This window comes from Elaeis guineensis, chromosome 1 (genome assembly GCF_000442705.2).
Source record: "Elaeis guineensis isolate ETL-2024a chromosome 1, EG11, whole genome shotgun sequence".
In the NCBI taxonomy this organism is placed as follows: Eukaryota; Viridiplantae; Streptophyta; class Magnoliopsida; order Arecales; family Arecaceae; genus Elaeis; species Elaeis guineensis.
The window spans coordinates 167,720,600-167,864,149 of record NC_025993.2 but is presented as its reverse complement, the minus strand read 5'-3'; the positions used below and the strand labels follow the sequence as shown (position 1 = coordinate 167,864,149).

At 38.1% G+C, this 143,550-nt stretch overlaps 11 protein-coding genes and 1 long non-coding RNA gene across 17 annotated transcripts in view; 6 read left to right on the top strand and 6 right to left on the bottom strand.

Moving 5' to 3' along the window:
- Window positions 1–491: 491 nt before the first annotated feature.
- LOC109506786 (large ribosomal subunit protein eL39-like) lies at window positions 492–3,416 on the top strand. Its single transcript, XM_019855753.2, has 3 exons — window positions 492–603; window positions 2,904–3,042; window positions 3,141–3,416. Exons 1-3 carry the CDS (start codon window positions 492–494, stop codon window positions 3,187–3,189), a joined length of 300 nt encoding a protein of 99 aa, XP_019711312.1. The 3' UTR covers window positions 3,190–3,416.
- A 10,029-nt stretch (window positions 3,417–13,445) lies between these two features.
- LOC105060232 (plasma membrane ATPase 4) lies at window positions 13,446–18,276 on the top strand. The gene is made up of 13 exons (XM_010943844.4): window positions 13,446–13,695; window positions 13,793–13,912; window positions 14,018–14,116; window positions 14,220–14,357; window positions 14,469–15,110; window positions 15,240–15,359; window positions 15,464–15,586; window positions 15,696–16,107; window positions 16,206–16,720; window positions 16,815–16,988; window positions 17,242–17,424; window positions 17,508–17,689; window positions 17,811–18,276. The coding sequence occupies exons 1-13, from the start codon at window positions 13,648–13,650 to the stop codon at window positions 17,905–17,907; spliced, it is 2,853 nt and encodes a 950-aa protein (XP_010942146.1). The 5' UTR covers window positions 13,446–13,647; the 3' UTR covers window positions 17,908–18,276.
- Window positions 18,277–19,065: 789 nt separating this feature from the next.
- On the bottom strand, window positions 19,066–26,450 carry LOC105060233 (proteasome subunit beta type-3). The gene is made up of 7 exons (XM_010943845.3): window positions 26,293–26,450; window positions 26,008–26,189; window positions 25,780–25,887; window positions 25,345–25,434; window positions 20,974–21,058; window positions 20,322–20,416; window positions 19,066–19,391 (listed from the first exon to the last, which is right to left on the bottom strand). The coding sequence occupies exons 1-7, from the start codon at window positions 26,296–26,298 to the stop codon at window positions 19,343–19,345; spliced, it is 615 nt and encodes a 204-aa protein (XP_010942147.1). The 5' UTR covers window positions 26,299–26,450; the 3' UTR covers window positions 19,066–19,342.
- A 2,441-nt stretch (window positions 26,451–28,891) lies between these two features.
- Window positions 28,892–37,473, bottom strand: LOC105060234 (DNA replication licensing factor MCM5). Of its 3 annotated transcripts, none has more exons than XM_010943846.4 (24): window positions 37,187–37,473; window positions 36,991–37,105; window positions 36,721–36,864; window positions 36,453–36,632; window positions 36,256–36,354; window positions 36,037–36,164; window positions 35,841–35,946; window positions 35,633–35,767; window positions 35,483–35,560; window positions 34,746–34,850; window positions 34,514–34,605; window positions 34,247–34,379; window positions 34,052–34,147; window positions 33,889–33,980; window positions 33,675–33,765; window positions 33,448–33,557; window positions 33,124–33,253; window positions 32,921–33,022; window positions 31,824–32,824; window positions 31,401–31,506; window positions 31,025–31,248; window positions 30,346–30,759; window positions 30,108–30,219; window positions 28,892–29,018 (listed from the first exon to the last, which is right to left on the bottom strand). In XM_010943846.4, exons 1-19 carry the CDS (start codon window positions 37,348–37,350, stop codon window positions 32,741–32,743), a joined length of 2,184 nt encoding a protein of 727 aa, XP_010942148.1. In that variant the 5' UTR covers window positions 37,351–37,473; the 3' UTR covers window positions 28,892–29,018; window positions 30,108–30,219; window positions 30,346–30,759; window positions 31,025–31,248; window positions 31,401–31,506; window positions 31,824–32,740. The 3 variants fall into 3 exon arrangements, with proteins under 3 accessions (XP_010942148.1, XP_073103823.1, XP_073103819.1); XM_073247722.1 differs by having other exon boundaries at window positions 31,071–31,248; XM_073247718.1 differs by having other exon boundaries at window positions 31,104–31,248.
- A 4,032-nt stretch (window positions 37,474–41,505) lies between these two features.
- Window positions 41,506–48,852, top strand: LOC105060235 (aspartate aminotransferase, chloroplastic). Of its 2 annotated transcripts, XM_010943847.4 has the most exons (12): window positions 41,506–41,651; window positions 41,759–41,829; window positions 41,939–41,986; window positions 45,909–46,103; window positions 46,291–46,329; window positions 46,423–46,512; window positions 46,620–46,728; window positions 46,850–46,959; window positions 47,558–47,701; window positions 47,768–47,934; window positions 48,048–48,312; window positions 48,507–48,852. In XM_010943847.4, exons 2-12 carry the CDS (start codon window positions 41,764–41,766, stop codon window positions 48,636–48,638), a joined length of 1,365 nt encoding a protein of 454 aa, XP_010942149.1. In that variant the 5' UTR covers window positions 41,506–41,651; window positions 41,759–41,763; the 3' UTR covers window positions 48,639–48,852. The 2 variants fall into 2 exon arrangements, with proteins under 2 accessions (XP_010942149.1, XP_073103809.1); XM_073247708.1 differs by lacking the exon at window positions 45,909–46,103 and having other exon boundaries at window positions 41,508–41,651.
- A 107-nt stretch (window positions 48,853–48,959) lies between these two features.
- LOC105060323 (probable receptor-like protein kinase At1g80640) lies at window positions 48,960–51,808 on the bottom strand. The gene is given in 9 exon segments (XM_019845710.3): window positions 48,960–50,128; window positions 50,131–50,241; window positions 50,331–50,420; window positions 50,509–50,627; window positions 50,776–50,878; window positions 50,972–51,068; window positions 51,186–51,249; window positions 51,337–51,469; window positions 51,580–51,808. Coding segments are annotated over 9 exon segments (1,044 nt in total). The 5' UTR covers window position 51,808; the 3' UTR covers window positions 48,960–50,029.
- LOC140853275 (uncharacterized) lies at window positions 50,126–52,622 on the top strand. The gene is made up of 4 exons (XR_012136305.1): window positions 50,126–50,264; window positions 50,372–50,617; window positions 51,828–51,905; window positions 52,003–52,622. It is a non-coding gene; the product is annotated as an uncharacterized lncRNA (long non-coding RNA).
- A 4,976-nt stretch (window positions 52,623–57,598) lies between these two features.
- Window positions 57,599–58,826, top strand: LOC105060236 (uncharacterized). Its single transcript, XM_010943849.4, has one exon. The coding sequence runs from the start codon at window positions 57,657–57,659 to the stop codon at window positions 58,287–58,289; it is 633 nt and encodes a 210-aa protein (XP_010942151.1). The 5' UTR covers window positions 57,599–57,656; the 3' UTR covers window positions 58,290–58,826.
- A 2,232-nt stretch (window positions 58,827–61,058) lies between these two features.
- Window positions 61,059–65,602, bottom strand: LOC105060237 (sugar transport protein 7). 2 transcript variants are annotated; one of them, XM_010943850.4, is made up of 4 exons: window positions 65,201–65,602; window positions 62,692–63,011; window positions 61,847–62,473; window positions 61,059–61,763 (listed from the first exon to the last, which is right to left on the bottom strand). In XM_010943850.4, exons 1-4 carry the CDS (start codon window positions 65,343–65,345, stop codon window positions 61,302–61,304), a joined length of 1,554 nt encoding a protein of 517 aa, XP_010942152.1. In that variant the 5' UTR covers window positions 65,346–65,602; the 3' UTR covers window positions 61,059–61,301. The 2 variants fall into 2 exon arrangements, with proteins under 2 accessions (XP_010942152.1, XP_019701270.1); XM_019845711.3 differs by having other exon boundaries at window positions 62,692–63,096; window positions 65,201–65,334.
- Window positions 65,603–96,653: 31,051 nt separating this feature from the next.
- Window positions 96,654–99,474, bottom strand: LOC105060239 (transmembrane 9 superfamily member 11). Its single transcript, XM_010943851.4, has 2 exons — window positions 99,334–99,474; window positions 96,654–99,155 (listed from the first exon to the last, which is right to left on the bottom strand). The coding sequence occupies exon 2, from the start codon at window positions 99,140–99,142 to the stop codon at window positions 97,142–97,144; it is 2,001 nt and encodes a 666-aa protein (XP_010942153.1). The 5' UTR covers window positions 99,143–99,155; window positions 99,334–99,474; the 3' UTR covers window positions 96,654–97,141.
- A 7,203-nt stretch (window positions 99,475–106,677) lies between these two features.
- Window positions 106,678–112,150, bottom strand: LOC105060240 (uncharacterized). Of its 2 annotated transcripts, XM_010943852.4 has the most exons (5): window positions 111,126–112,140; window positions 110,945–111,033; window positions 110,740–110,851; window positions 107,150–107,202; window positions 106,678–107,013 (listed from the first exon to the last, which is right to left on the bottom strand). In XM_010943852.4, exons 1-5 carry the CDS (start codon window positions 112,087–112,089, stop codon window positions 106,855–106,857), a joined length of 1,377 nt encoding a protein of 458 aa, XP_010942154.1. In that variant the 5' UTR covers window positions 112,090–112,140; the 3' UTR covers window positions 106,678–106,854. The 2 variants fall into 2 exon arrangements, with proteins under 2 accessions (XP_010942154.1, XP_073103788.1); XM_073247687.1 differs by lacking the exons at window positions 106,678–107,013; window positions 107,150–107,202 and adding an exon at window positions 107,262–107,517 and having other exon boundaries at window positions 111,126–112,150.
- Window positions 112,151–125,742: 13,592 nt separating this feature from the next.
- LOC105060242 (trafficking protein particle complex II-specific subunit 120 homolog) overlaps window positions 125,743–143,550 on the top strand; it is a 21,441-nt gene continuing 3,633 nt past the window's right edge. The window contains exons 1-9 of the mRNA XM_010943854.4: window positions 125,743–125,872; window positions 125,953–126,470; window positions 129,719–129,925; window positions 130,234–130,416; window positions 130,708–130,817; window positions 131,950–132,009; window positions 135,709–136,000; window positions 141,325–141,617; window positions 142,979–143,550. The exon at window positions 142,979–143,550 is cut by the window's right edge and continues 303 nt beyond it. Coding sequence (XP_010942156.1) covers window positions 126,057–126,470; window positions 129,719–129,925; window positions 130,234–130,416; window positions 130,708–130,817; window positions 131,950–132,009; window positions 135,709–136,000; window positions 141,325–141,617; window positions 142,979–143,550 — 2,131 coding nt within the window. The 5' untranslated portion in view covers window positions 125,743–125,872; window positions 125,953–126,056. The remainder of the gene's footprint in view (window positions 125,873–125,952; window positions 126,471–129,718; window positions 129,926–130,233; window positions 130,417–130,707; window positions 130,818–131,949; window positions 132,010–135,708; window positions 136,001–141,324; window positions 141,618–142,978) is intronic.

Below are 143,550 nucleotides of genomic sequence, written 5' to 3'. Positions count from 1 at the left end.
TCGCCCTGAGGGCGTTTAGTCCGGGCCTTCCGAGTATGGCATTGTAGGCCGACGGCACTTGGACGACCGCAAAGGTCAAGTGGATTGTGCTCTGTCGTGGTTCGGTTCTAGCCGTCACGAGCAAAGTGACTTTGCCTTCCACCGTGATAGCATCTCCAGCAAAGCCTATCAGGGGCGTAGAGACTCTCTTAAGTCGGTCGGTCGACAGTCGCATCCGGGAGAAGGTCGAGTAAAACAAAACGTTCATTGAACTTTCATTATCTATAAAGATTTTTTTTACATCATAATTTGCTATTGTTGCCGAGACAACAACAGCGTCGTCATGGGGAGTTTGAATGCCCCGATCATCTTCATCTGTAAAAGTAATTACATCATCCGGGCGTGGCTTCTTCATCGGCTTCCCTCCAGGCAGGCATCCCCGAGCCCAGTCGTTTGGAAATCATATTGATGATCCCGACTGTTGGTTGGTTATTCGTCGCTTCTTCAGTCGGATGGGGTCGTTGGTCGGTGACAGTCCGGGTCAGCAGATTCCTCCGAAACTTGCCGAGATATCTCCGGCGTATGAGGACTTCAATCTCATCCTCAAGTTGGATACATTGCTCGGTAATGTGGCCGTGGCCCCGATGGAATCGATAGTACTTTCGTCGGTCGAGGCCCTTTGCCTTCAGAGGCAGAGGCCGTCGCAGGTATTCTTCCCCTTCGATCTCCATCAAAATCTGCCACGAGGAGCAGAGAGAGGAGTATAGGAGTCGTACCTGGGATGTGTCGGCCTTGGACTCCGCCGTCGAGGCGACCTCTGGTTCTGTCGAGGAGGCGAGATCCGACCGTCGGTCGGGGGCCTGCTAGGCTCGACTGGGTCTGGACCCTTCCTTCGCTTCTCCTTCGAGCTCTTGGACTCGGTCAGGCGCCGGTCGGAAGCTCCTTCGTCTGCGCGCATGTACTTGTACGCGCGCTCCAGCAGTTCGACGTACGTCCGGGGGAGGGTCTTGTCCAAGGAATATGTGAATCGGGATGCCCTCAGCCCCCGCTTCATGGCCGAAATAGCCATGTCTTCGTTGAGGTCCCGAACCTCAAGCGTGGTCTCGTTGAATCGCATCACGAAGTGTCGGAGCGTCTCGTTTTCTCCCTGTTTGAGAAAAAAAAGACTGTCCGAGGTTCGTGGTGGTTTCCAGCTGGTGTTGAAGTGGGCCACAAAAGAGTGCTCAAGCTGCCCAAAGGAGGGGATACTTCCTGATCGAAGACCGGAGTACCAGGCCTTGGCAGCTTTGCGGAGCGTGGCGGGGAAGCCGATGCAAAGAAGAGCATCGGTCGTCCCTTAGATCATCATGAGAGCCTTATAGCTCTTCAGGTGGTCAACCGGATCGGTGGAGTCGTCGTAAGGCTCCACGTGTGGCATCTTGAACCGACTAGGGATCGGTTCGTCGCGGATGAGTCGGGAGAGAGGTTGGGCAGTCTGGAAGTCTACATCGTTTGAGGACTTCTGTCCGTCCACCTGCAGCTGGGCAAGCCGACGGTCGATTTCTTCGAACCTGCGTTCGTAGTCGTCGATCCGTCGGTGCTGAGAGACCCCAGGGGTGGAGTCTCCCGATGAGTCCGAGAGGGAGGCGGACGGTGTTCGCGGTCGCTTCTTCTTCCTCGCTCGTTCCAGCCGGGAGGGAGAAGATCGTCAAGGCCGATGGGTGTCACGCTGCGGCCGCCCCTCCTCCTCTCGGTGGGAGCGCTGTGGCAGGTGCTCCGGAGGAGGTGACGGAGACCGACGCGGGCATCGGTGGCTGCTCCTAGAGGGCATCGAACGTGCCGCCGGTTGCTCGGCCGGCGAGGGCGACAATCGGATTGGTTGTTGCTGAAGGCTCTTGACTGCGTCTGTCAGCACGGTCATCTGCCGCACGATCGCCGCGATCTGCGCCTCCGTGGTCACCGCGGGATGCGGAGAGCTAGGTTCCGCCATGGAGGGTGGAGGAGAGGCCTCTTCCCGGTGGGAAGAGCGCCTCGCCGATCCGATGACCCTCGACCGTTGAGCTCTTGTTCTCGTCATCTTAAGAGATGTTTCGAGTTCCGTGGGGGTTACAATCCCTGGTGCTGTCGCTACGCCCCTACCTGACGCGCCAATCTGTTGCGGCCAATCCCCTCGTCGCCTGGTCATCGAAAACGAGCACCTACAAAAGAAGTCCGCACTGACCGGAAGCGACTCCGACGGGGACCCTCCGACGGTCAAGTCAGAGAGGAAACTAGGCAACAGTAGACAAGAATCAAGGAACTCAACGAGAGAGGGTGAGAGCGAGAGCTAGAGAGGAGGAGGGATTAAGGGTTTCGGAAAGACCTCTCATTACTGTTGCCTTCCCCGATATATATAGTGGAGCGCGATATGGCGCCGTCATTAATGGCGCAGACAATGGAAGAATTGTCAAATCGCTGAGAACTGTCAGAGCCACCGTGAGGTTGTCAAATCGCCGTGGGACTGTCAAATCACTAGGGTTGACCCATGCCTTAAGTGGGATAATGCCCCAAGGCGACTGTGCCGCATGCCGGTGTCAGGACTGGTAGCCTCCAGCAGTCGTAGGCGTTTGGAGGAGCCGACCGACTATAGGTCGGCGGCTGGTTGAGGGGCGTCGGACGGAAGCCCGGGAACCCTCCGACAGTCCGTCGGGCGCGTTGTGGGAGTCGGACATCGGGCTCCATAGTTCGGCCGATCGAGAGCGAAGAAGGTCTGTCCGACCGACGTATATTCGGTCGGTCGGCGACGGCTGCCGTCGGTTGGCAGAGTCGGGCACCAGTCATGTAGGCCCGACGGTGAGTCGGCGTAAGTGGGGTCGGTCGGTATACCCCAACAGTAATCTCTCCCTTTTCTTCGTATTTCGGGTTGTCAGGAGCTCCAATTAGGGTTTTGAAGGGTTCGATCTGAGATATTTTCTCTCTTTCCTCTTCTTCTTTCTCGGAGCCATCGCACAAGACCTTTAGGATCAAGAAAAAGTTGGCAAAGAAGATGAGGCAGAACCGTCCCATCCCCCACTGGATCCGCAGGAGGACCAACAACACCATCAGGTATTCTTTCGATTTTTGGCTCTTTTTTTCTTGGATTTTCATCCTGTTCTCCGCGCTCTGTTATCTAAGATGGTGGTCTTTTTATCAATAATGGTTAGGTACAACGCCAAGCGCAGGCACTGGCGCCGCACGAAGCTAGGGTTTTGAGGGTGCCCTAGGTGGACTCCTTTCCCTTCTATAGCAGAGATTGACTTTTTTTTTTTTTTTTTTTGCCCGTACTGTTATCTCCAGGTGTAGTTGATATTTGTGGAATTCTCTTTACGGATTTTCTATGTCGGGGCATTGGATTCTGGCTCTAATGAGCTCGGTCTAAAATGTTGCGGTACTGAATTGTACTCTGTTTCCATTCAATGCAATGCTTTCATGTTGGATAACGGCTATTGATTTCTACCCGTGTTTTGTTCGTTATGTTAATCCAATGAATCAAAATATGAGTATATATTTGATAATCTATCTGTTTTATATTGTTCGCTTGTACACTAGCATGTGTATTGGTGTCACATGTTTGATTGGGCAGTCTATGTCGGTTTGGGTATTGCGCATGGTGGTTTTTGTTGCATGTTGTTGTTTGTCCTTTTTTTTGGGAGATGTGTTACTATCTGTTTGCCTACCAAAATTATTGAATTAGAGTGACCTATCATCAATGGAAAGAAGGTGAATACTCAGGATGCATTTGGCACTAAATTTCATAATCATTTTATTAAGAAAGGGATATAAGAAACCTTAGACAAATTAACTCTTAGAATGATGAAGATACAATTGAGAAATAGTTGATTCTGGAGACTGTCTGGTATTTTCTAGTATAGATTTGATTTGGGAGGCTAAAGAAATATACGATGAAGATAAATTTTAGTACTAGTTGACTGCATAGAGTGGTGTGATTCCTAGTATAGGCTGTCTTAGGAGGAAGAAAAGTATGTGACAGAGAAGCAAACAGGTTACAATGTTGTGAATGAGTAAGATATTGGTAGAAGCAACGTAATTAATATATTAATTGTTCAGATGGTTAGAAAACTTCAATGTATTGAGGATGCGAAAAGGGGCAACTTGAAAACAATGCATAATAAGGTAGTGGCAAGGAGCAGAGCATATCAAGAAAAATTGTGCAAGCATCACTCGAACCACAGCTTTTTTGACGGTGATACTCGCAGGATACGTGATGTCACGCTTCCAATTCGAGATTATGAATCAAAGATTATGGCAACTGTTGCATACTCATAAAAAAATTTTTCCATAAGCATGCAAGGCATCTTATCATGCTATCCTAAAACAACAGTGGAATAATTAATCAATAATTTAAATTTAAAATATAACGATCTAAATTTCTTCTTTAATATCTCAATAAATTCAACAACGATTCATAGGCTTTACATCAAATTCAATAAACATTTCAACCTAAAATAAAAGTATGGAGATTCTGCTTCTGATCACTCTTCCATTCATATCTTGTATCATCTTAATTCCTCAACATCTGTAAAAACAGTAAAATCGGAGGTAATGAGCTAGACAGCCCAGTAAGCAATGATCACTTCTCAACAGATTTCATCGGACATTTAAGTAAATAATAATTTATAGAAAATAAGTATATAGAGTTCATTAATTCGAAATCAATTTTCAATTATGCAATATAATTCATGTCTAATTTATTTTTTTTTCAAAAATTTAAATTTTTTTCGAGATTTCAATTTCTTTCGTTCTTCAATTCTTTTCGTCAACCATGAGCTATGACCATATTTTTTCTGTGGCAGAGTCATAACACCACGTATCTTCTTGCGATGAGCTGCAAATTATCTGGCAGCAAAGTCCTTCGGAACCACTGATCTCTCTGACGGTTTGTCGCTGGTCTCTCTGGCGACGTAAACCCCTCAGGACAAATCAATTGCCAACGTATATGCCCTCATTGGCAGAGTCCTTTACATAGTCAGGTTGTCAATTCATAATGTTTCTTATATCATAATTCTTCATAAATCATATTTCATATTCTAATTTCGATAATAAAACATATAATCATGTAGTATCGAAATCAATCAATATAATGCATCATGGAATCAATATGTTCAATCATGTTTCATCATAACATTTCAAATAAGATATTTTTATAACAAAATACCATTCATCCAATTCATGCATCGTTTCACAAATCATGTCAGAAAAATATATTATAATTTATCGATAAATCTAAAAAAAATGAAACATTACTTACCTCGAACGCATTCCAATAAATCCACATAATTCTATAAATTTTCTTCCAAAAATTCTGTTTGTAGATCATATCGCGATATCCCATGATCAAACATCCAAAATCCTATACAGAATCAATTTCAATAATTAGAAAGAATACGAATACCATATTTCAACGATTTAGATTGGGTCCGATCATCTAATCAAAATCTAATTATGACCTAAACGATCCAAAATTTGACTCTCAGATCAAATCAGATTCGAAGTGATAGGACCGAGGTTTCTTCATCGATTTCATAAAATCAAGTAGAGAGAGATAATTAGAGGAGAGAGAATTTATGAGGTACAATTTGAATTGATCAGGTGACACAATCCAACATTACAATTGGTCCAATATCTCGATTGGTGAAATGAACATTACCAAATCAAGTCATAGCTAGATCGGGATCATGGATGATCAAATCTAAAGATTCATGGTCTGATCAAGGTGGGTGCCAATACACTACCCAATAATTATGGATCAAGATTCTTCATCAGATCAAAAATATTAAAAGAAACTCTCATTGATAAATCAATCAAGAGAAAAAAATCAATAGAAAGAGAAATGACTTTAGAGAGAGAAAATTCTAGAGAGAAAAAATTCATCTTAGACTCCTCGAACGATATGATTCAACAAATCCGATCGATCAGATCAAATCATGCTGAAATTATCATGTGGATAATTTAATAAAATTATAGAAATTAAAATCTAAAAATACTTAATCTGATCAAAGTGGATGTCGGTATACCGTTCGGTGATCACAGATCAAAAATTCATCACTATGATCATTTAAATTCATCATCATTCTTCTCAAGATTCTAGAAAATCTTAAGAGAGAGAAATAATTTAGAGAGAGAAAGTTTAATTCTAGAGAGAGAAAATACTAGTTCAGACTGAAGGGAGAGAGGAAAGAGAGAGAAACTCTCTTTCTCATATTTTACTATTTATATCATTATTTATTAATTAATTTAATTTTTTTTTTCTCTTTTTTTTCTTTTTCTTCACGGAAGAGAGAGGAGAGAAAATTCTATTTATTATTATTATATTATTTTTCTTCTTCTTTTTCTTTTCTCTTTTTTTTTCTTTTTCTTTTTCCTTCTTCTTTTTCTTTTCTTTTTTTCTTTTTTTTTCCTTCTTCTTTTTTTTTCTTTTCTTTTTCTTTTTCTTTTCTTTTCCTTCTTCTTCTTCTTCTTTTTCTTCTTCCCGAACTTAACTTGGGCCGAAACAGGAGACCGACAAGTCCATTCCTTTTGACTGACCATTCGGGCCACGGCCGACACGACGAAGGCCAACGACAAAGGGGGCAACCCTCATGGGTTCGGAGAGGCCAAACCGGTGGTCGGCGGTGACCACCGACGTCGAAAATTAAAGAAAAACGGGCAAAAATAGAGGTTCTTCTGCAACAAAATCCGACGACTCCGATCGCCGGCGAGCATGCACACCAGCATAGTAAGGAAAGGGGAGAAGAGAGGAAGGAGGAAAAGGCTCACCTTCGACGCCGGCGAGGCTTTCCGACGAGAAAATTGGACGGGCACAGGTCGGTCTTCCACGATGGTTTTCCGACGATTGCCGCCGACTGGGTCTCGGATCTCCGGTGAGAGGGAGAGAGGAGGGTTCTCCTCCTTAAATAGAGCCAGAGGGGGGGGCTCTTTCCAACTCCGATTAGGAGCCGGCGAGAGGAGGAAGAAGACTCCCGAAGGGAGTCTTCTCCCCTGTTTTTCTTCTTTTTTTTTCATTTGGGTTTTATGGGCTGGGTTTGTTATGTGGGCTGGGTCGGGCCATGACATTCTTCTCCTTTAAAAAAAATTTCATCTTCGAAATTTTTCTTACTTGAGTCTTCATATTTTCTGACTTGAATCTCATCCTCAAATATTTCAAAATTCTAATTCTTAATACAAATTCATTCTTAAATCATTTCATAAGGAAAAAGTCAATACATCAATATCGATCTGAAACGGAACCATTCATTTTTTTTATCTATCAAGACCAACATCTTAAAGATTTTTAATATTTCAAGATTTCGAAATTATGATCTCATTTCTTATAAAAATCATGTTCAATATCTCACGACTCAAATTAAAATTAAATCCATCTCTTGTAGGTAGAAGAAAATCAATGTCTCTATTCTTGCATAAGAACTTCATTCATCATCATCATTCATTTTTTTTTTAAATATTATCCACTCTTAATTTCAACCCATCATAAGATAGGAAAAACATACTTATGTGAATCATATAATGACATCCCAATCAATCAAAATTTAAAAATATTTTCTTTTATTCATACTTTCAAAGGTTGAAGATTTATCATTTCAATCTCATTCTCGAATTTTTGATATTTTAATTCTCGATACAACTTCATCATTAAGTCATTTCATAAAGATCAATATTACCATTGTTGATTGAATTAATATCACTATTTCTAGTCATCGAAATTTTCTTACTCAAACCCTCAAACTCTTAAATATTCTAATTCTTGTAGCAAATTTTATCATTAAGTCATTCCATAATAAAAATCAATAACTCAAAATTTGATCTAAATCAAAACTATATTTTTCTTATAATCAAAATCAATATCTCTATTCTAAGTAAGTATATCAATTTTCTTTATCTAAACATTAACAACTCTTAATTAATCGATTCATTATCAAATTAAATTATAAATAACTTCAATCTATCTTTTGTAGAATAATCGTCAATATCAATAGATAACCTCAATCTTTTCTATTCAGTCAGAGAAATAATAATAATCAAAAGAGTTCAAACTTCAAATTTTATTATACCCTAGAGCTAAATATTTGAGTATAATAATTTAAGATCAAAATCATCATTCGATAAACGATCTCAAATTCTTCCTAATAAATAGAGAATTATAAAATTTAATTTTAGGATAGAGAAAATTTATCTCTAAATATTCTAAATCTAAAATAAAAAATTAAAGGTCCACTCATCCTAAAATTAGGATGCTAATTATTTTTGTAGCATAGTAGGTGGAAGCACTACTTTTAAAAATTACATTAGGATTCTAAAATAATTCAAAATTTTTAAAATATTATTCTTTCTAATATCAATAAATTTTTTGTATCAAACTATATCATCTATCATAATTCTTTGACTCAAAGAATCAACATTCCTGACTTACTCAAAAAAATTCAGATTACCATGCTTCCGCTGCGCACTCTGATCTAACAATCAAAATTTCTTAGGTTCATCAAAAAAAAATTTGATCAAATTATTTCTTTATCTTATCAATAGAAAAGATCTAAAATTTTAAATTTCAATTGAAGTCAAAGATTAACTTTTGATTCTCATTCATACTTTTACTGGTGTACAATAATCTTGATTAACTCTTGAGTCCAATATCATATTTAAAATCATGTAGATTTACTATAATCAATGTGAATCAAATTTTAATTCTCATATCAATTTAATTTAAAAATTTTTAAATTAAAATCTTTATAAATCAAATCAACGAGAAAATTCTTCGATGCTCCATCAAATTTGGACATAATCTGAATATATAAGAATTTCAAATCATTATTTTTTTTTCTAAAATTTCTATCATCAGGATCTTCAATATCTATCAAATATTCTTTCATAACATTCATACAAGCTTCAAAAAAATTAAATATCCATTTAATAGTAGATTCAATTAGGGACCTTGTTAACAAAAGCAAAGGAACTCCATATCAATTCTCAAATCCAAAATTTTTAAATTATAAATTCACATGGATCCCTTAATCTAAAATAAATATAAATCAGATCTTTTATCTTAATATGAAGATATCAATTTTTCATTAACAATCTCAACAATAATATCAGAAAATCTCTTGATCAACTTAGATATGAAATCTTTAAATTGAAATTTCATACATATCATGTAGTCTCTTAGAGACATAATAAGATCTATTATCTAGATCTAAGGATGATGATTAGAGATTCCAGTACGATGAATATTCTACAACCTCATAATCAATTTCATCAATAAGAAATAGGTTTTTTTGTAATATCCTCAAATATGCATTCATCCTAATATGTCACTTTATATATGATCTACATACCAAGTTTAATTTCGATAAATATTCCAATCAAGCATCATAAAAGATTTTTCTTAGTCCATCCTGGAATAATATTTTATCATCAAATCTTTATCTTGCCAATAATAGTCAACTTCTCAACTAAAAGTAATATCATAGTATTATTCTCACATCGAATTTGAACTTACGATTCACTTGAATAACCAATGATCAAATTAATAACCACAATGCACAATAAAATTTTATGTCAATCCTTTTGTAATTACTTTCAATCAAAATCTAACTAATCATATCACGATCAATAGATCATCCATCATATTTCAAACTCCATATGTCATAATCTCTTGCGATTCTTTTATACATAATCTCAATGTTTAATCAAAATTTTTAAATATTTTTCCCACTATAATCATCAAAGATCTACACTATAATGTCCATAGTGTCTATCCACTAACACTCCTATACACATCTTAGTTCATCTACTAACGCTCTGATACCATATTAATTGTCACGCCCCCGACCCGAGATTGTGAATCGAAGGTCATGGCAAGCGCCGCATACTCATAGAAAACTCTTCTCATAAGCATGCAAGGCATCTTATCATGCTATCCTAAAACAACAGTGGAATAATTAGTCAATAATTTAAATCTAAAATATAACGATCTAAATTTTTTCTTTAATATCTCAATAAATTCAACAACAATTCATAGGCTTTATATCAAATTCAATAAGCCTTTCAACCTAAAATAAAAGTATGAAGATTCTGCTTCTGATCACTCTTCCATTCATATCTTGTACCATCTTAATTCCTCAACATCTGTAAAAACAGTAAAATAGGAGGTAATGAGCTAGACAGCCCAGTAAGCAATGATCACTTCTCAACAGATTTCATCAGGCATTTAAGTAAATAATCATTTATAGAAAATAAGCATATAGAGTTCATTAATTCGAAATCAATTTCTAATTATGCAATATAATTCATGCCAAATTCATTTTTTTTTTGAAAATTCAAGTTTCTTTCGAGATTTCAATTTCTTTCGTTCTTCAATTCTTTTCGTCAACCATGAGCTATGATCATATTTTTCCTGTCGCAGGGTCATAACACCACGTATCTTCTTGCGGTGAGTTGCGAATCATCTGGCAGCAAAGTCCTTCGGAACCGTTGGTCTCTCTGACGGTTTGTCGCTGGTCTCTCTGGCGACGTAAATCTCTCAGGACAAATCAATTGCCAACGTATATGCCCCCATTGGCAGGGTCCTTTACATAGTCAGGTTGTCAATTTATAATGTTTCTTATATCATAATTCTTCATAAATCATATTTCATATTCTAATTTCGATAATAAAATATATAATCATGTAGTATCAAAATCAATCAATATAATGCATCATGGAATCAATATGTTCAATCATGCTTCATCATAACATTTCAAATAAGATATTTTCATAACAAAATATCATTCATCTAATTCATACATCGTTCCACAAATCATGTCAGAAAAATATATTCTAATTTATCGATAAATCTAGAAAAAATGAAACACTACTTACCTCGAACGCATTCCAATAAATCCACATAATTCTATAAATTTTTTTTCAAAAATTCTGTTCGTAGATCATATCGCGATATCCCATGATCAAACATCCAAAATCCTATACAGAATCAATTTCAATAATTAGAAAGAATATGAATACCATATTTCAACGGTTTAGATTGGGTCCGATTATCTAATTTCATCTAATCAAAATCTAATTAAGACCTAAACAATCCAAAATTTGACTATCAGATCAAATCGGATTCGAAGTGATAGGATCGAGATTTCTTCATCGATTTCATAAAATCAAGTAGAGAGAGATAATTAGAGGAGAGAGAATTCATGAGGTACAATTCGAATTGATCAGGTGACACAATCCAACATTACGATCGGTCCAATATCTCGATTGATGAAACCAACATGATCAAATCAAGTCATGGCTAGATCGAGATCATGGATGATCAAATCTAAAGATTCATTGTCTGATCAAGATGGGTGCCAATACACTACCCAATAATCATGGATCAAGATTCTTCATCAGATCAGAAATATTAAAAAAAACTCTCATTGATAAATCAATCAAGAGAGAAAAATCGATAGAGAGAGAAATGGCTTTAGAGAGAGAAAATTTTAGAGAGAAAAAATTTTAGAGAGAGAAAATTCATCTTGGACTCCTCGGACGATATGATTCAACAAATCCGATCGATCAGATCAAATCATGCTGAAATTATTATGTGGATAATTTAATAAAATTATAGAAATTAAAATCTAAAAATACCTAATCTGATCAAAGTGGATGTCGGTATACCGTTCGGTGACACAGATCAAAAATTCATCACTAGGATCATTTAAATTCATCATCATTCTTCTTAAGATTCTAAAAAATCTTAGGAGAGAGAAATAACTTAGAGAGAGAAAATAGAGAGAGAAAGTTCAATTCTAGAGAGAGAAAATACTAGTTCAGGCTGAAGGAAGAGAGGAAAGAGAGAGAAACTCTCTTTCTCATATTTTATTATTTATATCATTATTTATTAATTAATTTAATAATTTTTTTCTCTTTTTTTTCTTTTTCTTTTTCTTCATGGAAGAGAGAGAATAAAAAATTCTATTTATTATTATTATATTATTTTTCTTCTTCTTTTTCTTCTCTTTTTTTTTCTTTTTTTTTCCTTCTTCTTTTTCTTTTCTTTTTTTATTTTTTTCTTTTTTTTTCCTTCTTCTTTTTTTTCTTTTCTTTTTCTTTTTCTTTTCTTTTCCTTCTTCTTCTTCTTCTTTTTCTTCTTCCCGGGCTTAACTTGGGCCGAAACAGGGGACCGGCAAGTTCCTTCCTTTTGACCGACCGTTCGGGCCACGGCCGATACGGCGAAGGCCAACGGCAAAGGGGGCAACCCTCGTGGGTTCGTAGAGGCCAAACCGGTGGTCGGCGGTGACCACCGGCGTCGGAAATCAAAGAAAAACGGACAAAAATAGAGGTTCTTTCACAACAAAATCCGGCGACTCCGATCGCCGGCGAGCATGCACACCAGCACGGAAAGGAAAGGAGAGAAGAGAGGAAGGAGGAGAAGGCTCACCTTCGACGCCGGCGAGGTTTTCCGGCGAGAAAATTGGACGGGCACAGATCGGTCTTCCGCGATGGTTTTCCGACGATTGCCACCGACTGAGTCTCGGACCTCTGGTGAGAGGGAGAGAGGAGGGTTCTCCTCCTTAAATAGAGCCAGAGGGAGGGACTCTTTCCGACTCCGATTAGAAGCCAGCGAGAGGAGGAAGAAGACTTTTTTTTTTTTTTTTTTTTTTTTTCATTTGAGTTTTGTGGGTTGGATTTGTTACGTGGGCCGGGCCGGGCCATGACACGTGATCACCGGAACAATAAAGTGATCCCTTGTTGTAACAATATGCAATGCAACGTACAGTAACACTGGAACCATACCTTGTTTTACAGGGCTCTCCATTGTATCCTTCGCACGCTCGTTCCGATCATCCCGTTCCACTTTGAGGACTGCGGGAGTCTGACAAGATCCGGAGTGCTTCTCAAATATGACGCTGATATAGATAGGGGTTCTGGGAGAAATCTCAGAACCGAGCGTGGAGGAATCTTTTAGCTTACGCCGTTCATGTTACCTTACCTTAAGACGAGTTCTATTTTATATATCTTGCATATTCGGGAAAGGATGTTCCAAAACGGGCCACAACAAATCAAGATAGCAAGAACGCCGTGGTCCTGATCGGGCCTCACCTGAGGTCAGCCTGGATGACGTTACAAACCGAGTGCCAACAAAAACAAACAAACATCACTCTCCAAAAAAAAAAAAAATCCAAAAGGAAACAAAACCAGGCATAGCGGACCCGATTTTTTTTGAGAACCGCTAAAGTTAAATGGACAATAAAACCCTTCTCTCCTCGCCCTGGACTTGTAACGAATTCTCCACCCGTCGGTTGCGGCCATTCCATTGTCCCCCGCAACAACCGACACGTCGCCGATCAAACCGCTGACCTCCCAGCGACAGCCCGCGATGCCAGTGTCCAGTTTAGGCGGGTGGCCCTAGACTGGGGCCCCCGCCTCTCCCTCTCTCCCTGCTATAAAAAGGGATGGGAGATCCAGGCCATTTCCTTTCCGTTGAGATATCTTGTTCTTCTTCTGTCCATGAAGGCCTGGTAGAAGGGAGCGAGGTTCCCAAAAGAGAGCTTCAAGAGAGAAGGAGAGGAGGAGTAAAGGACATCCGTCCTCTCCTCCACCCCCTTCTTCTGCTGTAACAGTGGAGCTCTCTGTCTCGCTCTATTCATCCTAAAAAGAATCAGAAAAAAAAAAATAAAAAAAATGGCGGGCATCTCGCTGGAGCAGATCAAAAACGAGACCGTTGATCTTGTAATATATATATATACTGCTTTCTATACCTTGTCTTCAAGAATCACATTTGGCTCGATCGTTCATTCTTTTAACTCGTTTCTTTCTTTTTCTTCAGGAGAACATTCCGGTTGAGGAGGTCTTCGAGCAGCTGAAATGCAGCAGGGAGGGACTCACCTCCGCTGAGGGGGAGCAGCGTCTCCAGATCTTTGGCCCCAACAAGCTCGAAGAGAAGAAGGTATGTACACCTTTCTGCAATCTCTCTCCCCGTTTCAAATTTTAAAAGTGAGTATTCATATTAGCTAACGTACGTACTTTCTTTGTTTTCGAATGCTGATCACAGGAGAGCAAGCTGCTCAAATTCTTGGGGTTCATGTGGAACCCGCTCTCCTGGGTCATGGAGATTGCCGCCATCATGGCCATCGTCTTGGCCAACGGCGGAGTACGTAATTCTACCTTGCATCAACCTACAAAATTTTCTTTTAATTATCATCGGTCATGACCATGCACGACGACAACGATGATGACTCCAAATCATGCAACAGGGTAAGCCTCCAGACTGGCAAGACTTCGTCGGCATCGTCGTCCTCCTGATCATCAACTCCACCATCAGTTTCATCGAGGAGAACAACGCCGGAAACGCCGCAGCGGCCCTCATGGCCGGTCTTGCCCCCAAGACCAAGGTCTTCTATCTTATGTCACCAATTTGAGTGCCAATTCTAATTTAGTTTCGCCCCATGCACGAGTTTTTTTATCTCTTTTCTTACTGAAATGGGTGGCCGAAATGGCGGCAGGTGTTGAGGGATGGCAAGTGGTCCGAGCAGGAGGCTGCGATCCTTGTCCCGGGTGATATCATCAGCATTAAGCTCGGCGACATCATCCCGGCCGATGCCCGGCTCTTGGAGGGTGATCCACTCAAGATCGACCAGTCTGCACTCACCGGCGAGTCGCTCCCCGTAACCAAGAACCCAGGCGACGAGGTCTTCTCGGGCTCCACCTGCAAGCAGGGTGAGATCGAGGCCATCGTCATCGCCACCGGCGTCCACACCTTCTTCGGCAAGGCTGCTCACCTTGTCGACAGCACCAACAATGTCGGTCACTTCCAGAAGGTGCTCACCGCCATCGGCAACTTCTGCATCTGCTCGATCGCCGTCGGCATGCTCATCGAGATCATCGTCATGTACCCGATCCAGCACCGCAGGTACAGGGATGGCATCGACAACCTCTTGGTGCTCCTCATTGGTGGCATCCCCATTGCGATGCCCACCGTGCTGTCGGTCACCATGGCCATCGGATCCCACCGGCTTTCGGAGCAAGGTGCCATCACCAAGAGGATGACCGCCATCGAGGAAATGGCCGGCATGGACGTGCTGTGCAGCGACAAGACCGGCACCCTCACCCTCAACAAGCTCACCGTCGATAAGAACTTGATCGAGGTATTTACGCAACATGCATGCACAATAAAAGCTAAGCTTAGATTATGGACTAGAATGGTAAGTATTGATTGATTCAATGATTGTCATAACTGGTGCATTAATAAGTAATCTTTTTATTGGTCATTGCAGGTGTTCGTCAAGGACATGGACAAGGACACGGTGCTTCTGTATTCCGCCAGGGCTTCCCGGGTCGAGAACCAGGACGCTATTGATGCTTCCATTGTTGGAATGCTGGCCGACCCCAAGGAGGTAACCGATGGCTGTCCAGTGTAAACATGTAGCAGTACCAGCTAGGCTGAAAACTTGATCCTTGTTGGCCTCATGGGAATTGAACATGATCTCTATGCACGCAGGCTCGAGCTGGAATCCAGGAGATCCACTTCCTGCCCTTCAATCCTGTCGACAAGCGCACTGCGATCACCTACATCGACTCCAACGGCAAGTGGCACAGGGCGAGCAAGGGTGCCCCTGAGCAGGTCGACCAAATGAATGCCGTTCCTTTTTCACATAATACTACCTACTCTGGAGTACATGACCTCTTCTTCTCTAGTATATGATTGAATTTTTCCCAATCACCACTTTCAGATCATCGATCTCTGCAACCTGAAAGACGATGCGAAGAAGAAGGTCCACGAGATGATCGACAAGTTCGCCGACCGTGGGCTTCGGTCACTTGGTGTTGCTAGGCAGGAGATACCTGAGGCTAACAAGGAGAGCGCTGGTGGTCCGTGGCAATTCATGGGACTTCTGCCTCTATTCGACCCCCCAAGGCATGACAGCGCGGAGACCATCCGCCGTGCCCTCAACCTCGGCGTCAACGTCAAGATGATAACCGGCGACCAGCTCGCCATCGGCAAGGAAACCGGACGCAGGCTTGGAATGGGCACCAACATGTACCCCTCGTCCGCCCTTCTCGGAGACAAGAACACCGAGGTCGCCGGCCTCCCCATCGATGAGCTCATTGAGAAGGCTGATGGTTTCGCCGGAGTCTTCCCTGGTAACAATTAATCATGTCTCTCTTTCATGCTCCACTTTAAATTAATGGAAGGAATTGGAGGCATGGATGGTGATTTTGATCCCTGTTTGACGTCGCAGAGCACAAGTATGAGATTGTGAAGAGGCTGCAGGAGAGGAAGCACATCTGCGGTATGACCGGAGATGGTGTGAACGACGCCCCTGCACTGAAGAAGGCGGACATTGGGATCGCCGTGGCGGATGCCACCGACGCGGCCCGCAGCGCGTCGGACATCGTGCTGACGGAGCCCGGGTTGAGTGTGATCGTGAGCGCTGTACTGACGAGCCGTGCCATCTTCCAGCGCATGAAGAACTACACCATCTACGCCGTCTCCATCACCATCCGTATCGTGCTCGGCTTCATGCTCATCGCCCTCATCTGGCGCTTCGACTTCTCGCCCTTCATGGTCCTCATCATCGCCATTCTCAACGACGGCACCATCATGACCATCTCCAAGGACCGCGTCAAGCCTTCCCCTGTCCCCGACTCATGGAAGCTGAAGGAGATCTTTGCCGCCGGAGTAGTCCTCGGTGCCTACATGGCGGTCATGACCGTTGTCTTCTTCTGGATCGCCCACGATACCGATATTGCCACCGTGGGTGCCAGCACGCACTTCTGCTGATTTCTGCAAACCAGTAGACTGACTGCATGTGATGATGACTGATCTGTTTTGTTCTCCAATGGTGCAGGAGAAGTTTGGATTGAAGTCGATCAAAGACAACACAGATGAGCTCACGGCAGCTCTGTACCTCCAAGTTAGTATTATTAGTCAAGCTCTCATCTTCGTCACCCGGTCCAGGAGCTGGTCATTCATCGAGCGCCCTGGTCTCTTGCTGGTCACTGCCTTCATCGCTGCGCAGCTGGTGAGCTTCATCTTTTTATCCCAGCAAATCACTCTCCGGCCCATAACAATTTTGTGCTATAAAACTTCAAAATTCTATACATACATATATATATATATATAGAACTGCTTGCAGATCCCTTGGGGTGACACTAGATCCTTATCTCAGCATAGTGTTCACAATTTACTGCCAAAAAAAAAAAAGAAAAAGACGAAAAGAAAACTGATTGTAGTATTATTCCCCGCTGACGAGATGCTTGCGTTCTTATTATCAGGTGGCTACGGTCATCGCTGTGTACGCATCATGGAGCTTTGCTAGGATCCAGGGCATTGGATGGGGATGGGCTGCATTCATCTGGGTATACAGCGTCATCACCTACATCCCTCTAGACATCCTCAAGTTCATCACCCGCTATGTTTTGAGTGGCAAGGCCTGGGACAACCTTCTCCAGAACAAGGTGAGATTCTTTTTGTTAGAAACTAACATTCTCCATTGGAACCAACTCTCGTCCTTTGTCCTTGCTGACTTTGCCTTACACAGACGGCCTTCACCTCAAAAAAGGATTACGGAAGAGGCGAGAGGGAGGCACAATGGGCCATGGCTCAGCGCACCCTGCATGGCCTCCAGTCCCCGGACACCTCGGCTCTCTTCAACGACAAGAACAGCTACAGAGAGCTGTCTGAAATCGCAGAGCAGGCCAAGAGGCGCGCGGAGGTTGCCAGGTAAATTAATGAGTGAAAAGCTCGTTAGATTGAATCGGTGGGACAGAGATCGATACTTTGTTTTTCTTGGCAACAATTATGTATGTGATGTTGGTAGATATTAACCAATGGTTTGTTCCAGGCTAAGGGAGCTGCACACACTCAAGGGGCATGTGGAGTCTGTCGTGAAGCTTAAGGGACTGGACATTGAGACGATCCAGCAACACTACACGGTTTAAAGGAGCAAGGAGGCAATATATATATTAATTGAGAGTCTTGTGGATGGAGGGATGATGTTTTAATTGCATTTTTTTCCTTTTTCTCTGCGTCACTTTTGGTAGGAGGGATGGTGTTGGGGAGAATATTGTTGTAAACAAGGGGTCTGATTAATTAATTCAACGGACATAGACTCAGCTTTAGGCATTCAACAGAAGGCAATCAGAAAACCTGAGCGAGACTGGCTGGGGCTATCCTACTATGGTTTTATATATGGATAAGTTCTTATGATACGCCTTGCTTGTCCCGCGTCCGCATTCCACGTTCTGTTTTCTTTCCTTCTCTTGTCACTCCCTGTTGGAATACAAGAAATTTTGGATTCAGTTTCGTTTTGCAGAAGTGTTTGCTATGGAATTGTCACATGCATGCTACCTTTGCAAGCTAAAATCAAGTTCCAACCAGCCTGCAGGACAATTTAAATCACATTATCAAACAAAATTTTAGTTTTCTACCAAAAAAAAAAAAAAAAACAAAACAAAACTTTAGTTGTGCAGTTAGCCTTGAACATATTATCAAGCAAAGTGCCTTTAACCAGGGGGGAGCTGAAGATTTCTTCTCCCATAGTGAAAGAAGAAACGTGGAAATCGCTTGAACGAACCTACATGTTGTGAATATTCGAATTGGATCGAAAATGTTGATTTACTTTTGATCATGGCATGTAGGATCATCCTCCTATGGCCCTTTTAAGCCTACCAGATTGCAACCTTCAGGATGAGTATACTTCTCAGGAAAAACGATTAAGGGGACAAAAAATGATCAACTTATCCATACTTATATGGTCTAAATCTTGTGAAATCAATTATGGATTTATCACCAGCTACCCTGCGCCACCACAAGCCAAAGGCAGTTGACAAATCGGGTTCTAAGGAGAGCAGAAGCTTTATGATCTGTAAATGTGGGCGATTTCCTCTCTCCATTATTCCCCAGGTGATCTTGTCCAAAACTCATGCCTTGGTTTTTATCTCCCATGTAGAAATATGAACTTATCGTATCACCCATAAGATTGAAGAATTTCTCGAATGCCTGGACCATAAAAAGAAACAGCCCCGAGTCACCCGTCTTGCAACTAATTTTCCCAGGGCTTTCTTAGCTACAACTTTTCTTGGCATGAAATAACATGCAGCACAAATCCCACCTCCTGAATCATATATATACTTTTCACTTCATAAATTAACCGAATCAATCAAAGGCGAGAAGTAGACGGCAACTAGCCGGATCCAGATTCCATATTGAATTCTAATAAAAAACACTGTAGGGATGAAAAGAAATTCTCAGGTTTAAGAAACTATAGTCCAACAAAACAGAGACTCGATGAAACATCTTTTGTTAGTTTCTGCAATTGGAGGACAGAGCAGCAGTTTTCTGGGAACAAATAGCCAGTATTTAGTTTTCATTAAATTAATCCATCCTTCCCTTCAATGTTCGTTCCTGCACTTCAGTTGGTGTCCTGCAGAAAGCAAGAAATGCCACATTTCAGTAAACAATAAAAATTAGATTGCTATTGTTGGCCACATACATCAAATTTCTATTGTTGGTCAACCAAAATGCACAACTTGCAAAGGGAAAAAACGACGACGACTACACCAGCAAAGCATGTTAATCTGATATGCCGTGCAAGAGATGCATCATGCACCAAGGGCGTCTAGTGTTTGTTTTACTGAGAAAAGATATTAAAAGTTAACCATCATATTTTTAACTTCTTGACAGATTTCAGAGAAACACATTTTCTGCCCGGTACTCTTCTATGGAAAAGCACCATTGAACCGAGCAGAAGCAAGAAATGGGAGTAATTATGACCGTCACATAAAGACTGAAAAGGCCAAGCTTATCAATGATAATTATCCTGCATTAAGATAAGAAAAGCTGAAAATTTGGAGATTAACAAACGGTAACCATTTTTTTAATATTCCAGGGACCTGATTGGTAATGTAGGTAACTTATAATAGTTAATAAGGTCATCTAGGACCTTGCATATTGAGCATGTCCAAACAAAAAACACAATAAATGTTCATAATAAATCTTAGACATGATTTTCAAATAAATTTTGGTGCAATTTAACTTTATTTTAGCATTAGGTTAGCATAAAGATGAGAATTTTGGAGACTCATATGCTATCTGAAAAAGTTATCGAAAACAATGACTCAATGATACCAACAGGGCTTGAAACAAACATTCATGGTTCTACTGTTGAGTTTGCATACTGCAATCAATATAGGAAATTGACAAAATCATTTCATCATGCCGGCAGTGCCTTGAGTCACAGTTTCTCTTTCGATTGCAATATTTACATTATCTTTAATAAAAATAGATTACTTAAATCAAAAGGTTAAAAAATAATAATAATAATTGGAAAGTCTAGCAAGAGAAATGAACTTACACAAGGAGGACATGCCCTCCCCAACCGCTCAAACAATCACGATCAACAGATGACAGCAGTGCTTGTGAGATTGTCTCGAATAATTCTTCTGGTTCCTATTAACAAGAAAAAAATAATAATAAAAGGGAAAAGGTAACATTAAGGTGCAGTCATCGAAATAAAGAATGAAAATGAAAAAAGAACAAGGCACCATCTTTTAAGTTTCTTCCTTTGCAATTCTGTAGTATAACTAAATGGCTCGATTGAGTCAAGATTTTCCCCTTCGCATGGTCGGTGTTTGTGTCTTGTAAGGTTTGCATGAGCATGTTCCATTGTTTTCAAGTTTCAACTTAACTGACCTTAGTTTTCGCTCTGATTGGCATGCACATTGTAGCTTCATTCACTATGTAGTTCTTATTGAACATCTAAAATGTCAAGCCCCCGATGCTCGTCAAGATGAATCTATGAGTATGACCGGAAAAAGCTTTTCCATCCCGAGAACCCAAAACCTCACTATTGCAAGTGCTGATATATGAGTACTAAGCATGCATAATATTTGTACTTTCCATCATATGTATTTGACTAGAAAGTTCGTATACAGATGGAACAAAATCAGAGAAGGGACGAGACAGCAAGTGATATAGAGTACTCAATCTAAGGAAAGCCTACTAACCATGTTAGGCTTGTACATGGATTCACAAGCACCATAAAGAGACTCTGACGCTGTGCCAGAAACAACAAAGTCTTTGGCAAGTTCCCTGCATGCAAGAAAAGATAACCACATGATGAGCATGCAATCAAAACAACTACAACAAATATATATAAAGAAATACTAAAAGAAATGTCAGAATGATCAGAGCTTATTAATATAAATAGAATTTCAAAATGGCCCCCTGAATTTCACAAATGACAAAATGCATAGCCATGAGCCTGCTGATGTTATGGTGCACTTTTCATAGATTTTACCTTCTTGCATGCATAGAATGTCTTCTATATGTATTTTAACTGATTCTAGCATCTTAATCAATTTGCATTCAGGAAACATAACAAAATAGCTGTCCACATCACTTTCCTGAATTTCTCTCTTAAGTTTTACTAGCATATGATGTGATGATTGAAGAACAGTCTAGAAACATGCTTAAACCTCAGACTTAGATGAATTCATCTATCTTTCCATTCTCCAACCAAAATTATCACTCTAGGGTATCATGTACCTGAAAAAAATTTTATGAGATCCTCACTTTTGTCTGGATCACCAAACTATGAGACAAGTTATGGGTTAAACTAACTTTAAACCCTAAAAAGATGGAAAAAAGAGAGAGTAGACTTCATTTGAAACCCAAAGTTTGCATTCACCAAATTTCTCATCATAAGTATCCAACATGTACACCGTTAGTCTTCTTGCCATAAAAGTTCATCCATGAAGTTTATTAGTTAGCATTAGTCTCATAGGAGTCTTCAGAAAAAGTAGTTAACCAAATATGAGAAGTTGCTAATGGACCATTAATTTTTATATCCAATTATTTTGCTGGCAAGAGTTGCTTGTCTTCCCACATGTACGTCTTCCAATTGACAAATAGCTGAACCTTTTAAAATCTCTGATTATCTGATCATATTTTCATTAAGCCCAATTATTGCTTCCGGCCATTGTATTTAGAAACCACCAATCTCAACACAGCCGCTTTAAAATCATCAGACTCCCAAAAGACCAAGCCTAAGTTGTATCATCACAACTACTTGCCTGTCACCACTACAATATCCAAAACAAGAATTGTCAGGCCGGCTATAATCATCAAAATGCTCCCTAGAGAAACCAGCCACTAGACATTATACTCTTATGCCCTTAGTACTAGCAATGGATCCGGACAAAATTGATTATTCCAACCAAGGTTTGCCAAACCAGTACTAGTGGTTGTACTGACCAACGACCATTTCAATATTGTATCAGTCTGTACCGTACTATGTTTGAGTGTACTAAAACAGGAAGATGGAAGGGAGAGGGAAAAGGAGAGAGAGGGTGGGAGGGAGAGGGAGGGAGGAAAAGAGAGGGTTGAGGGAAACCTAAACCCTAGCCCTAGTGGAGCGAGCAAGAGAGAGAGGGGGATAGAGAGAGAGAGAGAGAGAGAGAGGGAGGAGGGGGAGGGCCAAGGGAAACCCTAACCCTAGTGGGTACAAAAAGAGAGAGGGAGAGAAGAAGGGAGAGGGCCAAGGAAAACCCTAGCCCTAACCCTAGCGAAGCGAGAGAGAGAGAGAGAGAGGACTTACTGAAATTGCATTTCCAATCAAAAATCAACCAACATACCCATCTTTGGAATGCTTCAACTCTCAAAATATGCAGTGAGTTTAATAAATATTTCACACTTTATGTTGGAAATTTTGGTGAAGCTAACACATGCACCAGTGTCAGCCTGTTTTTAACAACAAAGGCTCGATCTATCCAAAAAACATACTACCCTGGTCGTTTGATCCAACAGCTTAATGGTGTCAGATGTCATAAACAAATGATCTAATAAATTGTAAAAAAAAAATAATAAAAAAATAAGAAGTTCCCATTAGACATTTGGGCATGTGGTGCAAAATTTTTTTGATACTAATTACCTTAACCTTCAGCTCCACCTAAACCAACAAGCCTTATCCCACTCAAAGATTGCCTCGTTTAAATCAGCACCTCAAACATGCAAATAACAAAGATAATGAGGACAACCACATATTTTTGCCTGGATGCCCTCTCACTCAAGGTTCTTGAGTTTATTGGCTTTAAATTTCTTTTGTCATAACAATATTACGTTTGGTAAATGTGTGACAATGTGCCCACTACACAATAAGAAATTATGCAGCTCTAGCAGAGAAAATATTTAGAAATAAAAAATGGCTTCCAAATTGATGATTTTAAGGGGATGTTTGGTAGCATGTAATCATGATAGGATTACATATAATTTTGCAACAGATAATTAGATTATACTGTTTGTTTCGTTACTTTCACAGGTAATGCTGCATTACATGTAATGCAGCATTACCTAAAGAAGAGATAATCTGATTGCCTAGGAGGTGGCTATGTGATTACATGTAATTTTACAATCCTGCAATCTTGCAACAAAATAACTTCAGGATCAAAATACCCCCATCAAAATAAATCAAAATAAATAATGGGCAGTCCCAATTGGTGAAAATAGGAAAAAAACATAATGGATGATGTCACGAAAAATGATTGGTCTTAAAATCAAGTTGTCTCTCTAGAAAATAGATAATAATCAATAAGCAAGGAAAAGGGTACTTTGAAAAAATTAACTTATATTCCATGTAATCTAAATTGTATACCAAACACTGCAATGTAGGATTCCCTATAATTTTACAACAATATTACTGCACATATCAAACACTACAATATAAGATTTTCTGTAATTTTATCAGGTAATTACATTCTCTCTGCAATCACATTACCATAGCAACATTATCTATGTAATGCACCAAATACCACCTAAGAGTGGTTGCAAAGCATTAATGAAGGGACCCTATAAACCTCCCTTTCCATGACCAGCATATGTGCTTTGCTTGAAAGGACCACACATGCATCCTAAATCTATTCATGCACTCAATATTAGAAAACAATAGAAGGCTTGACACTCTGATACACCATGACATACTTCTAGAAAGATACTTTGGGAGTTTCCACATCAGTCTTTAGCAATGCTTATTCTCCCCATTTTCTTTATTTTTTTTGTGAAATCTCTACACATATTATTTAAATGATTATATATCTTCTTTACAAAAAAACCCAAAATATTTCAGTCCAAATTCAAGATAATTTAGTCCAAACACTCAGCTTGACTCAAAATAAATACTGCAGCATGAAATATTGATGTAGAAATCCCTTTAGATTAACACTCCCTCAGCAACAAATTATAGATGTAAGCAACAATAACCAATCACAAGCAATCTTCTTCCATCCTGCTGAAATACCACAATAGCTAGACAAGGAAATCATAATATAGATTCCTAGAGTCCTTATTTTCCAAGCAACCTTAATTATGTGGTCAGATTACATCCCATTACAACAATATACTATGTTTGTTTTGCCTTGCTTGAACCCTGAAAGCTTTTCTATATTTCTCTTGAACATACATTAAGAACAAGATTTTCTTATAACATTTTCCTCAATTAAATTGTCATGATCATCTTTCCAATATATTGGTGGTTCTTACAGTTTTTGTCATCCATTAATTGGCAAGGTTAAGAAGGTTGCCAGCACATCAAGGGGAATAGTTGAAAATGTTGTTTCTAGTTCCAATAAAATCAATTAGTATTGCTGCATTATCCTTTGCTCGTGTGCAAAACATCATCATTGTTCACCACACCTTTGGTACAAGAACACCCATCATATGTCTTTAAAGAGTGACAATTTCTAGCATGATAATTACTGATCAAAGCATGATAATTACATATGCAGAAAGCATGATAATTGCTGCTGAAAATATGTCTTCTACCATTAAACATTTTACGTGGTAACACAAATAAAGAGGCACATCAAATTCAAAAATTTTGTTGAACCACAAACTTCTTTGGCCAGTCACCCCACAAAACCAATTACGAGCACCTATTCACAATTCCACTAAGCAAGGAAATTTGATTTTTCATCCAGGACATACTATCATGGTGGTTAAATCACTGTGACGGTTGTGATATCTTCTGAGGGATATAAACAAAGCTATCCATACACGTTTATTGTGACAAAATGGAATCTCAACCACCAGCACACTGAGATAATAATCATACAAAGGCCCGTCATCACTCTCACATGGATAGACACATTAATATACAAGAGATATATGCAAAATCATGGAAGTCTTATATAAAGAGTTCCCAAGGACTTCTGTATCTACGATTCCCCAAATTTGGTGATCGGAAGTTTAATGCTTATCAGCAAAATCTGCGACAGTGCTACCAACTAAATATTTTGATGCAGCTAAATAGGCACTAATTGTAAACAAAAAACATCACAATTCCCATGATTAACTAAAACAAAAGGTGAAAAGAGAAAACATACTTGGCACCAAGGCAATCCATAGTACAAATAAATGGCACATCGTCATCTCCTAATCCAGCAATCACTGGCTGGCAAAAGTATGGGCCAAACCTACAGCATGATCAAAAGCCCTGTGTCATGTTATGTAGCTAAAAAAATCATGTACATTCAATAAGCAAAAAATTACGCAAAATAAGGACAATTAGTTTCTGAAATAATCAGACATCTGACTGATTACATCATCGACTACTAAAAAAGAAAAAGAGTCGGCGCACAGATATATCATTCAGGGAAATTTTTGTTAAGCGCAAAAGAAAATCCCTCCAAACTGAATTGAGACTAATAGAAGCATTACTTAAAATTTCTGCAAATAATTGATATCCTTTTTTCTGATGTTTCCTCATAAAGGGCTCAAAAAATTGTAAGGCAAAAGAAGTGAAGAATGAAAGATGAAACCTTTTCTCATAAAGAAGAGCGGAGACGAGGCTGGCGAAGGTCTCGGGCTTCATATCCCTCTCCTCTCGCAGCTGATAGAGCTTGTGGCGGAAGGCAAGCCGCTGGTACCTTAAAACCCACACCACCACACAAGAAACGAGAACGAAGAGCAGAGATCAAATCAAAATCAAAACAAACTACACGGCAGACAAAGGAATCGGAGGCGGCGATGGCTAGGGTTTTGCTCACAGGGTTTGCGCGTCAGTGGCGAGGCCGGAGAGGCCAATATAGAGCTTATCGTGGACCTTGAAGATCCTCTGGAAATCGGTGGCGATGGTCTGGAGTTGAACGCCGAGGCGCCGGTCGCTCGCGATCGCGAAGCAGTTCTTTCCCACCATAGCCACAAGGGCGCTCCCATTGTACTCGAAGATCTGAAACCAAAAATAAATAAACAAATAAATAGCCTTTGATTGATTTGATCGCGGAGACTGCAAAAAGGAAAAACTTAGATTAGGGTTTTGCAGAAAGACGTACCGACATTGGCGCGATAGAAAGAAGAAGGCGGCCAGGTATGTGCGGAGATGGAGGAGAGCGGAGGGAGGAGCAGGGGCAGATAGGAAATGGACAAGGGGTTTCTCTCCTTCAATTCTTCCGACTTGGAGAGGAAGCAAGGAAAAATATAAAAAAGAGTGATAAGGGGTTCCGTTATGTTAGATCAGGCCGGTTAACGGACCCGATCGCAAGAAGGGTGAAGAATCTAGCACGCTTCAATGGCTGGAGATCATTCTTATGTGTACAAAAGTAAATCTAATGATGTGGAAGACACAAGTTTAACTATTTATAAAGATAGAACGTTAAATACCAACCGGAGTATTTTACAAGAAAAAAAAAAAAACATACAATATCAGCACAATAAACGATAAGTTATTCATGTTTTCGTAATGTCAAAATTTTTTAATGATGTCAACTAAAATTAAACCTCAGGGGCTATTTATCAATAACGAAATAGCAATCAAAATTCCATATTTTCATGATGCCAACATTAACCGGCGCAGAAAAGGCAAGAAGAGAAAAAAAATCAAAGAGAAAAGGATAAAAAAATCCATAGAAGGACACATTCAACATTCGTACATAAAATTTACAGTTTTTAAATTCTATTTCTTTCTTGGTATCCATTCAGATTCTTGAGAAGAATTCAAATCGTTACTTGCCTTTACAAGAAGGGAAGCTAGAAGTCAGATTATCGAGTTTTTTTCTTTTTTTTTTACCATTTTTATTCTTGTAAAAACAGGTTTTTGATGATATATATATATATATATGTTTTTTGTTTTAAAAGTAACAAAAACACTTATTTTAGGCAATCCTAAACATGCCTTTAGAGTTTTAATTAGTATGAGATCTATTAAACTAGTTTTTTAAAGATCCTGGACTAATAAAATGTCTATTTTAAAAAATCTTACCTCTTTATTGAGATCTAATTCCAATGGCTACGGATCTATTAAACTAAGCTATTATACCTTAAGTGATGCCTTTACCTCTTATTTACTGGTTCTTCATAAGTGAAATGGATGCCTGAAAGATTTTTTAAAATAAAAATAGATATCATAATTGTAATATCATAGAATCAAATATCTTTCTAAAAATATTATTAACTATAATGCAAATAATTAGGCAAGATACTATAGGTAGGATACTGATACATGCATCACTCAAAGAAAAGGCTCGAAAAAGTTAATAAGGACATGGTAGCCGTACCCTCCTCTGATAAAATGCTTTGATGCTAATGAATCATGAGAGAACTCAGGAAGTAGGGAGTTCTACATTGTCATACGTGTGATTCACAATTTTATAAGCTTAAGGCACTGAGATGCCAGAGATAGTCTTGCGAGCATCAGGTTAACCTTATACTCAAAAAAGAGCATCAAGGTAGCCCACCTCCCTCCGAACTAACAGCTCAAAATTAGGGCTCATTATATAGAGAATTAGGATATCAGATTACCATCATCATAAATAATAAGGTTCCACTCATGGCATCATTTCTGAAAACAAAATCCAACCGGGCAGTTATGATAACACCGTGGAACCTTCCATTCTCATGATCCAATCATACAGCAAAAGACTGTGCCCTGTGTATATTTGCAGAATTTCCAAATCCTTGCAATAATCAAGTGTGAGTATCATCAAATAAAACAATTTGAAACTTTATTCTGAATAGAGCCAGACAACCTCATTAATGCATCAACCATATCATCCTAAGTTCATTCACATTAACATTCCGCACAACGCATTTTGAAGATAAATAATGTTTATTATAGCACCATTACAGACATCTTTCAAAAAGTGTGGCCCTAAACTGAGTAGAATGAAGGAATAGGATCCATGTAGCTAACCCCAACTAGTTTAGGATGAAGACTTAGTTAACGTTGGGTAAAGATACAGCACTATTGCTATAAAAGGGGAGAGGGGGAAAAAAGAAGAAGGTGATGCATGCAAAACTCAATTATCTTTGAATTGAGGCAACTTTGGTCCATTTTTCCATGTATTCAAAGAACACCATTATGTAGTTTCTTTTGAAATCATCTTCTTCCATGAAGTGAATTCCGAAGGGAGAACGTTTTAATTGGAAGATATAATGGCTTGGGCCATTCATTCCCTAGTAAACCATGGCAAAAAATTCCCCAGGAGCCAAGCCCTCCAACCATTCAACACATACACCTGCCCCTAGTTCCAATGGCATCGTTCACGCAACCCAAAAGTGGCAGGGATCCATGAGGAATCAATGGTGGCTTGGCCTCCAGACCAGCCCTTGCTTCAACAGAGGCCCATTTTTTAATAGCTTGATGGACGGCACAAGCTTTTGGCAGAAGTTCTGCCATCACTCTTGAAACTTCTTTGTGGGAAATGCTTGATGCTTTCTAGGCTTCAATTCCCATGTTGACCCCCTAAACACACTCCAAGGACCTTGGAAAGCCAGCCATGCATCAGAAAATATTGAGGGGCTTTCAACATCATACATACTCTCCTCTGTGATAGAATTTCAAAACGAGAATCCAATAACAAAAGATAGGTGAATAAATGTGTTTGACTGCATTTTTTAAGTCAAAAACTAAAACATTTATTAAGATGGCCATACCTCACATTATTTTGCAATTGGAATTCTGCAACAACGCCTCTACATGTCCTTAGAGGGAGCTTTCCCGAAAGCCCTGGAAGCATGCCAACCTTAACACCAAGGCAGATAATCACTGCATCATATTCCTCTGCATATTCTCAGTTGCAGTAATAATCTCATTAAGGAACAAGGCCCTGAATATTTGATATACAAACAAAATAGCATTTTCTGCAGACTAACATTTTTGTAGCTACATAATGATACTAAAGGCCAGAAAAATCTAAATGGTGTCACAATAACATCACTGTCTGATAAAAATGTTTATTTACATTATCATTAACTTAATCTATCACTTACAAGTTGATGTTCTAATAAGCATTAAGTTTAAAAATGGTAACACGTGGCAACAAAAATTTTGGTGCATGCTGATCATTCAGAATCACCATTTATTGTTTCCAGTAGCTTAGGAAGAAGCTGCAGACAATTATAATCAAACCAATCTACCAATAAATTTCCATGTAGGTCAACATTTGGAAGATATTCACAGAACCATCAAAGCGAAGATGGAAAATGAAGATGAAAAGCTTCATGGAAATGACAATAAAAACATTGAAAAGAGGCAATTAGCATATTTTCTGCATTTTTCTACAACAGGCACCTAGCTGTGATTCACGAATTAGCGATCCACGATGGAAAAGTTATATGACAACCAACCAATATCTGAGAAATCAAAAAGGCTTTGTACAACATAGACCGTTGGCCTGTAGGTCCATGTGACTTATGGCAGAAAAGATAATACATGCAGATTATTTATATTCACTGCAAGCCAATTTCACTGAAGTTGTTCGATACAGAAATGCCTCATAAGTATGATAGAACAACTGATTAAATTTCTACACCTGAACTCCAGAATCAAGTCCAATATATTCAACAACATAAGCATCTCATACCGATGGATGAGCAGTAGTAGTTGCATCAAGTAACTTATCATCAAAAGGATTTTTTCCATATTTAATTATTCTAAACTTCAATAAATAGGGAAGCTACTATATATCCTTGTAGCATGAATACGTAATACTGAAAGATGTTCATTGACTATATAAGTTCCTGAAATAATTATAATAAATGCGTAGAAGGTCACCCTTCGTGCATCTTCTGTCTTCCATTTACAAAGCATGCCTACATAAACGGTGGTGATTCTACAATTGATGAAAGGTGATAACGAGTGGAAAATTGCCTGATAGTTCATGGAGATTATAGATGGGTTCCTTGAACAGATTAATCTCTCTTTCTTCGAAACTTCATGTGGATACCTCATCTGCTAGATTATTGCATGCCAAAAAAAGTGCCTAGAAATAAGAAAAAGAAGAAAGAAAGATAACATGATTAATTAAAATAAATACAGTTTAGAAGCTTTACAAAAACTGAAAAATGGTGAGCTTATAAAGGAAGGAGGTAGGGAAGAATATGCACACCTGAAGATATCTCTTGAGATGTATAATTCATAGCTAGAGGCATACAAACAGCAAAATCAAATGGCATGCACAACTCAGGTATATGAAACTGAGCTCTCCAGGCAATTCTGAGCATTCTAATCGCATGAAAGGCAAACAAATAACAAGAACACATGTACAAATACTAAAGCAGAAATGATGTTATCCATAATGCCAACTCAGCCTGGCTGTGGAAGAGCCAAGGAAGGCCGGGTCATTTGACAGAAATGGAAGGCCTTTTCCAAGCGGCTCATTCATTCTTGGAAAAAGAGGGAGGGAGCAAGCCAATGTATCAATGAATAGATAGAGTCAACGGCAGACAGACAATGCCTAACTGCATATACCCCTTTCAAAATCTCCATGTTCTTCTTGGATGATGCAGGCCTTAATATTCCCCTGAAACACAAAAATCACACAAGCATCAGCTGCAAATATCTAGGAAAGCTAAAGCATTTGAGCATCTGCATAAAAGAAGTGTGATGGAACAGATTAGTCTAGAAAAAGAATTGATTGGCTCAAATATAAGACTAATTAGGACAAAACCCTGCACCAGCTCCTTAACATCAAACTTGTATTACCAAATTTCTAAACATTTGTCCAATCTTTGCATCTTTGAACATACAAGTACATGGTAGAATGACCGCTAGTTATAATACGATACCAGTATGTCATACTTGAACCCGATTCTACAGGTGACATATCAAAACCTCAAGGAAAAACTTCAGAGAAGAGATGACTGCCTTGTCCAAACTATTGTTTCATCAAATCTGCATGACAAATCTTGATTCATCCTATTTGAAGCTCCGGCTTCCATTGTTCTTTCTGCAATGGTTAAAAGTTACCGGCAATCTTTCCACCATTCGACGCCTCTCCATAAAAGCTTAGCTGCAATTGCCAATAACAAAATACAGGAAAACAGTATCAGCTTCGAATGCTACAACCTATACTAGACAGATTAACCAACAAGGCCTGATGCTTAACAGAAATACGGAGTTTAAGAAAAATTTTAAAAATTTAGGCAAGCATCACATGCAGACCTCAAGGAGAGTCAGGATGGAGTCCTCCAGAAACACCAGATGCACCACCGCATTTGCCAACTTTATCATAAATATCTATGCATATCCGAGACTCCTTCGAACCGTGCTACAACCAAGCATAAACAGATAAGAGGAAAACGTTTGCCATGCAAGAATATATTTCTGGACTAATAATAACAAGAACAAGAAGAGGTAGCCCCTGGTAAGCTAGGGGAGATTTTTGAACTTTTTAACAGTTATGCCTGCGGTGTACTTCTCATGGCACTGCATCTAGTGTATAACTCCGCTGTCCTCACAGAAGTAATTGAAGTTAACAGACTTATTTTCACAACTTCTATCAATTTTAAGGCTTTGGATTCATCATTCTAACTGATTCTCTATCTTCCTACTCAAGATTTCTGGAGCTAAAAAAAGATAGCGAACCTTTAGAAGATGCCAAGCCACTCAGAGAGTCCAGTGAAGCCAGCTCCGAGGACCGCATATCTCAAAAGACGCTCCTGCGAGAAGTGCGTTGTGGAAGAGAAGAAGACGAGGGGATGGGGGAAGAGACTTTCATGTAGGCGATGGAGGCAAGGACGGAGGTGGAGCGCCGGCGGCATGAGATGCGGCAAGCCCACCAGATGTTCGATTGTTTTCCCGCCATCGCCTGCATGTTAAAAGGCCCCGGGTCGTGGTATTCTACTGTTAGGTTCTGCCGTCCCCCCCCGAAGTTTATACAAACCAACGATACTCGCGTGCAACACACGAGTCCGATCGGAAGGAAATAAGTGCATGGGCAGGGTTACGTATTACACCGGACGTATCATAGTTTGAGCATGTCATAAGCCATGACGACAAACTTCGTGTGAAAAAGTATCAAGGAAAAACCTCAAAACAATTTCCTATCGTGAAAGAAACATCTTTTTCAGAATTTTGCAACATGTCGAGACAATCAAATGCTTGATATAAGCCACAATGAAGACAGATGCAACATACTGGATCCTTCACATTGTTCATGTATTACAGTTCAATAGTACGTCAAAAATAATTATCCTATGTTGCAAGGTGGATTTGAACAAGCATTGCAATTTTAGAGGCCTCTTTTGGGTAAACAAGTGGAGGCCCAATGACACAGACCATATGTTCAATACCAAGCTGACATAAGCCATGATTCAGGAATAATAAAAAAATCATCTCCAGATCTCTCATTTAGATGGGGATTGCTCCAAATGTGATGCAGGCCTCCCAATGCCATCGATTACCGTCAATTCTTTTCTTCCAAGTCGCCACAACCTACTGATACTACCAGATGCTCAACCTCCATTTTCCTTCAAATGCCATCAGCTCAAATTTCAGTCACATCAAGCTTTGCGAACAACAACATGCCGTTCTCTCTTATACTCCACCTCTTCCCTGAGGTGCATGATCAACAGGGCTCTCCTCACCTGAAGTATGCAATACATGTTACCAGATTATGATATCAGTTTCAAATGTAAAAGAATCAATAAACAAAAATTTTTATTTTCCAATGGTTTTCTCACAATGGATTCATTCATCCCCATCCTGGTAAGCTCATCGATCAGACGTCTTTCTGACATACGGCTTCCAATGCCCATCCTTCTCTTTATTTGGGTCTCAGCTTGCTGTTCACAAAATTAAAAATAGAAGACTATTTAAGTCACTACAGAAAAGGGGGGAAGAAATTAAAAAATGGAGCTCCAGAAGGATGGAGGTTTCTTTTGACCTTGATCTCATTTGCAATCTCAGGAGTCAAATTCAAATGCTCATTGATTCCAGACCGGGCAGCATCCATGGTGGAAACGTTGAATAACCTGAATGCCTCTTCGACATGCTCTTGGGTAGCAACAGGGGTCCTGAAGATGCAGTTCATCAACACAAGATAGAAATGAAAGTACTTAATGCTACCCAAAAAAAAGGTGTAAATCATGGTAAAATAGCATTATAAATTAATTTTAACGTTCCTGCAACCCATATGATAAGCAATATTTAGATTTTCAAATATTTGAACTCATAGATCACTATGTAAGTTTTTAAAAGTGGCACTTACAGGCGCATCTTTGCGAGAGACTCGCTCAACCTTATTATAGCTTCAAGCTGCCTCACGGTGATCGGAATTGCAGCAGCCTTCCCTGTTTCATGAGCCTGCTGCCTCATTTTCTACATAGCAACAAAAACATTAGAACTTAGAAAAATAAACAAAGCAGTCAACAGAACTGGCTTCTGAAGACCTAATGGGAAAGTGCATCTTGACCTTTTGGTTGAATCTTAATGTACCTGTCTGATCTCAACATACTTGTTCTGCAACATTTCAGCGGCCATTTCTGATAGCCGCGGCTGACAGGTAACCCGGCAGTACTCTATGTACCTTCACAATTTAAAAAATAAGTACTATGTTATAGTGAAAGTGTATAACCTTTTAATGAATATATAATAATAATAAATTAACAAATACAACATTATGCATATGACAGAGGTCATTTATAAGTACCTCTTCAGCCAGTTTTCTCCTTCTACAGTATCAGTGTTCTTAGAGGCTGCAGCACCACTGGCATGAACTTTGATAATATGGCTGGCAATTCGCTGAATGAAAGAGAAAGATTTAGCAGCTGACAGTAAGATAAATTAAACTATCCAGCGAAGAATATCCATACCTTATCTTGGTCATACATTCTGATGTCTTTCACAATGAAGATCAGATCAAACCTAGAAAGGATGGTTGTCTGTAAATCAATGTTATCCTGTGCAGTCTGAAAAGATGAAGTTTTCTTAGCAATCCATGTCCTGAGTGGATTTCAGAAAGACAAACATTATGAGGCACTATTGAAATTAACTCTTTGATCACAAACCTTAAGATCATCATAACGCCCAGATGGAGGATTAGCAGCTGCAAGCACAGATGTTCTTGAGTTGAGTACTGTTGTTATCCCTGCTTTTGCAATAGAAATGGTTTGCTGCTCCATGGCTTCATGTATGGCAACTCTATAGACAAAAAGAGAGGTCAAAAAACATGGTGCAAAGAGTAAGATCTTCAAAAGAAAATAAATACAAGCAAAGAACTACAAATTACAGACAACAATAGATGGAATTTCAACCTCACTCCCAACATGCTTTACCTGTCTTCAGGTCTCATTTTATCAAATTCATCAATACATACTACTCCACCATCTGCCAAAACCATTGCTCCTCCTTCAAGATAAAATTCGCGCTGAAAAAAAAAAAAAACAGGTTAAAATTACTTAAGAAAAAAAGCGTGGAAAGAAGTACAAATCAATAGCAAGAGTTGTATATAAGCTAAAAAAGCACAAATTTGATATGCATAATTATCCAATGAGTTCGTAATCTTACTGAACTACTGTCACGAATCACAGAAGCTGTAAGACCAGCAGCAGATGAACCTTTTCCTGATGTATAAACAGCCACTGGAGCTGTCTTTTCCACGAACTTGAGAAACTTCACATATAAAATGAAATGTGGTCAGACCACAGTCCTATATCTAAGTATATTGACGAGCTTATTATGCTGCCCCAACTATGATACTAGCCAAAAACAGATTGTGCTGAGTTTAAACAACAGAATATGGGCCAGTGATCCTAAAGCTAATTATTTATTTCGATAGATAAGCAGAACCAAAGTAACTTGAAGAACAAAATATCCCTGATAACGTCACAAAATAAATGAACACAATGTAGACCGATAAAAATCATGCAGAGATCAAGTTTATGCTTAATGAATACCTAGATATTGAAGTTCGTGAGAGTTGGTACGGAAACAATATCAAATCATACTTAAATTTAAAATATTTCTAGAGAAGATTTTATACCACATCCTGCCAGTACACATGATGATGAATATCAAGATATGTCTTCATGTCTTCATACAATTCAGGCAAACACCTTTTGAGCTGCCTGACCCAGGCCTTTTCATTTAACACAAGAAATAGAGAACTATGCTAAATACGTGCTTAAGGATGTACATACAGATGATCCTCGTGTAATTAAGGGCATAACACAGGCAAAAGAAAATATCAAAAAAAAAATCTTACTCTGAAAACTGTATTAAGCTCGACTATTCACAATACCAACCTGTGATTTTGCAGTGGATGGATCACCCAAGAGCAATACATGGATATCCCCTCTTAACCGTACACCATCTGGTAACCTCTGTATTAAGGAAGGAATTAACTAGAATTTTAGGAAAATTATGCTGCCAATGAGTTCCACAAAATTCAATACCTTCTTTGATCCCCCAAATAACAAACAAGCAAGTGCTTTCTTGACATCAGAATGGCCGTATATTGAAGGAGCAATCATGGAGCATATCTTAGCATATGCATCGGGTCTTTGAGCGAATTCTTTAAATTCTAATTCCTGTCCAAAACACAATCATCATTTTCCTAACACAAACTATAAGCAGAAAGACATCTCAGTGGAGAAGACCTACCTCATCTAGTGTGAAGGTAGACGGACCAGCAGAATTTGTTTCGCGAGTTTGTTCCAACCCAACAACTCTAATATAAGGTTGTTTAACTCCCACTGCTCCTTTCTGGCTGCAAAAGACCCAACAAACAGTAGCATAAAAAAGTCTTATATTTTACAAAACTAAGCTTAAACAAATACTTCAATCGTATTCTCCTTACGCCGCAGAAGCTTGGTACACACTATAAATGCCCATGACTGTTAACCTCGTGCCAGGTACAATAGTTTGAACCAAATGGCGATCCACTGAGAGAAGCATGTTCCTTGGAAGCTCCCCAGTTGGAACATCCTTTCCATCAAAAGGTCATATAACGTCACAAAAGACAGAAAGACAGAACCATAAAAGTTTTTAAGCATCGTCTTCACTTTAGGCTACCAACCTCAGGATTTTCCTGCAATTTAAGGGTCTGCAGATCTACATACTTGCTCTTGTCCGGAGCCACAATCCAAGGATCTAAAGGGCAAGGCTCTTCTCCAGCCTACAGAAAAGAAGCCCATCAAGCTAGCAATCAAGAAACAAATCAACAAATACAATTTTTATTATCTAAGAAAGATGATATTTTTGTTCAAAGGGTACCTGAGGAACATGGTCACAAGATCGGGGAACAATGGCACCACCCAGCCCTGGCCGGCAAGGGACTGTCTTGATGCTCTTACAATTCTTGCACATCAGTGTCACATACGTCGCCTTGGCCTTCACCCTCGAAGCCGCAATTGCTATACCGGCAATCTTAACAAGCTTCGACATGTACTCAGCCTAAGCCCGATGATACATGCCCAATTAATTAAGGAATCAGAAATGAATAAAGGAAGGAACTGTGGGAATTGTTGAGCGAAATACTAACCCCAATAGACCTCATCGACACCGAATTCTCCTTGGAAGAGAGAAAGACCTGCACATCCCCTGTGACGGGCTCCTCCATCTCCCCTGTCTCAGCCGCAACCTTCGATCTCAGGCTTGCAAGCACCTCGGCAGCTGCACTTTCGAACTGGGTATCGGAAAAGGAGAAGCCTTTTCAACTATAGAAACGAAAGCAAAGCAAGAACCACATCCCTAGATAACAAAACCCTAGCTTTTCAACGAAAGTGAGTTGGAGATTTGGGAAAAAGCGTACCAGGGGAAAGTACTCGGCGGGGGACTTGCGAATCTTGTCGGAGAGCACGGCATCGAAGGCATCAAGGTCCTCCATTGCCACCGTGAGGCGGTCGGGGTTGTGGACAAGGCTTTCCCTGTGAACGCAAACATGGAGATCAGAGGAGAGGGAAGGCGAGGAGATGAGGATAAGGGAGGGGACTACTGAGGTTAGTTACCGGTAGGGAAAGTCGCCCTTGTCGCCATTAAAGCCGCGGATGAATTCTTTGAACTTGCGGAGGGCGGAGTGGCGAGTGAGGGAGCCCTGGTCGGGATCTCCGCCGCCGCGGGGAAACTGCGCCTGGTCGCTGTAGAACACCGCCCCCTCGTCCCAACCCGACATCTCTCTCTTTCTCTCTCTCGATTTCGATCTCGCTCGCTGAGGCGAAAAAGACCGGAAGCTTTCCCTCTGGGTCTAGAGGGGTGCCCTCGATGTTGTTTTGGCGGGAAGAAGGGGCTTTTGGCGGGAAACAAGGACGATGGCGAACCTGATGAAACCCTCGCCGTGCGCTTTATGATGGATCGTAGAAGCCCAGATTGACGCGATCAGAGGACTAGCTGGAAAGGCCCGTTGGGTTTGTAATCTTGGCCCACTGGTCTGTCACCTCCTTTGACTCTAGAAGAGATGAATTATATAGGGTTTACGTGGAGGATTGCATGGAGCAAATGTTATCTGTTCATCATTGATTAGAGTTTTTTTTTTTTTTTGATTTAAGCAGCATGGTTAGATGGCATTCGAGTAGATACAACCTATAATATTAGCATGAAAAACGTCTTGTAATTAGAATGTAATCAGCTAGGCCAACATGCAACAAAGCCTCGGTGGTCGGCCACATTTGCTTGATGATTAACATTCTACTTAGAAAAAAGAGACCGCCATCTCAGTTGCGTCATTGATCTCGAGAGGGGCATACTCATGGATGCATGGCCCGTGAAAATGGCCACATCTCCTCCATCATCATCCAGCTCTGCAACTTTGGCAACCATGTCATCATCTCCTATTGCTTATACAATGGCACTTACACCCTTCTTGAGCCCGTGTAGGATTTAGATGGAGTTCCTTGACATCTACAATATCGAAGCAATGTAGACAATGATTCAGCGTGACAAAGAGATAACATGGCACTATACATGAAAAAAATGGCCCTACTTGTGCTGCACTGTGCTTTGCGTTGCTGCACTTTTAATTGAAACAGAGAAACATGTTTAGTAATAGCTGCTATGATGTAAAGTTAAGTAAATAAAAATAGTTGACTGTTTGGTAACAGTTACTGTCTACGTTATTCTATCTTTAGAAGAGAAATTCATGAGTTTGTTAAAAATAAATAGTTTGTTGACAAAATATTTAATCTAACCATACAAACTCAATGCAATTCTATCACAAACATCATCGATACTTGATGTAGGATTTTCGTCATCATTTTGCATATTTTTTTCAAACTCTTCTTGAGATACAAAATCATGATTAGCATCAATAATTAAAAAAGTTGTGCCATCAAATATCGTCCTCCGAATATAATCATGTAATGCCATTGATATTATGACCGTATTAACTTGTGTTTCCAATGAATAGTTAGGTATTTTATGTAACAACTTTCACCTTACTTTCCAAATATCAAAAGTTCATCTTATGTAACTTCAAAGAGAATAAAATCATAAATGAAATATTATAAAGTTAATAAAAATAATTTTATTTTTTAACATAATAAAGTACCTTCTACTTAAGAAAAAAAATCTCTTAAAATATTTTATAAAGTGGAAGATAATATATCTAAAATCAAAATATTCTACTTATTTTTAAAGTAAAGTACTTAAAAAAATTTTGAATTACCTAACATCTCAATTTCAAATTTTGTCTGCTTTATTTTGAAGTAAAACAGCTAAAACTGAAGAAAAGACATGGCCAAACAGCGGCAATGTTGAAGTAAATATTGGTGGTGGTAGATGTGCCGAGGCTAAGCGTGGTGCTGCTTGTAGTGCTTAACGATTGTCTCCTTAGGGGTGACGAAGGAGAGGAATTGGAGACGGAAGGAGGTGATAGCAGGAAAAGGGTGCAGGTATAACCATACAACACCCCCGCTGAGTGACTTCTTTTTTTTTTTTTTTTTTGGAGTCACCAGAGAATTTCTCTTTAAGTAGTTTCGTTCCCCCGCCGTATGTACCAAAAAGTCATGAAATAACTTTATTCGAATAAAAGTAATTGTTTAAATAATTATATTTTATTAAACCACTATGTCTATGATTAAATTGTAATTGGAGGTATCCTGCCAAACATTCTCAAGAGTAACGGAATAACTTACTCAACATCCATTTATCTCTCTAACTAAATACCAAAGTAGTAACCTGTTTCACGGGATAAATTATCCCGAGAAATAACTCAGGATATGATTGTACCTTTCACATGAAAGAAGGGTTTATATTCCTTAGCACGAGTCCACTATTAGATCACTTAACGATGGCTTTGAGGTCTGCATGAATAGATAAATGAAAAAATTCGAAATGCTTTCAAATTTATACAGAATATAATCCAGTAGACGATGTTATGAAACAAGATTGATCATTCCTTCATACTAAAAATGCAACCCGGATCCAAAGAATCCTCCAAAAATTATTCACCCCAGCTTTCTTATCACCGGTCCCTTTCATTCTTTTTGTTGGCGTACGAGATCAATAGAAGCTAAATTATTTTAATCAGCTAAGTTGGTTGGATATTGAGCCATAATTGCTCGTTATAATACTTTTATTAGCATGTGCGCGTAATATTTACTAAATATACTAATTATTTTTTATTTTTATAATATCCTTAATTCAAATAGGTCAGGCTCTATGGCCTTTGCAGCCATGGAGCTACAATAGTTCCGAAACGTCCGTGGCAGGGCTGCGTATTTCCAAATGTTCCAAGTACAAGACATCATCCCTCTTTTTTAATGGACTACAGAAACCTATCCCATAAATGAATAAATATAGAAAGTGCTGGATAGATAGAGAATAATAGAGATAAAGTTGTAGCTATCTCTTGAAGTAATAGAACGGGCTGATTTTCTTGATAAATTTGTCAGGCCCTACCCGTTGAACAATTATCAGGATTTGTGGTAACGAAGGATAGAGGGTAGCCATTGGCCAACGGCAATTAAGCCCAACTCGCCATTGCTTTCTATATTATATGTGGTAATAATGAAGCTTTCATTGTCCTCAGTAGCCAATGCCTTCACGCATCATTCTTTGATTTAAAAATCCAGTCTTTAAATTATTTTATATCAATCTGTAAACAATTGTTTACAACAATAGAGTAAGGACATTATGAATATTTATACATGGACATATTCATATATAATATATATATTCATATAAAGAGTGGAATGACATTTTCTACGAGGCACAGATCATGGTGGCAATGGACACCAAATATTTTAGTAGGAAAAATTTTACATCAAATATCATGACAATGCATTGTTTTTTTTACATCTAAAATTAGGTAGATTATACCTTATTTCTACTTTGTGCTATATAAAATAGAAAAATTCTTGGATGCTCGACAATCTCTAAATTTTAAAATCTTTCTCACTCATAATTTAAAAAAAAAAAAAAAAAAACAGTGAAATATATAAAAGTAAGAAAATAAAATTATTTTATGAGAAAGAAAATTTTAATTTTAGAAAAAGAAGAAAAATATGTTAAAAATCAAACTCTAGAATCTTGTTCCTTTTCAAATTCATCATAAAGATCCAAAAGTTCTAAATCAAAACTCATTAGTCCATAAGTCCTGTTTCAACCTATTCTTTTTTTTTTTTTTTTTTTGATCATTTTATCAGTTTTTTCCCATTTCAATTGTCCCTATTTCTGTTTGATCTTAGCTATACATGTTCTCTCATGTACATCTCATGACCTTTTTTTTTTTTTTTTTTTCACTCTCTTTAATCGCAGCCATTAATCACAATTAACCATATTCCAGTTTTTAGAGTAAAAATAATCATATTCCTTTTTTTGGGTAAAAAACAATCATATTTCTGTTTTTGGTAAAAATTAATCATATTCCATTTCGTATATATCCTATGTATTATCGTATGCATTGAGATGTGGGAAACTTGTACGGCCAGTGGCCCACAGGGCACAATTATAGAAAGTATTGGTGAAGTTATCACCTTCGTCAGCGCTTCATGCAAACCCAAGGCAAGGGCACTGATGACGGTTGCATACTGTGTGCCAACACCATTTTATATTATCTAGAGTGCTTCCCTCGTTCTCAGCCCAACGTTTTGCCATCCACGGTTGGACGCGGAGAAACCGTTCGAATGCGGACTGTGCCACCTCACCGGCGGTGTCCGTATCCTCCTCCACGATCGAAAGGATCTCTTTCCTATTTCAATAAAGTCCCTATGATCACAGCCGCCCATCCACATGATCGGCGGCAGTTGCCAAATGACTGGCCGTGATCTCACGCTTGTCTCAACTCCTGAAGGAAAGTCCCCATTTCTTAAAGGTACCGCGAAGCACGGGATCGGTTTTCCGATGGCGGAGCGCTTCCGAAGCTCGTGGCCCTCCAAGAAGCAGCGGGTTGCCATTCTCCGCAACTATTTAAAGGCGTCGCGGGTGATCTTATCGCTCGCAAAATCTCTTCCTTTCCCTGCCTTGGTGTCAGTTAAGGTTTGTTTTTCTTTAGATCCGGTGTCGTGTCGATTTCGAGTTTTGAGATTTCTCTGTTCTTGTTTTCAAGATCGGTTATCTTAATTCCTTGTTAAATTATTCTTCAGATCGAATGGCTTCATCAGTTGCGCCTCTTGCGCTCTCCGCCTCGGCGGCGGCCATCCGAGAAAACCCTAAGGTTTTGATTTCTTTTCTTGTTCAAAATTTCTGTTCACTTTGATGTTGTTGTTTTGAATTCCAGTATGTTTACTTGGTTACTTAAATGAGAGAATTGTGTCATTGAGCAGCGGATTGGAGTCGGAAAGAGAGGCGACAATCTCTTTTTTAAGGGAAAGGTAACCTTAATTATTTGTTGGTGTTTCTATGGATTTCATTAAGATTTTTGTTTTTTAAAATTAAGTTTCCTGTCGGTTGTGGTACGAGTGTCTTATTATCAGTAATTTGTTCTCATAGGAGGATACTTCAATTAATAGGTTGGAAAAATAACAAGAATTTGCCTGCACACTTTAGTTTTAAGGGAAACTGTCACACGTTTGTTCATTTAGTATCATTCTTTTGTATTTTTGCGTTACATAATAATATATTAGTTACGTTTTTATGTTTTGTGAAGCATATACTGTTATCCAGTTATGCATGTTATTTGTTCGTAAACAGAACAACACGATAAAGGTATGATTCATGATGATCTATAAATAACTATAAAGAAGAGTGAGCTAGACTGGTCTTCATCTCAGCAAACAGAAACTGAATACAAGCAAATTGGAATCTAAAACATGTCCAAGTTTCTATGCAGCTACACAAGCTAGTTACTTGAGCCTGAGGGAAGCAACTATTAGCCATGCTATAATCTTAGCAATTGATAACTTTAGGCAATGATTAGCAACTCGGCTTTGATGGGGTTGAATGGGTTCAGATTTGGTGGTTTTGCCTCTTATTTTAACTGAAGAGTGTTAAATGTGCAGTAAGAGTGAAAAACAAAAAGAATTTCTTTATAGAAAAAGGGGCTGAGAAAATGTATCAGAATTATTGCAGAGCATATTGTATCTGTTGGATTTTCAGGTAAATATTCAACATTAATCACTTGAAGATATGCAGAGATTTGAAATGGTCTATATTGGCCAAACACCATTTGGGATTACCAAGACCAATAAACAGTCATTGTTTTGGATTTAATTCAGATGAAATTGGAACTTTCTGGCCAAACTCTTATAAGCCCTAGCGACTGGCATTGATAACTTGAGGCAAAAAGGCCTCTCATTACGTATAAGCACTTATGTCATCCAACTTTGGTCTATTTTGCATGATTTTGCAGCCTACCATGACACGAACATCTTAATTTGTTCTCTTCACAGAGAGAGAGAGAGAGAGAGAGAGAGAGAGAGAGAGAGGTTGAAGTACAGGTCATATCTGATCCAATGTTATTTTGACTAGACTGATGATTGTCACATGTATTACAGTAGTATACAGGACCGCTAGAGAAACAAAGATTACTTTGTGGTTCTGGATTACTGATGTTATTTTGACTAACAGCATACATGAACACATCACTTAATAGGTGATAGACAACATATGTTGATCCTGAACTTGTACTAGATTTATTTTAATGTTGCCCCTTTTTTCCCTTTCCTTTTGAAACATGGGGATACTTTGATGAATGGCCTTTAACACATGTTCTCACTGGCTTATATTATTGTTCTTGGTTCTAGTTTCAAGCAATCAGTGGTTCAACCAGATCTCAAGACACAGTCTCATATTCTAGCAAATGTGACTTTAATTCATCTCACCTGCTTGTATTTCTCGTTCATTTTATTTTTTCAGTTGATTATTAACTTTCACTATCTAGAAATACAAGAAATCATTCTCAGTTTTATATTTAAAATGATTTTTCATAGGTATTGGAAACTTGTCTTAGGAATATTTTGAGATCTATGGAACTTTTTAAGAGTACTAATTCTCTTGGTTTCTGTACAACTCCATTCAAGATATTGGAAAACCATATAGGATGCTAGTACTCATGTTTCATTTCACTCTGTATATGTATGTGTTTGTGTTCTCTTACTTTATAAGGATGTCGAAGGAACTTTTTATCTTGATGGCTGTGGTTTATCACAATAATTTGTTGAAGATGATGAGTAATTATTTCAGGTTATTCTCTTATGAGTTAGATCTTAAGTGAGTGTAATTTCATATGTACGAGCATCATGAGATGCCCATTTAAAAAGTAATAAATGTGAAGAGACATAATTCGCTTGGTGCAAACAGGTTCTCTTTGTTCTTTGCGTAAATAGGCATGCAATACTTCATGCATCAGAAATTACATCCAACTCATAATTGTCTTCCTTGTGGTCAACATTATCTTCTGTAGGACATTTTTAGAGCAGATGGTTATAATTTTTGTAGATTTCTGTTGTTCTCAAGTTAAGGTAGATTTAGTCAAATATGTCCTCTCTTTTTCTCTGTGATAAATTTATTCTAGGTTAGTTACTGAAGTTCATATTGTGGAATAGGTGAATAGCCATAATATTTTGAAAATTTGTGCACCTGATGTCTACCTCATTGACCAAAATCAACCATGTTATGTACAAGCTTGTGGAGGTAAATTCTGGGTAAAACCAGAAAGGGTTGGATATTGAGCCACATGGAATTGATTTTAAATACTGGGACAAGGCAAATGAGGTGGCTAGATTCTAGTTTTTTGTATAAAGAGATCAACCGTCCAAAAGTTATATAGACTTTATGGAAGTTTGGATGAAGAGGGAGCATATTAACTTTTACCCTCTATTTGGTATGACGGATGGATTGAAAAAAGGAGGGATAGAGGAGGAAGGATGGATGAGGAAGAGGATCCTCTCATATGTTTTTTGAGACATAGAAGAATAGATGGGAATGATTATTTTCTCCATTTGGTATAGGAGGAATGAATGAAAAGATGGATGATATTTGTATGATATTTTTACTAAATTATCTTTTAATAAAAAAATATTATTATTATCAATTTATAATACTTATTTATACTTAAAAAATAGAGCAATATATAAGCTTATAATCTTTAAAATTTATAATTTTTAAAATTTTATATATTTTTAATTTAATTATATTAAGTAAATAATTTTATAAATTAATTTTTAATTATATTAATTATATAAATAAATAATTAATTTATAATTTAATTTAAATTATTAATTAATCTTATACAAATAGTTAATTAAAAATAGTAAATATAAATAGAAAAATAGAGCAATTCTAATTAATCACTCATAATTATAGAAATTATGTATTAAAATTAAAATAATTAGTAATAAAATTTAAGTGTGTAGGATTTATAATATAGGTAAAGTAAAAATATATAAATAAAATGAATAAAAAAATGAATAAGTGTTATAGTTTTATCAAAAAAATAATGAAGGATAATTTTATCAATGTAGAAATTCACTTCTCGCATGCTCCATCCATCCTTTTTTACATCCTCCCAAATTAGGAGGATGCAAATTGGTGATCCAGGGTAGATGGACAATCTCCTTTTTTTATCCATCCTCCCTTAGATGTTCTGACCTAAACAATGCATGGGGGCCAGCCATGCTTTCAACCTCATCCATCCTCTCTCTCATTAACCCCAACCAAACATGGGGTTAACAAAAGGAAATATATTCCTCTCTAAGAACGATTTCTAGAGGATTGATATTAGGTTATGGCTCGTCACAAAATTTTCTATCCTTGAAACCTTCACCATAATCAACCACATATCTGATGGAAATGACTTGACCGATGATATTGACAATGATGGATGACCATGAAAACAACATTGATGATGCTGATGAAGGAATTATAGAAAGCCGAGGAGTTGAACCAATAGAATATAGCAGGATAGAGAGCAAAGTGAGATTTTATGAGTTTGTGCAGTGACAACTAGAATAAACCCTGACAAGGGGCCCATATTGGATTGATCATGAGAGAACTTGGATAGGATGACCTGGATACGAATTCAAGAATGGATCTGAAAAAGCTTGCTGGCAACGGATATGTGTCCTTGGTGGGGATGGGTGATGGAGGATAGATAAAGATGTTTGTGGATAACTTTTGTTAGTTCTGTTTAAAATTACCTTTTAAATTCATTATAAAACTGCCGATCCATAATAATTTTTTAATTGTTGCCACAACCATTTCATTTTTATTTTAGAAATTCTCAGATTAACAGATCTAAACATGGAACTGAATTATGCTGGGAGATTTTAGTAGTAATCTCTATGGGGTTTGCAGGCTTTTGGTCGAGTCCGTATGGCTGTTGCAGTTAATGTGTCTCGTTTTGAGAGTGTGACTATGGCACCTCCAGACCCAATTCTCGGGGTTTCTGAAGCATTCAAAGCAGACACAAGTGATGTGAAACTTAACCTTGGGGTTGGAGCTTACAGGACAGAAGAACTCCAACCTTACGTACTAAATGTGGTTAGGAAGGTATATGTTGATTATTCTGGAAAACTTCATCATCTAATACTTGGTGCATGAAGGCACCCCAAGCAGATTTTGTCATACCTCAGGCTATTCTTTTCTATTTTCCCTATCACTAGAAAATTAGAAGGAACTCTGATTTCTTTGACTATCCAATATTAATTAAAGGTAATTAATTAATATTTTTCTGCAGGCAGAAAATCTCATGCTGGAGAGAGGAGAAAACAAAGAGGTTATTTGAAACAGCCAGCTGAAGGGATTTTATGGAGTTATACTTATCATTTGCTATTCTTCTTTTACCTTTGAGTTCTGTTTAATGTTGCAGTATCTTCCTATCGAAGGTTTGGCTGCATTTAATAAGGTTACTGCAGATTTACTCTTTGGAGCAAATAATATTGTCGTCCAAGAAGGAAAAGTATGCCATTTTTTTCCTCTTATATTTTGATTTGATTTGCATTAAATTACGCAAATGGTGGAAATAGTCATAATTATTTATTTCCTGCTATGACATCTGTAATTCAGGTTGCTACTGTTCAAAGTCTTTCAGGGACTGGATCACTTCGTTTAGCTGCAGCATTTATACAAAGATATTTTCCGGATGCAAAAGTTTTAATATCATCTCCCACATGGGGTATGCATGTTCTCTTCCTAAGCATCTTTTGATCTGCTGTGCTGTAATATCACTTTGTCAGTTTGTCTATGTACACTGGATCTGCTAATTTTTTTTTTCATTTTTATTTATATGTGAACAGGTAATCACAAAAATATTTTCAACGATGCCAGGGTTCCTTGGTCTGAATATCGTTATTATGATCCGAGAACTGTTGGATTGGATTTTGATGGTATGCTAGCAGACATAAAGGTATACAATACTTTGCTTTGGAGTCAACTGAACTGGGCTTCCTCTTGTATTCTTTAAGAACAATAATCATGCGGTTGATGGAGAAACTTTCCATCTTTTCTTGTATCAAAATTCTAATACCCCTTATTTGATATTATATTCATCAGTCATTTTCCTCCCATACGTTTCTTGTCACTGATAGCTCTTAAATCTGCATGCTGCCTCTTGAATCGTTCTCTTTCAGATGTCAATTTCACTTTTTCTTTAATGTAAGAATTGGAATATCTCAGTAACTTATGTTGTTAAGTTAGGAACCTTAAGTTTCAAGTTCCTGCTGGTTCTCAATTCACAGCCTTCCACTTCCATCTGCACTGGCCAGTTTTAAGTAATAATACTGTAAGAAGAGGTCTGAATTGATGGGAAAAAGTCTGATAAGATTTTTTTTAAAAAAAATCAATTGATTACTTTCTTTAAAAAAATTCCCATAATTGATGATTTCATTGCTATGTAGAATTGATTTATGATCTTGAGAAGTAAAATTCCTACTTCCAAAGATGAAATAACTATCGCTTTTAATATTCTACATCCAGTTTATTTAATTATTGATTTGCTTTTCTAGGCTGCACCAGATGGATCTTTTGTTCTGTTACATGGCTGTGCTCACAACCCAACTGGAATCGACCCAACTCCTGAACAGTGGAATAAACTTGCTGACATCATTCAAGACAAGAATCATATCCCTTTCTTTGATGTTGCATACCAGGTAAAGCAGCTTCTATATGAATATTGTTTGCGTTACAAAATTGTGCCTGACTTCGAAATGCTGCAGGGTTTTGCCAGTGGAAGCCTTGATACAGATGCATACTCTGTTAGGTTGTTTGTTGAACGTGGTTTGGAGCTTCTGGTTGCTCAGTCCTACAGTAAAAACCTAGGATTATATGCAGAAAGGATTGGAGCTATTAATGTTGTTTGTTCATCCTCAGATGCTGCAGCAAGGTACAGTATGTGAAATTGCATGATTAGCAAAAACTTAGGCTGTTCTGTATGTGGTTTACAGTCTGCTCTGATTGTTGATTGATGCAAGACCAATATATTCTTCTCACGATTAGGGTGAAGAGCCAACTGAAAAGGCTAGCCCGACCAATGTATTCAAATCCTCCTGTACATGGTGCTCGGATAGTTGCCAACGTCGTTGGAGATCCAACTCTTTTCAATGAATGGAAACAAGAGATGGAACTAATGGCTGGGCGTATAAAGAATGTAAGGCAGAGACTCTTTGACTACCTCTCACGGAAAGATAAAAGTGGAAAAGATTGGTCCTTCATTCTCAAACAGATTGGCATGTTCTCCTTCACTGGCTTGAACAAAGCACAGGTAGACACACTCCTCTGAACTAAATGACTTGTTGTTTATTTGTGGTTGGCTATGGAAATGGGGATTTTCTGAAAAGCTTTTTATTTTGTAATTCTGTACCATCTTCGCTTTACAAATTCTCACGACACTGCAAATCAGAATCCACAGTCATATTGCCAGTATTTTTCTCATATAATCTGTTTTTGTCTTACCAGAGTGAGCACATGACAAACAAATGGCACGTCTACATGACTAAGGATGGAAGGATATCTTTGGCTGGATTATCTCTCTCTAAGTGTGAGTACCTTGCAGATGCTATCATCGATTCATTCCACAATGTCAGTTAGGATGTGTCGGATGTTGAGTTTTTGATTGATGGCAATGCTGGGACTTTTTGATCTTGTTCCAGCAACAACCTTGAATCATGGTAGTGAACCATGCCAAAATTAAGGCATCCATTTGCAGCCATTTTGTGGTGAGAATAAAATAATGCCTTTCTAAACAATTATTAGAACATTTTGTATGTGTATAATAATAATTATAGCCTTGATTATCTACAAATGCCTTATTTTTTGGTAAATAATTATGAAATGTTTCAACGGTAAATTGTTTACATTGTAAGATATGCATATATGGTTTTTGATTAGAGAAGATCAAGGATCATTGATGACGTGCTTATGGATTTTATGAATTCTAATGCTCAAAAAGAAAAGATGATGCGACTCCACATGTATGGTGGTGCTTTGGTCGAGTGGATGAATATGATATGTTAGAGATACATGTGGCTGCCTCAGCATAGGACTGCTAAGACTGCACGCAGAAACATAAATGGATAGACACTTTCTCTTTGCAATATAATCATGCTATCCATTATATTAACAAATTATATATATTTTTTAGGTGCTATCTCACTAAGCTGGTAAAGTTTTTGGCATTTGTATTAGATAACTTGGAATAGAATCCCACCACCAGATTTGAGGTGTGTTTTCCTCTATGAATTGATGTGGAGGATAAGCAATCAAACAAAGGAAAACAAAAGAAGGAATTTTTTGGAACTGAACTACGTTTACTTCATTATTGTTTAAGGCCTACTTGATTGCACCGAATTGATCAAAGTGGAAAGCTTACTTTTGGAGAAAAGGAGTAACTTTTCATATGATCAACTCTACTCTCTCATTCATTCCATCAAAATAACTCTAAAAGGAAGATACTAAGACTGTTAAGTTGATCTCAATTGAGACTCGAGATCAATGGCCCAGGGTTTGTTGGTTTGTTTGCTGATCAGTTGCCTCTTATGATATGGTCCATTTCAGAATCTTCAGCTTAAACTTTTCAACAACTTCAAAATAGCTAACATAAATTTGATTAAAATCCATAACCAAGTTCCATATAACTCATATCCGAGTAGCCTTCAGAATTCGAGGAAAACCAAAACTGCTACATTTCTTTGGAAGTCAACAAGTTCCAAAAATCTTACATAAAGTTAACATACATTTAAGGTTTTCCATATAGCTCATTTCTGTACAAGTGATCTTTCGGAATGCAAGAAAACAACTGCTACACAACCTTCTTATAACTGCATGAAAGAAAAGAAAAATGTTTATTATGAATCAGTCCATATTCTACAAAGAATTCTATCACCCGAGCTTCAAAAGGAAGCTATCAAGAGAACAATTTGGATCTCACTGGGGGCAACATAGAACAGAACCAAGTAGAACTTGTGCACAAGCTATATAGATCATGACTTCCCATGTTCATCAGGTAAATCGATCGTGATATGCCAATCAAATGACACAGATTCCTGGTTTGCACAGGCTAAGCGCTCCATAATTCTCAGCGGGCGCCTCCGAGTTCAATTGGCACAAGAGGAATGAGAGAGTGCAGGACATCTGCTATCAGTGGTCTGTAACCAGGTTCTGGTTGGATGCATAGAACAGCAATTGCTGCAACCTGCACAACCCCACATTATACTGGTAAGAAAAGCCAAACAGAAATGTTAACATGGTAAGAAAATTTTCATTAAATTCTAATCGGCAAACCTGGCACAAGTGTTTTAGCTCCATAGTGTTCCTGATCACAGGATCCACTATGTTTGGAAGCTGTAATCTGTCAGTGAGCTGAGGAACGGCCTAGACAAAACCAAATGAGATCTTCAGATAAGATTGTGTGCAGTGCAAAAGCAATTGGATGAAAAATAATGATCCAAGCGAAGCGTACCCAAGTGACAATAGATTGGCATTGAGATGGTGCTGTTTTCTCCACTGGTTTTCTTCCCATCAGAAGTTCCAAAAGGATCACTCCAAAAGCATAGACATCGCTTTTCTCGGTAAATTCACCTGGATAACCATCTCTATCACCTTAGATAACGATGCAACCTAGTTATGTGCAGTCTTTTACATAAAATTTGTGACACTTCAATAGACCACTAAAAATAACTTATAGAATACAATTCTGCTCACAAAGAAGAGCGGATAGAACACTTACCATTTAAGACGTACTCTGGAGCAACATAACCCAGAGCAGCTGAACGTTGGAGGTTAGCTTTGTTTTGACTACCAACAGCTACCGCAAGGCCAAAGTCAGAAATCTACGTTAAAAAGTCCACATAAAAGGAATGGTATATTTTCCATGCGCCGCCGAGGAAGGTAGAGCATATATAACTAAACTTGATAATAAGTACCTTCGCATGAAATTCAGAATCTAGAAGAACACTAGATGATTTTATATCTCCATGAATAATTGGCGGGTTGCAGTGCTCATGAAGAAATCCCAATCCTCTGTTCGACAGAAATGCAAACACTATAAATGTAGGGGAGATTAGAAAGCAAATTAGAAAATTGATACCAGTCATGAACTGATCTGGAGTCACAGAGAGAGAGAGACAGAGTATTTACTTTGCAATATCTACTGCAATTTTCATACGAATGTGCCAGGATAAAGCTGACCCACGAGTTGGTCCTGAAATAGCAGTAGGAAAGAAAATAAAAAGGTTCAAAAGCTTTTCTTGTCTTTTTGGACGCTGTAGAGGAGATGCAAAAGGTATACCATGCAACTGTGCCTCCAGAGTTCCATTTTCCATCATCTCATAAACGAGGAACCGAGTCTCCGCATGAAAACAATAACCCACAAGAGAGATTATATTTGGATGGCATATTATACTCAGCAGATCTATCTCATTCTGCAATATATCATGAGCGTAAGAAAACAAAATCATAAAATAGATATAGAGCATTATGTTTTAGTAGCTAGAGAGAAATATCAAACAGGAATTCAGCTTATGACAATTACCTCAAACTCTCTTTCATACTCCTGCTTGCCACCATTTAACTTCTTCACAAGAGCAGTAATGCCTTCGTTAAAGTGAGCTTTATACAGGTCCCCAGATATCCCTTTGGCTAATACATTAAACTCAGAAAAACTGTTGCTGGCCGCTTCTAACAAAGTGTAATCAATCATTGGAAGCAATCCTTTTCTGCCCACCATCTCTCTTGACTTGCTCGATGTCAGAGCTAACATAATCTCTTTTGCACATGCAGAGCACAAAAAGTTTGACACCAAAGGGTGACAAAAAGCAAAGAATCCAAATGAGCCAGCACAAATCTACTAGTTCAAAGGTGACTGCCAAAACCACTCAAAGATTTAGTAGAAAAATGACGAAATCAAAATGTTTATCACAAGGAATACCTGATGGTTGAATGTCCTCCAAATCAGAATTTCGATGACTTTTACGCTGAAAGGTCCAGCCACAGTATATCGATATCAAGATGATAGCAAGTGCAACAGAAGCCAGGATGATTGGCAAAACCAACACTCCATCTAAATGGTGATTACGATGCTGTACTTTTACCTGCATATCTGCATTCAAAAGATCAGATGACTCACGAAATTGAGCAGATGTGCAACCCTGTGAAGAGCATGTTCACACAAAAGGCTGAGGAATTTAGTTTGTTTGAAAAAGTTCAGAAACAACTCTGCTTTTTCTGCTTTTATTACAAACTTAGTTGACATAAAAGTTTATCAAGATTCAAAGGAACAGTCTCCTGAGTGCAAAGAATAAGAGACAAGCAAAAGAAGAAGTTTCATGAATGCAGAGTTTAAAGGATAACCCATCCTTCTTGGTGATGGTAACGTTATAATAATGCAGCCTTTTATCATCAGATATCCTGATCAAAAGAGACGTATAGAACAAAGAACACACAGCAAACAACCAAACTCTCTTACATGCTATGACATATGAACTATGGAAAAAAGAAACAAAGAAAACGGATAGATTTATGTCGCTGACGACTCGTTAAAAGAAGGGTAAAACTAATAAGGGTACCTGGAGGAAGTGGAGCCATTGATGGAGAAGGCACATAGATGGGATCTATGGCATTGGTAAGAGCTGTGGATATGAGAAGGAATAAGGCTCTCCAAATTGGCTGAGGTGTTTTCATTCCTTCCCCTGAGGAATAGGGAGACACCGGTGCACTATCTGTAGGGAAAACAGGGATATAAATATTTTTTTGGGGGGAGATAAGGAGGGTTTATGGGAATAAGCAGCGAAGAGAACAAAGCCTGGAGTATAAACACAAATGATGAAAGGATGGTAGAAACTACTTTATAAGGTTATGCTGCTTCCAATTCCTTGTGTGTGTTTTGTTTGAATGGATGCTTTTGGGATTTATTTCTGCTTTATTCTCTTTCTTTTTCCAAAAGGAAGAAAATACGGCAGGGATGATGGCCGGAAAAATGATGGCTTTTATTCTTGGAGGGCAGAAAAATATGCGATCATGTTGCATGTGGCAGTTACAGAAGAGCACAAAATAGATGAACGCATAATAAAAGCTAAGGTACAGGGATAGATAGCTTTTGAATGATCGAAATTACAGGGATCCCCTTGGAAATCTTTCCATCAGGATGATTTATGTGTGAAAAATAAGTGATGTTTACTTAAATTCTTTCAGAAAGCAAAATAACAGAGAAATAAGTCATCGATTTCTAGATTAAAAGTTTTGTAAAACACTTAGAAAGAAACCGTAACACGGAAACAAAGGGAGGTAATTAAGTTATAGCATGGATGGAAACATAAACTTGCCATGCTAAAGAAAATGTTCTTACCAAAAAAAAAAAAGAGAGAGAAAATGTTCTTAAATCTCTTTCCAAAATTATCGATCTCTGTTCAGTGAAACTCAACTCACATAGAAAAAATTCGTCAACCAACAAATACATTCCTTTTAAAGAAATTTTAAAAAGCTTGTAAGGTCTCATTCTTTGCTTTTCATTGATTGATTCGCTTCTTTCTAACCAAAATTTTAATTTGAATTTTAGATTTTTTGAATTATGTTATTTAGAATCTTCGATCTCTATATGGTATATAATAATCATTTCCTCTTACTTTTTTTTTTATATTGTTTTATGTAATATTATTTCTATTTATAAACTATCTTTTATATAATCTGTATAAAACATAATTCTTGATAGTAAATTGCTCCAACATCAAGGGGGGAGGAAATATTTGGTTCACACCTACACTAAGATTTCAAGAAGTATTGACTCTCCATTAGTATCTGATTTTTTTTTTTTTAATGAAATATCTTATCCATCAAATGGTTTAATCAATAAAGGATCAGCTGTAGTATACTAGCCTTTGTCTTGGGAAGTCAAGGGATTAATCAGAGAGAGGGTTTCCAAGGAAAAAAAATAGGAAGACCATCCATAAATTATGCATGTGAATATTGCACTTAAAATTGATGTATGAATAGATAATGACCATGGCAAGCTAATTCACAATAAATAAAAAAACTAAAGATTTACTTTGGTGCATGATTTCACAAAACGTGAGCATAAGACTTGTGTAACAAATTAAATAATCCTACTAAGTAAAATAGGACATCAGTAAAAAATGTAATAGGTTGTAATATTTATGGAAGATGGATTTGGCTATTATGTTTGTGAAAAAGCTGAAGTGAGCTCCCAGTACTAATGATCTTTCTATAACGTAATTCTTATATATATATATATTATAAAGAATTACTACAAGAATGGTCTAACTAGAGTTAGGGTAAAGTTAGGATCTAACCAAATCATCAATATCTAAAATTTGGTAGCTTTTTTTTCTTTTTTATCCAACATCAAGTGACTTTACCAACACAAACCTTTAAATCTTGTACTGTAATTTGACTATTTTGTGATCCATTAATTCTTGATTTAAAACCTAATATTTAATCTAAAAGAAAAAAAGCTCCACCCAATGTAGTTGAGCAAAAGGAGAAAAACTGAACTGTGATAGGTTTTACGAACTAAAATCTGCTACAGTTGTCACCTTTTTGCTTAGTAATTTGCATTTTTGTATTTGATTCTCGAATTATATATCTCCAAAATGGCTCTTTCTCTTAAAGGAGGGAAAAATGAAAAAAAATGAAATATTGGATTTTTTTGACAATTTTATATTCATTCTCGAACACTTGCTAGGACATATCCATGCAATCTTGATATCTATTTTAAATGATTTTTGAAAAAATGAAATATAAGAGTTATTTTGATAGTTCTAAAATGTTATAATTCTAAGAATACTAGTTTATCAAGTCGGCAAAGTAGATCATTTATGTGTTTATAGATGAGGTAAAGCATGATTATTAATGTGAAATCAACATCCACTAAGCAAGCTTGGTCACAATCTAAATAACATGAACAAACCCGGCTCACCCAACTTGAGCCCATATAAGCTTAGCCCGACATGATAATCATTGCACACAAGATTCATGAACAAGGCTTAAAAACTTGTAGAAAGTCTACATTCAAGTGATGTGCAATTGATGTAAATTACTATTCAATATTTTAATTGAAAAAAGAAACTATATGATAACAAATATTGAAAAGCAAGGGGCCAATGAAAGGTAAATGTTGCGCACAATAAAAGTTTTAATCCTTAATGCAAAGCAAACCAAAAATACTTAAACATTCTTTGAGTCATTGCACAAGATAAAAATTACATTCTAAGAACCCCATGATGCGGATCATCACCATCTTGTAATCACCGAATCAAAAAATAAATAAATATATGCAAATTCAATACAGGCCATCCAGATCAGACTTGGGTTGATCTAAAGCCACCTTGAAATGTAGAAACTATAAACATTGAAATAATATATATCATTTAATTGCATAATTTTGTTTAAAATATGAGCTTGCTACAACTATCGATGCATTTAATTAAATAATTAGATCATTTCACATATGCAGCATGTTGCACCTCTCTTACGGAATCCCAACTATGCTTTGACCCGAAAATAGTCGATGGATGTGGGATTAACAATAGCATGACCCAGCATGTAAATAAACAATCATGAAATTATTAAGCTTCCTTTAGCCACCATCTCTGACATCTTATAACAAACCAACCTTAATATATCCATCTCTTATCGGACATCCACCCATCCCATGTGATGCTGTCCTCATGTCATCGTCCCGGCACGCTTAGAGTGCGTCGGTATGCCTTGAGGTGTTCCCACGAACGGCTTTACCGCTCGGGTCGTTGCCGATCCTTGACCCACACCCTCTGTACACACGTGTTCGTCACGTGAAAAGCTAGTAGGTTCAGGGTGTTGCAGGGGCCCCCGGAACCTTTCCCTGGCCCACGCGTCCCCAGCACGCAGCGTTCTTGTCGGCAACGAATCTGGCGAGCTGTAACCGGCAACCGGCACCTCTACCCCACTTCTCAGAAACGGAAGCCGGTTCTTGGAACCACCCACCTGGGTTGGTCCACCTTCGGCCCCACGAGAAATTATGATATGACCAATTCAAATCTAAATAATGGCTATCAAAAATTATTGACCAGAACTGATCTATCATATATTTATGATGTATCATTTAATAAAAAATAATATATTATTTATTATTAAAAATATTATTATTTAAAAATTAATTGATAATTTTAAATTTAAAAAAAATTATTAATTAATTGATAAAATAATAATTTTAAATTTTTTAGAAAAAAATCATCCTTTTAGGTTAATCCACTTTCGCCCCCATGAAAAATTATAATATAGATTAATTTAAATCTAAATAATAACTATAAAAAATTATTGACTAGAACGGGTCTACTATATTTATCGTGAATCATCTAATAAAAAATAATATATTATTTATTATTAAAAATATTATTATTTAGAAATTGATTGATAATTTTGAATTAGAAAAAGATTCTCTATTAATCAACTGATAAAACAATGGTTTTGAATTTTCTGAAAGGGTAATGTGGAGAGTGGTTATTGGCTGGTCCACTCGATCTGGTTATTTAGACCTCCTCCTCCCCCTCCGCCCGCGCCAGCTGTCGGTGCCTCGTCTGTCTCACGCAACTATTGACAGCGACTCGTGTCCCTCACGCTACAGGAATCGATTCTCTTTCCAAAACTACCCTTCCACTTTCCCGTTATCACAAAATCGCCAGTACCTAATGGCCAAAATGCCTCCCTCGCTTCCTCCAAAACTAGCAGCACTAGTGGCCATGGATTTTTGTTGCGGTGTTTCCCGGCTCCTCTCTGCATCGATATCGTCCGTCCGATTGGAAATCAATAACGAATGATTACTGCAAAGTTGGACCCTATCGAATCGATCGTCCAGATCAGACGATCAGGATCAGAAAAGCTATCTCCTCGTACTTGGTGGTTCTAATCAGCCAGGCTGCCATCACGCGGTTTCCACGACTTTTAGCGTGTCTGCGCTGCAACATCCAATCAGAACCGTCACGTCAGTAGGCCCGCCACTTCTTTTAGCGTGAAACTATAGGTTAGTTCAGGTCCACCAGCTCAGCTGCGGACCAGTCCAATAACAATGGCCGCGCAAGGGATATGCGTCACGAGGAATGTTTGCCTACGCTGAATCTCGCCAGTCATGGCCACTGATTTCTGTCTGCGTGGACCTGGTCCAACCAAAAGCTTCTATCTTTTAGCTCGCCGAATCGCCGCCACCCACAGGTGGTGGTTGGAATGCAATTTTGTAAGCCTTGAAGGGCGTAAAGTTAACCCCGGCAATAATTGAGTACCGGGGTAGTTTTCTCGCCACCAAACTCAGACGACGCTCCCCGTTATGCTTCCGCATAGATATTTCTATACGAACAGGACGGGGCATGACAACAGGAAGCCATGAGCAACGACTCTACCACGACGACGAAATCGCGATTATTTTTGTTATCAAATCCAACGGTCGATCTATATTCCCGCATACAAATTGATACGCGGTCGTCGGGATAGATATATCTGCCTTCCGGAACGAGTAATCCTCTCTCTTCCATTCTATAAAGTGAGCCCATCTGTTCCATTCGTCTCATCAAAATAATTTTCCTTTGGTCATCGATCCTTTCCGTTCGCCATTCTCTGCGCCCTATGGGTACGGCGGTCCTCCGATCCCACGATTGCCTGAAAGGCCGCCTCCATTTGGAGGCCTTCGGATCCCGTCCACCGCCGCCGGCCAAACATTCGCGCAAGAAACCCCCACGCTCTTCCCCCTCCAGCTCCCCGCCTCCTCCGCCGCCGAAGGCTGGCCGGAGCCACCTGACGCGGCCAGCCCGGCTGTCCCCGCCTCCCCAGCCGACGAATCCCACACGACCCAACCCCCCGTCGTCTGTTCGGAAAACAGGGTCCCCGGGCAAGGAGAACGCTGGCGACACGCAGATCCGGCCGCGTAGGCCCCTCGTCATGGAGGAGGTCACGATCCTTAAACGCGGGGAGGAGTTGCAGGCTTTCGTAACCCCGGCCGAGGATCGCCGGTCCGACGGCGACGAATCGGTCCTCTGCTCGACTAATAGGCTGGGTCCCGACCCGCAGATCCTCCCAAAGAAGATCGGGTTCGCCGATCCGGCGTCGGTGTATGCCGGCCCGGCCTTCTTCGCGTCCCCGTCCCCAAGCTCGCTCCCTTTTCCGGCTTTCTTCCTGAAAAAGGCCGGCGGCGAAGCGATCAACAGCGATGAGGCCACGAGGAGCCTCCGGTGTTTGCTCCGGCTCGATGCTCTCGCTTGACGGTCAGGCGCTCGTCACTTTTTTCTAGATTTTTTCGCTGGATCGATGGATTATGGTGATCGTGAAATGGAAAAAATGGATCTTTGTGGTGGTTGGACACGAATTCTAGGTCTATTTGAAGGAAAAAGGGATTTCGGAAATGATGCGTAGATGAAGGCAGGACAACAAGGGGCTTTGTAGAGAGACTGATCGGCGGTCTTCTCTTTTATGGGGCGAGGGCTTCTCATCATCTCTATTAGGGTTTTTCCTCTTCGAAGATCTTCCTCTATTTTTTCAAAAGGAAGACGTGGAATTGGAGAATGAAGGGTCATGCTAGTATTAGTAGAAGCTTCTTGGTGCTCATCTCGATCTAGGTATTTGGGTGGTACAAGTTGTGAGTTATGTTATGTAATTTTAGGAGTTGGGATATGTTAGTGTTGTTTGTGGGTTAAAGAGTACTCGGACGATGGAAGATGTTAGTTTTGAATTACAAGTTGGTAGATTTGGTCAGTATTGTACCTATTTTATCTCAATAATAGTTTGTTGTTTATTTGCTGATTTTTCTGTGAAAATTGTTTATGTTGGATATGCATTTGAATTTGCTAGTAATATTTAGGAGAAACATGAAATGTGTATGGATTGGCATGAAAAGTTCCAGAAAATGGAGAATTGAACAAGTTGTTGGACCAATATTACTTGGTCACACACTTGAACAGCAGGTCTTCCGGATGAATGAACTACAGATCGAGAGCTGAATCTTCTATAAATCAATTCTGTAACACTATGTGGTTGCCTGCAAGCGACTCAATTCTTCATCCCGTCATAAAAATCCAGTGGATGCAAGGCTTCGTTGCTGATCTTTCTGGTATTTGTTCTGCCTTTTGTGCATTCCGCTAGTGTTTTTGTGTTGTTTCTTTGTTCCAACCATTTTCTTCCCTTTGTTTATAGGAGTCATGTGAATTTGGAGGGTACAAACATGGAGAACTCTGGTTAGTTGACGATTTGGATGGTGTTACCTGGGGAAATAAATTTGAAACGGTGAAGAGCTTTTTGCAAAACAGAGAATATAGAACGATCGAGCATTCATCTCTTCCCAAACCTCCCAGCTAACGGCAGCAAGTAATTGGTCCCCAGCTTTTTGAAGCAAAGCCTGCTTGATTTTATTCTTCCAATAATGACTCCAAGGGTCCGGTAAATTGGATGGCCGGCCCCTCGATCTCTAGTCATCGGTGCAAATTTTTCCTTTTCAGCCGTCGACGGGGACCTCCTTGTTTTCTCTGGTCATCAGTCAAATTTTCCTTCGAGTCAGTAATCATAAAAAATTGGCTGAAAAGATGCTAAAATCGTGTCTTCAACCCTAACTTGGACCCCAGATGGTGCGTGTCGTGATTGAAGGTTCAATCGAAGAAAAGGTCTCATTCTTCCCTGATTATAATTTGCCTAGTGCAGAGAAGCTGCATTGCCATCTGAACCTTGGTCAAATGAAAAATTCTTTGTACACCGCGCACGGTGATTGGCCGGGCAGCGGTGCGGAATAAAAAAAAAAAACTTTTTTTCCCGGCCCCGCGCGTGAGGCGGTGCACAAAGAATTTCTCTAATCAAATTCCCAAGGGCCTGTTTGGATAAACAGGCTCAAAATCCCTTAGAATTAGAAATGTGGGTTTGAGCCAATAAAAGAGGTTGGGTTAGGTCCGTCTTTACAAATATCTAGAGAACCGGTGCAGTGGACCGGTCCGAATCTCAAAGCCACAATTTCTATAGGATTTTGAAAATCAGAAAGGTTTACAGAGGATTCATGGGCTCTGTTTGGCTATCTGGTTATATCATTCATCGGGCTAAAACTACTTATAATTTGTAGAGGAGAAATACTTTGTGCACCGCGGGCGGTGCAGCTCGTGCGCACCGCCCATGGTGCTTGACTCACGCACGGAACCGAGCACAGTGTGAAAAAAAAAATTTTTTTTTTTCGCCGGCTCCACACGAGAGTCAATCACCGTAGACGATATGCGTGGAGCTGCACCAAGATGCACAAAGTATTTCTCTTTGTAGAGAGGCAGAAAGAAATGATTGGAAAGAGTCGGGAGGAAAGAAACAGACTGGAATGAGCTAATGTCTGCTCGAAATATACTGGGCGTAGCCGGGCCGAGCCTGATAATCTTAATATTAGTAAAACCTGTTCCCAAATTCCAAACAGGTCCTAAATGTCTCCTTGTTCATGCATGAGTTTCTTTTGAACTCCCATTTTCTGGTTGTATATAGATCGAAACGCATGCCAGATGAGCAGCTCCAGCATCCAGACCCGGCTCTAATGAACAAAATATGTTCGAACTTGACCTTTGCACCCTGTATATAACTTCATCACATTTCTAGTTTTTGTATGTTGGGAAACTGTAGGGGCTCAGTTTTCAAAACTCTAATGATGAAGAACTTGCTATTGATGAAAAGAAATATTAATTTGAATCAAGTAGATTAAAATTATGCTGCTATCTACACAGAAAGCATCAAGAAAAACCTTTTCAGATGATGCCTGCGTTCTTTTTTTTGTAGTAATGATACTTGCTTTCTGTCTTCCTGATTTATGACTATTATGATCCGATAAATGACCATAATTTCCATTTGACTGGTTTTATATGATTAATAATCTGATAAATGATAATAAAATCGCTGCGTTGCCTCCCATTCGACTCGTGTTAGGTGGGAGGGCTCCACGAGTATGGATGAAAACAAACATCATTTTTTTTTTCTAAAAACAAAACATCCATATAATTCTTACGTGAATACATCTAAAAGGGTCAGAAAATAAAATATATTTAAAAGACCGGAGGGCCAAATCCAAAAGACAACATAGGCGGCTATCCAGTCAGCCGCCATACTGAAAACTAACATCATTACTTGGTGAACGCAAACTCCATGGTAGGGATGAAGAGAAACATGATTGCTTGAGGAATGCAACTCTCTGCAAAATATTTTAGCATCTGATAAGAAACACAACCGTCGTATTGTTTACAGCTCCAAACTAAGAAACACCACTGTTCAGCTGAACTCCCTGATATCAGATAACTCCGTTGGAAGCTCCCCACCCTCAATAGGTGGCATCACCTTCTTCCAAAACCAGTGCTTCCTCCAGAGCAGTACCATCTCCTCGATGGGCACCCCTTTGGTCTCTGGGAGGAAGAAGTAGACAAAGAGGGTCATGAGGGTGATCCACCCGGCGAAGAAGAGGAAGATCCCAAACTTGAAGGAGCACAAGAGGGTGAGAAAGGACTGGGCGATCGCAAATGTCAAGAAAAGGTTGACGGCCACCGTGATGCTCTGCCCGGCCGACCGTGTCTCCAGTGGGAATATCTCGCTGGGGACGGTCCAACCCAGGGGTCCCCAAGACCACCCGAACGCAGCCACAAAGAGGCAGAAGAGCACCACCACAACGATCGAGTAGTCTTTTGAAAGCTGCTTCTCATCGCCAAACTTGAGGCTTAGTATGATCGCCACGATGATCTGTTCATCCATAGAATCCATTCTTCAAGCTTAATTGTCGCACCCAGATTCAAATCAACAAACAAAATTAAACACCAACTTACCTGGCACAAGACCATCTGAATTCCGCCGATAATTAGCAGAACCCTCCTCCCCCACTTGTCAACCGTTGCAATGGAGACGAGCGTCGAGGCTACGAGCACTGCACCGGTCATCACCGACGAGTAGAGCGAAGCATTTCCTCCGAAGCCCATGCTCTGGAACAGCACCGGTGCGTAGAAAAGGATGGAGTTGATGCCCGTGAGGATTTGGAAAGCTGGCATGCAGATGGCCATGACCAACTGTGGCCAGTTTCTTCGCTCCAGGATGTTCCTGAAGGGATGCTCGATGGAATTCGCTAGCTCGCTGGCCTCGACGATGTCCTGGAACTCTGCATCCACTTGTTTGGTGCCTCTGATCCTCTCTAGGACATGCCGCCCTTTGTGGACGTGCCCTTGTTCGATGAGGCTGTTCGGAGTTTCAGGGAGGAAACAACCTCCTACCGTCATGGAAAATGCAGGGACAGCAACGAGGCCAACGGAGATTCGCCATCCCCATGGCCTGATCTTCTCGGTACCGTAGTTGATCATGTTGGCTGTGAAGATGCCCAGAGTGGTCGCTAGTTGGAACATCATGTTGAGGCCACCGCGAAGGTGCGCTGGTGCCATTTCAGAGAGGTACAGAGGAACAGCCTTCAAAAGAACAAATGGTAGAAATGTGTTAGTTCTCAAGTCTTTGAAAGTCTGATGCTTCTAACTCTGCAATTCTTTATATAATGCTTGATATGCAACAACACTACTCCAAATGCACGGCAGATGCACGCCATGCACTGAAGCCACAACTGGGTGCATCAAACTCTAGAAGAGAGATACTGAGGGCTTTAGAAGTCCGGGATCAAGGATTGAAGTACCTGATCTACGAAACCAATCCCGACACCAAGCATGATGCGGCCCAAGAGCAGCATTGCCATGTTGACAGCACCCGCATTAAGGGAAGCCCCGACGAGGAAACAGATGCCACCACAAATAATGCTTGCTCTGCGCCCATACTTTCTGGTCACCGGAGAGGCTACAAAGGATGCGAGGAGGCCGGCAAGGTAGAGTGAAGACGTGAAGGCAGCGAGCCCCTGGTTATTATACTTGCAGTAATTGTTCTGGGATTTCGAGTTCTTCTTCCGGTAGACTACTGGGAAGAACTTCTCGAGAAATGGGTCCATGGATGTCACTCCACCTGTGATGGTGATTGGAGTGGTGGAAACATATACAGAGGCCTGAGCACTGTGGTTATTCATTCGTTGGTACAGAAATATGAAGAACTGCATGAGCCAAAGTTGGGACCCCAGTGAGCTTTGAATTCCGTCGTTAGATAAGGTTATACCCAGCCAGAAAGTCTGGAGGCTTGCCCAATGTGGCTTTTCCATCACACAGCTTGATAGCAAGGCAGCGTTCAAGCTGAGTGAACCCTAATGAATAGGCTTCGAAGTCGATTCAGAGAAAATGACCTCTTGTTTTACTGAGGTTTCGACATGATTCTAAAAATTCTAACAGAGAAAAAATGCCTATATTCTTTATCTTTTTTCGTTTTTTCTCCATAATTTTTCCTCTTTTCAGCAGGAGAGAGATCAAGTGGATGACAAAAGGGTGGGGAAAGAAGAAAGAAGGCCTGCATCTACGACCCGAAATAGTCTGAGCCACGCCATTCAGGGATGGCTTCAATTTGACAATTAGCTCGATCAAGCTTTTATAAACAACATGAGGGGAGCAATTTCAAAAGCTTAGCCCTGAGGCTTCCTTGGGGTCATACCTCTGTAAAGCATTCTTCATTTTCAAAACATGAGGTAGCAGGAAAAAAAGGAATGCCAGAAATAAATGACCGTTCAAATGGCATTGGATGCAAGCTATTCATCTGCTGGTCTTGTAATTTAGGATCTCAGATTCTAAATCTGATTAAGAATCCTAAAAAGTTCATTTCCTTTTGTCGTAGCTTGTTCTCGCTGCTATTGTTAGGTTCGGTTCAGGTTAAACGAATATAATAAAGCTATGTAACTTGTTCCAAATCCACCCACGTTATTGCCGTGTCGTTAATCTAGTAGTTACTCAAGTTCAACATATATCCATCCGCCTGCATGCGAAAAGTGACAACCATTGGGGTGAACCACGTGGCTTATTAATTCCATAACAGCTAAGAACCCACTTGATTAACCTGACAAATTTAGTCTTGTTTAGTTAGAGGTGACCATCAGAGGCTTTGTTTCCACCTAACTAAAATTTGTTGATCGTAATATTTAACCATCAATCATCAATTTTGGGAGAAGACAATTAGGAGGAGCACAAAACAAATTGGACATTGTGTCTTTAATTGTTCCATAACATGAACCAAAACCAATCAAGTACGACGTCTTACCAATGTTTGATCTGTTTGGCTCGTATATCACGAGTGCCAAACTTTTACCTAACCCAGAAAATGTGGCCGTCTACGACACTTGCACAGGAGATTCAGTCCAAATAGCAATATTGCCTCTTAAACACATGTGGCGTGTCATGTACCCAAAAAAGACACATGTGGCACGTCCAAACATCATTAGTTTGATGCCATATATAGAAGCAGATAGTTTTTCTTAAAAATCCAGCATCAGGCTAAAGAATCATGTCTGCGAAGGATGGGCGGGTGCAGCTAAAAATGATGTATCGAGATAAGCACTTGATGAATAAGATTCACAGAAATAAAGAGTTGTGATTGGCAGGATATAATTTCTCTATAATTAGCCGACTCATGAGAACCCAAATTATCATAATAAATATGACATATGTAGGGGCTACTAAAAGATTATCAATCACATAGCTATTCATTGGGCATCTATTGATAAAATTTCCATAATAAATACTTAAAAGAGAAGTCCGTCGAGATTCCATGCATCGACCTCGGAGTGTCAATGAATACAAGAGATGGGTCACACAACAATCTCATGCCAGGTCTCCATCAAAACTAGCTAAAGAGTGGAAAAAATTATATCCTACGTTATATGAATCATGTGGCCATACATGCCAGCAATGACAGCCGCTCATTTTTTATAACACTGCACTGATAAGAGCGTTTGATGAGCGGCTATCATTGACCGACCATATCATAGCAGTGTAGTGTAGGGTATGATTTCTCCGGAGAGGGAGCACGCTTCAAAGAATTATAGATCTAGAAGCATCATCAGCATAGTAGCATATCTAACAACCAACGACAGATTGGATCCCCTCGATCCAACTGTGTAATTCTTAGTAACGATAAATGAAACTGTACAGCACTACTCTTCCTTGTCCTCTTTCCGCTTTATCGTTTAACATATCCCTCATCAAAAAAATTAGTTCACATATTTTCCTCTTCCTCTAAAAAAGAAATAAATGAAGAGGGGCGGTCGATCGGGATACCTGAGATGCCGACGTCGTAGCCGAAGATGGAGCCGCCGATCGCGGCGACGAGGCAGGCGAAGACGACGAAGGGCGTGACCCTCCCTTGATACTGCTGCACCCTCTCCTTCGCCACTCCCGCCGGCGCCATCCCTCCTTCCGCCATCTCCTCCTCCTCCTCCTCCTCCTCTCCCTTTACCCTAACCCCAATTTCTACCCTCTCTCCTCACCGATCCGGCTCTTCTCTGCAGGATGAGAGTTTAGGACCAGTGCAACGGTGGGGAAGGAAACAAACAAAATTGATGTTATTCTCTCTATCGCCGGGACAGGGAGCTGTTGCGAGGCCTTAAATAGCGTTGGCGTCGTGCCCGCCACCAACATGTGGAACGCCTCTCCTTCACCTGTTCCTCGATTTACTCGTCATACACATTTTGCTGCAATTTGCACGAAGCCGGATTTGGTTCGGAGATCCCACCACCACAGGTGAGGTTACCTCAGCGGCAGCTGTCGTGAGCTAGACGTCCATATGATTTGATGGATTGTTGGATTGATGTACGTCAGATTACGGAATAACCAGATAACTTTTAGAAATTATTTTTATCAAAAAATAATTATGTAAACAAATAAATTTTATAACTCACATAATATTGAAATATATTTATATAAATTAATATTTTTTAAATTAATTATATAAGTATTAGAAATATATTTTTATTATAAATAAATTTTAGTATATTTTGGTACGTAAATAAATATATTAATTATCAATACATCTTATGTTAAATTTATTGAGAATCAATAAATATTTACTAATTATTTATTAACAACTAAAATTTATTAATAAATATATTAATATATTAAATATATTATTATTTATAAATATTTAATCAATATATTTATAATATATTGATATAATTAATATTATTTCATTAAAAATAATATTTCATAGTACCTTCTCTCGATAAACCAGCATGAGAAAATAAATATTTTTTTTTGTTCTTAAGAAATAGATATGGCATCCATTATTTATTTACCTTCTCTCTCATCCATTTTTATACTAAATATGATAATTTGATATAGAATTTATTTTTCTATGTCAAATTATTCCCAACCAAATAGACTCTGTATATAATAAGAGAATCTATTATATATAAATAAAATAGTGACCTAGATTATGTCGAACTCTCCATTCGCCATATGGGTATCCTCATTAATGAAATTACTAAAATAATTTTTTTTATTTTAAGTAATAAGTAGACTCTAATATCCATTCTATTCTATTCTATTTCAACCTACGATGAGCTCTAATAATGTCATCAATATGGATCTTTATTTTGAATGATAACTATGGCTCCTGAATATATTATATTTATTACATCAATTCTAATTGCATTTCAAGAGTAGTTAGATGAAGAAAAAACTACACTTCATGCATCATGCAAATTATGTACTAGTACATAACTAAAACAGAAGCTCTGCTAAGCTCTTAATCGCCATATGGATACTCATAGAAGCTAAAACTCTCCATTCACAATGTGCACATCCCTAATAACGATATTGTTAATGGGTAGGTTCTTATATCTATTCTATTTTTATTATATATAAACATACACACAATTAAGGCTCAATTTGTACTAAGCCCTAATAATTCATTAATATTGATTTTTATATTGGATAATAAGTAAGCTAAGAATCAGAATTCATTGAAATCCAATCATAAGTACCATCATTCAAATCACAAACATGATGATCAGCTTGTGGTTAGTCTAAATGGATCTATACTGCATGTGTCCCCTAGTTCATATAGGTCAAAAGTCAGATTCACTTTGATACCATTTGTCATAATATCGAATCTCACATAAAAAAATTGGTTAGAAAGTATTATTTGAATTTTTTTGATCCTAAATCGGTACCTAATATCTATTTAATGCATAGTAGATATAGGATAAATATATATCTGTATAAATTCTCAGACTCAATATATATGATCAGTTCTTCATTCACTAGTGGGCACCTGTATTAATAATATTATTATGTGTTTGTTTATTTTGGATAATAAGTAGGACTCTTATATTTATTTCTATTTTATTATTTATTCTATCATATTTGTTCTATATTATATTTTTAAGGAGTGATAAAAAGGAGAAAAAACTGCATCCCATGTATTTTATAATTTATATACTAGTAATATTGCTAAAAAAAGGTGCAACTCTATTTTGTTACATATCTATCTACTACGAGCCTCTATTTGATATAATATATTATTAATAATAAATATAATATTTTGAAAGCAATATATATACTATGAAGCTCATCTTTTAATAAAAGATTTTTTTTTTGTTGTACTATCATTTGCTTCTTGACATGAAATCTCCAGAGGCCTTGGACTACTCAAGTATATGCACCAAAGAGATATTTTTACCAAATAATCTCCAGAACCCTTTGAGATCTTTTGCCGAATACCCATATTCATACTCATCTCCATCAAAGAATATATATATATATATTGGATAAAAAAACTATTTGATATATATCCAAATATCCAGTTTCATTTGTAAAAAAAAATAAGATAAGCTATATATCCTACTTATATAGATCTTTATTTATATCCATACTTTTAATATTTAATTTGTATCCATATTCATATCCATATGTATAGCAGTGCAAACAAGTTGAGCTACTTGTAAGCTACTCAAGCTTGACTTGACTTGATTATTATTGAGCTTGAGTCGAGTTCGAGTAGCATGATAATTAATTCAAAAATTCGTGAGCCTACTCGAATTTATATATATTTTTAATAATATTATATTTATTTATAATATATATATATTATTAATAGAGTAAGACTTAATTTTAAGTTCGAACTCGAGCTCGAATATTACTCGATTGATATTTAAGTCGAATCGAGTCGATCTCGAGTGTTGTCTATTTTTTATTGAGTCGAGCTCGAGTTTGAGATATTAAAGCTCGATCTATCTTGAGCTTGGATATTTTGAGTCGAGTTAAGCTTGAGCTTTCAGCTACTCGATTCGGTTCGATTGCACCCCTATATATCCATCTAAAATAAATATGAATATGAATATTTTTTCATCAGATTAATATCTGCATCCATATACGTATTTGCCAAATAAAAAAGAATATGATTATCGATTTATTGACATCCCATGTATATGATATGCTTTTGGCACTAGCTCCATAATCTTTTGCCCAAAAATAGATAACATTGTCAAAGTTGGTGTTTTTTTAATAGGTACGGACTCTGAATGACTATCATAGTTCCTATACTTTTTGAATAACAGAGTGGTAAATATGCCACCATCAGAATTTGAACTAAGTACCTCAACAAAAAGAAGTGTAGAAGGGAGGTTCTAATGATAGGGGTGCCACTCGGGTCGGATTGAATATAAGCAGATCGGATCAGATACTAATCGAGTTAAAAAACTCTGAATCGGAACCCAATCTGTTTATTTAAATAGGTTAGATTTTAAAATCCAAACCTGACCTACTTAATAAACAGATTACTCGATCTGACTTGCTTACTACCCGTTTATAACCCATTAAAAAAAAATCCAAACCATTTATGATTTGTTTAAAAGAAAAAAAAAATCCCCTCTCCGAGAGGGCTCTGCCCTACCGCATCTTTGTCCAATCATTGCACTCTAGACCGCCTCCAGCTCCATCCGACCACTGCACTCTTGACCACCTCCAACTCTGCCTGATTGGAAGTCCTCACCTCTAGCTCCGTCCGCAGCCTAATTGAAATCCTAGATGCATCTGTAGAGCCCCTAACATTGTCAGACAAGCTGGCCTGACTTCTGGTTCGGCGACAAGCCCCTCAATGCTGTCGAAACCCTAACCCTAGCTAGATCCCTCCCCATGGCACCATTGTCGAAACCCTAATCCTAGATCCCTACCACCTCGATGCCATTGGTGACAGTCGGCCTTGACCTCACTGTCCTCTCCGATGAGCTTCTCCTCCGCATCCTCGGCACCCTCCCAGACCTCCTTCACAGCTCCACCCTCTCTCGTCTGCAAACGATGGCTCCACCTTCTCGATTGCCTCCGTCGCTCCTTCACCCTTCTCAACTGATCCTTCCTCCACCGCCACCTCCCCCTTCAGTTCCCCGATCTCACTGAGCTCGACATCATTCCCACCTCCTTTGGCTTCCCTTCCTCCATCGTTACTGTCGATGTCCTCCTCACATGCGGTCTGATGTTTGTGCCCTACATGGAGCCCCCCATCAACGATCCCTTGGAGGGGATAGAAAACCTTAGCCAATAGCCACACTGTATTTGAGTCATTTGATGTAGTTATACGGATTACGGAGTAGAGAGGGGAGGGGGTGGGCACCGGGGGAATTATAAAATAAGCACCGAGCTTAGTTGTCCACTGGTCCAATTTATTTGAATGGCCTATATACTAGCTAAATTGGTTCAACCCAAAATTTAAATGGATTAAAAAGGTTAAGCAGGTTAAACATGTGAAAACTGAATCCGACCTAAATAATAAACATGTTAAACAAGTTGATGTATTTACGATCCAAACTTGTTTAATCCAAATCCAAACTTATTTATGGCAGATCAAATACGGATCGGATTGACGGGTTGGATTAAATTTTGCCGCACCAATTCTAACTTCTGAGCCCAAGTCTTATCGATCATTTAGTGCACTAATAATGTGTGGCATAAGTAGATATCTTAGGCAACTTATAATTTACTATTCAAAAAATAATTAGAATTAGTTCTTACAATGTCACTATCCTATTTTTACATTACAAGGTTTTATGAAACCTACGTTTCTCCCAACAAATGTAAAGATTTTATCAGAATTTGTGGAAAAGGTGCTACATAACAAACTAACTCCACATGGTCTAAGAAGTCACAAATTTACACACTTTATCTTTTTAAACATCAAGGCATTATTGGTTTGAGTTCAACTGCACTCATAGAAATGAGTATGAAATTGGCTGATTAACATTCTTCAAGATGTCCGAATCTGAGACCGTTTCTTTAATATAATAGATCAAACACACATCTCTAATTTGCGCATAAACTATACTTTAACTCTTGACCACTAGGAAAATTATTTGTTCCGAAAATCCATTTTCCAGTACCATTATGATAGCCATAATATTATTCTAGTCTCGTTCCGGTGAATCCCAATAGTGACGTGCGTATGGGATTTTCTATCCTAATTCTCAAATATTACGCCAGCGCAATTTGGGCGACCCTTTTTTTTTTTTATGGGAAAAAAGTTATCGTCATTCGTTTTAAGTCAACCCATGGCGTCCCGTCCACGTCTCGCTAGTCGTAATACGAGGCCCGATTGCCAGCCTATCATTTTTTTTTTTTTTTAAAGATTCAATTTCTAGGTGTAGTTTATTGGTTTACCGTAAAATTGTCGCCCAATTGCTAGTATCCTAAAATTGTGGGGAATGCGCATCCCAATTTTCTCCACCACATTTCACATTGAACCTCTCCGCTCCACTCCATCGAAGTTGGAATGACGTGACAGCTTTAAATAATGCAACCTGTGAAGTCTACGGCGGTGTAACAATGAAGAAATCATTAGATAGAACCATTCCACAGGGTAAGATATTGGCAAAGCAATAAAAATGCTATATGTCATCTATTCCACTTGGGTCCTCAGCCGGTTCCCCATTAAATCATGCTTCCCTCCCATGCCGTTTCTGTTCGTAACGCGATAGGCAGCGTGGAAATTTTTTTTTTTTTTTTCTAATAATGAGAACCAATTGGATCTTAAAATAGATGATCATTTTTTTTTTCTGATAAGAGATGGATGACTCATTTAATGACAAGTCTGGTGACATTGGCGACTTATCGGATTTTATCGCGGTATGCTTACCTCGCTCGGAAAGCTTGCCCGTCTCTCGAATTTTCGATTCCGGTGATGGGGACGCAAGTGCGACATAACGTGTTGAACGGGCGGGAAGGAGCGTCCAATCGTTCGCCCGGATTTTTTTTTTTTAATATAAATAAAGAAGCCAAAAGCTGCATTCAAATATAGGAGTAAAATTTACAAGATACATTTTACACACATTCAGCATAAAAATGATTAATTAAGAGATATAAAAAGAGTAGAATATGTAAGAGGGTACCGACAGTAGAGTAGCATTAAAAGGATACACCAATAGCGTGCCTTTGAGAATGCTTCCGTACGGATGTTTGCCGAGCTATCCCGTGGCAGCTAAAAGAAGAGAATATGCAGGAGATAAGATAAGCTTATCCATTGGTCATCGGTGGTAAAGAGTCTATTAGAATAATTTTAAATAATCACATAATTTTAAAAATAATATGATAATTTATAATATTTTTTATTAATATAAATTCATAATATTTTTTATTAATATAATTATATATATATTTTTTAGTTTGAATCTGTATCAATGATTATTATTTTTTATTTATTGAGTTTGGACATTAGTATAAATTAGGGCTGGCAATTCGTGTCTACGGATCATAAATGGATCGTGTCGATCTACGGATATATTAGCTCAAGTCGAATACAATCTGTTTAATTAAATAGATTGATCTGTGAAAATGAATATGACATGAATATACACAGATTGACACGACATGATCTGTCTAATACGATTAATAATCATATTGATAGGTCAAACGAGTACACGACTCACTTAATGATTCATTTAACTATTTGATTTATATATAAAATTTAATTAAAATAATAAAAATTTAATCAAAAAATTAAAATAATATAAAAATAATTTATTTATCTACTATGCTAATTCACAATTCTGAATTTCATCGTTGTTTATTTTAGATTAGAATTAGAATTTTTTAATTTTTTAATTTATTTTTAAGTAATCTTAAAATAAATATGTTAAATATATTTAAACGTATCATATAATCTGTTAATCTGTTTTAATAAATTTAGTTAAACAGATCAAAATGGATAACACCGATCAATCCGTTTAATATACGAATTTATCGTACCATAAACAAATCAATTCGTTTATGACTCGAATATATTTATTTCAGATTCGAACCCACCTAAATATGTGTCATGTTCGTATCAATGGATTGTATCGAAAATTACCGATCCTAGTATAAATAACCTCTAAGAATTGAATGAAATCAAAATAAAGATAATAAAACTCATTCTCTCTCTCTCTCTTTTTTTTTTTTTTTTCTTTTCTTTTCTTCAGTAAATATTTTATCAGTGTCAGAATATAGGTACAGCAGCCTGAAACAGGGTTGTAGCATGTCAACTTCTGAATAGGGAAGATAAAGCATAAAGATAAAGAGCACTCCACTCTCTGCGTTGAAGACAGGCACCTCAATAATAGTAAATGAAGAATATAGTCATATAGTAATTACATCAAAATCATCTTATCATGCAGTGTGAAAACATAATGGATAATGAGGAAAAGCATTAGCAGTAGTCAGAATATTATTTGGATAAGCAAGGAAACCACCGAAGATATAAGTTAGTGAAGGCAGGAAATCCCATAACAGTTGGATGTGGAATGTAAGAAACTGTAGAATGGCATAACAAATGTATCTAAAGAAGGACGGAAATAGCCAGATTGGTATTTCCAGGCAAAATAAATGCCATGTGTTTATAAAAAAGTTAGAAGTAAGCTTTACGGAAAAAATGAATGAATGATAGATCAACATCTTTCCAACAGCAAAGGTGTGAAGAAAGAACAATTAATTCCCAGCAGTTGTGTATGGAATGCACGTGGCAGAAGAAGTTCACATTAATAAAACAATATATATGATGTCCACTGCAGCAAGAATTGGTCAGAGAAGTGTGAAATTTCAAGAATGACAAATATAAGCTGTTCCATAAGCATCTGTATATGATATTAGGGTAAATTGTAAATCTAAACCAGAGGAACAATTAAAATAAAAATCTCCAGATAAGGCCTTCTGTGCTATATAGTCGGTGGCTCTGTTGGCTTCTCTAAAAATATGAATAAATGTAATAGTAGAATATGATGTTTGCCAAGCTTTAATGTCCCGGAACAATGGAAGATGTTGAAATTTATGAGTTTAGGCATAGCCCCATGAAATGACAGTGGATGAATCACCTTCCATCCAAATTATATTGGCTTGGAGTTGCTGAAAAGTCTGTGAAGGCCAAGTCAAACTGCAGTGAGCTCAATAATTGGCATGGATGCCATTTGCATGCATTTGCCAACGATTTGAATAAGTTGATGATATGTATGATCTTTGATAACAGATTCTGCACCAATGTTAGAATATATAATGGAGGCATCAAAATTTATTTTAATAGCCCTAATGGGAGAGAGCAACTAGTGGGCTAAGAAAGTTGATGAGGATGGATGGCAGTAAGATAAGTTGCCTTAGCAGCTTGACAGAGTAGGAAAAGAGGTGGGTAGAGAAGCTGAATACGATATAGCCACGAAAGATGACTGTTGGAATGCCTAAGGTGCAATAATGATTTTTTGCCTATGAACATGAGCATTATTTAGCTGCCACAACTTCCAGACCGAACATATTACAAGTGATTTCACTCTATCCTTTACTAAGGCATTAGATAAGAAAGCTCTGAAAGCCAACAAAGAAATAGACAGAAAGGAGACTTGGTAAGCCAATCATGCTTTACAAGGAAGTCAATTTCAGAAAACTCTCCAACAAAATATTTTAATGCAGGGTGGAATTTTAAGACTCCATACACATCTGAAGTTAATGCAGGGTGAAATCTAACTTGTGAGATGGGATATCGGATAAGGAGATCCTGACAAGCAAAGTTGGATCCAAGAAAACTGATCCGACCAATTATCTTGGGGCGTGAGGATTGAGGCAATCTGTTGCATCGTATCAGCAAGAAGGAAATGTGAAAGCTCGCAGGGACCTTAGGAAACAGTTCTAAAGTGGCGAGTGAGTTGGCATGTACGTCATATTGTTTTAAGGAAAAAATAATTAAATATTGTGGATTCACCTCTATGTCAATCACATCAGATAAAGATATTTGGAAAATTAAATGATTAAAACGTATTTGCGACCCGATATTGGAAAATTCAATACTGGATCACTTGGACAAATGAGAAGCGGTAGTTTGAATGATCATAGAGCAGGCTACGTTGTTCTTAGTTTTTAAGTCGGAGACGAACGAGAATTTCTTGGCCACCTAGCCTTTCTCATCAATAAAATTCGGGTGTTTCTTTCCAGCCTCCCTTGTCATTAGAGGAGGGGAAAGAAAAAACAAAAAGTCCCTCTCAACCATGTTTGATGGAGTCATGGGTGCTGCACGGCCAACGAAAGCTCTAACAAGCGGGCCAACGCACCAACTGGAACATAGAGAGATTTCCGGGTCCATCGCCATCGGTGCGATCTGCTAATGGCTTATGTCGTCTAAAGCTTTTTCAAATTTAATATCACCTTAGAGAGTGGCGGAGGCAACATAAATTTTTTATTACATAGTATATGAGAGCGTGTGAAAACCCCTTTTTTTTTTTTTTTTTTTTTGAGGAAAAAAAATGATGCTTGTCAACATAAAAAATGCTGGATGGTTTGGAGAAACAAGGATCGCTTTGAGATAAAAATGGAAGTGGCTGACATGCAACTTAACATGATTTTTCTAATATTTGCGCGAATATGTTGTAAAAGTATATTCCATTGAACATTGATGCTGCTAACTCTAAAATTGAGTTTCAAAAATAAAAAGCTTCAACAGTCATTAGTATTATTGTAAAAATTCCTGATGATTGTGTTAGATGGCAGTATGGCAGTCTGGGGATTTTATAAATTTAAAAAATCCCAAGGCTATTCCAAACTGGCATTGCCTATACCAGAGATGTCCGGCATAGTCTGGAAACAAGCCCGAAATTTAAACCCTAGGCAAGAGTCCGGAACACTCTGGAGGTAGGCCCGTACCTGATTCACGGTACGTCGTTTGGTTGGCTGGGCTCCACATGGACACCATTCTTTGTTTCTTCCTGAATTCCCAGCCTGGAAATGGCCCGAAATTAAGTTATTTGGGCTCGAGCCCAGTCCAAGGTCCAGGAACCTTAACCTGGCCCGCTGGTTTTCTGGTTGCGGACGTAAGGCTGTTCGAACCAGCTCAGCCTCCTGGATGGTTGTTCCTCGTTTGAGTGTCAGGTCGCATATTAATTAGCGGGTGGAGCGATTCTTTGTGCACCGCGCGTGGTGCAGAAATTCAGCATCGCACGTGGTGATTGGTCACCGCCGGGCTGGGGGGTTTGGCTCCGCGCCAATCACCACATGCGGTGCAACAAGAATTTCGCCCGGCGGGTGTGGGTTGAGGCATATTAGTGGGTGTGGGTCGAGACGATCATCTCCCAACATGGTTCCATCCCTGTGGGCTGGCGATGCAGTACAGTGTACCATCCTCTTTTCCTTCCGCGTAGCCTCTCTCCATCTTCATATTGACCTCTCAGGTGGCGTTTCTTATTGATTTCTTTAATTCAGTATTTTGTCGTGCTATCGCCATCAGGACTATTACTTTGAAGGGATATTTGGTTGGTAGTACTTGGGGTCTGAAAATAAAAATAAAAATAAACGACTTCCATTTAAACTGTAAAAAAATATAAAATAATATAAAAAATATATATTTTTTTTATTTATCTGTGTTATAATTTTTGTACAAAGCTCTATACAGACAGTAGAATTTTACATAAGAAAAGGAATAGAAATACAAGTTGGAATGTGATCAAAATGAAATCTACCTCAAAACTTTAGGTAAGGATCACGTAATTGATTGCGATTGAAAGTGATTAGTATTCTTTCTTGAGTTATCATCCTTGCTTGAGCTGTCATAAGGTAATTTCTTCATAATTTCAATCTTGCTTGAGCTAGCCATAATAATTTCAGCCTTGCTTGAGCTGTTGAGATAATTCCTCCATAATTTCAGCTTTATCACTCTCCCTCAGGTTTGAGAGGAGACAGTGATGAACTCTCAGCTTGTAACGAAGAGCCTGAAATTATTGTTTCATTAGTGGCTTGTGAGGATGTCTGCAATCTGAGCTAAACTAAGAATAAATCGAGTAACTAGGGTGCCAATGGCAACCGTCTCACGAATAAAGTGATAATCTAACTCGATATGTTTTGTACGAGTATGAAACACCGGATTAATAGTCATGTAAAGGGCACTCATATTGTCACAAAAGAGTTGAGGATGAGGAAGAGAGAGACCAATGTCACGCAATAAATAAGTGATCCAAATAAGTTCTACTATGGTAGACGCCATTGATCGATATTCAGCTTTAGCAGTCGAGCGAACAACTGTGGATTGTTTCTTTGAGGCCCAAGAAATACAATTTGCATATAAGAAAATGCAATATTCAATAGTACTCCGATGTGTAAGAGGGCATCCTATCCAATCGGCATCACAAAAGGCAAACAAAGAGAGAAGACTTTGAGACAAAAAATGAATCCCATGATCCGTAGTGCTTTTGATATAGCAAAGAATCCGTTTAACTTGACGAAGATGTGCCATAGTGGGTGTGTGCATGAATTGGCAAATGCAATTGACAGCATGAGTAATATCAATGCGAGTAACTATCAAATATTGTAATGCACTAACAATACTTCTATAGGCTGTGGCATCAACAAGCTCATGATCAGTAGAGGCTTGAATTTTTTCTTGACTGCAAGTAGAGTGGACATAGACGCCGCCTCTAACATGGATGTGCAAACTAAAAGATCCCATACATATTTTTTGTTTGAGAGAGAAAGATGCCACTTGAAAAAGGTGTGATTTCAAGGCCTAGGAAGTAGCGAAGGGAACCTAAGTCCTTGATCGCAAACTGCATGTTGAGATTAGAAATAATTTCTTTTAAGAGAAGCTCGTTACTAGTTGCAAGAACAATATCATCCACATACAATGATAAAATAGCAGTGCCTTGTGAAGAATGAAGCACAAACAAAGTTAAATCAGCTCTACTACAACTAAAGCACATCTACAATAGATGGATGGTAAACCGATCAAACCAAGCATGAGGTACTTGTAGAAGACCATAGATGGCACGATTGAGGCAACATAATCTAGGTGTTGTAAATTAAGAAACCAAGGGGGTTGTGCCATATACACAGCTTTTTTGAGATACCAATATAAAAATATATTTTTAACATCAAGTTGCCGAGTAGGCCAAAAAAACATGATAGAGAAAGCAAGCACCAAGCGGAGAGTAGTAGGCTTGAGAATCGGATTAAAAGTCTCGTCAAAATTAATCCCAAGAATTTGAAAAAAAAATTTAGCAACTTGTTGCGGTCAATCCCCTCGTCGCCTGGTCGCCGGGAACAAGTGCCTGCAAAAGAAAGTCCACGCTGACCGGAGGTAGCTCCGACGGGGATCCTCCGACGGTAAAGTCAGAGAGGAGACTAGGCAACAGTGAGAAGAAAGTAAAGAACTCAACGAGAGGGTGAGGGGGCGAGCCTGTGTATTTTTCCAAGGGCCTCTAGCACTATAGCCTTCCCCGATATATATAGTGGAGCGTAGTATGGCGCCGTCATTAATGGCGCGACAATTGAGGAATTGTCAACTCACTGTAGACTGTCAGAGTCACCGTGAAAGTGTCACGTCGCCGTGGGACTGTTAAATCACTAGGGTTGACAATGCCCTAGACGGGATAATGCCCTTAGGCGGCAGTGCCGCATGCTGCTGTCAGGGCTGACAGTCTCTGGCAGCAGTACGGCGATCGGAGGAGTCGACCGACCTTAGGTCGGTGGCCAGCTGAGTGGCGTCGGGTGGAGATTCGGACCCCTCTGACGGTCAGTTGGGCATGTTGCGAGAGTCGGCCATCGGACACCCTGGTGCAGTCGGTCGGGAGAGCGAAAAAGGTCTGCCCGACCGACATATCCTCAGTCGGTAGAGAGCCGTTAATCGGTCGATAATGTCGTCCGACGATCGATCGGTCGGTCGGGTATGTCCGATTATAAGTCGGCGTGAGCGGGGTTGTCCGTCGGAGTCGTCCGTCGATCGTCGGTCGGGGTTGGTTGGGGTCGTCCGTCGGAGTCGTCCGTCGGGGTCGTCCGTCGGAGTCGTCCGTCGATCGTCGGTCGGGGTCGTCCGTCGGGATCGGTCTGTCGGAGTCATCCGTCGGAGTCGTCCGTCGGGGACGGTCGGGGTTTCCGTCGGGGACGTCCGTCGGGGACTGTTGGGGTCGTCCGTCGGGGTCGTCCGTCGATCGTCAGTCGGGGTCGTCCGTCAATCGTCAGTCGGGGTCGTCCGTCGGAGTCGTCCGTCGATCGTCGGTCGGGGTCGTCCGTCGGGATCGGTCTGTCGGAGTCGTCCGTCGGTCGTCCGTCGGAGTCATCCGTCGGGGACGGTCGGGATAGTTCGTCAGAGTCGTCCGTCGGGATCGGTCCGTCGGAGTCGTCCGTCGGTCGTCCGTCGGAGTCGTTCGTCGGGGACGGTCGGGGTCATCCGTCGGAGTCGTCCGTCGGGGACGGTCGGGGTCGTCCGTCGATCGTCGGTCGGGGTCGTCCGTCGGAGTCGTCCGTCGGGGTCGTCCGTCGATCGTCCGTCGGAGTCATCCGTCGGGGACGATCGGGGTCGTCCGTCGGAGTCGTCCGTCGGGGTCATCCGTCGGAGTCGTCCGTCGGGGTCATCCGTCGGAGTCGTCCGTCGATCGTCGGTCGGTATATCCCAACAGTTGCCTCCCCCCACTCCTGAGTCCGATGTCGTGTTGGCTCGCATGAACACGTGGGCGACGGCTTCGGACGAAAGGAGTGGTTTTCTGTCTCGTCTTGCCCCGACTCTGGCGATCACATCAACGAACGATCCAATATCGACCGTCCCGACTGTAGGTCGAGCATGCAAGTCGGGTCGGAGGTCGGCCAACCTCCGAACGTTGCTCGTCGACATGATCATTCCGCAGAATCTGATAGTCGAGTAGCGTCCGACGTATTCGGATAGGATAACGATGGCAAGTCGAATATCCATTGTCCATCCCTTGGTCGGATGTATGCGTCGGGATGTATGATAAACAGTGGCAAGCCGAATATCCTTCGACCGATCGTGACCAGATCGGTATGTCGCGAATGCGACTGCGGTCGTCTTGGCATTTTGCCCTTCTTAGTCGAAGCTAAGTCGGCAAGTTAGCCAGCCGCATTAGTCGAAGCCCTTTGCCTTCAGAGGTGGGGGCCATCGTAGATATTCTGCCCCTTCGATCTCCATCGTAGAATCTGATGTGTCCTCGACGATCGAGATGTAGATTGAGCCGTTGGTTCGGCGATTCGACGATCAGGCCGATGACGGAGTCGTAGATTCGGCGATCGGCAATCAAGCCATGTTGGTCGGGGCCTTTTGCCTTCAGAGGCTGAGGCCGTCGATTTCGGCGATCGATGATCGAGCCATTGATTCGGCGATCGATGATCGAGTCATGTTGGTCGGGGCCTTTTGCCTTCAGAGGCTGAGGCCGTCGGTTCGGTGATCGATGATCGAGCCATTGATTCGATGATCGACGATCGGCCGTGTTGGTCGGGGCCTTTTGCCTTCAGAGGCCGAGGCCGTCGGTTTGGCGATCGATGATCGAGCCGTTGATTCGGCGATCGACGATCGGCCGTGTTGGTCGGGGCCTTTTGCCTTCAGAGGCCGAGGTCGTCGTAGATTCTCCGCTCCTTCGATCTCTATCAGGATCTGTGCACAAGGAGCGGGGAGAGGGGTGTAGGAGTCATACCTGCGATGTGTCGGTCTCGGACTCCGTCGTCGGGGCAAGACCCGTCTATCGGTGGAGGGCCTGCTGGGTTCAGCATGGGCCCGACCTTTCTTCCATTTTTTTCTTTCGGCTCGTGCCTTAAGTCAGGCGCCGGTCGGAAGCTCCTTCATCTGCGCGCATGTACTTGTACGCGCGCTCCAGCGGTTCGACGTATGTCCGGGGGAGGGTCTTGTCCAAGGAGTATGTGAAACGGGACCCCCTTAGCCCCCTTTTCATGGCCGAGATAGCCACGTCTTCGTTGAGGTCCCGAACCTCAAGCGCGGCCGCGTTGAATCGCATCACAAAGTGTCGTAGAGTCTCATTTTCTCTCTGCTTGAGGGAGAAAAGACTGTCCGAGGTTCGTGGCGGCTTCCGACTGGTGCTAAAATGGACTACGAAGGAATGTTCGAGCTGTCCGAAGAAGTGGATACTTTCCGAATGGAGACTGGAGTACCAGGCCCTGGCAGTTTTGCAGAGTGTGGCGGAGAAGCCGATGCAAAGAAGAGCATCGGTTGCCCCCTGAATTGTCATGAGAGCCTAGTAGCTCTCCAGGTGGTCGATTGGGTCGGTGGAGCCGTCGTAGGGCTCCACATGCGGCATCTTGAACCGACTGGAGATCGGTTCATCGAGAATGAGTCGGGAGAGAGGTTGAGCAGTCTGAAAGTCGACGTCGTTTGAAAACTTCTGCCCGTCCACCTGCAACTGTGCAAGCTGACGGTCGATTTTCTCGAACCTACGTTCGTAGTCGTCCGTCCGTCGGTGCTGGGAGACCCCAAGAGTGGAGTATCCGAAAGATTTCGAGAGTGAGGCGGACGGCGTTCGCGGTCGCTTCTCCTTCCTCGCTCGTTCCAGCGGGGAGGGAGAAGGCTGCTGGGACCGACGGGCATCGCGCCGCAGCCGCCCCTCCTCCTCTCCGTGGGAGCGCTGTGGCAGGCGCTCGCGCGGAGGCGACGGAGATCGACGCGGGCGTCGACGGCTGCTCCTGAAGGGCATCGGACGTGCCGTCGGTTGCCCGGCCGGTGATGGTGGCAGCCATGCCGGTTGTTGCTGGAGGCTTTTGACCGCGTCCGTCAGCACGGTCATCTGCCGTACGATTGCCACGATCTGCACTTTCGTGGTCACCGCGGGGTGCGGAGAGCTGGGTTCCGTCGTGGAGGGTGGAGGGGAGGCCTCTTCCCGACGGGAAGAGCCCCTCGCCGATCCGGTGACTCTCGATCGTTGAGTTCTTGTCTCTGTCATTAGTGGCTACTACCCCCTACCTGGCGCGCCAATCTGTTGCGGCCAATCCCCTCGTCGCCTGATCGTCGGAAACGAGCGCCTGCAAAAGAAAGTCCACGCTGATCGGAGGCAGCTCCGACGGGGACCCTCCGACGGTCAAGTCAGAGAGGAGACTAGGCAACAGTGAGAAGAAAGTAAAGAACTCAACGAGAGGGTGAGGGGGCGAGCCTGTGTATTTTTCCAAGGGCCTCTAGCACTGTAGCCTTCCCCGATATATATAGTGGAGCGTAGTATGGCGCCGTCATTAATGGCGCAGACAATTGAGAAATTATCAACTCACTGTAGACTGTCAGAGTCACCGTGAAAGTGTCACATCGCCGTGGGACTGTCAAATCACTAGGGTTGACAATGTCCTAGACGGGATAATGCCCTTAGGCGGCAGTGCCGCATGCTGCTGTCAGGGCTGACAGTCTCTGGCAGTAGTACGGCGATCGGAGGAGTCGATCGACCTTAGGTCGGTGGCCAGCTGAGTGGCATCGGGTGGAGATTCGGACCCCTCCGATGGTCAGTTGGGCATGTTGCGAGAGTCGGCCATCGGACTCCCTAGTGCAGTCGGTCGGGAGAGCGAAAAAGGTCTGCCCGACCGACATATCCTCAGTCGATAGAGAGTCGTTAATCGGTCGATAATGTCATCCGACGATCGGTCGGTCGGTCGGTCGGTCGGTCGGGTATGTCCGATTATAAGTCGGCGTGAGCGGGGTCGTCCGTCGATCGTCGGTCGGGATCGATTGGGGTCGTCCGTCGGGGTCGTCCGTCGGAGTCGTCCGTCGATCGTCGGTCGGGGTCGTCCGTCGGAGTCGTCCGTCGGGATCGATCTGTCGGAGTCGTCCGTCGGGATCGGTCCGTCGGAGTCGTCCGTCGGGATCGGTCCGTCGGAGTCGTCCGTCGGGATCGGTCCGTCGGAGTCGTCCGTCGGAGTCGTCCGTCGGGGACGGTCGGGGTCGTCCGTCGGAGTCGTCCGTCGGGATCGTCCGTCGGAGTCGTCCGTCGATCGTCAGTCGGGATCGTCCGTCGGAGTCGTCCGTCGGAGTCGTCCGTCGATCGTCGGTCGGTCGTCCGTCGGAGTCGTCCGTCGGGATCGGTCTGTCGGAGTCGTCCGTCGGTCGTCCGTCGGAGTCATCCGTCGGGGACGGTCGGGGTGGTCCGTCGGAGTCGTCCGTCGGGATCGGTCCGTCGGAGTCGTCCGTCGGAGTCGTCCGTCGGGGACGGTCGGGGTCGTCCGTTGGAGTCGTCCATTGATCGTCAGTCGGGGTCGTCCGTCGGAGTCGTCCGTCGGAGTTGTCCGTCGGTCGTCCGTCGGAGTCGTCCGTCGGGGACGGTCGGGGTCGTCCGTCGGAGTCGTTCGTCGGAGTCGTCCGTCGGGGTCATCCGTCGGTCGTCCGTCGGAGTCGTCCGTCGGAGACGATCGGGGTCGTCTGTCGGAGTCGTCCGTCGGGGTCATTCATCGGAGTCGTCCGTCGGGGTCATCCATCGAAGTCGTCCGTCGATCGTCGGTCGGTATATCCCAACACAACTAATCTTGCTTTAAACGTCTCAATGGACCCATCAGAGTTGAGTTTTGTTTTAAAAACCCATTTGGAACCCACTACATTAGCATTACTTGGACGTGGTACAAGTTCCCAAGTGTGATTGTGTTTCAAAGCATCTATTTCGACTTTCATAGCATCGTTCCAATGTGGTATTTGAAGTGCCTTGTGAATAGCTTGGGTTCAGCAGTGTCTAAAGCGGAAAATTGTGGAGATGAAGGAGAATTTAATAATACCTGAGCAGAACGATGAAATTTAGTTGGAACCAGTCCATGTTTGGATCTGCATAGGATAAGTAGAAATGGTGGTTGAATTGTGAATAGGTGGTGGCACACCCAAAGGTTGAGATGTAGGAGGAGAAGATGCAGTTGGAAGAGATCGTGTCATCCATAAAGGAATCGGAAGTAGAATGAGCAGTCCCATCCATGGCTTCAGGTGCTATAGTCTCATTTTCAACCTCAGGTCCTATAGTCGGCGAAGCTATTGAGATTGATGGAGATTTATCGTAGTCACACCATCATGGCATATTGGAGATGCTTAGATATTAGAGCAAAACATAACAGTAGAAGAAGATGTTGTGGTGAACACCAATGGAGGCACATCCTTAGTAACCATGTCATAGGAGGAAAAAGGTTGCAGCTGAGCACGCATTCGGATCCACTCATCAGAATCGGGATATGTTGTTAACTAACTCCCCGTGTATCAACACTTTTAGATAAATTATGGAGATCAGAATATGATAAGAAATGCTCATCAAATACAATATGACGAGCTACATATACTCTCTGTGTTGGTGGATGCAAACAACGATAACCTTTGTGAAGTGGATCTGGGTTGTAGTTTATCAGATGTATAATTCCTGAGATAAGGAAGACACTGGCACCCAAAGACCCTTAGGAAAGAGTAATCTGGACTTTTGTCGAACAACCAATTAAAAGGTATATCTAAATTAAGTGTCGGTGTAGGCAACTTGTTGATAAGATAGGTAGCAGTTGAAAAACTTTCCACCCAGTATCGAGATGGCATATTAGCATGAATTAACATTATGAGCCCTGTTTCTACAATATGATGGTGCTTCCTCTCAGCCACCTTATTTTGCTTTGGAGTGTTTGGATAAGATATATGTTGAATAATCCCACATTGAGCTAAATGATCGAGGAAAGACTTGTTAGTGAACTCACCACCAACATCACATTGAAAAATTTTAGTAGTCTTGTCAAATTGATTTTCTATCATTCTCTGAAATTTCAGGAAGCAGTTGAAAAAATCAGATTTCTTTTTGAGAGGATAAAACTAAGTGAATCTGCCGTAGTCATCCACAAAAATAGCATGATATAAAAAATATTGAATAGAAAGAACAGAGGAGGGGACCCATAAATCACAATGAATCTTTTGAAAAATAAATTCTACTCTTTCATTATTACGAGAGAGAAAGTTTTCAGCTTTTTCTCATTTGACAACTAGAACACAACCGAGATGGCTTAGTCCAAGAGAAAATTTGTATCTTTTCCTTGGAAGCAAGAGTCTCTACAATAGAGAATGTGGATGTCCCAAACGTGGATGCCAGATAAAGTTCTCAACTTTTCTACTTATAAATATCATAAGCATTGATTCCACTTCTGCATCTAATGTATAGAGTTTCTCCTTTTTGGTCCCTTTAGCTAGTATTTGTTGTGTTACTGGATCCTTTATAACAAAATCAGATGGTGAGAATTCAAAGATACATGCATTTTCTTCAGTAAATTGGCTAACAGAGAGTAAATTTTTCTTTAACTCAGGTGCCACAAGCACATTATTAAGCTCAACAGATCCAATAGAGAAAGATCCAACATGTGTTATAGGAAGAGAAGTGCCATCACCAGTATAAACTATCATATTGGCTTTGTATGGAGAAATAGTATGAAGATTACCTGCTTTTGAAGTCATATGAGCAGTTGCACGAGTATCAGCATAAATATTTGGATCTTTATCAGGTAAGGATAATGCTGCAAAGGCTTGAGGCAAATCCTCACTTTGATGTGCATGATCAGACCCATGCCAATACTTTAAAGCAGTATCTCCAGATGTGTCACAAATTTGGCAAGAGACTTTCCCTTGAGAAAGAGGTTCAGGTCCTGAAAATTTTTTTCTTTGAAAATTCTGTTCAGGTCCAGAATGGTTGTTGTTGATGCTTTTATTTAAAGCACTTCCCCGGTTATTAAAATTTTCAGCTTAAACAAAGCCTCTTCCTTTGGAATTAAAATGACGTCCTCCGTTTCTTCCACGACCACCTTGTCCTCTTTGCACAAAGAAAGCCCGAGCATAGTTAGGGGTCTTTGCTTTTTCCTCTTCCCCTGTCAAAACAAGTTGTTGTCCAAAGATTTGTAGGCCTATAATGTATTGACTGAAATCTGGATGTGGTGGTTTGGAGAGAACAGCTAAATTATATGCTTGATATCGAGATCCCACAACTTTTGATAGCTAAAAAACTTTATCAACATCTTCCAAAAGTTGCTTAATAGCAGCAAGACCGTCACATGCATGTTTAAATTTTCTGATGTACATCGTTACCCAAAGATTCATCGTTACCCAATTGTACACTATTAGAAGTACTTGAATGCACATCAAACATCCCATCCACACGGGGATCACTCTCTCTATATGATGTCCCATACCAATAATTAGGTACAAATTTTTTTTTATAAAGATCAACCTTCACTCCATCGGGACTTAAGTACTTTTGATTTTTGCACTTTGAACAAGCTCATTTAATTTTTCCATGGCTTAAAAAGTATGGTTGTTGGCAAGCAAAAGAAATAAATTCTTTTACCCTTTTTTAAAAAAATTTAGTATATCTCTTTCGACCCAATAAAAATCTATTATAATCCAACTACCATGATGACAGATATTCATATTTTGTACCATAACAAAATGCAATCATACAATTACATGATATTAAAATATCTGTAATCTAAACAAATATTCATATTAAACTTTACATGTATCTAAAATTTCAATAAAGACACCAATATATAAAGAAGAAATTAAAACCACAACAAACAATTTATAACCCGAACTCAATTTAGGGTTTAAGGTTAATTTAGAGTGTAGGGTTTAGGATTAATTTAGGGTTTAGGGTTCAGGGTTAATTTAGGGTTCACGGTTTATGATTTAGAATTTTAGGATTTAGAGTTTGATTTTAGGGCTTAGGGTCCATGGCACACTATCCATAGATTCTGTATATACAAATATAAAGTAATTGCTAACTAATTATTTTATCATTTAAAATAACTTATATAATAAATGCATCCTATCATCATCTAATAGATAAAGTTAGATCTTTTTTCATTCAGAAATTGTATTAATTCTATAAGTCAATTACAGTAATCAAACTATATATAACAGGAATCAAAAAAAAATTGATAATATTTTTTTTAATTCTCCCCACACGACTGAAGATTTATAGAGAGAACTAAAAGAAAATGCTATCCGAAATTTCTTCCAAACTCTCAACATACCATTTGATTATTGTAATTACCTATAAAATTAATTGTAATTCTCAAACTGTCCAAACTGAACAATCAATTGATCAATGTACATAATTCTCTCATCTATATAAAAATATATAAATATACGGATACTATAGAATATGTACATTAATCAAAAGATAGGTCTATGATTCTATGCAATATAAATTTTATAAAAATAAATATCTAATTAATTAGTTAAATTAATATATAATTATAAAATATAAATTCATTAATAACAACAGTTCATATGCATTAAAACTTCATTGAAGGATTTGGCTAATCCTAGTTAAAACATTAAATCATAATAAATCAGCCATAAAACTTCACTGGAGTATTCATCATCAGCCATAAAACATAATTTATTAACAAAACTATCAAAGAAACAAAAAGCATAGTTAATATCAATAACTAACCTTGAAATGTGGGGAAAAGCTAGCACTGTATCAGCTTAACCTTCAAGCACAACCTTAAAACATAATAAAGCACAATCCTAAAACACAAAATAAGCAAGCATTAAACTATTCGAGTGATGGACCGTGGAAGGGGGGTGATGGGTCAGGAGAGGGAAGCACTCGAAGGAGCTCGGGACGAACCAACGAAGGAAGGGAGGAGAGGGAGGGCTCCGATGGTGGCGGGATGGAGGAAAGGAGAAGAAGGAGGGCTCCAATGGTGGCAGGAAGGACGGCTCTGGTGGTGGCAGGACGGAGGAAGGAAGGAGAGGAAGAATGTGGACGTGCATGGAGATCAGGTGCCCGACCACTCGTGATATTTTGTGGATGCTCTACACGAGGTCCGAATAGGACAGGCGGGCTTTGCTACCGAATTTTTCGTTGCAAAATTTTTAAAATTTTGCAATCAAAAATTCGATCACAAAAAAACTTAAAAAATTTTAAAAATAATATAAAAACTTTACGATTGAATTTTTGATTGTAAAATTTTAAAAAATTAATATTTTGCAATCAAAAAATTGATCACAAAATTACTTATAGATAAAAAATAATTCAAAAATTTTGCAATCAATTTTTCAATCACAATTTTTTTTAATATTTTACAATCAAAAAATTGATCACAAATATATTTTGCAATCGAATATAATTTTTTTCTATTTTTTTCTAAATATGATATAATTTTAAAATTTAAAGTCCATCTTCATCATTCATTATTTAAAAAATTATCGTTAGAGTATCGTCACAAAAGATCACCTCGATTCAATAGTCCTAGCTATATCGATCAATAAAATTTGATTTCGACGATCACGAACGATCGTATGATGATCTGATAGATAAAAATCATCGATGGATCTAAAAATTTACAATAAAAATCTCGATGATATTTGTAGTATAATATCAAAATTTTATTTCAATCAGACATTATTATCATAGTCAATTTAGCACGAGATGATTTGAACCATTAAATGAAAAAGAGTGATTAAAAGGCCAAATATCGTCCGATTATGAGGTAATTTTTTAAATAAATGATCTTTCCTACTACTTTGATCGTTTGTACGGTAGTGATCATAAAATTCAAACTATGTGTATATTAATGATCCAAAATTATATATCTTTTGATATTCATTCTTAAAGTCTTTAAGTAATTATACTTATGATTTTATGAGATCTGCTTAATGTCGATGATTCATACATACACGGTTTGAATTTTACAATTATCACTATACAAATGATCAAGATAGTAGCAAAGATCATTTATCCAAAAAAATATATTATAATCAGATACTGTTTGGCCTTTTGATCACTCATTTTTTATTTAATGGTCCAAATTATTTTGTACTAAATTGACCATGATAATGAGTTCGATTGAAGTAAAATTTTGATAGCATGCCATAAATATCATTAAAATCATCATTATAAATTTTTAGACCCATCAGTGGTCTCTATCTATTAGATCCTCGTGCGATCGTTCGTGACCATTGAAATTGAATTTTATTAATCGACCTAGCTAGAGCTACCGAATCGAGGTTGTCTTTTGTGATGATATTCTAACGATAATTATTTAGATAATGAACAGTGAAGATAGATTTTAAATTTTAAAATTATATCATATTCAGATAAAAATAAAAAAAATATTATATTCGATTGTAAAATATATTTGTTTGATTTTTTGATTGTAAAATATTAAAAAAAATTACAATAAAAAAATTGATCGTAAAATTTTTAAATTATTTTTTTATCTATAAATAATTTTACTATAGATTTTTAGATTACAAAATATTAATTTTTTAAAATTTTACAATCAAAAATTCGATCTAAAAGTTTTTATATTATTTTTTAAATTTTTTAAATTTTTTATGATCAAATTTTTGGATGCAAAATTTTTTGAGTTTCGCAACCAAAAAATCAATCACAAATTTTTTAAGTTATTAATTTTTATTCAAATGGTAAATTAGCGACCATTTTTTGATTTTAAAATTTTACAACCAAAAAATCGATCGCAAAGTTTTTAAATTATCTTTTAAAATTTTTAAATTTCTTTATGATCAAAATTTTGGTGCAAATCTTTTAAAATTTTGCAACCAAAAAATCGTTGCAAATTTTTTATGTTATTAATTTTTATTTTGATGGTAAATTAGCAATCAATTTTTTGATCATAAATTTTTTTAATATTTTTCAATCAAAAAATTTATTGCAAATATGTTTAAATTAAAAAATAATTAAAATATATTACGATCAATTTTTTGGCATCAAAATATTAATAAAATTTTATGATCAAAAAATCAATCACAAACTATTTAGTGATTAAAAAAAATTAATAATTTTGTGATCAATTTTTTGAACATAATTTTTTAAATATTTTATAATAAAAAAATTGATCATAAATATAATTAAATTAAAAAATAGTTAAAATAATTTACGATCAATTTTTTGGTTATAAAATATTAAAAAAAATTTATAATCAAAAAATCGATTGTAAAATTTTTGAATTATTTTTTTATCTATAAATAATTTTGCACTCCATTTTTTCGTTGCAAAATATTAATTTTTAAAATTTTGCAACTAAGAATTCAGTCACAAATTTTTTATATTATTTTTTAAAATTTTTAAATTTTTTTGTGATTGAATTTTCAGTGGCAAAATTTTTTAAAATTTTGTAACTGAAATATCGATCGTAAATTTTTTAAGCTATTAATTTTTATTCCAATGGTAAATTAGCAACCATTTTTTTGGTTGTAAATTTTTTTAAAATTTTGCGATTGAAAATTCAGTAGCAAAGTTTTTAAGTTATATTTTAAAATTTTCAAATTTTTTGTGACCAAATTTTTGGTTGTAAATCTTTTTAAAATTTTGCAATCAAAAAATCAATCATAAATTTTTTAAGTTATTAGTTTTTATTTCGATGGTAAATTAGCAACCTATTTTTCTATCATAAAATTTTTTAAATATTTTACAAACAAAAAAATCAATCGCAAACATATTTAAATTAAAAAAATAATTAAAATATATTGTGACCGATTTTTTGATTGCACAGTATTAATAAAATTTTATGACCTAAAAATTAATCACAAACTTATTTAGTGATTAAAAAGTAATTCAACAATTTTGCGATTGATATTTCGATCATAAATTATTTAAATATTTTACAACTAAAAAATAGATCGTAAATATATTTAAATTAGAAAAATAACTAAAACATTTTACGATCGATTTTTTGATTGTAAATTATTAAAAAAAATTGAGATCGAAAAATTGGTTGCAAACTTGTTTAGAGAATAAAAAACAACTCAAAAAATTTGCAACCGATTTTTTAATTGCAAAATTTTTAATAGAAATTAAAAAAAAGAATCTTGGAACTAATTTTTCAGTTGCAAAATAATAAATCCATTTAGCAATCAAAAAATGAATCGCTAAATTATCTAAAAATCTAATTAAATAATTAAAAATGGTTTCGACCGAATTTTTGATTATAAATCTATACAAATTAATATTTTATAAATTTATTTTTATATTCAGCTTTTCGGTTGCAAAATTGATCGTAGAATTATTATTTTGCAACCGATATTTTTCAGTCGTTATATTAATTTTTTTTTATAATCGATCATAAATTCAGTCACAAATTGTATCCATAAATTTCGATCACAAAATCATTATTTTCTTGTAATGTTCTAAAGATTGATTGCCTCTCTTGATTTTTAAATATGTCTTCAATTGCATTTTCTTTTCCTTGATGTAAGCAAGGAAATGTTCCTCAAGGCATCTCCTTATTTCTTGAGCAGTATTGCAACCAACAACCAGACTTAAAACCTCCTCTGTCATAGTTCCTAGGAGCCAACTGACGAGCAACCCATCATTGTTAATCCAGATATTATATTCTGGATTTTCTTTCTCAATGTTATTTGTCACTGTGACTTTGGCTGGTGCATCTTTTTGAATATGATGGAGTTGTGCACTGTGAATGAGAGGATAGATTTGCAATTTCCATAGCAAAAAGTTGGAACTTGATAGCTTGGCTGATACAAGACTTGCCATTTGATGGAAGCTTTGGATCATCATTGCAAAAGTATTTTTGGCCAAAATTATAGAATGTATGAAATTAAGATGCTTTGAGTACTTCCGAGTAGTCTTATGATGTCTCCAAGTGGAATGTATTATGTCAATTTTCATATTTCTCCTTGTGAAGAAAACTCAACCATATTTCCTGGAAAAATAAAACTCAAGTCATATCAACGCTTGATGTTTGAAATGATCAGGATATTTTAAGCTTCTAGTCTCTTTCAGTTAATGCATAAAATTATACAGGTCCTTTTTCACATACTGTGATAGTTGCGTTCAAAACCCATGCAAAATGCTAATTTTTGATGTTATAATTGCAATGACAGCCAAGGTAGCCACATCCATCAAAGTATCCACTATCTGATACATTTTCCATTTTCCTACATTTCTTGCCTGTCTGCATGGCCTTGTCCTGATGCATCAGACAATAGTTGTTGTAGCGGCTGGGAAACATCATTTAGGGAATGTTTGAATCTTTCATCCACGATGGCGGTTGGGAATAGGTTGGTGCCGGATCTAATGCAGAAGAAAAAAGTTTAATGATTATTGAAACTTTCCTTCATAGAGTCCTCAATAATGTCGGAAAAATCACCTCTGAGGAGGAATCAGATAACCTTGATATCTGGGATTTTATAATAGGCTAGGCCCCCCATTCTTTTAAGCTTTTATATCCCACAAGTCTCTTCTCTTTTAGAGATGATGGTTCTTGGAGAAATTTTATGCGGACAGCCCTTTAAAAAATGAAACTCCTGAAGGGAAGGATCCCAAGCTGCTGTGAATCTCTTGTTGAATTTTCTGCAGCATGGAACTTTGCTGACCCCATTCTCGAGCTTCCGTTGAGCATGGAACTGGAGCAATTGGTGGGAGCCATTTGACAGGCTTTATGGGGCCTCGAATGAGGGCCGATAACCCCCATTGGACTACCAAGTTTTCGTTTTTGGGTGCGGGCTTGGTGTCACCTTCTGCTTGTTTTAATTTCTTGGAATTTGTTAACCGTAGGGGAATCTTGTTATTGTTCCTTCATTGACTTAATAAGCTGGTGGTGATGTTTCACCTTCCCTCAGAGAAAACAAAAGGAGAAGAAGATCATGTAAGCAGGGAAAAAGGGGATGAAGGCTAGCAAAAAAGTCTTCGAAGTAGGTAACAAGAAAATAAAGTAGGTAACAGTCGAATCAAATTTTGCTTCCGGAAAGTTTTTATAGGACCTCAAAGTTGTGGGGTAGGAGTTACCGAATCGTTCATAAGCAGCAGCAAGGGCAATGCGATACGCAAGTACAAAGACTACACGCCATAACGATGCCACAATAATCCTTCCATAGCAGGCCACTATGATACCTCGTGGCATACTTTCTTTTTTATATTTGATATAGTTAGTTATTTTAAAAATATAACCATTAGATTAAGGAGGAAATGATGGTAGCATCACATTATGGCCCCGATTATCTTAGTGGTGGCTGCCATAGTAGCGAGGACACTAATAATGCAGTGAAAGCTTTAATCAACAACAATAATCACGATGGTGTGGTAGCATTGGGCAATGACAATAATGGTGATAGGAGAACAAGTAATATTATGACGGCACAATGAGTGATGGCAATAAGACAGCAATGATGGAGGTAAGAGCATGATAAGAGGATGGTGGAAGTAGCAGCGGCAGACACGATGATTGCAGTGGCTTGAGAGAAGATGGAAGTAGTGGTGAAGAGGGTGTTAACAGTGGTAACGCAGCAATGCCAATGGTGCAGATGGTGATGTTAGTGGTAAAAAAAAATGATTTTTCTGTTTTTAAAAATAATGCTCAATAGAATTTTTTATTTTTATTTTTATAAATAATGAAAATAATTTTTTGAAAAAGTAATATGCCCATCCAACCTTTGAAAAAGTAATATATGCTCATGCAGTATATTTGAAAGCCTCGATTATGGAATTTTTTACAACCTTTTCTAAGTACTTCAAAATATGCCCACATCCAATAACTCCAGTTAGGATTTTACTACAAATATAAGATAATTAAATATAAAAAAATAAGATGAATAAAATAAATTACAAAATTATATAACAAAGAAACTTTTAATTTTGATATTAGAGTACTTGTTTGGTAACCATTTATTAATTCAATCACATGATACCAGCTACCAAACACCCTTTGAAGATAATTCAATGGTTTTTACTTCATCAATTGTAGTGAATTTTTTTCCTCCAACATTTCAGTTTTGTTGGTTTCTCCTAATAAAAAACCTTTTTTGCCACCTTCATTTACCATTACAAGGAAATTAATAGCCATCAACCTGAAATAATCATATGGGAGTTTTCTCTAAAATAAATTTTGTCAGTCAAAATGAAGCTACTATTAGCCAGTATAATCAAAAATAAATAACAGCAGATACTTTATTTCCTTTAATATCCATAAAATAAAACATCATTTTTGAATTAACATATAAATCTATATCAATTTTAAAATTAAAGTTAATATTTTGAGCATATGAATAATATCATCAACCATATCACTCCTATGCTCACCTCCATGTTCCACGGAGCCACCAAAAAAATAAAATGGATAAGATAAATGAAATATTAGATAAGGAAAAAGAGGGAACATATGAAATAAGACCACACCTAAAAAGTATATGTAGCTTAATATCAAAATAGCACTTCATTCATCCAAAACATACTTATCCATATCATCAACAAACCCCTATCACACACCATTACGAAAACTTTTGCAATCAATAGGGAATATTAGAAAAATATAGAAAAGAAAAAATTGAGCTCAAGTTTAAATAGATTATGACCTCTCACGTAACCTTGACAGAGGACGTAGATGGGAAAAACAATGAGTAATGTGGAACGATAAGCAGGAAAGGGGAATCATTGTTACCAAAATCATGGATTTTAGGCGCGGTGATATTTTAATCATGGGTGGCAAAGACAAGGACTAGATAACACTGAAAGTAACATAGCTCCAAGCGCACGCTAAGCGGTACTATCAGGTTTTCGTTCTTCTTGGTCATATGCGCGCTGATCTCGTTCACCACCACCATCTAATTCTCTCTCTCTAAACTCATATTTCATGTCCTTTACTGATCTCTTGGCCGATGCTTCTTCTTGGATAATTTATTAGCTATATAAGATGGGAATAAAGAGAGCAATGTCAGTATGTCACTACAAATAGCTAAGAATCACGGCTCTGGCAGAAGATCCTTTAATAATATAATGGTAGAAATAGTTCATCCATCAATTGTATAACTGGCTCTATTATTACTTAGATGAAACATTCTTACCAAAAAAAAAAAAAATAGATGAAACATTTATATTAGCCTATAAAATAGGTATCATTCATTAGTTAATCAAAGATGGAAATTGCTCGCCAATTACGCAGCAGAACACAACTCAATTTTGTGATTAAATAAAACAACTTATATAATAAACTTCAAGTGCATATTAAATATTTCCATGATGATGTTGGAAGCTTTAATATTTATTTTTAGGAGAACCACAGATAGAAACTAAAAACAACACCACCGCACACATTAGTCGGGAAAAAGGGGGAAAAAAAACCTGAATCATCGTCCTTCCGTGTCTTTGTTTTCTATAGGTGCAAATATTACTTGCATAAAAAATACCTTTTCGTTGGTACATAACCAAAACACTGCTACATCCATTTGTAAACATTATCCATCCAATTATAATAGTTCTCTAGTCATTTCCAGGGCATGCACGCAATTTTTTGATATGCTAAATGTGCAGAATAGCCAGTCTGGGTTCCAAGTTATACAGACGTGACTTCAGAACTCTATGCCAAACTGCCAATATTGACCAAATACATATGAGAAAGCAAGTTAGTTAAACTAAACTATAAATTAAGGTCATATTAAACATAGATGTACAGATGCATGTACGAGAAAACAAAGTCATGCAGATTGCGTCAAATTACAACTTAGATCAATACATTTAATTTTGTGATAAAAAGGATCTATTTCGAGTTACTGCCTGAATTGAAATTTTCAAAATGTTTATCTCGTGGGTATCAAGGCCATTTCGGGTGTTTTAAATGCCCAACCAAGCACTGCCGCTTAGAACTAGAGGCATCAGACATGCACCTACCACGCATAAAACATTTATCAGACTTGCACCTACCACGCATAAAATTATTAAACATCCAAGCTCGATCTCACCTGAACTTATTGATAATGAATGCTGCTCCAAGCATCACTCTATTCCCCACTCAGAGCATCGGACCCTGTGGCACTCCTGGATTGGTTAGTATACAGAGCCACGTGGATGACAAGCAGGACCGATATACCACCCCATCCATCAGCGTGCGGCAGGATTGGAGCGGGGAATAGAGGAAAACATCGTGATCCAACTATTGTACGATGAGTCCAAAACAGGCCATCATGGGTCTGAATGATTGGCTGCTGCATGCTCCGAGCTTTATGTTTTCCTATTAGATGGGGCATGAAACGGACCACTACAAAGAAGTGTTAGGATTTATGAAGAAAGCTTCAAACTCATATTATTCATGGGTTGAAAACGGAAGTTGAACTTCACAAGATCAAATGTCTTTCTTTCACTATCTCTAACGATCACTCGTGTTCTTATAGGTTCTATCAACAGTCTAGACATATATGTTCCTTCATCCAAATGCACTTAAAAGGAACAAAAAGATTCAAACCTCTGAGTGTTTAACACAGGACCAAAAGCAAAATGAAAGGGCAGCTGGCTCATCCTGGTGGAAAGTGGTCCATCGACTAATCTCCAAACTATGGATCTATCAATGGTTCAATTCAAATCCAAGGAACAATAAATATCTCCATATATATACAAGTGAGATGAACCCTGCTCACATATTAGAAGGCCTAATATGCACTCAATTCTTGTATAGAACATAGTGTACTTCAAGATCTGGTCAACTACAAATAAAATTTAAACTGTGCTTGCACCTCCTGATCAAAAAAAAAATATAGGAAGTAATATGTGCTCTACCTTCCATAAAAGGTGTTCACGGTCCCAATAAAAAGGATTAATGTACCAACAGAAGATAACGTCTGCTCAAGGCTTCCAAAAGTGCTATTGGTTTAACGAGAGGCCTGTGCCAACGCTTGGACATTTTCACTTCTAGAATTCTTATTTTTGTTTGCTAATTCAATAATTAGTAATTTTAAGTATGAGTTTTTGCCGAAGCATCTTGGTTTGGATTTTGGAAAAAATATAGAGTTTAAAGGACATCGAATATAAAAGACAAGTTCTAATATTTAAAAAAAAAACATGTTACAATTGTAAATTTCTAATTTTGTATGTTATGGGTTTTATATGTAATACATCTATGCTTGCAAGTAATGCATGCAAAATCACAACATAAATATGGTTTGCCCAAAAACAATGTTGATACATCATGACTCCTTTTAAGCTCTTAAAATCCATAATTAGGAAAAAAAAAAAATCACGGCTCATCCTGGGAAAAAATATAAGGCAAGGGATAGGTGCAACTTAGTTAACCAAGTTCCTATTTGGTATTAGTTAAAGACCTATTTGCCAGGTATCATATTTCTATTTGATGCATTGAGTCACACCCACATATGGGTCACCATAATTAAATCGAAGTATCAAAGGAAATAACATGCACCCGATAGAAAAGCATCCGGAGTTGCAAAACTTCCAAAAATAGCAAAAGTGCCTACCACATCTCTTAAACGCCCAACATTCACCTTGGAGTAATGAGGTTTCAGCTCCTTATTTGATACAACAATTAAACAAAATTCTCTCCAAATGTAATAGAGGCTGAAAGTAACACAATAATCTTCTACATAAAAGCTAGTGATCTGCTGTGTTATAGAGCTTGACATAACTCATGACTTTCTAATTGTATCAAGTCATAATGAAAGGACTGAAAAACTTTAGATGCAGAGAACACATACTTCTGAATCATTTTTCCATGCAGACTTCTTTAATATTAGACCACATTTGCAAATTAAGAAAGAAATAAATTGAAAAGGAAAACCCAAAATCTTGGCACATAGATTTCATTAATTGTCTTGGTTGCAAAACAGAACTCCTAAATTTCTAATTTGTATCTCGGTGCAAACAAGTAAATAAAAACAGGTAAATAAGAAATGTGAAACAGGTATTCCCAAATTATCACTCAATACAAAGTGCACTAAACAGGACCACACTCAGAGCTTAACAAGCTAAAAACAAACGACAGGGAAAGAAGCTTGACAAGTACATCCTATTGCATCTGACAGTGTCCGGAATAAAGTGAAAGCTATGCTCTGATATAATGAAAAATAAAGAATCCTAAGAGCAAAAATCTAATATTCTTTTTTCTGAGTGCCAAAACTACAACAGCCCAATAAAGATGAGAGAAACTGATAAACCTATTCTTAAGGAGAGCATATTTTTCACTTTGTCATCACGTCTCCAGTCGTAGTCTTGGGGAAAAGAAAGCACCTTGTCGTGGAACAGTGGAAGTAGCTCAATCTAGTTTCACCGAGGAGAATAGATAATGCACGAACCAGAATGAAGAAATGAATCCAATGGTGCCGGTTGCAAGCATGATAGCAATAACCATGAAGAGCGAGTAACCAAGGTAGAGAGTGGCAGATACGGGCCCACTCAAACTCTTAAGATCAAACACAAGATAGTTTACCGAGTATAAGAAAATATATATAGCCACTGATCCCGATGAGAAGAAGGCTTTCCACCACCACTTCCAATCCTCCACACAGAGATGCATGTAAGTGAGAACCAGTGAAACCTCGGCACACACAACCACAAGAAGAATCAACACAATAAAGAGAAAGCCGAAGACATAGTAGACACGACCCATCCAAATGCTAGACATTATGAAGAAGAGTTCAATGAAAAGGGTGCCAAACGGCAGGGTCCCAGCTCCCAGAACCAACAACCATGACGGGTATTTCTGTGGAGGAATCTCGCGTGGGATCTGATTAGTTCTCACAGGGTACTCAATGTGGGGAGCTTTGGCACCGAGGAATCCACCCACGAGGGTAAGAGGGACCGAGATGCAGAACCAAAGCAAGAGCAGCACGATGAACAGAGAGAGAGGGATGGCCCCCGTGCTATGACTACCCCACAAGAGGAAGTTTAGCATGGTCAGGATCAAGAAGGCAATACCAGGAAAGAAGCAAGCAACACGCCACGAAACTGAAACCCATCCAGAATGATCCCCACATCTGATAGTCTTCCAAATCCTAACAGCAACATACCCAGCAACAATTCCAAGAACCATGTAGAAGAACAGCATACCAGTGATGAGAGTACCTCGAGAAGCAGGGGACATGAACCCTAGCGCGGCGAACAAGATGGTCACCACCGCCATGCCAAGAATCTGAACTCCATCTCCCACCATCACACAGAGCAATTGCGGATGGCTCGGTGCCCTGAAAACATCCCCTACCACAAGCTTCCATCCTGAGAGTTCCTCGTTCATCTGCGCCTGAGCCTCCTTGTCAAGCTCCTCATATCGGGTCAAATCCCTCCGGACGGTCCTCAAGAAGATAACGAGAACAATTCCAGCTAGGAAGGCAATGACCATGAGCGAATTGAGGATCGAGAACCAGTGAACCTTGGCTCCCTCCATCTTCAAGTAAGCATCCCATCGAGACGGCCACTTGATATCACTCTCCACGAACGAGACCTCATAGGTGAAAACAACAGGCTGGTTTTCTTTAATCGCCATGCCCACCGTTGTCGGATCGCACTGAATCTTTGCCGGATACTTATCGTACATCTTTAGATTCTTGATAGACTCAGAGTCATGCTGGAAACTACAAGGGACGACTTCAAACCCTACCACCATCCATCCAGGGCCGGAACCAGACTTGTCCAAGCTTGGGATCGCATCAGAGGCGTCCCCGGTGCCCATCACCTTCGCCACATTGGTTTCCTCGTACTTGTGCACCAAGACTTTGAGCCTTAGGTGGTTGAACACATAGTAGGTGTCGCCGGCCCGGATCCCCACCGGGTACCCAGTCCACCGGAGGAAGTATTCACCTTTCTTGGTGTACCGGATCGCCGGGAGGTTATCAAGAATCAGATTGACCTGATACATCTCATCAATCCTCTTCTTGAGGAGATTGAAATCTTGGGTGGACAAAGGATTGGCTCGGCAGAGGAGGACGTCGGACTCGTTGGTGAACATCTTGAAGCGGTAGGGGGAGTTCTCGATGCGGTCCCCCATGAGGAGCTCGCCGAGGTTCTCGGCGCTGTCCTTGATGCCTTCTTGGGGCTTGCAGAAGGGGAGGCTGTAGTAGCCGTAGGGGATCTCGGTGTCGATGGAGGTGAGAGAGTTCACCTTCACCGACAGGGTGTCTCCCACCAAGTACTTGTGCGGGTAGCTCCCAGGGAGGTAAAACCCTTCTCCGGACGGGAGAACCAGTAAGGACAACAAGATCCAGAGCCTGAATCTCCAGAAAAAGACCATCTTGGCCCCGGATCTCGACGCAAAACCCATTCTCCCACCAGATCTGAAACGAAATTAAAACGATGATCGATCAAATGATGGCAGATCTTAGGGTTTATTATGAACGATTCGCTGTAGCAGTATAAAACCTGGTTTGGAAGTAAGAATTCGAATAAAAGAAACGAGAAATTGCAATCTAACTGAGTAGGAGAGGGATCCATGAAGAAGAAAAAAGAACTGACCTTTGACTGCCAGAGAGACGAAGCCCCTTCTTTCGGAGCCCTCGGCAATTGCGGAGAGAAAGATTTGGGGGCGAGTCCAAGATCGGGGACGATCGAGGGCCGGAGAGGCCAACGAGCGAGCATTTTATATCGCTCTGCGGGTCTGGTCTGGACGCTTTGGCTTGTAGAATTCCGATACTACCCCTATTACCCAGAGTGCCCTTGGAGGGTCGGGTTTTTGATTCCGGAGAACCGGGAAGGTTCTGACCACATCCGGTTCGACAGCGGAAAGATTGGTAGGTCCGAGAAAAGATTCCAGGGTCCGGGCCGGCGGATGCTCGATTGGAGCGTGGATTAAAAAAGAAATGGACCGGGTCCAGGGTCTAAAAGAAGGTGGTGGAATGTCGGTCGTGCCTGGACTCAGCTGAGAAGTTTCGTTAAGTCGGCACTAGAGGAAATTTCCCAGTGAGAAAGGCCCAGGGCCTTGTTAAAACTCTAAAACTTAAGCCATGATGAGGAATAAAAGCACATGATTATAATCATATATATGTTGAAGGTTGCGGGTCAAGGAATAAAAGGTTTTTAACCTATTTATTTTATTGTTTTCAAAACCAGTCACTTTTTTAGGTATGTGGATTAAACTTTTTTGTGAAAAAGGATGATGGATATTTCAGAAAGAATTGTATATTATAAATGATTTACTTTTTTATCTTTCTCTGACTCATTTACTACACTTAACATTATAATAACTTACTCTTATGAAATAACGAAAAATAACTTGACCTTTCTTTTTATTCAAAGTTGTTCCATTTAACCTAACTATTCCAAAAAAGTTTTTATTCGACCTCTAAACACGGACGAAAAACAAAAACGTTGGATAGGACTATTTGGGGAGGACGACCGACGGAGAAATAGAAGAATTTATTACTAGGCTATAGTGGTATTGGATATGATTTAAGCCACCATTTCATGAGGTAGTTTTCCATTATGGGATGAGAAACTACTATTATAAAGAGTTTCTAGAGCAAAAAGGGAAAGGATCTTAGAATATTTGGAAATAATTTCTAATACTTTTCATAAGGCAGTCGATGAAAAGCTAATCCATAATTTCATTTTTTGATAGTTATGGCTAAATAATAGAAACTAGCTTAGTTGCAAGGAGTATATCTTACGTCATAGTAATCAGTCATGACAACTGCATTTAGTATTGGTATATATTTTCCCTATTGCATGCACCCATCAGGTGACCAAGAGATATTTGCTATATTATATCATTGTTGGCAAAACAAGTTCAACGTATCCATCAAGCGTGATATCTTCCATTTGTACCTGCAAATAAAACATGAATCATGTTGAACATGCAAGAAAAATAGACAGACCCACCAAGTCCCAGGGCCTTAGCCAGCTTCATAATACTTCCTGTATTATAATGATATTGGTGATAGATGCTGTGGAGCTTTTATACATAAATGCCCCTCCCCAGCACTCTGTCTCTCTCCATCTTTATCTCTCTCTTTGTCGGTTGGTTTACCTACTTGATATGAAAGTTTTATTTTCTTGCATTATTGTTGTTTTGGGGTACGGTGGGAGTGGGACGGGGGGAGAACCGTAGAAGGGCCTTGATTTGATTGGACAAAAAAAAGATGATTTCTCTTCGAATATTTTATCTTTACGTATATTTATTAAAAAATATATCATAAAATTAATTATCTAAATAATAAATAATTATATATATATATATATAAATTATAAATTAATAAAAAATATTTGACAAATTTATTATAAGATGTGCATCTTCCTTAATTAAATTCTTGTGTTACGATAAAATCATTAAAATTATTTATTATCAATAAAAAAATATTTATCGCATAATTCTTAAATTCATTCGCGACTAAATGATATGTTATTAATAAGGACAATAATATTTATCGAGTATAGATCATTGTGTGCCATGTGGATTGATTGTCCTCTTAATCAAAAAATATGCAAAAATTTGTATGGCATATAGATGAGATATGATAGTGCATCATCACTGAACAGTGACTATACTATAGAGCACTCTGCTGTTAAGAGTAGCTTACGAAGGATATGGGTATAAGTGTCCTTCAGACCTGAGATCACTGCCGTGATTTGCAAGCAACTCACTGTATTTTGATACTTACGAAATCTGTGTGTGAGTCAAGATGGGATTGATCCCTCCAGATTAAAGAAGTTAATGCATCATTGTATTTCAATTGAGCAAAATCTTGGTCAGGATAATCCTTGTAAGGAGTCACAGGATTTGAAAAAGATTAAATTATAATGTGGATGAACTGATCCAGGGTTGATAGTTAAACCTTAAGTCATTCTAAGTATTATGATCAAATGGATGAATTATACAATAACTATGTCCCAAGTTCTTGAATGTTGCTTTGCAATCTTTCGGTCTATCCGGATATCAGGTATTATTGCTAGATGATCACTTTGATTAGTTCAGAAATTTATTCCTATACTACCGACTTAAGTTCGAACCTATAGGGTCACACATAATAGAAGTTTCGGTCTGATCTGATGGCTAATCGATGATTATAAATTATTGAAGTGTATAATTGTCAATATGATTAATGATTAATCTTGTGCAAATATTATAATAAATAATTTTTTAAGGGTTAGTAAATTATAGAAAGAGTAAATTAATAATTAGATTGTTAATTAGTTCAATTTGATTAAACAAAGAGGTTTGAATCAAGTTTAATTGAATTCAATTAGATTTGATCCGATTAGGTTATTAGATGACCTAATCGCTAAGGGAGATTTGTTCCTGATTTGATCAGAACTTGAGTTCAATTAATTTCTGATTTGATTAGAATTTAATTGAAATGATTTAGTATCTAACCTGATGTGATTTGGTTTGAGACCAAATAGGAAACAACCCAGGGTCCAAATCAGATTGAACTTCTCCTCTATACTCGACACCCTAGATGATGCCCTTGTTCCCCACGCAAGAATGATTTTTGCATGAGGTTTCTTCGTGCAAAAATTAGCTTCTGCCCCTCTTACCTCACTTGAAGTATGAGATAAAAATCTGTTTTTAAGGCAAGTTTAAATTTGATTCTATATTAGAGATGAGGTTTGACCTCATCCAAACTTTTTAGATGCCACCTTTCTTAGGCTCTCTTTTTCTTTTGCAGGACAAAGAGAGATGTTTTTTCACCGTGAGATACCAAATATTCACCGTGAAAGAGAGAGGGTGGCATGTGGATTGATTGAGAATTAGTTAGGAATGAATTTGAATTCAAATAGGATTTGAATTTGAATCTAATCCTATTCTTAATAAATCTCCTAACACCATCTTTTAAGAGGCTGGTTTTTTGTGCGACAAAAGACCTTAAGCAACCATGAGATATCTGATATCATGCGATAGAAAATCTAAGAGGGGCGTGACTTGTTTTAGCATAAGAAAATTAGAGAGAAGAAGGTTTTCTCTTAGGCGTGGGTCTTTTCTCTTAGGTGCTAGGATTTTGGGTGAGAGAAAAATCAAGAGAGAAGGAGTTCTCTCTTGCTTTCTTACACAAATCTCTTCTTTTTCTTAGATCAACCAAATAGCATGGTCTCTGCATGAGCTAGCACTCTGGGAGATCAATCAGATCAGGTTTTGTGTGGAGTTCTGTAAAAGTCGGATACGTGTATGGCTAGGAGCAACATACAACTCCTTGGATTTTAGCAGCGACGATCTTCGATCCGCACTCAGATATAAAGATTCCATCTCTATCACATATTAGATTAGATCTAATATTTCTAATGTTATTTTCAGATTATGTATGCATGTTTTATATCATAAAATCCTGACTTAGGTAGTTTTAGATTAGGTCTAATGCATGGTAGATTAAATAGTTTAATTTAGTTTGCTTCCACTGTATGAAAATTTTTAAAATCCATTCATAAACTACTCTAGCTTTTCTTCAATACCAATAAAATTTATATAACATTTATTTCTTCTACATAAAAATATTCTTAACTTTATATATAATTTTAATAGGCTTTTGCATATATCCCTATCAATGGTCTCTTGTATGTATGTATGTCACTTTTTACAAAGTTGGTAGTGTTTTTATGTTTCACCAAAATGTTTTTGCTTTTAGATATTGTTACCCTAATGTTTTATTTGCTGTATTGATTTGCTAGGATTAAAGTAAAATCAGCATATCCATCCATCGATTATTTTGCTCAATTTTATATGATATTTTAAAATATTGAGGGAATTGTGGCCATATATCCATATCCAAATAATACGCATGTATTTTATTTTTATCAGTAGTCAGATAAAGAAGCTCTTTTAAACAAAAATTTGAAGAGACAAATAATATAGCAATATTATTATTTCTTTGAAGGATTATCTACCCTATGGAGGAAAATTTGTAAATTTTAGATTTCACAAAGCTCTAGAAGCATGTTAATAATTTTTTTGAGAAATATATTAACACGAGCACTCTTCATGAAAGATATGTGTGGATTAAAAAATATTGTTCACGCAGGCGGACGAGTTGGAAAGTATCCAAACTCCAACTGTATCTTTTGTTTCGTTCATAATCCTCGTTCATTAGGGTCAAACTTTGTCACCGAAGTTCAGCCGATCACCACCAAAGTAATGCAACATTTGATACCTGGCCCCCACCACCACCACCCCCAAAAGAAAAAGAAAAAAAAAGTAATGAATCATTTGATAGGTGCTGTCATACCAAACTCGAGCCTTGACTTTTAGCAGCTATTGCTGATAGATTGGGTCAAACACCGATGAACGCAGACTCAGTAATACAGGAACCGCGCACTTCTTCTCCCCACCCAATTTCTTGATCGCTGAGGCCAGCTTTGACCGTTCGGCATTTGTCGCAGCAGCACGGGTATGGTTCAGTACGGATGCTCAACTTGGAACTCAAGCTAGCCCACTCTTAGCTTTGGCTCAGATTTAGGTCTTAGTCCAGCTAGATCTCCAGTTCAAGGCCGAGCCAGCAGTCTGAGGAGAGGAAGGGGTGATTGGGGCGGGGCCTAGCTGAGAGAGAGCCGGAGGGGAAAGGTGTGAGATTCGGATTAGTCTATATCTGTATTTGTATCTATCCAAAAATAAATTTAGAAGGGATCGATCCAAATCTCATAGAAAGAGAAATTTTTTATGCACCACCTGAGGAGTGCACCGCTTCATTTTATTGGACCACACCGCTTCATTCTATTAGACCACATAGTCATCACTTTCCAACGCATATTTAATATTCGTACTTCTACTTTTTCATTTGAAATTTTATATGACGAAAATATTCTTCCCTCTTTATGGCATCCTACGAAAAAATTATGACATCTTATGCAGAAAGTCATCATTTCTATGTAGGATGCCATAATATCAGCACATGATGTCATAATTTTTTCGAAAGAAAGAAGATATTTTCGTCATTCAAAATTTTAAACGAAAAAATAAAACTGTAAATATTAAATACGCATTGAACAGCGGTGACCACGTGATCTAATAGAATGAAGCCGTACATTCTACATCAGATTTTCTACACCGCAAACAATGCACAAAAAATTTCGCTTCATAGAAATATTTAAAATTTTTTGACCCTATCCATTCCATAGTTATTTCTGGATAGTTGTACACGTAGATCTAATCTAGCCTATAACCTTGTGACTTTGAGCCCATAGAAAGAAAAATATAAACTAGCATTATCTATGAATCCTATTGAATTTTTAGTCTAATCATTCAAACAAAACTTTAATCATTCAAACAAAACTTGTGAGTAGCTATCAGAGGGTTTTTTTTTAAGAAAAAAAAAATAAAGCATGTATCAATCTATCTATCACGTGCTGCTGTATGAAAAAGAACTACGGAAAGGGGCACTCGCTAAGGTTGCATGACTAATCCCGGACGGTTAAAAAAAAAAAAAAAAAAAGGGCTTCTGGAACTGAGCAAGCCAAGTCATATTTGGGGCTTTCGTGAGCCGAAAAAATAAGTTTGAACCAATGACGATTGGAGGCGCATGAGCCGTATGGAGACAGATTAAGAATGATAAAATCGATCCAATTCGATGAATATGCATCCTATCCAAATCCGATCAAACATGAAAAATAAAATTTGACTAGATTTGAATTTGGATAAAATTCGAAAACTGTAGTATAGATATGGATAGGATATGGATAGTGCTATTTTCTATCCAAATCTGAATCCGATCCGAATCTACGGGAATGGATAATACCCGAACTCATATCCGAATATATATGTTTATAATTCTGTTTTGATAATTCTATTTTGATTGATGATATGTATAAAATTATTTTAATTATTTATATATTCTACATTGAATTGTAATTTTATTTTTATATTTTATTTTTATAAATCTGAACTTATAAATTATATTTTATGTTAAATTAATAATTTTATTTGATTAATAATATGTATAAAATTATTTTGATTGTTTATTTTTTTTGGATATGGAATAGACATGAGGCAGATATGAATTGAATATGAAACAATAGATTATTCGTAGGTATCTCCGAACCAGTTGGATATGAAGATGGATATCTCTTTTCTTATTCAATTGAATATCAAATAGAATTTGAATATAGGATATTAAGTTCAGATTTAAAGATGGATAGTACAATACCCGATCTAAATCCTACGCATTATCATCCCCAAGATGAATTTCGAGTAGAATCATTCAGTGCACTCACTGCCAGCGCCATGGAACATATTCAGCTATGTAGATTTCTTCACCTCTTTGCCACCTTTTACCACCTTTAAATTAGATCCATCAAATAAAGGGCGGACTTCATGTTCAAGTTTGGCTTGCTAGAGCGGACATGATAAGTTGAAGGAGATGGCTTCTCTAAGGCATTGCTTGAAGAAGAAAATTAGGAAAGTACCTGTTGGCCGAGCGAGAACATAAAAATTTGAGCTGACAGTTTTGTAATATGTTTTGTTATTGCATGATTTGAAGGAGATTTGGTGTTTCCATCATAATAGTAGTAATAATAAGATAGCATATGAATGAGTGGGTATATGATTTTTGTCTCCTTCATCCTGTAAGATTTAGTCATGTCGCCCAACTAAAGTTGAAGCCACATATTACAACACTTTTCTGCTAATTAATCCTAACAGTTATAAATAATGCTTCGATTATGTATGTAGATGCATGTAAAGGATCTAATTAAAAAGTATACTGACAGTACAGACCTAGCCGGACGCATACGGCATCATCTGATGATTTGCTGGAGTTGGAATAAGAGACTTTCTGCTGCCAAGAAATGTACAGGACAACGGCGAAAAAAGACAAATAACCACCCACCAAGTTATCCCTAGAAAACTTGCTGTATCCTCTGTCAAAGGCTCAAAGAAAGTTAAAAGAAGAGTTCACTCAATATCCAACGAGAGGAAGTAATTATCTCATCATTATTCAAAAGAACGCCTCCTCTGCTGAAACAGATATCAAAACAATAAATCATCCAGATGCATGGTATTCAGTATAACAAAACCACCTTATCAAGACCCAAACTTCTGCTCCAAATTGGAATCTTTTAGCTCTTATACTCAGGTGCCTTGTACTCGGGCACATCTCGGAGGCCAAGCCTTGACAAGACCACGCTGTAGGAATCCCAGTCCGTCCTTCGGAGATACTTAAGGAGTTTCTTTCTCCTCTGGACCATCTCTTGGAGACCCTTTCTCGAATGCTTGTCCTGCATCTCAGTAAATTCGTGCAAATGCAGCAAAATAACATAAAAGTTAAAAGACTTTTTACATCATTCAATGTTATCTAAATAGATGAACCTGAAAATTAACAGAAAAGAAAACCTAAAAGAGGTTTCCATTTACCTTCTTATGTAAAACAGCTGACAGATGCTTAATTTTGGTTGTGAGTTGTGCCACTGCAAAATGAACAAGAAACTCTCAAAACCATACAGCTTGTCCGATAAAATTGACATTTGAAGGAGACAAATCATAGCACCAGCAAACAATTACAGACCTAGCTGAATTATCAGTCTTATAAGTGTAATGCACTAAATTGAACATACAAATATATTTAAATTAGACTTCACCTGGAAATGTGCCGAAACTGATTGAGCATGACCAAAGGGACTTCTCTATGACGTCAGATTAAACATGGAGCTGAGCAATAATTGTTGCAGCTCAAGAAATAGTTGGCACACAACAGGCTGACATATTGTCACCTTCAAGGACTTCTGCAAATAATTCAGTATCAACCTAGACTCTGTACAGGTCCCTCTAACCAACAATTAAGGTACATGATCAAATTTGACTTATGCATTAACTTTGTTCCATATCTATGGATTTCATTGATAATAATGATTAACAATTAAATATCTTCCACATAGTATCAAGTTTTCCCATTGGTAAACATTGATTACAATCTTTACCCATCGTGAAATTGAGAAAAAAAAATGCACTCATCATTTTAATTTACATGTCCTTGTGCTTCTAGGGCTTAATGACAATGTCTTGATGTCACACACGACCTGCTTGGGTTTCATCTCTTAATATGGATTATCAACATTAATAGAGTGGAGGAAAAATGGCATTATGGAGAAAAATACCTTCTAAACAGTTCAAATTAGCGCTCATAAGATTATCCTAGTGAACCTCCCTCTCAAAAAGAAAAATGAAAGAAAGAAAGAAAGAAAAAGAGGTCCATTGACAACTGCTGGAATAGTGGGATTATTGCAGCAGACTGACTAGAGAGAAACATAGAGGGGTAACAGAGACTTCACGAAGAATGGCATTTAGGGGGGATACTTTCAAGTTTCAAGCAGGATGAAAAGAGCGACTTGCAGTGTAAGAACCTGGAAAGAGAAATCAGGATATAATGTCCTCGGGGCATCACATAGCAAAAGAGAAGGCAGGGCTAAGAAAATAACATTTTGAAGAAGAGCAGTCTAAAACGTTATTATAATTAAGATGCACTATCAAGAAAATTGCTGGTGTCATTGTTAGGGCACCTGGTTCCAGCCATCTGTCAATCAATTCACAAAGTTTCAGGAACCTGGAACATATCCGATGCATTTCACACATTCCAAATTGCATATTTTCGGAGATTTTGCAAGCAACTAAGCAATTTTGGTTTCACCAAAAAATTACACACTTTTCTAGTTGAATATTTTAGAGTGTTCTGCCTTTGAAGTTCTAGAGAGGATTTGTTTTCTCTGATAGTGATGGTTAAGTGGTTAACATTAGTAGAGGTTTTAGAATCTCAATAACAAGGATCAGTAACCTTGGTGATGATACTAGAAGGTTGAATATCTGATGGTGAGTAAGAATAGCATTCTACCTCCTATCTACCAAAGACATCTTTCCATGAATAAATTTTCAATACATCAACTCAACTCCTCCTTGTACAGATAAGGTGCCATTTCCAGAATGATCAAAAAATTGTTTTGTTAATCTTGGATCCCATATTGCATGCCTTTGATTTGCTGTCTTGTAAGTGCATGATCAAATGGCAACAGAAAGGAGGCTCGAATTTGAAAATACCATGATATGGTCCTAAGCCAATAAATCTACATGCCAAATGGTACAGAATGTACTCGTGTCATTGTTTATCAACATGTTATAATGTCACTAGAAAATAAAGGAATCCATGTAAATGTTTATCAACCTATACCACAGAGCATTGCATTGCACCAATATGTTAGTCACTCATTGGATCATGCCAACTCTTCCCTGGCACATAACAGAGTATAACATGCAACAGAAGATTATACCAACGTAATGTATCGTGAGACAGCTAGAGACCAGGAAAGGAACATTACTGAAAATTGTAAATAACAAATACACCGAGAAATAAGAGATTGTCTAGATATAGAGAAAATATGGCATTTCCAATATGAAGATAAAACATGCAATTCTCATGAGTCCAACCTGCACTTTTTCATGTGCTTATCGGTCAAATTTGTCAAGAAAACCTAAAACCTAGAGAAAGGGTCTCTAATAAGTAGTAAGAAGAAACAGGATGTGAAACCACTCCTAAGACCAAGTATCCAAGAAAGTCCTTACCTTTAATGCTTAGTATTGATACGTTATTGAGATAATATATTAAATCTGGTTTTTTCCCCATTTCCCTCAAACCAATTCAAAATTTCAAACAATAAAACTTCCTTGATAAATCATGATTCTTAAATATAAATCACTCACACAACTCTTCTTTTAATTATTTAAGATAAGGACAAGAGGATTGGAGATCAAGCGACTGTTTAAATAGTAATTTTGGAAATCTAAAGTTCAGGTCCAAGAGTATAGCAAATGAATAGATGGATTAATTAAAAAATAGCATATGCACACAGATTAAATGATAAGTACCAGTTTATTAATACAGTGTTATGATGCTTATTGGACAAAAGGATAAAGATCTATTGTGCCATGATCTCTTAATGTTTTTCATAGGTTCAGTTATTTGGATCCATGGAAATGAAATGTTTATGTAGTTTTTCTTTCCAATTGTTACTTGTTAAATAGAATGATAACTTCAATAACATGTGACAAACTTTAGCTCAAGAATCTCTTTGAGGGAGATAGCGAGGATACTTCTAAGCAGTTTGGGCCCCTAGACTTATAAATATACACCATCCTTAAGATTAAAAAATTGTAATAAACAACTAACTAGGATAGTTACTTTCCATCAGGAGTGATACCTTCTGCAAACAAACTTTCAAGTTTCAACCTAATACCGTGATGTCAGCCTTTGCAAACCTCTGACAATACAGTTACATGTTATTCAATCAATCACCCCTCGTTCTCTATGCCATTTCACCCTATTTAAGGCACTTTTCTCTTATGGTCCTCCTGGACTCAATTTCTCTTTTTTTTTTTGGTCCCGTTCTATAACTTTAGTTCCTATAACAACCCCTACAAATATTTTAACTAACCATTTTCTGAAAATATTTTTTCCTTTTTCTAGTCAATCCATTGTCAAACTTCTGGAGGTATCATAGGATCATCATACAATCATCAGGGTAACATTTGACTACACTTTATGCAACTTAAGTTCCAATTTGTGCCTATCTTTCCTTTATATTTTTTCTGGTGAGGAAAAAGAGAACACATAACAGAAGAACTGGTCAACTCAAACGCTTCTTTTATTGGTCTTCACATGGAAACAAACAGTCCTTCATACATAACAGAAAATCAACCAATTCAAACACTTTGCTTATTAATTTGTCTATTATTTCAAATATTTCTAAAAATGATGATGATTCTATTTGCTACTGCTTACATTGGTTTGCTGATAGGTTTCAGAATCACTAACGAAAGTTATATTAGACAGAAATAACATTCTAACTACTTGGATCAGAATCATCCCTGTACTTTTTCGATGAAATTCAGCTGATATTCCTGTTCATCTAACTGTAAATAATGGTTGAAAGCGAAAACAGGCTTAATGTGCCTTTTACCTTGAACACGTGCAGAACCACAATCTGACTCCGACATCTTAAATTCATCTCTGACTCTCCTGAGCTCCAACTTCAACTTCTCTGCCGAAGACATGTGATCCGGATGGAAATACTGCAACAATCAAACTCGAAAAAGTCATATATTTGAGCCACCAAACAACATTACAAATATTGAGGGAGCTTGCATCAAATACACCCTACATACCCTCTCCAATAAGTTCTCCTGTGGGGGTTTTAGCCTGAAAGTTGGAGTCACCTGCCCGCCAAGATTCATCAAGGTTGACAATCTCTGCACTGCTCATATGCAAACAAACACGAATAAACTTCCTAAATTACAAGGATTTAACGTAAACGAACAAACAGAGAATCTGGTGAAGGGAAGTTACTGTTGGCCTTTTTACTGGCATCGGCTTCTTTAAGCCTCACGAGGCTCTCCCTCAGATCCCTGAAGGAGACCCCTCCCATCCTCGACTCAGTCTCCTTCTCCTCCAACTCCCTAAGCTTCGCAAGCCTCTCATTCAACTCGCTGAGTGAGAACCAATTTTTATCCCCCTTCGTGGCTTCCTCCGGCCTCAGCTTCCGGAGCTTCTCTCCCAGTTCGTCGTAGCTATACATCTTCACAAACTCCGTCTTCAGCGCCTTCGACTCTCCGTCGCCCTCCCCCTTCTTCTCCCTCAATTCCTTCCCAAAAATAGACTCTGGCAGCGTCTCCCTCCCTCCAATAAGCGACGGCCCCTTATCCGCCTCCCCCGCCGGGCTCCTCAAACTATCCTGAAACGCTTTGAAATCGAAGCCGCGGGGCCCCGTCTGGTCTCTCGGGGAGGCCCGGAACTGCCGTAAACTCTCTCTGATGGAGTCCAAAGAGACTCTTGCGCCCTTCTCGGACGGGCCCCCTTCGCCAGCGCCGCCGCCGTCCGTCTTGTTGAGGACGTTGTTCTTGAAGAGCTCCTGGAAGGAGATGGTGGGTGGAGACGACGGGGGGCGCTCGCCAGATGGCGGCAGAGGGCCTCCACCGGATCGGTGCCGGAATCCGGCAAGGTGCTTGCGGATCTCCTCGAGGGAGGCGGCGGGCCCGGGTTTGGGGGAGGACAGGGGAGGCGGCGGAGGAGGGTCGGTGGGGATCCGGCGGGGAGGGGTGGGCGGGGACTTGAGCCGCTCCTTGACGTCGCTGAATAAAGAGGAATAGGACGGCGAAGGGGGAGGAGAAGAGTCTTCGTTGTCCCCGCCGCCGCCACCATTGGAGTCCGCCGGAGGCGGCGGAGGAGGGGTGGAAGAGGAGGAAGAAGAGAAGCGTCGGAGGGATGGGACGGGGGCTAGGTTTTTGGGCCTAAGCCTGAGATGCAGGGCCATGGCGTCGGGGTTTAGGGTTTCGGTGGGGGGCCAAATGGAGGATATGCTGGTGGCCGATACCGATACGGACAGATATGTCGGTCCGGGTGAAAAATTTCGGTTTGCAGGATGGAGCCGCAAAAGCTGGAACGGTAACAAAAAATGGACGGCCGTGATCCCTGCTGGGGCTGCATCAATCAGCAATCGTCGTCCATCTTTTTGGCAGGCCGAAAGAACTCGTCATCTGAAGGGCAAATCAACCACTTAAGCCGCTAGAGTATCACGATGGTTGCCTTTCCAAAATTAAAGCAAACTCTATACATTGTAAGCTAGAAAGCCAAGCCAAGCATTAATTTTAATTTTTAAATTACAACATTCTAACTCATGACATAATGAATTTGTCTTAAAATTTTTATAGACCATCGAGGTTTCACTATCACATAAAGATGGCAACCGATCGAGTATGTATTGGATCAGCTAATATTCATACCATCTCATAATTAAAAACCTCATATCCATCTATGTCCACCTAATATCTGTCTTGGATCTGATTGAATCGAGTCGAGTCAGATAGAAATGCAAATAAGGTCAAATCGGATAAAAAATTTATCATGTAAATATTATAAAATAATTATAATTTTAAAAAAATGACTTAAATTAATGTTATATTAGATCGAATTCAAGGTAGGGCTATTATCTGCATCCGATCCAAATTCATCAGAAATATTTTTTTCGAAAATATATACTCATTTTAGATTTTAATCGGATCGATAAAATCTTTTTTATGTAGATCGAGTTAGATCGGATACTTGAATGGCCAATTAAAATTATCTTTCATATTATTAGAGCAATTGAAATATATAATGACACTGTCACTTTCACTCAGTAATTTTCTCAAAGCTGGTGTAAATCCATTTTTTTAACACCAAACACCGTCGGTAGATAATTTATTAGGGGCCAATGCATTGCTTCTGAGAAAACCATGAGAGAAGCGGCGTTTTGAAACGTAATTACTAGTTGCGGCGGGGATGTTGAGAGTCTGTGGCTCAAAAGAAATGTCATAGAATTGAATTTCTCCATGAAAAAATAAAAGCTTGGGAGAACTTTAAAAAGAAATTTGGTTCCTTTTATCCTCACAAACTTCGTTAATTTAATCAAGAAGACATGGACAAGTGCTGTCATCCATCGTGTTTCCATATCAAACATAGCTAGCATGCCAAGCATACATCAAGTCGAGAAATGAAGGAGAATCATCCCTTTTCAAGATGGACCGTCGTCTCGCCATCCAACCATGCATATATAGCTCCCATCGCAGAAAATCCTGACTCGATTGTCACTGACTGCTTGGGCCTCAGCCCATCACATTTGAGATATTTCTTCCGTAGCTCCTCAAAGCTCCATTTTTCCAAAAATTAAAGAGAGAGATTGATAGATAAAATTGTAATAGGTAACCATTATGGCCGAGATAATCAAAGCCAAATGCTTGCAGATGGCGACGTGGGGAAACAACAGCACTTTATCGTGCAGGCAACTAAAACATTTTGTAGCCTCACACTATGCATGTCTTTCTTCGGGCAAGCCCTCCACCGTCGTCCTCTGTCCTGCCAACCTCCCATCGATAATATTGAAGGTGTTTGCCGGGGACGGTGAAGGAGAAGAGCGGGCAGGATTTGTCCCTAATACAAGACTTACGCTGCTTCTGCCCTGTGACCGTCGAACTGGATAAGAGATCTTATTGCAAGCTGAGAGCTTGGAGCAACCTCGAGGGTCATGCAATGCACACCCACAGTAGCGATGGTAAGGTCTTCTTCGGATCTCCAAGTCCGAGGCGGCGATGCAAACCGCAAAGACGCACCGGAGAAATGAAGCAGCTCCGGCGGCCATCGTCTTCGTCAGGGCAGCACCGCCCCTTGAGCTCTTTGTTGTTTTGGTTCGACCGTCTTCCGTAGCCGGGCTTATTTATTTGGTTGAAATGGTGAGCGAGAGACGACAAAGTTGGCACCCAAACTTCCAAGGCTTGGCCCGGGGGTCTCCGCACTAGATTGCAAAGCTTGTAGCCATAGAACAAGGGTCGCCTAGGAGGCTGGCTAACCTTGTCCTCATCGATAAGAACTTGTTAGCGATGGAACGAAATAGACAAAGGAGGGAAGAGCCTTTCAACTGCGCGCTGGTATTTTACTTACAAGTCACCTCCCGCTTCACGACCAAAATTGGAATCAAAAAGAATCCAAATGAGAATCTGAACAGCCGTATCCTCTAAAGCATTTGATTCCTAATTAGAATCGGAAAAAAAATTTAAATCATCAGGAGAGTCAGGATTGATTTTTAAGAGGATTGGGCCCATTTCTTTGTTTCCACCAGCCAGAGAAATTTATGCTTAACTCATCTATGCTTAAAGAGATATGGGCCCAATTGCGGGCCATGTAGACTGTTGTTTTCATGAGGCTAATCAATTAGCTGATTGGATCGGGATGGCGGGGGCTGAGACGGAATGACTTGTACATGGATTCCCAAGGCCAACAGGGAGGCAATGGGTCGTGTTCGCAAAGTGAACATGCAATTCCATTTACTCACCAACAGGAAAAGGAGCGTGATTTCTTACGATTTTGCGCTTTCTCAAACATCATGCACCACAAAACATGAAAGATTTGTTTGATTCATATGAATTTTTTTTTTTCAAAAAATATTTTTAAAAAAAAAAATTAAAAATAAAATTTTAATATATTTAATTAATTATAAAAAAATAAAATAACTTATGTTTGATTGAGCACCTATTTTTTTGAAAAAATTATGTAACATATCTATCATACTTTTAGTAGATATAAGGTCATATATTTTTACTCCTAAATTTTATATAAATATAAATATTATATTTATATTAATATAAATATATTATAATATAACATCAGATCATAATAATATTATATAAATATAATATTAATATTTTAATATAATCAATTTATTAATATAGATATAAATATTAATATATTAATAAAAATATTATATTAATATTAATAAAAATATTCTATTTATATAAATATTAAATAGAATATATATTATAATATTAATATTATATTTATATAAATATTATAATTATATTAATATAATATTATATCACTATTCAATATTTCATCCTAACTATCTATTGATATTTTGCAAAATCTTAGTCGTGGATCATAAAAAGATATTTTGGGAAAGAAAAAAATATCATCACTTTTTATTTTATAAAAAGTGTCAAAACTCATCTTCTCCATGAATTTTCACTTTCTATAAAATATGGGATGTGTGTGTTTGTTTATACATTTGCCACCAGCTAACTTGATGTTATAGAAAAATCATTTAAATAGGAAGTCACAAATATGGCATACTAGTTGTGATGACTCTGTTTTGACTCGGAGCCAACACAAACTAGAATTGAGTTAACATGAGAGCTCAAACTCAGATCCAGAATTCTGAGGCTTCTTCCGGATGATGTTTTCCAGCTTTTACCTTGTGGATTAGGCAACAATTGAGCAAACCTCGTCAAGAATGCAGACGGATTAATTAGCCGATGAGCTAAAACTTACATTGTTTGAGCCAGGCCATCAGGCTGACCGTGTGAAAAGATGTGCACGTACTCATCCTTTGCGAATGGGAATGCAACAGGTCAACGATTTGAGGGTAGTAGCTTAGAGGTTTGGGTTAGATTTGGCCTGGCTTGGAGCCACCCAACTTGGCACTTTGTGCTGTAGAGGCCTTGGGTCATGCAAGGGCTTCTGCTACGCACAAGATGCCAAGCATTCAATAAGATGGAGACATGCAAGTTTTGGAAATAACCACATGGTGACGGAGAATGTCATTACTTCTATACTAAGTTGGCATCATCATTTTTTTTACTTTTTTTGGTAGGAAAGTTGGCGTCATCATATTAAAGAAAGCTATTTTCTTTCGACCTTTTTCCCTCAGGGGAGACTCGTGTATCCAACTCAAGAACTCAAGATTGGGTAACTTGGATGTGCTTCTTTCTTGATTCTATTTAACAATTGCTCGTTGCAAGATTAAACTCTCTGGTCTTAAGAGCAGAGATTTTTTTTGTCAATAAGATGGCTTATGATCAGTTGTTGCATTGAATACCGAATTAAAAACAATGGAGTGAAAGCCATCATTCTACCATGAAAATCGTATGCGTGCTAAAAATCCCTTCCAATAAGATGATCATGGATTCTAACAAAAAAATAATAATAATAAAAGGAGGGTCACGTATTGAATAGGCTTGGTCAGAAAAAGAAAAATTTTCTACCCACTAAAACCTTGTTTGGTCTGATTTTTGATTATCATATCTAAAAGAATCTTATTGATTTTCTCCAAAAATAGAAACTCTTTATAGCACCTGCCATCATTTCTATCGTGATAACATCATTGCTCCTCGGCAACTAACTACCGTTGCTGTCTTTATCACCATCTCTATCTATCAACTGTTACTGTATTACCATCACTATCTGACTAACCACCACTACCATCATTGCTATAATCAAGATAAATACAAATAAATTTTATTTTTTTAACAAATTTATTTTTTAAAAATTTTTACAAAAATAAAAATTTAAATTGATATTAAAAAAAATCTAAGGTTTCTTCACATATCCACTGTCCATTAGAAACAAGTAAATGAAACAAAAAAAAAAATCTCACACTACAAATCTTAATTATTGATTTGGTCTTATTAGATGGTTGATCTAGTTTTAAAGTGATTGAGATGGCTACATATGATATACTAACATATTTTTATGAGTAAATTGAAAAAAATTAACCAATCTAGAATAAAAATATCCATGAGAATCAAAAAATATATACCGACTCATTTGTAAAAGATGGACTCGAGCCACCATAAAACTAGGCTTTTGTCAAGATCAAACCCGAGTTTAGTGCATTCCTAATTTAGAATTCAACCTGTTGTCATTTTCGTTGGTAAATGATGTGGAAAAAAAAAGAGAGAAGAAGGGCTAAAAATTGGCTCGCAAAATGCCCCTTAACTTTAGTATAATTATAAAACCAACCATAAACTCTATTTTGAGATGTCTCTAAACTACAACATATTTATCGCACCAAATACGCACATAACTGACTACAACTGATTTTCTATAGATGAATCAAAATCATCCACACTAACTCAAATGGCTAGAAATATACAGAAGTAAAAAGACATTTAAAGAACTTTTAGAGAACTTTAGCCGGCAAAGTCCTACGCCTATCGTGCAACTCCCAACACGAGGCGTGTACCATTCAAAGATTAGGTTTATTCACAAAAACCTTGGTTCATTAGCTTGGAGGCCACCAAGTGTTCGACCAATTTGATAATGTACGTTGGAATTTTAAGGTGTTGGACTCGTCCAGCACGGAAGTGGTGCTAATTGGTTTTGATACCTGACTTTTGTAGTTTTGTTAAAAATAAATATGAAAATTTCCGATGCTATAATTTTGCTGTTACAAGATACTATAACAACGGCCAATAAATGTTGATATCATGCAGCACATTATATATATATATATATATTTTAAATGCAGTCCAAAAGCCTCAATGCCTTGCATGTCATGTTGAGTATCTGCACACGGCTCCAATAATGCGTTTTTGGAGCGTGGTTTTTGTTTAGCAAATCTGTTGCTATTAAAATTGTCAAATTAGGGGTCGAAGACCATCCAAAACATGGGACCAAGACATCTATCATTTCGTTCACATGCAATGTTTTAGTTGTGTTAGTCGAGCACATGAGTACAACGTCTAAAATATTCATATATATGAGCAGACATATTCCCTGCATCACTTACACATATGATGCAAGCATATAGTTGAGGAGCAACATCGTGATGCTCTTGTTGCATTACCTCGATGTGATATGTGTGAGATGAGAGAGAGATCACATCTTTCATACAAGAGAAGAATTCACCTTCTGTTACGTGAACCCATCCTTATATCATGCAATAATCATTTTAAAATATATATAGATGGACAGATAAAGGAGTTCAAAATATTTTGAGAGTTACGAAGGATGTAAGCCATGCTTTAAGATCTATGCATGGTACAATTCAATGATCAATATTGTGAAAAAAAAAAGATCAATCATCTTTTCATATGAAAAATTCACCTTAAATCCAGATGCGAGAGATCGAGATGCCTTTAGGTGCAAATTACCATATTTTGTTCGCGGTTGTATGTGAGGAAGAATATTGCGTGCATTTGTGAATGTGACCTTATTTCTAAGGAAATCCTGCATGATTTTAAAAATTACCGGAGACAAATTTGGCATTTGTAATATCAAAATTGACATCCTAGCAAAAAAAAAAAAACGTACCACAGTAATGACCTCAATTTCCAGTCCTCATCTGTCGGCGGACAATTTCTTGTCCAAATTCACGGCCCCGCGTGCATGAAAGCCCGTGGCAAAACCCACGCCGTCCAACCATTCGAAATGTCCCACGGAACCACCTTCCTTCCCAACTAAACGACCCTTTCTTCCTATAAATTCGTCGGAGCGAGAAGAAAACGAGGGGAGCCAAAAAGCCTTCTTCTTCCGATTCCAGTGCTCCGATGGCCGCTGAAGCAGCTCACGTGATGCTGCAGAGCGTCTTCGATGGATGCATCGCCTTCTTCGACAACGAGATCCGGCGGCGCCCCTACCACCGGAACTGCAGCTGCGCCTTGCACCAATCCGGCGGCCTCCCCAAGGACCTCCCTTGCAACACCAAGGTGTCCTACCCCATCCGCCGATCGTGGGGAGCTTCCGTCGCGTCTTCGCGGATGTTGGCCGGTCACTCCGCCGACGGCCAAGGGTTTCTTAAAAAAAGAGAAGAGTCTCTCAATTGGTCCCTATCAGGAGTGGCAAATGGCCACCTGGATGATGCAAGTAATATTGATCCTATGTGATTTAACCAAGTATAAATGCATCCCGTGTCCAAGAATCCTTGATATTGATCATATATGGTTGGCGATGCTTTTTTTTTTCCTGGTAAAATAAGATGTGATGTTCTGGAAAATTCTTCATTTGCTATGCTTTTTTGTTCCCCCTCGACCGAACGATTCATCACTTTACATTTTATAATTATTATAAAAATTTATGAAATTATAATAAGAATTTACTAACGTAGGAAGTTTCAATAAAAAAAATTATGGATTTATAATGTACCATGGATGTTGTTGTTTATTCTATTATTCATATTCTTGCCTCTTTTGCTGGTTTAACGAGATCAGATACATATTTTTGTTATATCATTAATTATTAGTTATTTGAATTCTTTTCAAATTTTTAACCACTTTTCACGTTTCAAAAAAGATTTAGTTATAGAAAAAGTCTGAGCTATTTGGAGGGTTTTCAATTTCATTTTGAATTTTGATTTAATACAATCAGAACATCTAATTCTCAAATTAGTTTAGTTTGGATTCTAACTATGAATTTCATATAGCTGTCACGATAGATCTGTTACATAATGTGAAATAAGCATGATCTCCTTATGCTACATAAGCAAATCTTATGGCAATTTCGTCGTAGCAGTCCGAATCAAAGTTAAATTAATTTAAAAATTAAATAATTTGAAAAAATTAAATTTTAAATTAAATTAAAAATTTTAAAAAATTCAAGATTTCTTCTATGATTAGACTTTCAAAAAATAAAAAATTATTTTTGATTGAATTGTCCTCTAACATCAAACTTGTAAACCTCGGAGGGTGCCATCGACCCTCGGCTTTTTCGTAGAAGGTGGCTTTGTGGTGCCTGCCTTTTTCCTAGAGTTGACATCCCTTGGTTTGTGCTTAATTCTCCCTCCCACCTCTGCTGCGTGCCCCAAAACCACAAAAACTCCACCCAAAAAAAAAACAAAAAAATCCTTATAACGATGGAATCAACTTATAATATTGGCACATGTACGTTTAGATGGGCTCATACGATAAGCATCCAAGTAACAATTATCGGTTTACTAATATATGCTACCATGCTCATAATAATTGTTATATATTAAAAAATAATTATTACGGCCGATCTCCTCGTCATCCGATCGTCGGAGTCGCGCACCTGCAAGAAAAATTTTTATTAATCGGAGATACCTCCGACGAGATCCTCCGACGATCAAGTCAGAAAGGAGACTAGGCAACAGTAGAACTCAGCAAGAGGGAGAGAGAGAGAGCTCAAGAACTTAAAAGCGCCTCAAAGAGCTTGAGAAAGCTTGTTTAAAATTTACCAAGACTGTTGCCTTACCCCCTTTTATAGTAGAGTGCGGTATGGTCCCGCCATTAATGATACAGACAACTGAGAAATTGTCAAATCGCCGGAAGCTGTCAAATCACCGTGGATTGTCAAGTCACTGGGATTAATCTATATCCTTGGCAGAACAATATCCCAGGGCGACCATACCGCATGTTCTTGACAGGATAACTGCCCATAGCGGTTGTACGGCATTTGGATGGTTGGCCGACTATATATCGATATTCGACTGTCGGAACGTCGGGTGGTGACTCGGAGATACCGTCGGCTGATCCGGTGTCTTGCGGAAGTCGGACGTCGGCTGCCACTCCCGACAGTGAGTCGGTGATATGGATTCGGCCGCTCGGTCGGTCAAAAACAGTATGGATTTGTTCGACCGACACACCTTCGATCGGATATTGTCGGTGGTCATTGTCGGCTGTCGTCCGTTGGAGTCGTTGTCGGAATCATCCATCGGAGTTGTTGTCGGAGTCGTCGGTCGGTCCGGTTGGTAGAATCGGACGTCGATCGGACCGATCCGAAGATAAGTCGGCGTACAGAGATCAGTCAGTATATCTCAACAATAATAATAATATTTTATTTAAATTATTTTTTATTTTTCTTAAAAAGCTTACATTTTCATTGTAGTTTTCTGTCATCATTTTATTTTAGGTTCCTTGTGCGAGAGTTCATTTTTGGACTTATCCTATTACTTCCATTATTATTTGAATGGAAGCGATTAGATTTTGAAGAGTTACTATTTTCTCATTATAATAATTGCATAAACGACAATTTTAATAATCATTATCTTAAACTCAAACAAATGCAATCATTACAAACAAAACAAAAGAATCAAAGAATTATTAAGAAAGTTAGATGTCAGCGGAATACTAGCTTGCTATTCAACTACCTTCTTTTTTATAACTCACCAAAAAAAAAAAAACACACCTTCTTTTCAAAATTATAACCTTTTGCATATAGACAATTAAATATATAGCTATGTTTTCTATAAATGTCGGGATTTGTATACCCTTTTCTCAAAGGATATTAGAGACCCCAAAACAAGTAATTTTTGCTTTTTAATTATTTTCAATAGTATAGACTGAAATCAAGAGCATGGATATTCGATTTGGATGTTAAATATGGATTTTGGATTTGAAATGAGTAGTTAGAGATAAAAAGCCTATCTCTTTTTATATATATATATATATATAGATATGAGATGGACTAAGGTTCTCTCAAGAAAAGAGGATATTTACTTTTCATAATTGAACATTCAAATCAATATTCTATATCATTCATCATGATATATATACCATGAAACATGTCTAGAAATCAAAAATTATATACTATAGGGGTCTTTAATCTGTGCATCAACTGGACATAAAATAGATGATTTTCATTATTTTAGAATGATAAATTCAATAATAAAATATTAAAATTAAAAATCCATCTTATTAATCAAATCGTACATACATTGAATCATGTATAGATTAAAAATCAATAGTTTTTATTATACACCATAGTAAAACATATTCTGGTATCATTTTAATTACATATTTTTGCATCTACCATAGGCCATTAAAACACATGACTTTTGATTTTTTGATTGATTTGAGTAGCATATATCATGGGGATCAAAGATCACAGCAAGCTTCTAAAAACAACTGTGAGATTCGTTGGATGAATGGTATCTAAATTTGGAAAAGGGAAAACATGAGTGAAAAATGAGCTAGATGGCAAATATAGACCTGTTTGACCGGCAACATCACAGAAACATCATCTGTGCCTAACTTCTGCGTCAACTTCAAATTCAACTTTATTTTAACTTTGGAGGTACAAGATCAGCAAGCCAAACACTATATAATTAAAATTATCATAATAATCTAAGATCATTGATGATCTGAATTCTGAGATGACCTGATCTCTAGTGATCTAGGATCACTATGTTTGGTTTGACAGAATACAGTGATTAAAGATCCTAGATGTATACAAATAACTCGTTTGGTTTGCTATGGGAATCCAAAATTAATAACCATATAATATCAAATATATTCCTGACATATCTTAGATAATTTTTTTATGTTATTTACTAAACAAGTTGACTAGCCATAATATCCTATGTTTTAATATTTTGAAGAAAAAAGAAATACAATAAAAATCAAAAGAAAAAAAAATGATAAAGGAGAGATGAAAGAGGAGGAAAGCTTCAGATTACCATAATTGGTTGGAAGAAATAAAATCACCACTTTAAGTCACCCTCTCAACAAAGCTTAAGGGTTGGATTGAAGATTAGGACAGAAAAAATTTTAGAAGAATATCTAATAATTTTTTTTTCTTTCTAATTATCATGGTGGAAAAAAGAAGGATTTTCTTCTCCTCTATAGAGATATGCTCCAATTATCTACTCAGCGTGCGGAAATAATATAGCATACGCGTGTGAAAAAAATATCGCGATAAAAAAAAGATAAGTTTCCTCTTAAAAGTCTCTCGATTGCAAGAATATTTCGGTTAATATATTTTAATATAAGATCACTGTGACGGAGTGTATCTTTAAGAGTGAGTTTCTTATCATCATGTTGGATGATGTTTTGAAATCACTACCATATAGGATCACTATGGTGCAATCAAATACTGTGATTTCATCACCTCCATTCATATCATCTTTGATCTTGAGTGAATCATCCTATACTAAATGTCCATTTAGATTGATTGCTTGAAAAGAATTTTATATCCAAATCAATAAGATTTAGCGGGTGAGCATGGCTCACTCGATCTGATCTGTTTTCAAGATGAACAAAACAGTGGTATTTGAGATTTTCAATTGCCATGCAGCACTTGGGACAAGCAACTACATTAATCATCGGTCAAAATGCAACTACTAGGTAAAGCTGTCATATATTAAGTAAAAAATTTAATAATACAAGAGGTAAAAAAAAAAAGCTAAATATAACTCTCAACCCATCTAGCAGTCCCACTTCCCATCAATGGTGTCGATATACTTGTTAATATGCTTCATATCCACCTATTTGATCTGGGCCACATTATTATCATCGTATAATATAAGAAGTTCATCTAGAGATATTAATTATTATCTATAGACTTAAGCACTTCATACAATGGGCTGAAGTACCTTTCTGTTGTATATTAGTATGATTTCTTTCCATGCTAGTATGTATGTGTGTTTATATATTTATAAAATATGAAATAAATTTGGATAAGATCAATCATATTTAGATTTAGATCCAATCAAATCAAAATTAGACAATGAGGATTCTATATCAATTATCCAAGCCATTAGATGTGATCTACTATCTCAAAACTACTTGCGCATAAAAAATCATATGATTTGAAGACCCCTAGCTATGCATCAAGTGATCCAAAGATACATCTAATTCGATTAAATTTAAGCTGTCAAATTTTTGACTACTTGATGTATAAGATAGGGGTCTCCAAATCATATGATTTTTTATGTGCAAGTAGTTTTGAGATAGTATATCATATTCAAAGGTTTTGATCATTGATATAGGATTCTTATTATAGAGTTTTGATCTAATCAAATTTGAGTCCAAATATAATCGATCAGATTCTAACTTTTCTCTCTCTCTCTCTCTCTCTCTCTCTCTCTCTCTCTCTCTATATATATATATATATATATATATATATATGCTCTCCTGCCTTTTTGCACTCATGAACATTTGCTCTGATGTACCTTCTTCTCAAAAAGACTATCATTACAATGTGTATATGGCAAAATAGGTGACTGTTAGCCTTGGTATCTTGCCTAGGCTTCCTTGCTAAAGTCAATATCCATCTGTGGTTGTATAAGAATTAATGATGGCTTAGGCTGTTTCTAACAGTAACACATATTTCATGCTGCGGATCCTATCAATAGTTATCAGTATCAAGTCCATATAGTAGGTAGCACGTGGGAATTAGAAGTTTTGTGGCCTTTTGATCATAAAAAGGTTCCAGCAACCTCGGATTACAGTCCATTATGGACAACAAGTTGCACGGCGTATGGCTCCCCATATGATCAATAACCTACTCCACTAAGCTTAAGATGTCTTAAGCGTCGTATAGTGTACTTTGCCAGAAATATCAATTAATTTATAAAAAAATTATATTTTTTATTATAATATATCAAAAAATTAATAATACTTCATTTGCTAAGCTATCTGGTCATCATACATCAATACCATTCTACAAGTTTCCTACTTACACTGGTGGGAGTTTATCCATCCCGCTCTCCTCTTTATTATCATTAAGCAGGTCACCATAGATATCATTTGGCCTGGGAAAATCTATGCTCTAACCGGCTATTCTGGATAGAATTAATAGTAGAACAATAGCAAGAGTTGCCTACGGCATTTGCAGTAATGTTACTCTTGTGGAACTAAGAAGTTATAGCTCTTTGTATGTTCTTTTTCTCATCCTTAACTAGCATAAAATTTATTCTCTGCTGCTATGAGTTTTTATACAAAAAAGAATATGGATGCAAGTCATAAATGATTGTCCCTATTTGTATATCTCTAGGCTTCTTTCTCTTCTTATTGGCAAAGACCTCAAATATAAATGCTATATATGACTACCACTCTTATTCTCACCGATTAGCTCCTCCCATGATCCAGATCTATCTTGGTAGACTTGAAAATCATACTCTTCTTGTAATATGAGGATCTGAATTGTGTCCCATATCTAGCAACCTCCTCCCTTTATCACCAATCATCCAAATTATCCTTATGATAGCTTGAATTTGAGCTTCCTCCCTGTCGTCTAGATCCTAAAGCCTCACAGTCTCGTAGATCTCTGGAGTAATGTAATGGTGGTCTAGTTGTTCGACGATCAATCTTTACTTATTTCTACATACTTTTTGTTCTCTTTTTTAAAATCATGAAAGTACTTCTTCATCGGCTAATAAATTTTTTATGAATATTTCTCACATTTCTTACATATTATAGGATCATACTAAAATATAAAATTTTGATAAAAAAATAATTTTAGTCTATTTGAAGTTTAAAAATTATAGAAAAAAAAAAAGGGGAAGAATGGGGAAGAGAAAAAGGATTATACTTTGTTTGATTTTTGCGCTCAAAGCCAGTGAGACACTTTTCTCCATGATTTTTCTCATAAAACTCATCTTTCATTTCATGATTTTTGATAAAAAGAGAGGCAGGACGGCCCAAACCGGCCCCAATCGAGTCGCACCAGGCAAAGCTGAGTGATTCTGCTCAATTCAGAGCGGTTCGGATCTATTCGCATCGTGTCCAGAACCAATGAGTCAAACCAATCTGGCTCCGCACTAATTCGATTTAGTGTACTTTGAGCTGGATGGTTCGGATCGATTTGCTAGCTCTCGGGTCAAGTTAATTTTCAGACCCAAACCTGGTCTTGTCCGATCGGAGTATCTTCAATCAGAGGTTTTGAGCCGTTCGGATCCAGAAAGCCCCTATCAAGAACATAACCTTTGGATGACACCCACCACTTCACTCGATCCAGAAAGGCCACCGCCCGGCTCCCTATACGGAGGCCATCCGTCGCTGGAAAGTGCGGAAATGGGTGCCCGATGTCGTCGATTTAATTTTTATCGTCGCGTAAATATTTACTAATAAACTAATAATAATAGCAGTAGGCTTATCTTCCTTTCTTGATTTCATGTGCTCTTCCGTTGCAGTTCTTCCTCGGTAGTTAATTAATTCCACGGCCCCCCGCCCCCAAATCGCCGTCTATCGGAGCTCGTCGCCCCCACCACCGGTCTCCGGCGTCCCCACGGCGGCGATGGAGCCAGACGTGAGCATGGAGACGGGGTCCATGATCCGGATCGCGGTGCTGCCGGTCGGCGGGGCGATCCCCCATCACCAGCTCCGGGAGTACGCGGCGATGCTCGGCCGCCACACCCGGATCGATCTCTCCTCCATCAGCTCCTTCTACAAGGAGCACCAGAAGAGCCCGTTCGCCCACCAGCCCTGGGAGACGGGCTGCCTGCGCTTTAAGTACATGCTCGGCGGCGCGCCCCCTAGCCCCTGGGAGGACTTCCAGTCCTGCCGCAAGATCCTCGCCGTCGTCGGCCTCTGCCACTGCCCCTCATCCCCCGACCTTGATCTCGTCGCTGAGCAGTTTGCCGCCGCCTGCAAGGGCTACTCTTCCGCCCTCGCCAAGCGATGCTTCGCCTTCTGCCCTACCGACTCCCAGGTCTTCCCGTCATCCCTCTCTTTGTCCTATGTTCACCGCAACTGGATTCAATCCGGTGTCATGTTTGAAGTATAAATTCTTGATCCAGGAAAATGTAGATTATTGATCCTTGTTCCGTTGAATTCTTGAAATTATGGGTTCTTGATCCGATAACATATTTAGATTATGGATTCTTTATCTGGTGAAATCTTCAGCACAATCTTGTTAAGAAACCTATTCAATATGATGTCGACCATAATCTTTACTGTGTAGTGATTTTCCGGTCCACTTGATGGGTTCATATAAGATCTGCACCACCAAAAGATTCTGTATGTAAGTGGATTATGACTTGGAAGTCCTTTTTTTTTTTTTTCTGAGATTAAACTTGGAAATCTTCTTGAGTGGTTAATGTGGATGGTTTTGGGCTAAAAGCATTTGTTTTTAGTCCGTAGAACATGAATTGAGCTCCCTTAGGGTGCTAGAAGGTGATATCTCTTTCATTGTTCTCTTGTTCTTATTAGATTACTATTTCTTAAAAAAACCGTACAAATGTTACGTTCATCTTAGTGAAGCAAAGATTGTGAGAAGAGGGAAACTATGGACTTCGCATTGTGGAGTTTTATGTGCCTTCTATGACCAAAGCAGTGACCTATTCATTGAATTGCTGACTGTTTGAGCAATTTCAAAAACAATGCATCTTGTCATTAGCCTGCAATGGGGGTGTTTGACACATCATTGACTGTGATGATGAATCAACCTTGCTTCTGATATTAAAATTGATGTGGGAATGATCTATGACTAGATTGATTAGGTATTTTAAAGGGAGATTTAGGGTTATGATAGAACTTAAAGTTTAAATTCCTAGTGTCGGGTTTTCAATCTCGGAATAATAAAAATTAATGAGATCATGAGCTAGGAGTTTTTTAGGGTGATGGACAACAGTGCTAAAGGTGGAGCTTAAACTTCTGAATAGATGCTGTGAAATTAAGTTAGAAGCATACTTGGAAGTTTAACATGGCTAAGTAATATCATGTTGTTAAATTATGGGTTTATAATTCAGGGACGAAGCATTGGGACCATAGTTACTTAAACCAGGAGCATCTTGTGAATGGACGCATAGAAAGGTCTCCTGAAAGAGTTTGAAGTAAGGAAACACTCAGGAAGCAAGTGTAGGACTGAGTTTTTGGAGAGATTCTCCAGAAGATACCATGTCCTAGTTAGAAGTTTCTTGCTGCTATATGAGAACTTATGTGGCTTCTTTGAATCATTAAAAAGTAGAATTTATATATGTACATATGCTTATCGGGGAAAAAAATCATTACTTCAAGTAACAAAATCATGTATATCAACTACCAGTAACTATGAGTAATTCATCAAATCAAATTTTAGTAATAGCTCAACCAGTCTCCCATCCATAACTATCAAAGACAAGATGCGGTTGTTTTTTTTTCCTCTTTAAATTGATAGCCATAGCAGAAGGAAACAATTTCCCTGTAATCATTCTCTTCCCTCCTAGGGCTGCTTTTCTTTGCCATAGGAACACTTGGTTTTCTTACAACTTCCAGTCCAGAAAGCAACATATATGTTACAAAATAGCTACATCAGGGAACTGACATAACCTCCACTTTAATTATGCAGCTGTATAAGTGAAGCTAGGTTGGTTTAGATCAAGCATTGAACTAAGGGGCAAGAGATGATTCTATGGCTTGTCAAATTATGATTGAAAGAGAAAAGGCTGAAAGGGTCATTTTATGAATCCCAAGGCTACATTCATGAGAACGATTTGAAAGGGTTTAGGGTTAAGGTATACTTGTTGAAAAGCATGCAGTAAGTAGATTTTTCCATTTTTTAGGCAGCATCAGACTAAGAACACATAATCTATAGAAGCCCTCTGAATTAGCTTTGATTGTTATTTTTGGCACTTCAACTTGATTCCAGTAAAGGAGACCTTTTTGTACAAAATTTACCAATGAGGAATGAGCATCATAAAGACATAAGAATCAGAGGAGGCCGATCTGGTAATAACAGTAAAAGGAGCAGCGAAGTTGTTCACAAGGTAGTGATGAAATTAATAGTCAACCGAGGGTGACATAACTGGTAGAAATGGTGGTAAGAGAAACAAACATTACTGATCAAGTCCTAGCTTAAGTGATAGGCATTGTAGGCAAGAAAGAAGAGCATAAGCTCTAGTAACATTGAAGAGCAACAACATTGTCAATGATTAGTGGTGAGGAGGAGCATCAACTGTGAGAAAGGATTAAATGATTAAGTTAAAGATTCTTGCAATAGGAGTAAGATTTTTGCAAGATTTGCTTTATGAGCCATAGTTTAGGATATGTGAGCTAATAAATCTGAAGTTTGTTGCTTTGAAAAAAAAGGGAGAAATTCTAGAATTTATTAAGGTAAATGGAACATTTATATTAATTGTGACCAGCCATGGGGTGCACATGTGCTTGCATGCGTGTGCATGCGTGCGTTCATGAACCAGTCTGGAGACTTTGGACTAGTTGGTTGAATTGAGTTTGACTGGAATTAAAGTATTCTTGAAGGACCTAACATTACAAGGAACCACAGAACTCTGCTTCCAATTGATTGCTTTCAAACAAGAAAGCAAACTTTTTAGGAACCACAGAACTCTGCTTCCAATTGATTGCTTTCAAACAAGAAAGCAAACAAGTGTTGAATCTTCTTTATTATATTAATTCATGTTGAGCAAATGATAATCATATAAAAGAGACAAATAACACCTTTCTTGTTTTTCAAGCATAATGCATCACATTATGTTCTCAAGCAAGGTCATCTTAATTAAATATATGACTGCAGTTATTCGACAACTGTATATCAACAGGAATATCTGTTTTATACTTATTAGTACTTGATAGAATTTTTGCTATCATCACATCAAACTTAAAAGATTGAATGATTGGTAAAATTTGCAGTCTGGATCTATAGAGTCTCACATGAAGTTTGGTCGCATATTAAAAGTTTTGATTTCTTTGAAGTATGTCTTGTATCTCTGGAACTCTTATGCATGTATGTATTATATGCAGACTATTCAATGGACTTACATAGTTCTTGGAAACCAGGAGGGTTATATATGACGCCCTTCATGATATTTGTGCTATTGTGCTATACAGCTTAGTTTTAAGTTCTGCATCGTTGTCCTGTTTTATGACATTTGTAGAAAGATCTTCTTTAAAACACTTATTTTGCCTACAGATTTGTTGTTCGACTTATTGTATCTATGTTTTCATGGCTATTGGAGACAGCTAGAAGATGATGGTAAAAAAAGAGAAAATATTATACTTTTCCCACCATCTGATCGACAAACGCAGGAGTTTCACATGCTCACAATGGTGCAAGATCTTGCTGCTACACTATTGATGGAGTTTGAAAAATGGGTACTTCGTGCAGAATCTACAGGGACCATTTTGAAGACACCTTTAGATTCTCAATCTAGTCTCGGTTCAGAGGAGGTTTATTCTTTTTTTTGTTCTAAGTATTTAATTGTTATACTTTCTGATGCTAAGAAGGTGAGCCTTGGTGCAACGGTAAGGTTGCTGCATTGTGACCAGGGTGTCACAAGTTTGAAACACAAAAACAGCATCTCCGCATGCGGAGGTAATGCTGCATACTTCTAGCCCTCCTCGGACCTTGCAGTGGCGGGTTCCTCGTGCACTAGGCCATCCTTTTTTGTTTGTTTTGATGCTAAAATGGCTTGGGAGTCTTTTGAGTCGTTGAAGACTTAAATTGTTTCTAAAATTTCTTTTTGGTGAAACTCCAGGTGATCAAAGCGAAAAAAAGAAGGCTTGGTCGTGCCCAGAAGACAATAGGGGATTACTGCCTGTTGGCTGGATCACCAGTTGATGCTAATGCACATTATTCTACAGCGATAGAACTTGCTAGGTTGACTGGAGATGTGTTTTGGCATGCAGGGGCTTTAGAGGGCAGTGTTTGTGCCTTACTGGTAAGTAGCTCATGTTGCAATTTTATGCAAAAAATTGATGGGTTGCATGGCTACATATTAATAAATGATTTTATTTGAAAACATGAACGTTAATTTAATCATTAACCAGTTCAGCCAGAACACAAAAGTGAATCTTCTACTTTTGTCTGTTATTCCTAAAGTTCTTAAATTTCAGATGCCAATGATGCCATTTGACTAGGCTGATGGCACTGTACCCAAACTTTTTGATGATATAGAAAAGGAAAAAGTTCAAATTATATGCTCATGAAGATTGATTTTCTGTGTCTGCAGCTTGACTGTGTGGACCAGAAAGACCCTGTTTTAGAGGAGGAAGTCAAGTATCGTTATTACACCGTCATCCAGCTTTATCGGAGATCGTATTTACAAGATAATGCACAAAGGTAGCTGATATTCCTTTCTCTGGCTGTGACTGTGGGTGGAAATTCCTATCCCCCAATAGGCGAAGGCAATATTGTTGTCCATGCTGTTTGTCGCCTCAAAAGCAGAAAAACTTCCTATAACTTAAATTTGCATCTAACCTTGTCCGTGTCTTATCAATTAACACCTATAAGACCTACATAATCCGTACTAAACAATAGTTGAGGACCTCCTTGATAGCAGTAGTTAGCTAATGGTAACTATATAGGTACGTGGACCACAGGCCGACCTGAATATAGGTCAATTTCAGTTAAAAGCTACAATGTCAGTTACCATCATTGCCAGTTCTAACCCTCTATAGCCCTGGTTCACCTTTTCCATTACTGTCTGCCTGGTCATTGCTTGTGGTGCCTGATCATTGAACTTTTCCATCTCATCTTTCTAAATCTTTTCACCAATTGACCAAGAAAGAAAATAAATTTGCTTTTTGTTATTAAATCCAAAAGGAGTTCACCTGGATTAGTTTTTTATACATTGGCTACATGCACAATCATAAAACCAACCTTCTAAAATGGTCTTCTATGAAATTGTAATAAACGCCGAATTAACAAATTTAGTTGATGGCATTGAATAAAAGTTAGACCCATTCATAATAACAATTTCTGAAACTTAGTGAAGATAAAAGAAATCATCTCTATCTTTTGGCTTGTCAATTCCAATATTTTGTTGATCTTTTCTGAAATTGTAAGTGCTTACTGAAGGTATATTCAGTCTTCTGGATCATTGGAAGCTTTAGAGAACTGAAACAAATACTTATGAAAGAAGAGGGAAATCTTTGCTTAAACTTAACTAACACCTGACCTCCAAGTAGCATACAACTTAATTCTTGAAAATGTTGAATCACTAAGAATGGTTGCGTAAGTTGTTGTTGTCCATTGACAGCATCATTGCTCACATGTTAACTGACGGCTGAGTTCCTGATTTAGTATCTTTACCTTTACCAAGATCTGGGAAATACTTACATCAACTAGTTTGTTTTTTACACCATTTAATTTTGTTTGTGTAATGTCATGGATATTAATGTATTTCTTGTTATCTCATGAATTGAAAATCACTGCAATACATGAACAAGTAATCTCTTTTGGTCTTTTATAGAGTTTCAACGGTGAGCTTCGAACTTGAGGCTGCATTGAAGCTGGCTAGATACCTTTGCCGGTAAGGTCGTATGTATTAGTTATAAACAAACATTTGTATGTGACATTTGGTGTGGTCTTGAAAGTTTGAGATGTGTTCATTATCTATGTCAATCAGCCTCGACCTTAAGTGCATAGTAAATTACATTTCAACAATAAGAATACTTGATATAACATGTGTAAACTAGTTTGAAGCCTATTATCAGTTCTTGTTTACTTTTGTCAAGCATTATTTGAAAAGGTTAAATTTAAGCATGGCATTTAACATCAATTAAGTAGGAGGCCTTCTTTAGCTTTGACTTGTATGTGTTTCTCTAGTTAATTGTTTTGACTGCTATTTCTTTCAATATAGTTATACAATTAAATGATTATATATTATGTTCCTTTATGCTCATTGCTTCTACACATTCAAGCTTTCAGCCAGCAATGTTACACTCTTAAATTTTAAGGGGATTTATTGCGCTAATCTTAAATTTGATAGTGAATCATATAATATTTTTAAGCCTGCCATTTGCTAAAGTTATTATTTCATAAGACCAATAAAGGCACATAGTGACTTGAAATTTGATATCAAAGCACGCATTTCTCACCTAGCAAAGACTGCTTTACATAGGTAGATGTGGTCAGTTCTAACATGTTTGTGGATGAAAGTCTAAGACATTTTCAATTGTTACAAGCATATTGGCTTTAAATAAACTGCTTCAAACATTTTAAATACCATAGATTATTCTAGCTTATTGACAATGGCAGTCAAGTGGTATCACTGCTGAGGGCCATCATCTTCTGAAGATATATATCAACCCTTGGACATATCATGCATTTGCTACATGTACCTGCTGCCTATCTCACATGCCTTGGATCATATGATGATACATTTCAAAATACCCAATCAATTTTTTGAATCTTGGACAATCAAAGAACATAAAGGCTCATTGCTCTTTTTACATAGTCATGGTCCACATACTTATCATAATTTATTGTGAAAGATTTTTCGCAGTTCCATGATCCAATGGATTTGCTATGGCATGTCGAAGTCTGCTGTATTGCTTGGATTTTGGAAAGATCAAGTCTATACTCTGATTATCAATTTTATATGTAACCAAAAAGCTTCCCTGTTGCCATATTTCTACACTAGGTGGATCAGCATAGCTGCTCCATTGAAGAGTTTCTGCTTTTTCTTTGCCCTCTAATTAGTGAAAATTTTATATATAAAAAAAAAACTTTTTTGTAGTATTATGTAAACCTTAATGACATATGATCATATGCAAGGAAGCCCCTTGACACAAACATTCAAACTAGGGGTGCGTTTGGTTAGCCATTAAAAAAGTATTTTTTTTGCTTTTTGATTTTTAAAAAGCAAAAATCAAAAAGCAATGTTTGGTAACACTATGAAAAGCAAAAAGCAAAAATCAAAAAAATCAAAATAATTGCTTTATATGCAAAGCAAAAATTTTTTGCTTTCCAAAACTTGTTTTTCTGCTTTTTTTGCTTCCCCACATCTAAAACACCAAACCAAAATGTAAAGAGCCCGAATCCTTCTCCCTCATCGAGCTCTTCACCTCCCCACCCTCTTCTCCCTCTCTTCCCGAACTCTTCTCCCTCGTCGAGCTCTTCACCTGCCGTCCCCAAACGTTGTTTTTTACTTTATAGCAACGTAGTTACCAAACATACTTTTTACTTTTTTGCTTTTACTCAATAGCAAAAATAAAAAAAATAAAAAATACTTTTTAAAAATCAAAAATCAAAAATCAAAAAGTATAACCAAACATACCCTAGATTATCAATACTGTTGCCTTATAAAATAATAAATTGTCAATGGTCCTCCAGTTTTATCATTTTTTTTCATCAACAGATATAATTGAAAAGAATAAACCCTTCCCTAGGCTTATCTCCATGTAACTGTTGCATAACTCTTGTGGATGTTGATACCAGCCTTGAACCAATTGTCAAATGGGTCAAACTTGACCAACTCTGGGCATGCTGTTAAAAGGTCAGGCTTGTGGGTGCAAAGGCTGAGTTTGATTGCATCTGCAATTGATATCCTCAATCATCACTATATTTGGACAACTATTCCAGGCTGATGAGCTTCCAAGTTCTGATAAAAATATGTTCTGCAGTGCTGCTGAAAAATATCACATTGTTAACACAGAGATTCAACCCAATAGTGTGTTGGTCTTAAGAATGTTTTCGTCTCCCAGAAATACTCAGATGGTCATAAACTACGAGCTCCAAATCTGTGAAACTTGATGTGCTTCATGTGTGGCATGGAGTTGATGCAAGTATCTCATGACAGAAAACCTGATATTCTTTTTTACAACACTTAGGGCTAAACAAGCGGAAAACCAACTTATGGGTACATGCTTTTGCCCTGTATAAAAGGTCATTTGAAGGGTAAAGGACTACATTAATGGAGAACCAACTGCAATACCATAATAAAGATAATGTTCAAGTCTTTTTTTTTTTTTTAAATTGCTCAGAAGAATGTTAGTAGTTTTTAGGTGTTGAAAATACCTTAATGCTTTGCATTTTGCATTCAGTATGTCCAGAGTAATTGGTTACAGAAACTAACACTACACAGCTGCTGATACACATTGACAAACTAGAATCTCAAAGTCTACAGTAAAAACTAGAAGGGGTCATACAACTATGCTTAAACATCAAATACGTATTGTAGGTTTTGTACAAGTATCAACAATTTGTGGGAACAACATATTAGTTTATACACGATGATTTACTGATATTTCTAATATTTGACCCCTGTAGAACTGATTTTTTGTTGTTAACCATGTCTGGATTGTGGATCTGACCCTCAAATTCTTAAAGCAAGACAAAAAGAAGTGACAGGGAAGATTTTCAGATTGTTTTAAATAAAAATAGAGTTGTTTAGGGCCCATTTGTTATGGCTTTTATTTCTTGTTTTTTACTTTTAAAAGCAAAAACACAGAAACCATGACAGAGAGTATGATCGGTTCTATTGGTTCTTTTTTTTTTTCCTTTTCATTGTTTCAAGAAAAATTGAAGTAAAAAAAAAAATTTACTTTCAATATTTCAAAAATAAAAAAATTCACGCTGGTAAGAATGAACTTGTTTTGTTTGCTGGAAAGAAGAATTGTTTGTATTGGTGGGTTCCTTTGATCAAGTTGAGCAATCATTTTGTTATACTATCTTCATGCCTGTTGCCCTTCTCAGCAATCATTTTGTTATACTATCTTCATGCATATTGTCCTTCTCAGATAGGCATTCTTTTGGTGGACTAGGTGCATTGCTTGATAAAAAATCTTCAATGAACATGATAAGATGTTTAAGTTGGGTTACCTGAGGCTCTTTGCATGTTTTATGGGACCAAGAAGCCTTTTCCGGTATGTTTAGAGTCAGGACCTTCAAAGATAATATACCAATGATATTTAACTAAAAAACTAATGCAAGAATTAAACCATTTTCCTGTAGCTATATTGGTTGAATGGTTTTTTTTTATATAGTTAATTTCCTTGAAGTATTCCCAAATATCAAGAAATCTTGATCTTGGGGTGACTGTCAGGTATGTCTTTTCTTGACAACTTTATGACTTAGATATTGCCGGTCTAAGAAGTTATCTGGGTTTTCAGTTTATGCTGTTCTAATCTCTGTTAGTTCATGGAAATCGGTTATCTATAGACATGCTGAAAGTGTCTTTAGACTTTTGAGATGTCAAAAGTTTTCACTTTTTCTTTCAAATTTTCAGGCGTGAACTTGCTAAGGAGGTAGTGGAGTTGTTGATGGGGGCTGCTGATGGTGCAAAGTCACTAATTGATGCCAGTGACCGCCTGATACTATATGTTGAAATAGCTAGATTATTTGGAACTCTGGGCTATCAACGCAAAGCAGCTTTTTTCTCACGCCAAGTTGCTCTGCTGTACTTGCAACAGGACAATGCTTGTGCTGCTATCAGTGCTATGCAAGTTTTGACTATGACATCAAATGCTTACCATGTCCAGAGTAGAAGGGCCAGCTCAAAGCTGCAGACATCACACCATGTACGTATGTCTAGCATAGTACTGTCTTCTTATTTTTCTTTATGTACTTGTTCTTTAGAGAACTTCTATCTGGTGTACATGAATAAATGGAATCACCAATGATTTTATAGGATGCAAGGTTTTCATTTTAGATATTTCTTATTCATCTTCCCCGATGAACAACTATCATTTTGCCAAGATCTATTGTGATCATCTTTTTCTTCTTTCTGGAAAGATGGTGAACTTTATTCCATACCTTCATATGGGGAAAGCTATGTGGACGTTATGGATGTTCACAAGATTTGCTTTGCACTTATTATGTTATATTTTAAAAAAAGGAAGGGCTGGGATGCCATCATCACCCAACAAAATAATGATTTCTCTTTACATCTCTCCACAACACCACAGCTTACACTGGAAAATGAAAGAGCCCACGCTGGGGGGGGGGGGGGAGTAACAAGTCAGGTGGCTGTGCAGCACATGATACAGATCAAATTTCCAATTCGATCACCTTTGTGCCTACTTTTTCCATGGCTCTCAGGCAGGGCAGCTGATTGGGTGCCTAGGGAGACTTGACTATTTCAAAATCCCATACACTATATTTTATGATGATAAATCATCCATCTTTTTGCCATGACCATATATGAAACATTGAAGTACATCAACAGAAGTTGACAGAGCATATATTGTTTCAATTCCAGAAATACAATCTCTTCTTTAATAAATATGCCCTTTTTTGTTAGAATAAATACCTTGTTGAGAGGAAGAAGAGTACATCAACTAAGAGTTTGCATGTAAAATTTTACTGATCGGTAAGATTAACTGTCCATCGAATACCCCTATCATTTGGGTTGATATCCAGCATCCGTCAATACCCTTTTCTCCTGAATTTGTGATGCATTAACAAATAAGGAAAGATTATAGAGATTGAGGGAAGATGGAGAATGGAGAGGACATGGAAAGTGATGGGAAGAGTGAAAAAGGAGTGAGAGAGATGGGCAATTACCAATTGCAACTGAATTTTTGTTGGTAAGTACTATAAATTATTGCTTCAGGAAAGACCTCCTTTCCCTCTGGTAATATTGCCCTTGGCCTTCAAGGCTAATCGGTATGACTATGAGATTCCAAATTTGGATTTTCAAGCTTTATCATCTGAGTGTTTTTGATTTCACCCAAATATGTGGATATCTCTCTTCTTCTCTCTGTGTTTTTGTGTGTGTGTTGCTATGTTATAGGACATAAGACTTTTTTTTTTTTTTTTGTTAAGATGATAGGAGGCACTTTGAACAGAATTCATGTCCAAATTCGGCCCTATTGACTGGAGGACTAGAAGATTGGAAAAGGGATCGGCGAATCATGCCTAATTAGTGCATTGCCTTGCTTACGTTGCCTGTAAACAACATGCTCCAATATAGCCTGGTTGTAGCGACAAATGAGCAGGGGTTATTTAGGATTAGAGTCTTCTGGTACAGTGACAGCCAGTTGGACCAGTAAGGAGACTAGACATTACATTATCCAAAGAAGGTTACCATACAAAAGAAAAAAAATTAGATTTGCTACTTGGAAAGTTGGAACTTTAAATAGAAAGAGTAGAGAACCAGTGAATATTATGATATGTAGGAGAATCTAATTGCTTGTTTGCAAGAAACTAGAGAGGTAGTAAATCTAAGGAAATTGAAGATTGGTATAAACTATTATATTGGGTAAGAATAATAATAAAAATGGGGTTAGAGTAGTTAATAAAGAAATGACAAAAAGATTATACAGCTTAGAAAGCCAGAGCAATGTACAACTATATATAGAATGCGCGATCCATGAAAACCCATTCAATTGAGAGAAAAGGTTTCCTTCGGATGAAAAAAATGTACTCCTATGATTCATTTACCTTTGATGAAAGACTATTCTTTTTCTCTTCACCGAATAATCCCCCTTGTGCCGGATTATTACCAATTTAATCATAAAATGCTAATTTTTCACTCTTGGGCATAGAAGGAGCTTCTAGACCTACTGAGGAAAGGGAATCTTGTATAGAGAGATGGCCCATATTTGGTCAAGAAGAACAAGCCACCAAAGATCATAGGTTCAAACAAAAGGAGATAGCCGGTGAATCACTGACCAATCCAGAATTTAAAAAGGACTTTTGAGTAGGAGGATGGAGATGCCCAGGCTGCAGATGTGGGATCCAAAAGCAAGGTTATAATAAGTGATAGATTAGTAGCTATTAAATTAGTTTTTGATGAGGTGATTATTAATGTATTTTGTGTTTATGCACCACAAGTAGGCTTAGAGTAGATGATTGAGAAAAAATTTTGGAAAGAAATAGATGGATTAATGCAAAGGATTTCAGAAGGGGAAAGGATAATTATAGGTGATGATCAAAATGAGCTTGTAGGGAAGAGCAATATAGGATATGAGGGAGTGCAGGAGGGTTTGGTTTCGGAGATAGGAATTTAATTAAAGATTGAAATTGAATCCTTGAATTTGCAATAGCTTATGATTTACAAATTGCAAACACATATTTTAATAAAAGATAAATGGATTACTTTTTCATGAAGAGAAGTAAAAGATAAGTATGCAGGGATGGTGAAGTAATACCAGGAGAGAGTTTAATATCCTTAATAGTGAATCAAACATGTCATAAATGGATTACTTTTTCATTAAGAGATCTTAATAACCTTTAATAGTGGATCAAATTTGTCTTAAATGGATTATGTTTTCATTAAGAGAAGTAAAAGATAAATATGCAGGGATGGTGAAGTAATAGCAGGAGGGATTTTAACCACAAAATATAGATTACTAGTTTTAGGTGTGCATACCAAGTGCAAGAAGAAAAGAAAAGAAATTAATAAATATACAAAAATAAGATGATGAAATTTAAAAGGGAAAACATTGTGGCTTTTAGAGATAAATTATTAAGAAGGGAAATTGGAATTTAAGGACTGAATCAAACAAAATGTGAGACCAAATGGCTAAATGTATTAGGAGCACAACTAAAGATATTTTAGGAGAGACTAAGGGAACAAAGCTATAGATAGAGAAACTTGGTGATGGAATAATGAGGTACAAGTGGCACTTCAATCCAAACAGATTTGCTTTAAACAACAATGGTAAGAAACAAAACATGTTGAGGATTTTATAAACTATAAGGAAGCTAAGAGAGAGGCAAAAAGTTTAGTAAGGCTAAATATGTTATATATGATAGTTTATATGATAGGCTGTGTTCAAAAGAATGTGAGAATGAAATTCATCAAATAACTCAATCTAGACAATGGAAAATTAAAGATATTGATCAAGTTAGATGTATTAAACGTTAGGATAATAGGATGTTAGTGGAAGATGGGCAAATTAAAGAAAGATGAAGGTATTATTTTGGAAAATTATTAAATGAGGATTCTATTCAGCAAATTTTTGTTGAGAAAGCACAATCAGGGAGAAGTCAAGGTATCATTCATATAATTCATAAAAGCGAAGTTGAGATAACTCTGAAAAAATGCAAAAAGTTAAGGAATTTAGGGCAGATGAAATACAAATTGAGGTTTGGAAAATCATGGGAGATATTAGGTTAAATTAGCTTACTAGGCTACTTAATGAAATTATAAAAACTAAGAAAAGGGTTGATGATTGGAGAAGTATTATGGTACCTGCCTATAAGAATAAAGGTAATGTACAAAACTTTTCCAATTATCATAGAATTAAATTTGTCATTCACTCTGTGAAATCATGAGAAAGGGTAACTGAACAAAGATGAAGAAAAATAACAATTATTTCTGATAACCAATTTAGATTTATGCATATGATCTTTGTTGATCTAGAGAAAGCTGAACAGGGATCCAAGAAAGGTGATTTGATGGGCTTTAAGAAGGGTAGGTGTACATAATGGTATAGTTAAACAATTGAGGACATGTATGTTGGGCAGTAAGAAGTGTTAGGAATTGTTGCAGTACAACAAGCATCTTTCCAATCACAATTGGCTTTTATCAAGGATCAATACTAAACCTGTATCTTCTTATATTAATTATGGATGAACTCAAAGACTCAAAGTTGATATTCGTGATGTATGTTATTTGCGAATGATATTATATTGATTGATGAAAAGAAACTAGATTAAATACTAAAGTGGTTTTATGAAGGAAAACTGAGGATAAAGAGTTAAAATTTAGCAGAATCTTTTATATGAAATGTAGGTTAACGAGAATGAAATATAGGCATAATATTAAGTAAGATTGATGGACAAGAGATACCAAAAAGTAGCCGACTTCATTATTTATGATCTATTATACAAAATAATAAAGATATAAATGAAGATATATGCAATAAAGTTAGAGTTGGATAAAGTGGAGACTGGAGAGGTGTATCTGGAATATTATGTGATAAGCATATATCATGGAGGCTTAAAAGAAAATTTTTATGCAACAATATTAAGGCCTATTTCACAGTACTGGGGAATAAAGAAAGTGCATAAAAACAAATTGAGTGTGGCTGAAATGAGAATGTTAAGATAGAGGCCTGTAAAACTAGGAATGATAGATTGAGAAAAAAATATATTAGAGGATCTGTAGGAGTTGCATAAATTAAGGACTAAGTGATCGAAAATCGATTGAGATGGTATGAATATGTATAATGAAGATATGAGGTTTTCTACAAAGGAAAGAAATTTCAGTACGTTTTGAAGGCTGTAAGGAAAGAAGAAGATCTAAATTGACATGGAGATTATGAAGCAGGATATGGAGAAACTTACAATAACTTCAGAGGTGTCCCTAAGTAGGAATACTCGGTGAATGAGGATCTATAAAGCCAACCCTAAATAGTTGGAAAAAGATTAGATGATTGTGATTGTGATCTTTTTTACATTCCTTCTTTTCCTATATTAGTAACATCCGAGATAACCGATCAAACAACAGCTATGCAATTTGAGTGATTATATAATATTCATACTACTATTGGTTGAGATTTCTATATCCCATACTGAAGTTTTATGGGCAATATCCAAGTAGTTATATGTGAAGAACAAGCGCCTTGACTGTAAAAATCTTTCTTTGTGTTTATCATATCTTTTCTTAAGCAGTGTTATAACCTTTATATTCTCAAACATTTTCTTGCTATCATCAACCAGGAACAATGATAATAACATTGCTCTCTGAGAGTAGGACCTTTGTTTCACCAAATTATTGCTGTTTGTTGCTTTTTAATGTCACCGTGCCACTGGTTGAATTCTTCATGCTACTCACAAACCAAGGATGTAGTATGCTTTAAGATATCAGGTTACTCTTTCTGTGTTGCTTTTTCTGATGTCTTATGTAAGGTTTAGATATCCTGAACTGCATTGTTTTTTACTTCTGTGAAAGGAACTTGGACCGAGTCATGGTGACGGTGGAAAGTTACACCCACAATCTGTAGTTTCCTTGTTTGAGTCTCAATGGAGCACACTGCAAATGGTTGTGTTAAGAGAGATACTGATGTCCTCTGTTCGTGCTGGAGATCCTCTTGCTGCATGGAGTGCAGCAGCTCGTTTACTTAGGTCTTTTTACCCGCTGATCACTCCTGCTGGTCAGAGTGGCCTTGCAAGCTCACTTGCTAAGTCTGCAGAGAGGCTTCCACCAGGGACACGATGTGCTGATCCTGCCCTTCCTTTCATCAGGCATCTACAGGCTCTTCTTATTATTGACAAATTATAAATGTCTTTTCTTTTCTCTTCTAAACAATTCTATTCCATGCAAGTATTTCATTTCATCTTCACATTTCTCAAGGCCAATCTTGGTTTCATGTTTTTATTACCTTTTTTTCTCGATTGAAAGGGAGGGAGTGCACTGAAATGGTTTAATCTTTTTATTATCAGCCTCGAAGTTTTGTACTTAGGCTGTGTTTGCTTGTGTGATAAACGCGAATAAAATAGGGGACATATAGGTAGTCCACCAAATGGCTTAGCTTTTTGGGGTTATTCTGGTCTTCATGGGACAACCCACTTTTTTCTTGAATAAGTCAACCCCCTCCTCCCCACAAATTGACGTATCCAGTGATTTGTCTGATGAGGTATTCCTCTCTTTCCTACTTTTTTACTTTTTTCATTATTTGTTCATCCCTATCATTTCTGTTACCGCTGCTGTTGCAACCAAACAAGGTTATCCCCTAACCACGGGATAAGTACATTTTTGGAGGAATAACAGAGAATGGCTATAGCCTATAGCTATCCCTCAATTCCTTATTCTGTGACCAAATGCAACCTTAAGGAACATGCATTGCTAGAAATCGTTGGAGCAAGTGTGACCAGTCTTTGACCTTATTGTTTCCTTTACTGTTGTCTAGGTATAACTACGAAGACCCTACGTAAATTTTGCTATAGAAATCATACCTGGTAATTTGTTTCCGAATTCATCCAAACAAAATTTTCGAAAAACTTGGTTAGCATAGTTTGCTCTTAACTCATTTTTATCCAGAATATGTTGACATCAGATTTTGTAGTGTTTGGTCTTCTTCAAACTGCTCTATAAATAAGACTTTATTTTCTGTTCTGTTTGACATGCTTTGGAGAATTTTATCTGGTATCCAATGCCCGACGTTTATCTTTCCAATATAGAGGGGCTTAGTGAATGCTAACACATATATCATGAAATTCATTATTGGATAGGGAACATTTGTCCTTGATAAGTAAGATTCAGTTTATGTTATCTCATGGTTACAGTTAACATCTGGTCCTTTTACTAGTTTTAATCATTTTAGTCCATGCAGATAGTGATTGAACTAGTGAAGATGGTCGCTAGTTGTCAGCATTCTTAGTTGATGTGGATATTTAGTATTTCAATTGATTCTTTTGTCTTTTGAGCTGCAATAGTGCTGATTTCATGACCGTGCTAGATTATGTGTTGAAAAGTTCTCCAAACAGTGTGATATGATTTGGAAATATAAAACTAGCTCGTAAAAGATTTCATTTGAAGAGATTGTAGCAAGTTTAGATCAACATATTCAAACAAATTAAACTGTGTTTCTTTTTATTCCTTTCAGATTGCATTCTTTTTCACTCCATCCTTCACAAACTGATATAATAAAGCGCAATCCACTGAAAAAGGAATGGTGGACTGGTTCGGCTCCTTCAGGGCCGTTTATTTACACACCTTTCAGCAAGGGAGGTACAACCAATAGCAATAAACAGGAAATGACTTGGATTGTGGGGGAGCCAGTTCAGGTTTTAGTGGAATTGGCAAATCCGTGTAGCTTTGACCTAACAGTTGAAAGTATCTATCTCTCTGTTCATTCTGGGAACTTTGATGCTTTTCCTGTAAGTGTGAGTCTTCCTCCTAACACTGCTAAGGTGATCTTGTTGTCTGGAATCCCAACAAAAGTTGGACCAGTTTCCATTCCTGGATGCATTGTTCATTGTTTTGGTGTCATTACAGAACACCTGTTCAAGGATGTTGATAACTTGCTTCTTGGAGCCACACAGGGTCTCGTTCTTTCTGACCCTTTCAGATGCTGTGGCTCTGGCAAGTTAAAAAATGTGTCCATTCCAAACATTTCTGTGGTGCCCGCTCTGCCTCTGCTAGTCTCTCATGTGGTAGGAGGTGATGGTGCCACAG

Bases quoted from the DNA above. Each gene is read 5' to 3' on its own strand.
- LOC105060235 (XM_010943847.4), top strand. From the start codon at position 41,764: ATGGCTTCATCAGTTGCGCCTCTTGCGCTCTCCGCCTCGGCGGCGGCC. The intron at 41,830-41,938 runs GTTTTGATTTCT...GTCATTGAGCAG, and splicing joins CCATCCGAGAAAACCCTAAG to CGGATTGGAGTCGGAAAGAG. The intron at 46,729-46,849 runs GTATGCATGTTC...ATATGTGAACAG, and splicing joins AATATCATCTCCCACATGGG to GTAATCACAAAAATATTTTC.
- LOC105060232 (XM_010943844.4), top strand. From the start codon at position 13,648: ATGGCGGGCATCTCGCTGGAGCAGATCAAAAACGAGACCGTTGATCTT. The intron at 15,111-15,239 runs GTATTTACGCAA...TGGTCATTGCAG, and splicing joins TCGATAAGAACTTGATCGAG to GTGTTCGTCAAGGACATGGA. The intron at 16,108-16,205 runs GTAACAATTAAT...TTGACGTCGCAG, and splicing joins TTTCGCCGGAGTCTTCCCTG to AGCACAAGTATGAGATTGTG.
- LOC105060239 (XM_010943851.4), bottom strand. From the start codon at position 99,142: ATGGGTTTTGCGTCGAGATCCGGGGCCAAGATGGTCTTTTTCTGGAGA.
- LOC105060240 (XM_010943852.4), bottom strand. From the start codon at position 112,089: ATGGCCCTGCATCTCAGGCTTAGGCCCAAAAACCTAGCCCCCGTCCCA. The intron at 111,034-111,125 runs GTAACTTCCCTT...GCATATGAGCAG, and splicing joins TGCCAGTAAAAAGGCCAACA to TGCAGAGATTGTCAACCTTG. The intron at 107,014-107,149 runs GTAAATGGAAAC...ACTGAGATGCAG, and splicing joins CAGCTGTTTTACATAAGAAG to GACAAGCATTCGAGAAAGGG.
- LOC105060237 (XM_010943850.4), bottom strand. From the start codon at position 65,345: ATGGCGGAAGGAGGGATGGCGCCGGCGGGAGTGGCGAAGGAGAGGGTG. The intron at 62,474-62,691 runs GTACTTCAATCC...GTTCTTTTGAAG, and splicing joins GGATTGGTTTCGTAGATCAG to GCTGTTCCTCTGTACCTCTC. The intron at 61,764-61,846 runs GTAAGTTGGTGT...ATGGATGAACAG, and splicing joins TTCAGATGGTCTTGTGCCAG to ATCATCGTGGCGATCATACT.
- LOC105060234 (XM_010943846.4), bottom strand. From the start codon at position 37,350: ATGTCGGGTTGGGACGAGGGGGCGGTGTTCTACAGCGACCAGGCGCAG. The intron at 36,165-36,255 runs GTTGGTAGCCTA...TTTGATGGAAAG, and splicing joins AATTGCAGGAAAATCCTGAG to GATGTTCCAACTGGGGAGCT. The intron at 35,768-35,840 runs GTAGGTCTTCTC...TGTTTTGGACAG, and splicing joins CTACCTTCACACTAGATGAG to GAATTAGAATTTAAAGAATT.
- LOC105060233 (XM_010943845.3), bottom strand. The intron at 25,888-26,007 runs GTGAGCAAAACC...GTGGGTTTTAAG, and splicing joins GCCACTGACGCGCAAACCCT to GTACCAGCGGCTTGCCTTCC. The intron at 20,417-20,973 runs GTTAGTAGGCTT...TCTTGTTAATAG, and splicing joins CCATGTACAAGCCTAACATG to GAACCAGAAGAATTATTCGA.
- LOC105060236 (XM_010943849.4), top strand. From the start codon at position 57,657: ATGGGTACGGCGGTCCTCCGATCCCACGATTGCCTGAAAGGCCGCCTC.
- LOC109506786 (XM_019855753.2), top strand. From the start codon at position 492: ATGGGGTCGTTGGTCGGTGACAGTCCGGGTCAGCAGATTCCTCCGAAA. The intron at 604-2,903 runs GTAATGTGGCCG...GTTCGATCTGAG, and splicing joins CAAGTTGGATACATTGCTCG to ATATTTTCTCTCTTTCCTCT. The intron at 3,043-3,140 runs GTATTCTTTCGA...AATAATGGTTAG, and splicing joins AGGACCAACAACACCATCAG to GTACAACGCCAAGCGCAGGC.